Below are 144,179 nucleotides of genomic sequence, written 5' to 3' on the forward strand. Positions count from 1 at the left end.
TCAGATATCCGGTATTAGAAATCAGCCGGATATCATTGTACTTTGTTGTCCCAGGATTCTTCATACTAAAAATCAGATCAATCGGATGATTAGATCACATAAAAATTTGTTGTTAAAAAAGTAAAAAGATCATATTTAAAATGGACGTACGGACATTCTGGTAATGATTATAGAGTTGCTACGCTTTCTACCTAACTACTAAAGGAATCACCATGCAAAGTTTGAAAGTTTCGATAGGACAAGTCTAACATGCCTAAATTAACAGAAAAAGCTATCCGTCTGTGACGAACGAATGTACCGATTCTAATTATAGAAAAGCTTCGCTTTTAAAAAGAGTAAGAATTCTAGGCTTACTCTAAAACAAACATACTCACAAAAATTCCCAAAAACTGTAAAATGTACATATTCAGTCATTTATCCAATGTGGTTCCCAAAAAGTTTCATTTTTGATAATATAACAATAAATTTTTTAATTTTTTGCCTTAAATTTAATTGTTAAATTATAAAATACATTAAGGCCAGGAATTGCGTATGAAAACAGTGAAAATAAGCAGAGGGGAATATATGAGTGCCTTGGCCTTCTTCTTATTGTGATTCGGACCTATTTTTTAGCAGCCAAGCTACTCTTGTCCGTCAGTCCGTAACGCTATGGGGGAAACATGATTTTCACGGCTCCTATACAAGATAGACATCTGAAATTTTTAGTGAAGATTCGTATGACATATGCCCATCTAATCTATACATTGATTTGTCCATCTGTCTGTTATTTGGAGTGCTAGATCGATTCCTAGATTTTTAAGTTTTCATGATTTTCCCAGTTCCTTTTCAAGATAGAGGGTTTTAAGGTTTTTGTGATTTTCTCTATTCCTATTCAGAATTGACAGCTGAAATTATCAGGGTTTGAATATGATATGATACTTTTTGAGCTTCATAGTAGTTATCCTCACCCAAAATAGTTTTTAATAAACTTTTCTTGGTCCATAAGAAACTTTATAGTAAAAGATAACCAATCGGTTTTATAAGAAAATTTGAAACAGTAAAAATTCAGTACCTAAGCATGTCACTTTCATTAATTTAGGTAAATAAAGAAAGGCTGCGTGATAAGAATATGATCCGTTAAAAGCGCATTATATCTGACACAATAGGGGAAAGTAAGGAGGCGGGAAAAGTAAAACTTAAAAGGGAGGTGGGGGAACAAAATGGGTAGAGGTCAGTCTCTTTGTGCGCGAGTAGCGACCGGTCAAACCCTACGAAATTTCCTTATTTGGGCAAAATTTTGACAAAACTTCTCAAACTTGCCCAGATAACAATAGGAAGGTTACGAACAAGGCATTTGCACTTTAATATTACAAAAATAAAGAGCTTGAAGATATTACCTGCCAAATAGTATAATATATTAAATGTTTTTCTTCTTTTTTCTGATCTTTTGACACAATTTTCTTGTGTTATAATTGTCCTATAAACCGTATTATTGACATAATGATTCCTGTATGATAAGGTCCATAAAATGAAGGCTCTTTATATATATTATTTAAAATGTAAGCTTGTTCATATTTACCATCTTGCATTATAAGCAATTGTTGTTTAGACTACTTAAATATTCAATATTAATTGTTCATTTGTCCCCTAGTATGATTTGTTATACCTTGCTTTTATAGAAGTTGTTGATGTTGATATTAAAAATGAATTGAATAGTTTCTTAAAAAAGAGTGCTGGAAATTTATCTTGTAAGGTCTATAATTTCACAACCTTTGTCAGAATATCCTTGATCGTAATAAGGTTATAGGAATGTCCTTAATCCGGTCTTTTGAATTTGAGTTGCCGAATGTGTACATAGTTTCCTCAGTGTTTCCTCATCCTATCTCAATATTTACTACTAGCTAAAAAAACTTCAAACTTGAATGTATAAACGATTTATACATTATACATTCAAAATTTTAATTTTTCAAATTTAGATTTTTGTGAAGTTTAAAGCTTTTTTTAGCTAGTGATAAATATTGAGATAGGGTGAGAAAATCCCGAGGAAACTGTGTACACAATCAGCAACTCAAATTCAGCTGACCCTTAGTCCGTCCTAAACAGCAGAAAGGGACAGATATTCTACAAAGAAATTAATCTGACAAAAACTTAAGTAACTAATATAAGTTCAATGGAGATTTTTATAAATTTCTCAAGATAAAAAAATGTCCCTCTGAAATCTTTGTAATAATTTAAAATAATAGTTATAATTTCATTATAAGAATAGCATACTATAAGGTAGATACAGAGTTCTTGTTTTATGTCAAATGCCAAGCAAAAATTTAAATATTAAAACAATATAAAACCCTCGATATATCATTTTTCTTTATTGAAATTTTTATCAGAATATTTATCCTTTCCTCTCTTAATAGTCCTGCCCCCCTTCCACACGCCCCCACCCCCTAACCCTTAGTTTGCTGTGACCTTACTCTGACTCGGTTATATAAACCTCGCCTGGACGAGGTGTAGCCTCAGATTTGTGTAATCTCCCCGCAGGGTTGTTAGGTCTGCTCTGACTGCACACAAACTCTACAATTCAGGATGTGTGACGAGGACGTTGCTGCTCTGGTCGTTGACAATGGCTCCGGCATGTGCAAGGTATAGTACTCTTTTTAGCATAATTCACAAAAAAAACTAGGCGCACTTTTTAAAAATCCAATGAAAACTACTTATCCATACACCCAAAAGCTGTAATAAAAATGGGCTGAAAATTTAAATACCCCCTCCCCCCAAAAAAGTTTATTACCTTTTTAACTTTCACATCAAAGCATTAATATTCTAACTTTCCGACCATTAATTTCAATCTACAGGAGGGTAATTTTGTTTATATCACTTTTTAGGTTTATTGATTTATCTCCCATATCTCTGATATTTATCACTGATTCCAATAAAAATCCTCATACTTATTTTTGTTTTAATTACATAATTTTATGTCAAGTTTTATTTAAGGGGCAAAAATACATAAAGAAATGTTAAATATACCCTTGGTAAAGAAGGCGTCTTAACTTTTATTTTTATAGCTAGTCAGTGTTTTTAGTAAGTAGTAGATGTAAAATTTTCCATAGAATTTAGATATGCAATCGGTTTTTTTTGTAGACCTCTTATTTTTTAAGTAATTTAAGTTTTAAAAAAAACTAAGTCGGTTTTAAGTTACTAAAACGCAACAAAAAAAAAGAAGAAAATTGTCATTATGAACAAAAATAGTAAGATCTTTAATTTGACACCTTACTTTTTAAATTCTGTTGAGTAATTATTGAAAATATCTATTTTTTTCAACCCACAAGAATAAAAACTTTGAACTTGAATATATAATTACACAGGCATAAGAAATAGGTGTTTTATATACTTTTAGAATGAGAAAAATATTACAAATCCATTCTAAGCAAAATTAAAATTAAAAGTTTACAAAATAGTAAATGAACTACAATAATAGACATTATATGAAAATATCATATCATATTATACAGGCAACCATCTTAAATCGTTGTTTTGGGGTAAAAATGGGAAGGGGGTAAAGAAGTATATATGAACCCATATTTTTTATGCCTGTGATAGAATATATTTACATTCAAAGTTTTGATTAAACCAAGGTTTAAAAAAATAGATTTTTTTAATAATTACCTGACAGAATTCAAAAAGTAAGGTGTCAAATTAAAGATCTTACTATGTTTGTTAATAATGGCAATTTTCTTATTTTTTTGTTGCGTTTTAGTACCTTAAAACTTAAAACCTTAAAACTTAAATTACTTAAAAAATAAGAGGTCTTCAAAAAAAACCTATTGCATATGTAAATTCTATGGAAAATTTTACATCTACTACTTACTAAAAACACCCGCTAGCTATGAAAATAAAAGTTAAACACCTTCTTTTAAAAGTTACAGTTTTAGTCTCCTATCTATTTTTCACAACAGGGACCATGGCAACGTTTTAGAAGCTGAGAACGATTTTAACAGAATACTAAAACTATAAACTATAAACTCTTAATTTTTCTCATTTTCATTACTTAATTTGATTATTATGTTTTAGGCCGGTTTCGCCGGTGACGACGCTCCCCGCGCTGTCTTCCCCTCCATTGTCGGCCGTCCCCGCCACCAGGGTGTCATGGTCGGTATGGGTCAGAAGGATGCCTATGTCGGTGACGAGGCCCAGTCCAAGAGAGGTATCCTCACCCTGAAGTACCCCGTTGAGCACGGTATCATCACCAACTGGGACGACATGGAGAAGATCTGGCATCACACCTTCTACAATGAGCTCCGTGTGGCCCCTGAGGAGCAGCCCGTCCTGCTCACTGAGGCTCCACTCAACCCCAAGGCCAACAGAGAGAAGATGACCCAGATCATGTTCGAGACCTTCAACATGCCCGCCATGTATGTTGCCATCCAGGCTGTCCTCTCCCTGTACGCTTCCGGTCGTACCACCGGTATCGTCATGGACTCTGGTGATGGTGTCTCCCACACCGTCCCCATTTATGAAGGTTATGCCCTTCCCCACGCCATCCTCCGTCTTGACCTGGCTGGCCGTGAGCTCACCAACTACCTGATGAAGATCCTCACTGAGCGTGGCTACTCTTTCACCACCACCGCTGAGCGCGAGATTGTCCGTGATATCAAGGAGAAGCTGTGCTATGTCGCCCTGGACTTCGAGCAGGAGATGTCCACCGCTGCCGCCTCTACCTCCCTTGAGAAGTCCTATGAGCTTCCCGACGGTCAGGTCATCACCATCGGTAACGAGAGATTCCGTTGCCCCGAGGCCCTCTTCCAGCCTTCCTTCCTGGGAATGGAGGCCTGCGGCATCCACGAGACCACCTTCAACTCAATCATGAAGTGCGATGTTGACATCCGTAAGGACCTGTACGCCAACACCGTCATGTCCGGTGGCACCACCATGTACCCCGGTATTGCTGACCGTATGCAGAAGGAGATCACTGCCTTGGCTCCCTCCACCATTAAGATTAAGATTATCGCTCCTCCCGAGAGGAAGTACTCCGTCTGGATCGGTGGCTCCATCCTGGCCTCCCTCTCCACCTTCCAGCAGATGTGGATCTCCAAGCAGGAGTACGACGAGTGCGGACCCTCCATTGTCCACCGCAAGTGCTTCTAAATCATCTATTCGTCCTGATTATAAACCAAATGTCATTTTTACTCCATTCTTACATTCTATTGCTAGCATTATACAGATGTGTGTAGTGTTTGTAATGATAAAGTAAATCTTAATTTTGCTACCAAATGTATCTTGAACCTAAAAACTGATGTATTATTTTACAATCATAAAATAAATCTATAGAGTATAAAGAATAATTTCAATTTGTTACATTTTTCTATAGAAAGATTTTCATGTTTTTAAAAACCACTAGACCAGTCAGGGACCTTAAGGGATAAGACAACGGCCGATAAATTAATGCACCTCCCTAATAATGATAAACAAAATTACTCATTCTGTAGAGTTCAATTAGTGGTTGAAACGTTTGGACACTAATTAATTAACCAACCAATCAAAATTCCATGTAAGTCCCTAAAGTTATTAACTTAACGAATAAGAATATACAACTTTGGGAACTATAGTGTTCCTAAAATATTACAGACACACAGACATAGTAAAGTATAGAGTAGCTTCGCTATTAAAAATTAAAATTAGGATACAAATAACTGCGAAAATAGAGCGGGGTGGGTGGAATTCAGTTGTCTAAAATCAATTTAAAGGAAAGCACCAAGCAATACAATTTTCCAAACAAAAAAGTATTTAAATCCAAAGCAAACGGAAAAGTGAATCCTATAATATAAAGTAGTAAGCTTTTTCTATGTAGCGAAGGAACTCGCTAACCGCTGAACCGATATGGTTCTTCTTTACAGTGCGACTTCTTATAGGCTTTGAATATATAGTACCTAGATGCTAGGGGCCCAGAAGCTAGTCATATATAAAGATGTAATGTTTCTCTTATCTATGTTTCTCAAAATGAGACAATTAATTCGAAAATGTATCGTTTATGCTCTTGTTATAACTGCAAGATATACGATTGTAATAAGGCAAAATATACAGACAGACTGTATTTATAAAAAAATGATTTGTCTTTAACAACCTATATACAAGCATTCATTAAAATTGTTTTTAACTTAGAAGAGTACGAATTTGAATAATAACATATTCTAATGAAATGGAATTTCAAACATTTCTTTAAATATTTTAATTTGTGGATATTGACAGATATAAGTATGACAGATTCAAATCTTAAATTCAAATATATCGTTGGAAGGATAGGGCTCTGCTTTTAGTGGATTATACCTGTTGGTTTTGGGCTATTTTCTAAGGGAATAATTCACTTCCCCCTGGAAAATATTTCCATTCCCCCTTTCTGACCTTGAATTTTCTTCTCTTGTTTTAAAAGATAATAATCAACAACAACGATCAAGAGCGTGGGAAAGTGATTAATACAAATAAAGACATACAGACAGACGAAGTGAGATATAGTAATGGAAATCGGTAGTTTTCTTCAACTAGCAACATAATTAAAACAATTGTCACACTAGTACATTTGTCCCCCTAGTAAGTTTTTCAGTGGACCATTTGCTCTATGGCATAATTCTCGGAAATATTATATTTGAGTAGCTGTCTTATAAATTCAATTTCTCAGGCAAAGAACAGAAAAAGTGAGTTATTAAGTAGCTTGGCTACTAAAAAATCAACGATAATTTGAAATATTAAGAAAAAGTTAAAATCAAGAATTTCACGACAATATTCTAGGTATCTTATTCGTTTGTATATCTGATGTTATTTTGGCGCCTTTATTATTCTTTCAGTGATGCATCTACTGAGGCCCAATTCAAAGATAAATGAAGAACCATTGTGCGTGGCCTATACTCTGGAAAGAAGAGATAAATGGCGATGATGATGATTATTCTATACATCGTTAATGTAGTGTGTTTATTTGTCTAAATAATCAATACATATACATATTGAATTAAATTTTTAAAAATATTCTTCAAATGCGTAGTTTTAAAGAGCAGTTAATTACCTATGAAGTACTATTAAGATATACAAACGATAATTAATAAATTTATTTTAAGCACTGTTGACTTTTACAAAGCATATAACAACAATAAAAAACTAATTTACATAATTCTAAATTTTTTATAGTAAGTAATGGAGGCAACAAATAATAACTAAAACTATTTTACATTGAATAGGAAAATTAAAGAATTCTTTCCATTTAAAAATTAGCAAATTTAACTATTATCTAAACAGACTGATTACTAAAAATTCTTACAGGGAAGTAGGATATGAGTCAATGGAAGAAAGATTAATCTTACTGCTTGCCGAAACAGACAATTCATCTTATCTAAGTGTGCACATATTAACATTACATTTACCTAATCCCATTCGAGACTTTAACAGTTATTTATGGCATCGTATTACAGACAGCCTTCCGCAGATATTAAAATGAGAAATTTTAAGATTAGAACCAGTTTTGTTAGGCCCGGGCTAACAAAACTGGTATTAATTTTATGATTTTGATTACATTATTCCTGGAAAATTGTTTACTATTTCAATTGATATAAATTATTCAGCTGAAGTGTAATCTTAAATATAACTTGTTCCTATTATTCGTCTAAGATTAGTTTGTCGTCAAGGCTTTACATTATTTAAGAAGACTAGAAGTAAAAATAGTTTGAAGAATTTCTGGTAGTTTCTTTGTATCCAAGCAGACGAAGGATTTTCCCGACGGAAGGCGGCGAATCAGATCATCCGCTTGGTTGCCCAGGCTTCCAATAAATATTGCGTAGGCTCCAACGTTGTCGTTCCTGGAAAAAAAGATCATAATTAGGGATCATGGAAAGAAAACAAAGTTGCCGGTTTTTATCGCATTTTCACAGTAGCTTTTGAAGGGTTATTTTAGGTTAGGTTAAGTAAATGTTAATGATTGCCCCGCAGGGTTAGAAAATATGCCCCGCAGGGCTAGAGCCCCCCGCAGGGGCTAGAAATAGGAGAAAGGCTACTGTGAAAAAACCACAAAACCGGCAACTTCGTTTTCTTTCCATGATCCATAATTAGTTTAAACAAAATTTTAAGGAAATAAAACCCGTTACACATATTTGTTCCATGGAGCCTTTTTTCTAATTTTGAAAATTCAAAATTCATTCATCAAGGATGTTCAATAAAAAAATGAAATTTAATAATTTTGGGAAAATGTTAATTTCAATTTTATTTTCAAATAAACTAAATAATAAATACTAGGATCTGTAAAACAGTTATTTAGGAGCAAAGCAACTCTAGAAGTCATACTATCGGTCTGTCTGTTCATCAATCAATTTAAGGTTATTTGAAGGTACTATTCCTCTAGCTTTCCAACTATCATACACTATATATAAAAATGACCAATCATAGTACTTAAGCTGGTTCAAAATAAGAAAAAATTACCATCTAAATAATTGATATAATACAAAACATCGCTAAACAGCTTTGCTGCTAATAGGAAATATTTCCTTGTTTAATTATGAATTAATCAAGAGTGATGAAATTTTAAAAATTTATTAAATTTCATTTATAATCAGAAATGCTGTTTTAATTTTAATCAAATATAATTTACATTGCAGGATGTATTATCACTCATGAAAAGTCTTTTGAAGATAAAAAAAAACTTTGGGTTAAAAGGGGTATAGTCCCTTTCGCGGTAACGCACCTTAAGGGGCGATTCTTCGTATTTTTCACAGTAGCTTTTCTCCTATTTCTAGCCCCTGCGGGGGGGTCTAACCCTGAGGGGCCAATTTCCTAACCCTGTGGGGCAATCACCTAACCCAATATAACCAAACCTAACCTAAAATAACCTATAAAAAAACATTTTAAAAATATGACGAATCGCCCCTAAAGAGGCGTTTCCACGAAAGGGACTATTCCCGTTAAAAGTAACTAAGTTAACCCCGTTAAGTCTTTGGTGTATCTCTGAACCAAATCATACAAGTTCATGATTACATCGCCAAACACCTGACAACGAAACCTACAATTTTACGACCTTTGTTTGCAGGTTCCAACAGCGCCTGATATTCCACAATCGTGGCGGTGGCCTTATTCCTAAAATTTTTTATTTTCATAACCGGGGACAATCTTTACCAGAAGTTAACATAAGTGGTAATCTTACTTAAATTACAACTTCCATTGTACTTTCAAATCAGCCATGATAAATTTATTCATAAAAAATATATAGAAACTAATTAAAAACAACAGTATAAAGAAACATTTACCTACGTCAATTTGATGCAATTAAAAGAAACAAAACAAAAACTTTGCCACATTAATTTATAATAAAAACAAAGGTGACAACATTCATAAAAGCGAAGCTCTTAAATCAAACAGGAAAACAAACAAACATGAACACTTGTCGAGTGTTAAAACTTAATCAATTAAAATTAACATAAAGGTGTATTCAGTATCCTTTAAAAAGGTAACAAGATATCTGTCTGTCTACTGTTTGTTTTTACCAAAGGATCTCGCTAACCGCTTAACCGATATTCTCCTCCTTTACAGGGTAGCTTCTCATAGGTCCTGGGAAGGTTTATTTTGGGGGAGGGAACCAGCACCTTCCCAAGAGAAATCACCCCTAGAAAAAATTCCCCCTCAAAAAAAGGATGATTTTTAAAATTAAAATTGTAAATGTGGGGGGGGGGGGAGGTTCACCCAACATACCCCCCCTCCCATCCTTAAAAAATCCTCTCCCGCAATTTTTTAAATACGGGGGAGGGAAGGAACTACGCACTTTCATGGAAACCGCCTGTATTCCTGAAAGTTTACCTGTTCAAAATCTTTCCAAAGTATTCAGGTCTGATACCATACCGATCAAAATTAGCATCAGATAAAATTATCACAATGCTCTCGTCATGCTAAACAAGATAAATCTTTTTCATGAAATTTTCTAAAAATATTTAAAACACCAACAATCATCTTAAAACATAACCTATATGTAATAAATATTGATGACACTTTAAACAAAGCATTTTATTATGAAGACTAGATCTATAAATGACAAATTCAAAAATAGGACAATAATTGAGTCATTTTTGACCTCTATAGATTTACTGGGTAAAAGTTGATAAGATTGCATGATACAGCACTAAAGGAGGTTAGGGGTTTAAAGTAGATTCCCACAGGGATTAATATAATCAATAAATAAAAGATTTATCCCTGTTCGGCAGTCAGTCCCAATTCATTGATGGCAAGAACCGTAGCGGACAGCGTGTGGTCGCCGGACATACAGAACTGCGAGTGAGCTGCCATTTCTTTCAATACCTGGATAAACATTTAGTTAGATTGTCTTATTGATAGATAGATATTGATAATTGGGAAGAAAGATAAAATGATAGACATTAATAATGATAGATAGATAAATAGAAAGATTGAGGTAAACAAATAGATTTAAAAGTTTTAAGAATAGAAGAAGAGCAAAATAAGGTTGTTGACAAATATATTTCTAGAAAGTTAAACCTTAATAAACTTTAGCATTGGCAGATTAAAAAACACATATACGTTCTTAGTAAGAATGATACTTTTATTATTTCATTTGTCCTACTTATTTCATTTTAAGTTTTTTTTTCTGTATTAAAAAGAGCAAATATAGATAGAAAGATAGTCAGGAGGTTACCTTTAATATTTGTTTTTCGTTTTCCGGAGGTTTAGCAGGATTCACAAACAGAACATTATTATCCTCTCCGCTATGTCCAACAATATCATACTTGAATCTAAACAAGGATGAGATTATTCATTATCATCAGGGGAATCTTCCTTAAAATTTCAGTAGCCTTTTTAAAATAACAGTTAAATACCTAAATAATATTTTTTCATACAATGCATAAAATACATTTTTTGGCTAAGCAATTAATAGGTAGTTCCTCTTTGAAATTTGTCACAAAAATCATTTTTCAATGGCAAAAAAAAGATTGCTTATAAGATTACCAAATATTTTTTTTCAAAATTAATTCAGGTGTTGGTTACAGCTGATCCAAACTACTCAATTTTATCCCTTCTTAAATAACCAGGGGAAGTTGTGTGAATGTATTGAGAAATTCTAGTTACTACAAAAAAAATGTCAGGACTTAGTCTTAGATATACTATAATTTACACCTATAATATAGCCGCATTTCCCACTTATCTCAAACTTTTTTATCTTAACTTAAACTTGTCTAAAAACTTTATATTATATAGAAAATATTACACAATTACTTATACATACACAAAATTAATTTATGAGTAGCGTTTCTTCTGCATAATTCATTTTGTATCTACTGTTTCTTTACTAAGTAATACAAAAGTGATATTTAACAATTTCTTATAATAAACCTCACATTGGTACAAAAAGTCACTACTGGTGATTAAAAATGCTTGTTCCTACCCCACTGTGAAATACAGTAGTAACTTTTGACAACCTATTACTAAAGATTAAATAAATACTTTTATAATTTTTCATAAATTTAGACTATAGCTTGCAATGATCTGCTAATAATTGTCCTTGTTATTTATAAAAGTTAATATAATATTTAGAGATGGAAATAATATGTACAAAAGCATCAATAGACTAGGAAAAGTTGTATACAAATATTTTTATATTAGTTTGTCTCTTTTATTAAACAATTTCTTATTTATTGCATTACTTATAAAACTAATCCTACTTATTAAAGCAGTAAGGATTTTTTGTTTTTCTGTTAAGATCTAGTTGTTGTTGTTGTTGTAACCCTGATTCTCTGAAGTTAGGACTCAGGTGCACACGGAGACTGGAAGTGAGAATCCTTTGGCCAATCTTAGATTGGTAAGCTTCGTGCACAGCTGATTGTATTCTATGTTATAATACAAGCTGACCCGCTACTCAATTTTTACATCACCCTGGCCTAGAGTTTTGGCAGGTGTTCCATATTAAACCACCCTAATCAATGGCACTTTCATTCGAGGAGCATGGAGGAGTTCACCACTGATCCGTATGAGATCTTAATTTAAGGTATTCTTTATATATAGGTCTAATATATTTTTAGGCTGTTTTAATTTTAAGTATTAGGATGGTTTTAAATCTTTTTTTTCTTGCAAAAAATTGTCTTCCCGAAGGTCGGATAATGCCTAAGATTTTACTATATTAGTGTGTTATTTCTAATGGACGACTTTTTAAAAGCGAAGCTTTTCTATAATTAGGGTCGGTCCGTCCGTCCACCCGTCCGTAGCGGATAACTTTTTTCGTTAATTTAGGCATGTTAGAATTGTCCTATTGATTTCAAACTTTGCATGGTGATTCCTGTAGTAGTTAGTTACGATTTAGAAAGCGTAGCAACTCTATAATCATTACCAGAATGTCCGTACGTCCATTTTTCTACTTTTTTAACAACAAATTTTTATGTGATCTAATAATCCGATTGATCTGATTTTTGGTATATTGATTTCTGGGACAACAAAGTACAATATTATAAGCGAAGCAGCTCTATAATAAAGTCCTAAAAATGTAAGTATGTCCATAAACATTATTCTGTATCAAGCAGTTTTTCAACAATTTTACTTACAATTTTGCTTCGACTCTTATGCATTAATACTCCGATTATTCAGTTCTGACACTATACAAGTGTTAATGTCCGTTTGTCCTAACGTTTCAGTGCTTCGCTTTTATGGATGTTGTCATCCTTGTTATATGAATTCCTTAAAATGAAGAATATTGAAAAAAAAATATTTAAAGCATTCCTTCTAATGTTATTATATTTACAATCATTGCACCAGTAGGAACCATTTTTAACCCCGTAAGCTATGACACAGATTGGGCTGAAGCTTAACCCCTTAATCTTCCGAAATTACTGATCCAAAACCATGGATATTTAATGTGGGGGGAGTAATAATCCTGTTAACACATCCCCCAAGGACTTAATAAAAACCTTACCTGTCCCCGAATCCGTTAAGGGCCTCCATGACCATCAGAGATGATTCCATCATTCTCTCCAACCTCTGGTCATGACCGTTGAATCTGAATTTAAATTAGTTTCGTATAATGTTTCTATCTAGTCTCTACACTCATTATTTTAATCCGTTATTATCTGATAAAAAATGAAAATAGCTCGCATACAACATTTTAAAAAAATAATGAAATGGGGAGGAGGGGGTGTTTACTTGTTTATTACTTTAAGGATTGTTTGATGAGGTTATATAATATTTGGTACTGCGCAGCCCCACAGGTTTGGAACACTGCAGTTATAGGTACAGCAGGGTTTTGGCCCACTGTAGGGGTTGATCCTAAAAAAATATTTCCCTTTATTTATTAATAAAAAAAGATGGGGGGGGGGGAGGGGAGGGGGTAGAACTCAACAGTGCACTTTATGGGAAAGGACCCAAATTATTAGTAAAAAGTTGTTACCTATACATAGAGCCACTGACATCCACAACAAGCTTCAAACGTTTAGGTTTCTCCTGCGGAGTTCCAAGTTCAGGTTCCTTGAAACAAAAAATTATAGGATTTACCTCGAAGTGCCTGTTGAAGCACAGCCTATGTTTAGTGATCTCCGCATGGGTTATGCATGACAAAATTCTACATCCCCCCTTTTTAGACAAAGTGGGAGGTGGGTTGTGCTAAAAGTCCGTAAAGGTGTGAGTTTTAAGGCTTAAAAACAGTAGTAGAACGATAATATTTACTAAATATGTGTATTCCTTATTTTTTGCCTATAATTCTTTTCAATAAGAAATACACATATGCTCTCTAGCCACAAAGAATGGAAATACTCAAAATGCTAATACTTAGGCTTAAAATTTTACTAAACTCTTAACAAAACGTTTGCAAGATGACTTATTATATTTTGTTCATGTAATACTTTTTTATATGTATACTTTATGCACAATGTTAGGCATTAATTATTTGTGGTTACCATTTTGATTAATGAAAGTTTAATATTGGTGAAAGGTAGGTTTTAAGCTATATAAACGTATTAGGAGATATGAGATAAAATCCAGAAAAAAATCAGCCAAATTTGCGAGCTTTACCTAAAAACTTTTATATTCCTTAGATAAACATGTTATTGCAAAAGTGGTTAAATTTTGAGGAAAATTTTTTTTTAAAAATAAATGCCATGTATTGTTCATTTAACTTTTTTTTCAATTGCACACAACAACAACTTCTCAGTTGATATCAAGTTTTCAGAGAGATAACAGTGTCAATATGTTGTTATCTAGTTCCACAGTGTTGATTTTTATTTTTGTTTTTACACTGTTGCATTACATTATTAAATCATATAGGTAAGTTTTTAAAAACGTTTAGACAAGTACTTACAAAATATTTCCCAATATTTTTACGATATCAACCTTTTTTTAAGGGTCGCAGCCACCAACTTTTGATAAAAGAAGTACTATACAATACTAACTTAAATATTGTTATAAATGACACCACATATATTGTTTGTTTGTATTATAAATGTTAGTTTACAGTATTACCTATGCTTTAATATTTCATTATTTCCTCCTATAAGATTTTAATGTCAAAGATGAGATATCTTTATTTTAAGATTTATAATCTTTGAAAAACTGATCATTAAATAATTTCAGAAGGCCTCCAAAATTTCCACCAGGTCCCCCGTATATTCCAATTCTGGGTTCAATTCCATTCCTCAAGGGAAAGGGTATTGAGATATTTGTTGATGAGTACATCATGTCATTTGGAGATATAGTTGGCACATTTGTTGGAACTTATCCGTTTGTGCTTATAAACGATTGGAAAACTGCAAAGGAGTTATTTACTAAAGAGATCTCTACTGGAAGATTAGAGAATTACACAACAGCCTATGCAAGATCTTCTTTGGGTCAAAACATGGGGTTAATAACCACTGATGGACGCTTATGGGGTACTGAAAGATCCTTTGCCCTCAAACAGTTAAAAAATTTTGGCTTGACAAAAAAGCATTTGGATTCTTGTATCCTACCACAAGCTAAAGAATCTGTACAGTATTTGGAAGGTTTGAGTAGAGAAAAAGGACATGTACGTATGGATGGAACTATATTTTCTGTTCCTGTTCTTAATGTAATCTGGCAAATGATTACTGGAGTATCTTTAGAAAGAGAGGATAAGGAAACACAGAAATTTCTCTCAGACTTAAATATTCTCTTTGCAAGGAAAACATTTATCATAGCCTCACTATTTCCCTGGTTCAGATTTATTTTTCCAACTTTAACTGGATATAATGAAAGATTGGATGTTCTTCGCATGGGAAAAGATAACGTTAGAAAAATTATACATGAACACAAAGCTACCCTTAACAAACAGTTTCCAAGAGATCTGATTGATGCATACTTGATTGAAAAAGAAGAATCCTTTGAAGATAATCCTGTAGCAAGTGAAGAACAATTAACCATGGTGTGCTTTGATCTTATGGCGGCTGGGGCTGAAACTACTTCAACAACTCTGCTGTGGATTATTGAATACATGATTCTGTATCCAGATGTTCAAGAGAAATGTTATGCAGAGATATCCGAGTTGATTGGAGCAGCTGATGTCACTTTAGCAGATGCAGAAAAACTAACTTTCTGTTTGGCAACTGTGGCTGAAGTACAGAGATTGTCAGCAGTAGCTGTTAGCCCAATACAACACAGGTATTGTTTATTATATTGAAGTAGATTGTAAATACTTAATTAATAGTCTTACAAAAGTAAGATTATGTATTTATTCTTCAAAGCTAAATCAAAAACTTTCTCAAACTATCTATAATCTAAAGTGAATGTATAATCATTGTACAGTCCTTTTATTCTTTTGTTTACAATTTTCTATTCAAACACTTTTATAAATGCAGGCTTACACAAGAGACAGAAGTAAATGGATACATCCTCCCACAGGACTGCCTGGTGATATCAAACATCAAACACTTCATGACAGATCCCAATCTCTGGGATGAGCCCAAACAGTTTAATCCCAGCAGATTTATAAATGCGAGTGGTGAGTTGTCCAAGCCTGAATATTTTGTTCCTCTGGGTCATGGTAGAAGAATTTGTATGGGAGAATCTCTTGCAAAGGAAAGATATCATAGACACCTAATATTTTGAGAGGGGGTGTCTATAGAACCCCCTCCACCCCTTGCTCCAAACGCCAAAGTCCTTTAGAAAAACTATCTCCCTCCAAACTCTAAGAACTAAAGATGGTGGCTTAACTTCAAAGAAAGTCTTTTACGTTTTAAAACTTAAAAGAAAGGTGATGGTTCCCTTAATTAAAGTTCCCATAGAGGCCTGTACAGTGTAGAGGTGTTGCCGCTAGTGCATATAATAAAGATGAATTTGATGAATTCCCCGAAAAACTAAAAACTAATACTTCTGTTTTCATTGCATATTCAAAATAGGTGCTAAAATAACTATCTTGCAGGCAGAACTGAGTGTGTTCTTTGTAACTCTAATACAAAATCTCAAGTTTGAATGTGTTGAAGGAAGGAGTCCAAGTTTAGATGATTATACGGCTGGATTTACTAGAATTCCTCTTCCGTATTATGTCAACATCACTAGAAGATAAAATAGACAGCTGACAAAATAAATTTTTTATAAATAATAGCCTAAAATTTTAAGAATATTATCAAAAAATGTAATAAAATGTATAATTGAGCATAGCGTTTCTACAATTTAGTCTTTAAATCATAATCAAATTAGATCTAGTTTCGTTTAATGTAAGTCTACCAAAGAAAGCCTTCAATAATCTACAAGTTACAAAAGAAAGAAAGAATTAAAATGTAGATTAATTATCTAATTTCCTATCCCTTCAGCTCAGACTCTAAAATCTTTTAATGATCAATATTTTTCAAAAATATTTCCATATTATTAAAGAATTAAATTGGGGATTGGATAAAATTCTCAAATAAGACAACAAATTGCGTCATTGTATTAAACCTAAAAAACATCTTAATTCTAAAAATATTTGTCATCAATTTTCAGATGTTCATTCATTCTTCATTTCATTAAGTATTTTATTTAGGTTCTTTAGATAGCTTAATTAACTCTATGTGATTTAGAGCTGTAATGATTATTTATCCATCATTAATAAACAGTATATGTCTTTAATAAAGACTAGCTGCGAATAAAATGATCAAACTTTCCTATTATCCTCATTTAAAGGTAACAGGGCGTCCATGTGTGTGTTTTGTGGTGCGATAGATCTCGCTAACCAATAAACCAATATTTGTTTATTATTATACGTCAAAATCTCAAAAATTACTAAACCGATAGACATCCTAATTTTATAAAGATTAACAAATAAATGGATTGTAGCGAAGCTACTAGATGCGTAGTGCCTGTAAGTTTAAATGACTGACCGTCCGGACGCCCAAAAAATGTACACTATCTTTTCTGTTAATTGATCTAATAATAATGGAGGAAAAAATATACATAATTAAATGAAAAAAGATATCAACAAGGATGTTGAAAAAAATCTATAAATAGCGAAGTACAAAAAAAAACACAGAACGGACAAACGGACAAATTGAGTAATAGAGCTAATTGTCATAACAAAGAAATAAAGAGAGATAATATGAAGGAAAAAAAAGTTTATGTCTTTTGAAACATCGCCGACAGAAAGACGGACAAAACAATGTATAGACTAGAAGCTATCTATCTTAAACAGCGGCCGAGAAAATTACATTTCCCTCCATAGCGGCGTCACGGACTGACGGACAGACAAAGTGAATTCTAGAGTAGCTTCGCTGCTATGAAAAAAGAAAGTAATCAAAGAATTTCCTGTAATATATTTCCAATTTCCTGAATATAAACGAGAGTTGTAATTCCTATATAGAATTATGGGAAAACAAGGACAGGTAATGGCCAGGGAGGAAGGGCGCTATAATTGGACTATAAATTATAGGGAAAATTTATACAAAATATAAAAACAGGAAAAAAGTCTAAAAAATACAATTTCTATACCTTTATAAGCTAGGTAATGATTAATGACACATAAACATTTTTTCCTGTGTCATTAGCTTCAAGTGTACTTATGCTGTTAAGTAAGAAGGGTTTGGCTCGACTTAGTAATCTAATAATATTTATGACTTACAATCTAAGGCTTTTTGTCTGTTGACTGCTTCTTAATCTATTCCCAATATTACAATACATACTGGGAGGGATGGGACATTGGATTGTAATTGCACTGGTATCTAAATTTTTTATAAACACGTTTTCTCATTAGTTGGCTTAAAAACATTGGATACTTTTATTTAATCTTAATTGGTTGGTTCAAACTAGAATTGTCCAAACATTTCAACCAATGATTGTAATACATAGAAAGAATAGTCAATCAATTTATCGTCTAATGTCATATCACTCAAGAACCCTGACTATATCCCATATAATGTCCCTGCGGAGTATCATCTTTGCTGTACAGAACAGTTATTCATCGTATCGTATCGGAGAGCCACAGGCCCTGGCTAACAAAAACTGGTATTAATCGTATGATCTCTATTTTAATTTTCGTAAAAAATAGTCTGTATTGCGATGCTATACATGATTTTTTTAGTATGAATGTGAAACGTTTCTTATCCACAGGATGTTAATCGGTTTCGATGCCATACTGGAAAAAAAGACTACCTGGTCGCCCCGTTTCTTGTAGATACTTCTCTCTCCCGTTAATCCATCAATCAATCTGTTATCATCCAATTCCCCTGGGAAATTAAGTTTTTATTTCGAAACTGGGCGCACAATTGGTTTTATACAATTGCTTTATAGGGTTACAATATGGAACAGTGAAGAAACGGCGGCGCAACCGCCGAAAACCGCCGAGAAATTGCAAAAAAAAATTCGGCGGGAAACGGCGGTTTTCGGCGGTTGCGCCGCTGTTTCTTCACAGTTCCATATTGTACCCCTATAAAGCAACTGTCATGCAAAATCTCAGACCTGTAACTCTTTTTTTAGTTGAGTTCCTTTGTTGACTTTTAGTTTTGGTTTCAAAAAGTGGCACATCCGCCTCCCCCCTTTTCATAAACTATTTCAAAATAAATTGCAGTTCTTTTTATTACCCTTTTTCCTTATCATAGCTTTCCTAACCAACAAAAAGGCATACACATAATGGATGAAGATGATACGTGGATAGTACGACAGGTTGATATGATAAAGGGGGTGGATTAGTTATTTTAGCCCGATGCAAGTTTTAATTTATTAGAGAACATGAAGATTCAAATATTAATAAATACTTTATTATGCACATACGATTTGTAGAGATAATTTGCTGGACATTTTTTTTAACCTGATGTTTGATTCTTAAGCCAGGTTCTGTCTTGTGATTTTGCCTGCAGACTCTGTAGAATTGTTCGCAATACCTGAAACAAAGTCTAGGTAACGTCCAGAAATTATGTCAAGACATGTAAACAGGTACAAGTCCCTGACATAATTTAATTATCAATTTCTCAGTCGCAATTCATTCACGCAACTTCCCCTTGGTTGTGTAAGAAGAGTGACAATTGGGTAGTTTGGATACCCAATAGTCTCGTACATAATATCAGTGCAACCATGAAGCTCCTCTGTAGAGAGCGTCAATAATTACGGTGACTTAATTTGGGACACCTGCCATACTCGGCGAGGGTGAGGTAACAAAGAGCAAGTCCCTTGAGACAGCGGGTCAAGTACTTGTACTTGAGCGTTGACCTTGAGCTGGCCCTGGTGCTAGCATACAAAAGTGTCTCTTCCCCCTCCATGACTACTTAGGTCCAAACACTAAGAAACTATGGCTACACACTGCACATTAATCTAAATAATCTTAATTTTGTTCAGCATAATTGGGGATGTACATTAAATTATCATCCATTGTCTTATCCCTTTAATCGACTAATTAAAACTTCTAAAATGATGAAAATACATACTATAATAAAAAAGATTTTATATTTCATACCATTAATAAAAAATCTATAATTGAAAAATAAATAAAAACTTGATAATAAAAAACAATGACTTTTAAAATAAAGAAAAGACATTAGATAATCTCTAATTAATTTAGACATAAAAGGTCTTTTGTTGTAACCTTTTGTATTAATCCCATAAAAGTAACTAACAATAGAAAATGTTCTTCTTTAACTAAATCAGGGAAAACAAACAATGGAGGCAGTTTCATTCAATACCGACAAGTAGGGCTCTTGTATCCTTTCTTTAGAATTAAATATTTATGTACATCCACTTTTTTGACAAGTTAAAAAGTAGAAAATTATATTTTGTCTTTTAACAAAATGTTCCTCCAAACTTGAACTTGCCTTTTATCTTAAAATAAAAATAACGTGCAGTTTACGGTAAAATGTTCCTGGTATCTAACGATTATCTCCAAAAATCTGTGAATTTTAAAGGCTACTAACTGCCAAACGGCAAAACTTACATATCATCTCCGCACAACGTGTTAAGTGGTATAAGAAGGCCTACAAATAATCTGGAATACCCAAGATCCAGTTATGCACAGGGAAAGCTTCACTGAAGAAAAATTGTCGATTAAAATGCGAGCATAATTTATATGATCCACCATTTGGCCGTCAGCAGCCTTTAAAGTTCATATATTTTTGAAGATAGTCGATACCAGGAACATTTTACCGTATACTGCACTTGACCCAACAAAACTATGTACTGTGCGTACAAATATGCGTCATATATTCTAGCATCTCAATCTTACCTGAATTTGTTTACTAACTCCAGCCTTGTACTGTGCGTACAAATATGTGTCATATTCTAGCATCTCAATCTTAACTGTATTTGTTTACTAACTCCAGTCTTGTACTGTGCGTACAATTGTGCATCATATTCTAGCATCGCAATCTTACCTGTATTTGTTTACTAACTCCAGCCTTGTACAGTGCGTACAAATATGTGTCATATTCTAGCATCTCAATCTTACCTGAATTTGTTTACTAACTCCAGCCTTGTACTGTGCGTACAATTGTGCGTCATATTCTGACATCTTTATTTCACGTAACCTTTCTTTGAAAGCTGATCTAAAAGTATTAAAAAATAAGTATTTAAAGAAAAAAAGATTTTTCTTGGTACCTAATAAATATATGTTTACAACTGAATTCTCAGGCTAGGAGAAATATATCTGAACAAGGATGACAACATCCATAAGTAGCGAAGCACAAAAATCGTAGATTGGAATACGTACAAGTAGATTTAAAAGGTATTTATTAAATCAAGAATAGATTTATTGGATAAAATAAACACGAAACCTTGTTTTATTTTGTATGATGACGATAGTCAAAGTAAAGTACATAAAAGATGCACATAACAATGCACATTGGGGCAAATCAACCAAAAAGGGGATTTAATTATTTAGTACCCTTAAAATTCATCTCACAAAAATTTCATTTTATACTTTTTTGTAGGTAATTTAACAACAAACAAATTTGCTTTTATGTTTTTTTCTGTCATTTGAAAGGAACATGGAGATAAAGGTCATTTTATGAAGGTAGATAGAAAATTACCAGATTAATCCCTCCCGAAAATAGCCCCCCCTTACCATATCCATCTATCTATCCATCAATCTATCCATATATCTATCCATATATCTATCCATCTATCTATCCATCTATCTATCCATCTATCTATCCATCTATCTATCCATCTATCTATCCATCTATCTATCCATCTATCTATCCATCTATCTATCCATCTATCTATCCATCTATCTATCCATCTATCTATCCATCTATCTATCCATCTATCTATCCATCTATCTATCCATCTATCTATCCATCTATCTATCCATCTATCTATCCATCTATCTATCCATCTATCTATCCATCTATTTATCCATCTATCTATCCATCTATCTATCCATCTATCTATCCATCTATCTATCCATCTATCTATCCATCTATCTATCCATCTATCTATCCATCTATCTATCCATCTATCTATCCATCTATATATCAATCCATCTATCTATCCATCAACTATTCATCTCTTTATCCATCAACTATCAATTTATCCATCCATCAATCTATCCCTCTATCTACCCATCCATCTATCTATCTGTCTATCCATTTACTTATCCATCTATCTATCTATATATCTATTCATCTACCTATTATTATGAAGGTAGATAGAAAATTACCAGATTAACCCCTCCCGAAAATAGTCCCCCCTTACCCTATCCATCTATCTATCCATCAATCTATCCATCTATCTATCCATCTATCCATATATCTATCCATCTGTCTATCCATCTGTCTATCCATCTATCTATCCATCTATCTATCCATCTATCTATCCATCTATCTATCCATCTATCTATCCATCTATCTATCCATTTATCTATCCATCTATCTATCCATCTATCTATCCATCTATCTATCCATCTATCTATCCATCTATCTATCCATCTATCTATCCATCTATCTATCCATCTATCTATCCATCTATCTATCCATCTATCTATCCATCTATCTATCCATCTATCTATCCATCTATCTATCCATCTATCTATCCATCTATCTATCCATCTATATATCCATCTATCTATCCATCTATCTATCCATCTATCTATCCATCTATCTATTCATCTATCTATCCATCTCTCTATCCATCTATATATCGATCCATTTATCTATCCATCAACTATTCATCTCTTTATCCATCAACTATCAATTTATCCATCCATCAATCTATCCCTCTATCTATCCATCCATCTATCCATCTGTCTATCCATTTACTTATCCATCTATCTATCCATATATCTATTCATCTACCTATCCATCTATCTATCCATCAACTATCTTGAATTTCGTGTTTAAAATGTCTAATTAGGGGTTTTGGTCATCAGAGCAATATGAGAATTTTTTAGTAGCGCAGCTACCCTATCACTAGCTTTTTGGGCCCTTTAAAGTGTAACTAGGTTAATTGTAGTCCGCAAAGTGTCAAATTTGGGGTCATGGAATTCATTTCAGTAGGAGGGGAGGGGATGGTGTAAATGGGGGTGGATGGGGATCCTTATTTTAGCAAGCTACAAGTTTCACTTTATTTTTATGTTTAATAAATCCATTATAAATGTGGGCATGATTAACATAAATTTTTATTAACTAATATCTATATTTATAATGATATTATGATTCTTGTTTACTGTTTATATGTATTTTAGCGGCTTTGCCCCTAGCCTCTAGGGGATTTGCCCCAAGAGGTAATTAAACAAGGATGACAACATCCATGAAAGAAGCGAAGCTCTGAAATGGAAGGACAAACGAACATTAACACTTGTGAAGTGTCAGAACTGAATATTAATGCATGTCTATACAAAATTGTAATTAAAACTGATTAAATATATGTTACTGTTTAAGGACATACTGACGTTTTTAGGACTTGATTATAGAGATGCTTCGCTTATAACAATAGACATTATTGAAATAGGAATCAGTATTCAAAAAATCAGATGAATAGGATATTTTTAACATTCAAAACCATTATTTGTTGTCAAAAAAGTAAAAATCAGCTTGTTATAAATGGATGTACGGACTTTCTGGTAACAATTATAGAGTTGCTGTGCTTTCTAAGTCGTACCTAACTGTTGTAGAAATCGGCATGAAAAGTTTGAGATCGATAGGACAATTCTAGCCTGTTCAAGTTAAGTAAAATAGCTAACTGTACCAGACGTACGGACGGACTGACCCTAATTATAGAAATAAGAAAAAATTGAGGGGGATTTTTATTTTTGAAAAAGATCTTTAATCAACCACAGGACCAGTAGATATATTCCCTGAAGAGTAGAATTCAATCAGTTTAGTGGTTAGCGAGATCTTAAGGGATGGGCGGACAGACAAACAGACATCAAGCTACTTTGTATTATATATTAACACCTAGGGATCTAAGGAACAAAACAATAACCGATTAATATGTACATCCCCAATATTGATACATATTTAATAAATACATATTTAATAAATTATATTACAAAATTATTTGTCTGTAGATGACAATTAGTGGTTGAAAAGTTTTGACACTCATCTTAATTAACCAACCAATAAAAAATCAATTAAATTTCCTGAAGTTCATATGCTAACGAATATAAAATTGTTATTATAAAACTTTGAAGTTTGGGGACTAGTGTAATTAACAGTCCCCTCCCTTTCTAAATAAAACTGCTGACTTTAAACATGAATACCCTGTAACTACATAATTTAAAAACAAAGCATTACCAATAGACAGATAGATAGACTACTTGCTAATTCCAATTTAGAATAATTATAAGAACCTCACGTTATTTGCATATTAACTTTATCTTTCCGCAGTGAGGTAGGGGACATTGGGCTGTTTATAACACTAGTCCCCAAAGTTTTACAGTTGTGTGTTCAAACGTTTTAACTACTAACTTTAATCTACACAAGGGGTAATTTTGTGTATTATCATTGGGGATGTACAACAATTTATTGACCTTTGTCTTATCCCTTTAGATCCCTGATATTTGTAATAATCTATAAAAACGATTATTTAGTTACATTAAAACATCAAACATAAAGAGGTTTAGATTTAGGTTTAGCCCCCCCCCCCCTCTCCTCCCCATCATTTAGTGCTATAGAACTTGAAAATATTTATTATTAACTTTAATTCTAAGTCAGAATAAATATTTCCCAATATGTCTATGTTTTTGTGTCTTTTATTTATTTGAATTATATCTTAAGTTTTGACTTTAAAAGCGCATTTAAACGCCTTTTCTTACAAGCTTTTCGTGCACCCACGTTCAGAAAACGGGCTAAAAACCCCTACGGGGGCGCGGGGGGGTAAATGAAACCAGTACTGGCGATTAAAATATGTCTTTGGGTAATCAAATATCGTTTTTTTAGCCGGCGACACCCGGCGAAAACATGTTTCCTCTCACTGTCTTCTTAAATGTTGATCAAAAAACAAACAAATAAAAACTAAAATCTTGACTTCAACTAGAATTATTTAGGACTAATTTCTTCAATTTGTGTTTTTTTCTTTTATACTGTCAAAATATATGTAATGCATGACTCATCAGAAGTTATTTTGTCTAATTACGTTAATTCTAAGAGATTTTATAATACTTTTAAAATTGTTGGTGAAACACAAAAAGTATGCCTTTTTCTGTAAGAAAATTTTTGCATTTCTTGACTTCCATGCATTAGAATGCTTACTTAAAAAGCGTATTTTTACGATTCCTTTGAAATCTGATGTACATTGGGTATGATAATACTCATAGAATGTTTAAAACTTGATTTGGGGGTGGTGAATTGTTGCCCCTTGTTGCCCCTATGTGCAATGGGAAAAATTATTTTGATACTGATATCCCAAAAAAGTTTGAAAATTGGATAAAAAAAACAAAGATATGGGGAAATATGTAAAACATATAAAAATAGCCAAAAACCTGATAAAAGGCAGTATGGCCGCTATGGTTGTTTTCTCAAAACCACAAAAAATTTAATTTTTACATCCTTAACTTAAAAAATTTGGAAAATCGGACCATATACACTGATGATATGGAGAAAAATGATAAAAATATAAAAAATAGCCTAAAACCTGCAAAAAGGCAGTCTGGTCATCATGGTTGTTTTCTTTGAAAGACGGGAAATTTAATTTTGATATTTATAACTGAAAAAATTTTTTTAATCGGACCATAAACACTGAAGATTTAGAGAAAAATGTGAAAAATATAAAAATAGCCTAAAACCTGCTAAAAAGGTAGTCTGGCCGTCATGGTTGTTTTCTTTAAAAGACGGGAAATTTAATTTTGATATCTGCAATTGAAAAAATTTTGAAAATCGAACCATAAACACTGAAGATATGGAGAAAATGTGAAAAATATGAAAATAGCCTAAAACCTGCTAAAAAGGTAGTCTGGCCGTCATGGTTGTTTTCTTTAAACGACGGGAAATTTAATTTTGATATCTATAACTGAAAAAATTTTGAAAATCGGACCATAAACACTGAAGATATGGAAAAAAATGTGAAAAATATAAAAATAGCCTAAAACCTGCTAAAAAGCGGTCCGACCGCCAATGATGTTTTATAGTCAATTGTGCTCCTTAATGATGGGAATGTTGTCAAAAAATTTTAGCATTCTATCTTTCATAGGAGCTGAGTAAATCCCATTTCCCCCATAGCGTTACGGACTGACGGACGGACTGACGGACGGACTGACGGACTGACGGACGGACGGACAAAGTGAATTATAGAGTAGCTTCGCTACTAAAAATGGTCTATAAAGCTATATTTAAATTGAGATGAAATTTTACTATTAAAAGCATAGACTAAAAATCTGACGGCGAAATTATGTTGCTAAATTTTTCAAAATCTGTTTTACCTATTCATATCTCTGGCTGCTTTCTTGATGTGGTCGGGCACAGCCGCCTTTTCAGCGTCTGACAGCTGGTGTACATTGTGTCCTTAAATAAAATAGCCTAAAACCATCTCGGGATCTATTTGAAGCTGCTCTAAAATGGAGAAGTTATAAAAATCTTCGGGAATAGTCCCTTTCGTAACATAAGGGGCGATTCGTCGTATTTTTAAAATGGCTTTTTATAGGTTATTTTAGGTTATATTGGGTTAGGTGATTGCCCCACAGGGTTAGGTAATTGGCCCCGCTGGGTTAGAGCTCCCCGCAGGGGGCTAGAAATAGGAGAAAAGCTTCTGTGAAAAATACGAAGAATCGCCCCATAAGGTGCGATGTTACGAAAGGGACTATATTCAAATCTTCAGCTAGAGACAAAAAAACCTTTGATATTTTTTATAATATTTGATAGGTATACTATGATTCAGTAAAATTTTACCTTTATTTACTGATCATGTTTCCCTTGTTTTTTAATATAAGATATTTTCCACCGAATTGTATCGATAGTATCTATTATCTATTAAACCTATCCAAATTAAAATTAATTCACCGGAATTTAGAAATAAAAATATTTTATAAATAAAACAGATTTTATATGTATAGAATGGTTATTTATCGCAGCTATTATAGACAGCTTTCCGCGGATATCAAAATAAAATATTACAAGATCAAATCTTCGGGGCTAACAAAACTGGTGTAAATCTTCTAATGCAGCGGATATCAAGCGGTTTCGAAGCCATGCTGGAAATGATATTGAGGTTTTATAGTCAATTTGACAAAAACAAAGCATTTAATTTTATAATTAGTAAAATCATATTTTGCAGGATTAGATGTTACAATGAAGAAAAAAGTATCCTCTTTATTTTTGCCAAATCTTTATTCTTGCTGGTATTCATTGGGGTAAAGAAAGGTTTGTTGATTATATTGTGTCAACTTGAACAATCGTGTAAAAATATTCCCTACGCAAGGACCTCCAAGCTTGGAGGTGCCAAAGGCTTTGCTACTTTTTAATACGTCAGTAGAAACGAAAGGCTTCGCCCATATCACATTAGTACAAACCTGCATCAAGTCTATAGGGGCCGCCCTTGCCACCCAGACCCGCCGTGTCTCTGCCCCCCGTGCCCCCGGCCCATGTGTTGCCCCCGACATGGGGTGCATTTTCTCCGTCAATCTTGCCGTGCTTGGGCCCATCCGTGTCTGCTCCGCTTGTTCTGGAAAATTAAAAGGTACTTTCACTCAAATATGTTTCTAGACCACTAAACCTCACAGACTAATTTTAAATTTTTAAAATAAATATTTTAACCCGACCGTGAGGGAAGAACCTCAACCCTCCTAATTGCCCCTACTTGTTTATATACCTGTCAATGGTAAGTTGTGTATCTGATTCAGCACCAACCATCCGTTGCCATTCGGACAAGGATCTTTCAAGATTTGCTACGCCTAAATATTAATAGAATTTCTGACTAAAATATATTTTATTTCTGACTAATACAGGCCACGCTTTCTAAGAGCACCAATTAGTATCATAAAAAAATATCAATGTTTAATCTAAAAGTTTCAAATTAATCGGACGCTTCACCTGTTTCCCAAAGGCGAACAGTGCCAGAGTTGTCGACAGTAACCAGACCATCGTTGGATGTCTCACAAACGCTCAATACCTTAAATAAGAAATTGTTATTGATTGCAGGGGGGTTGTCGGTTTAAGTCCCCCACTACAGCATTACAAATATGTGTTAATTTGAATTCAGCCCAAGGTTAAGTAATGGGGGTGTGAAATCAAATCTGATGTTTGATTATCCATCTGATATAATTTTATGAATCTTAAATAACCTTCCTTCGCATCCTTTATCTGTATCCCACTCCTATACAAGAAACGACATAGTATATCGTTAATGAGTTTATTATAGTTATGAAATTCTTAATTTTCTAAAAATAAGACAAGTTACGAAAGATCGGGAAAAATTATTAGAAAAATCTCCATGAAAAGAAAAAGTTTGGTAACTGATGGAACTAATAATGAGAAACTTATATCATAGTTATTTTTATTTTTAGATGATGTTTTGAAATCTTTTTAAGTTAACATAACATGTTTTTAACTTCTTTTCTTTTTAATAATTTTTTTTAATGATAAAAAATAAATATATGCTATATATAAGCCTCAGCCGTTTCTGATATTTAAAGTAGCATACAGTAAGACAAACTTATTTACCTTGTCAGGATAGGTTGCTTTGTACCACGCACTGTAACCAGAGGCCTGACTACTTTCTGGTACAGGTACATACCTGGACAATAGAGTTAATATAATAGATTAATAATTCAGATTTATATTATCACACTAGGAACTATAACCCATGGTAGGACTACTCTTTAGTGCACGAAAATACCTGGATAATAGAGCTAATAAAAATTATAATAGAGTATTCATTATTATACTAGGAATTATAACCAGAGGGCTGAATTATTTCTGGTACAGCAAAATACCTAGACAATTAAGCTAATATCATAGAGTATCAATTAAAATATAAGAAACTATAACCTACAGTTTTAATAGTTTGTGGTACATGAACATAATTGAATAATGGAGTTAGTATCATAAAGTAACAATCAGAATCATCTTATACTAGAAACAATAACAAATAATTTGATTAATCTATGTTACAGGAAAATTACTAGACATTAGAATTAATGTAAAATGATCATAATAGTGCTATCATTAGCATGCCATTAGATAAATATATAACTTATATAAAGAGAAGTTATTAGATAATCCATACCTGACTTTACCCGCCATAAGGTCAGTAACCTCTAGGAATGCAACTGTATTACCTAGCACCACATGATCAGCTATACCTGCAAGATAATCAATACTGTTAAAACTTGGTTGTAGTTCATATGGATAAAAATAGAAGTTAGATTAGACAATATATTCAATCTATACAAAGCTTGTTTCAGTAGTAGTACTAGTGACTGCACCCCTATCATCTATGGATTCCGTAATCTTATGTTAAGAGTTGGGAAGAAAAATAGCCAAATCATCCCAAGGCTTAAATCTAATAATAAAAATCCTAAAAACATCCCAATGCCTATGTAAAGCTTCCCTAAAAACAAGAACTCGTTATTTTCAGTAGTTGTCGAAATCTTAAGGTACAGACAAAAATATCTTTCTACTTTAGGTATATAAAAGGATTTTTAAATACAAAGAAAAGTAAAATAATGAAATGGTTACCTTCTTTCGGTACGTCTGCAGGCGGTACTGGTCGTACAATTTGACAGCTGTCGTTCAGGAATATGTAATCACGTCCTAGAAAATAATTTTTATATCCTCATATAAAACTAGCGGTTACGCGCCTAGAGGTCTCTAGGGGCACTTTAGGAGGGGAGAGTCGAATTACATGACCCAATTTATTATTTTAGATTTTAAAAGAAAAAGTAAATCTTTTTTGACGATTTCTCTTGGGAGGGTGGTGGTAACCTCCCCCAAAATAGTTATAAGCCTTCCTGGGAACTATGAGAAGCTACCCTGTTAAGGAAAACCCGATCGGTTCAGCGGTTACCGAGATCCTTCGGTAAAAACACACAAACACACAGACAAATAGACAAACAGTCAATCTTCCTGTTACTTTTGTATAAGGATTAACAGGATCTGTGTGTCTGTCTGTACCGAAGGATCTCGTTAACCGCTGTTCTGATATAGTTGTCCTTTACAATACAGCTTCTCATTGTTCCTGGGAAGGTTTATAAATATTCTGGGGGAGGGTACCACCACATTCCTGAGAGAAATCGTTCAATTAAAATGTGAAGGGGGGGGGGTGGGTCGATAAAGTAATATAAAGTAGCAGGCAAATATTTAAGAACGGTTTGAGTACCAAATTGCACTTACCCTTGTCCATGAACTTTTTGTTGTTGAAGTTTCCATGAGTTGCTTGCTTACTATTTGATTCTTCTGTTGACTATAATATCAAATTATGTCAGGGATATAGAGACGGGAAAATGAGCAATTAATGATATCTCCATTTTCTTCAAAACTAAAATTAATTCTAGACCAATTGCCCCATTCCTATATCCCTGAATTATGTAAAAAAAAATAACAGTTTTTCAAAGCAAAGCCTTTACTTTTAGGTTTGGTCAATAAATCATAAGATTGCTCTGGCAGTTAATTAAGGCAAGAGGAGTGCAGAATTTTGTTAGGATAGTGTTAAGGAGGTGAAAAAAGGGGGAGGAAAGCCTCCCAATTTTAGATTTTAAGGTGGTTTTTGACACCCTCCTTCGCACATTTTCAGAACCAACTTTTTATATCCTAATATCTTGATTTATAGAATGATGATTATTATTACAATTAGGTACAATGTACTTAATGAAGTATTAAATTTAGTAATCTTTGCTTTATAGATTTGGCATCCTTGTTTATAATTATCTAAAATATACCTACTTAATCTTATCTTAGAGCTTGTTAGTAAATTATTATCTTAGTATAAAAGGTTCAAATATGATATAATATAAAACTTTTTTTGTGGGAATCTTTTTGTATTGTTTCCTAATTAAAAAGGTCAATCTATTATCTAAATACTTAAAGATTTTTTATTGGTTAGTTTAATGTAAAGAATAGATTGATGTAAACAAGATTTCTTTCAAAATAATTAATAATGCGTTTCAGGTTCTTTTATACTTTTTTTTCTTTGTGTATTTTTCTTATATTATTTTTTTTTTTTTGGGGGGGGGGGAGTTATTATGTAATATGTAAGTAAAAGAAACTTATTCTTTTGTAAATTTGTTTTTTTTAACCAAAACTTACTTTACAAAGTCCCTAGAGGCTAGGGGCGAAGCCGCTAGTTTAATTAAAAAGTATTTAAATATATTCAAATTGCTTATGGAGATTACTTTTCAACGCTAAAAACTTTATTATACTCTCTTAACAAAAGTTAAATCTATAGAATAAAACAAAATTAAATTAGTTCAAAACATTATAAATAAAAAATTTAAAACTTGATCTACAGACTGGTTATAATCCAGCGGATATTATTCGGTTTCGAAGCCAATTTGGAATAGTTATTTTTCGCATCGTATCATAAACACTAAACAGCTTTCCGCGGATATAAAAAAAGGTACAATTATAAGATTAAAACCAGTTTTGATACCCCCGAGATGCCGAAACAGTTTTAAATATTTAAGATTTATTCGTAGAAAATACAATACACGATTTTTTAGCATGGCTTAGAATCAGTTCTAATCCAAAAGATAGGTAATAAACGTTTACGAAGCCAATTTAAAAAAATAATTTTAGCAATGTACCTGTTTTCTTGGCCAAGAGAGAACTTCATTTTCAGAGAATTCAAGTTCTGGAAATCCCATGGCAATGTTTGCATAGGAGTCAGGGGTAACAAACATTGTATTCGATACTGAGATCTTTTCACCTGACAACAAATATTAAGGAATTAAAGAACGTTTATGTAGTGGACAGATCTGAAACTTAGTAGCTACGCTGCTTTAGAAATCGTGATAATTAATTGTTGTAACTATGTTATTGTAATGAAGCCTATTTTTTAATTATTGACCGTTGTAGATGTAAGCCTTCCCTCCAAAATACATATAAAAGGTAAGGCACTTAAACCTATATATACACTTGTTGAATAACATAATCCTTGTTTGTTGATTTCAGAAGTTTGTCCACCGAACGTGTACCGCGTCTCCAACCCCCCCCCCCCCCCGCCCCCGGTACATAAGACTCAATTTAATAATGAAACCAGGGTCGGCAGCCAAAGCCACAGAGCACGCTCATTATTATTTGTAGATTTGACACTGCAGCCGCCAGTAATTTTTTGAACAATTTTCCGCAATGCAAGAAGCAGCGGCCGCCTCAATCTAATATTTTCTCATCTTTCCGAACAAATATAAATATGTATTATTAGAAACTTTCCCTATTTGCTTTATGGGCAAAATAACAGCTGCTTGGTGTTTCTGGAGTAAAATTAAGGGGGTGGTTTTTCTATGCTTGGTTGAAGTACTCTCACCCAAAGTAGATCAAAACCTTTTCATGTATATTTTTAATATTATATAGAATTAAAATACAAAATTACATAAAAATTACCTATTCATTTTATAGATTTGAAAATATTATCTCTAATAATTCAAATATCACATATATTATTATTTTTCAACTTGAACGTTCAAAACAAATAAAAATTTATTACCTAAACTTTTAATTGAAATCTGAGCCAAACAACTTTATGTTATGTAACTTTTATAGTATTATAAATTAATTTCTCATTATAAATATATTAAAAGTTGTCACAAACATATCATATGCAATAAATAATTTTACCTAGAGCCATAGAAAGTCCAAAATTTGAGAGTCCTCTTTTGTCCAAAGCTGTTATTTTATCAACATCAGTTGTCTTAAATATAATAAATTTATCAAAAACTCTATTTTAGGGGCACAGTTCATTACTGTAAAAATTAAATTTGAAATTTTTATTCTTGACTAGACCAATGATATCTAGCTAAACAAGATGTGTAGATTTCTTTCATGACAACCAGAAAATCCAGCAAATAATTTTTTTGAGAGAATGAAGATAAAATATTAAGTTGAAAGGAGGATGTGCACTAAAATGGTTTGGGCAGGGGGGGGGGGGGTGGTTTACTCGAGCACCCTTAGAGCTAGAGTGAGCTAATTTGGGGTTTAAACTTTTGTAGGGCCAAAGCTTTTTTAAAGAATATTGGTGACCGCCGCTACCGTCGAAATCTGGCGTTTTCCGCCACCGCCAATAATTTTTGTTTGCTTTTTTCGCCGAATTAGGCAATTTGAAATAATTTGAGGCCATGTTTTTTTTTCAAAAATTTTCCCTCTTAAAACTAACCCTGCTTGGTGACCGCCGTTCATCGCCGTTTTCCGCCACAGCCAAAACAACAACATAGTCTCAAATGATTCCAAATTGCATAATTCGGCGAGAAATGGAAAAAAAATTTGGCGGCGGCGGAAAAAACGGCGGCAGCGGCAGTGAACCCGCCGTTTTTTATATACTAATCTTTATTTACTGACCCACCAAACAAGGATTTGTTACAATATCTTCAAAAGCTCAGGAGAAGCACTAAATTTCAGATATACCTTGATAAACAAGAATTTGATAAAATTGACTAAGTTCCTCCGCAGGGTTAGTTTTAGGGGGAAACATTTTTGAAAAAAAAAACATGGTATCAAATGATTCAAAATTGCCTAATTCGGTGAGAAATGCAAATTTTTTTTGGCGGGATCGGCGGTCACCGATATTCTTAAAAGTAACCTTGGCCCTAAAGAAGCTTAAATCCTAAATTAGCTCACTCTAGCTCTAAGGGTTCTCGAGTTTTTAAGGTTTTTTTATCGTGATTGTGCGGGAACTCTTATAGAATGAAAATTGAAATTAAAATTTTCAAAATTATTTTTTTTTGATTTTCTGGTTGCCAGAAATGAAATCTACGCTTTTTGTTCAACTAAATGGCATTGTTCTATTTTAGATTAGGTTCCAAACTTAATTTTTGCAGTTATAAACTGTGGAGGAAATAGGACAAAAGAGCTCTTGAAGGAATCCATTTGTTTATATTTTCATATCAAATAATAAAAAGGTCGTCCTTTTCTAGGGAGTGTAGATGAATAGCCCCCTAGAATGGTGTATCCACCCTCCCATTGCCTCTGGTTGCAATAAACTAGTGATGGCAATCCGTCGAATGTTTGGGCCGGATTCGGATTCCGGATTCTAAAAGAATCCGCCAAAAAAAGTGGCGGATTCTTGCGGATTCCGGATTCTTATTTTTGGCGGATTCAGGATTCGGATTCCGGATTCTAGCAATATTTTAAAAGGATTTTTAAATTTTTTTTTTTAAATTAAGTGCTACATATGTCCTATTAATTAATGTTCTTGATGTTCTCTATAATTCATTTCCGAGAATCGAACCAGATTTTAAAAGATATTATATATAATGATGAAAATCTTTGCCTTCAAAGAGGAAAAGTTAAAAGAAAAAACTCAAGACGCTAATTTTAGCCTACCAAATAAGAATCCGGAATCCGCTATTAGAAACGGATTTCGGATCCGGATTCGGATTGCAAAATTGGCCAAAAATTGGGTGGATTCCGGATTCCGGATACGGATTGCCAACCCTAAATAAAACTATATGTTATTATGGTAGCACTGAAAAGTACCTGGTTTATAGGATTTAGAATATTTGGTAGAGGATCAGATTGTAATTCTTTCTTCAGCAGATACATGTTGCTGGAGGCACTTGGAATCGGGGCGGAATCCTGCAATATAACAGTGATAAAACAGTTTAATTTTTTTGCGGGGGGGGGGGGAGTTTCCCTCATATGACACCTGACTAAAATACAAATTTATTATTGGTTAAAGCATATTATTTATGTTTTTTAAACAGCATAAAATTTTTTTTTTAATGCTAATGTCTTTTTAATAGACCTTAATTTCACCCACATGCCATTTTTATTCCGAGCCATTGAAGAAAATAAGATACTTAATATAAATTTCTGTCAATGGTAAGTGGGTTTAATAAATCAACACTTTTGTTCCATTAAATAAAGAAGCATAGTTTATTTATTTACATAATATAATTGCAATGTACTTATTTTTCAACCTAAAAATAATAAGACGAAAAAACAGCGCACTTCTATCATTAGATAAAGAGACAAAAATTCTATAAACGAGAAACAGTTTGATAAATCAAATATAAAAACGGCCAAGATTTCACAAGGACAGTTAAATACATCGTATTACTTAATTCGATGCATAGACGTCGTTTTATCTCTATTTACTAAGAGTTATTTTCCAAAACTCCGAGGAAAGGACGGTTAAGATAAACAAATATTGTCTTGTTGTAGACCATAGATTTATTGGTTCTAGGGAGCATAAAAATGTGAAAAATAAAAAAATAATTCATTAAAAATGTAAGAACTAAGAAAATTCGGGACACAAAAACTATTTTAGTTTACAGAACAATTATTCCTGCCCTTATTTGTGTGGAACATCAAATAACAAAAGCAAGCAATTTTCTTCTCTCTAGAAGATATAAATGCATTGTCTAGCAACGAGAATAATAATGTCCAAAATTGGTACCGTTGGTTTTAATACCATTTGCTTAAATTTGATCTTTAACTATATAGATTCTATTCTCCAATTTAAGAAAATTACGTTTATATTAATTCAATGTTTGTATTTGAAGGCATTATGAAGGCTATTAGACTATATAGAAGGAGAAAGACTAGTATAATAATCGATATTATTACTTGGATGTTGCACCTGATTTTCATGTTCTCTAATTAAGTGGTACTCGCAGCTGGCTAAAATAACGAAAACCCCCTTTACCCCATTCCTTCCCAACTACTGGATGAACGAATTGTCCAATAAATATAATAGCACCTAAATTGACGACAAATTTTCAATATATCCACTAGGGTGGGTCCATTTCCTCCTTTTTTTAGATTTTACTGTTATCATAAGTTGGGGAAGTCATATATATGTATTAGGGTGGGTTCATATCGGAATTAGACAAAGCGGGGATATGCAACAGATAAAATTAACCTTAAAAACATTTCTGACCGAAAAAGAATTTTAAAAAATTGAGTTTTAGAACACGACCACTTAAAAATATAATTCATTACTTATTAGTATGCAAAGACGACATTCAAAATTTTTTTTGAATCAGAACTATTGCTTCATGGTGCTCCCTGGAAAGGCCTTGAGGAGCTGAATCAGGAACTTTTGTCCGTTTCAAAATATCTCGTTCCTAGCCTTAGAAATCACTAAAAAACCAAATTTTATTAAGGTTTATTGAGAATTGTCCAATTTGTAGAGGTTTTTTAGATTTTCTCAGGCTAGGAACGAGATTTTTTGAAACGGACAAAAGTTCCTGACTCAGCTCCTCAAGGCATTTCCAGGGAGCACCATGAAGTCATAGTTCTGATTCAATAAATTTTTGACTACCATTTACAAATAGCTATACAATTGAATGTCTGGTCGTCAGCGGTTTTAAGACTTAGGATAAATTTTAAATCATCCAGAGGTGTATCATATCTATATAAATTGAGTGCAGATCCCCGCTTTGGCCTCAGAAAAAAAATGTCCAAAATCGACCCACCCTAATATGTATGGTAAGCCCCATTCAAGTTTCAAAAGTGACTTGGCTCCTTTGGCTACCGGCGCGCGGGGGGTATAAAAAGTGCCCACCCCCTTATAAAACCAAAAATTTAAATTCCTTCAAACACAGGCATGTTGCATATCAAAATGACCGCATTGAAATGAATTAATATTTTTCAAAACGGTTTTCAGATCTGTAATTAGCATTTCAATGCAGTCATTTTGATATGCCCAGTAACCCTGCCAATGTCTACTAATGTGAAATTCCAAAATCGACCCACCCTAATATCCACATATATTCTAGTAGAATAGATTCTCTAGAAAAAAATAGGTTATGAAAATAATCATTTATTGTTAGGAAAAAGAGAAAATTCGTTCTCATAGAAAATTACCATTTACGGAGATCTCTGGGGGCCATTTTTTTGACTTTTTTTTATAAAGTTACCTGGTTTGGATTGTGTGTATCCTGTTGAACAACTACAAGATACTGGTGTTCAGATAAAGGATTGATTGTATCTATGTTGAATGGTAGTTCCATTGTATAGGCATCTCCATTCTCTAGGTCCAACAACCTGACAGTTTGGCCACCTGGCAACAAGTATGTGATTTTACAGGTATGTCTCAAAAAACGCCACCATCGAAAACGCCATTTACCAGTATTTATAACATCTCCTTAACCCCTAAGGTCTTCGAATGGAGGGATGGGGGAGTAAGAGTATAAAAGAAAATTTCTTCCATCCACTACTGAACTACCCCCTCCCCTCCCCACTAATTCTGGAGATTTTACCTCATACGGGCAAGATTGCTGTCTGTCCATGCCACTCTAACGTCTTGTCCAACAAACCAGAGCTGGATCTTTAAATCAATTTAGTGGTGAGCCAGATCGGGGTGCGCCGAATTTCAGCCAATCACAGCGTGGCATTTCATAAAATGCTGTGCTCTCATTGGTGGAAAGTTGGCTCAACCCGATCTGGCTCACCACTAAAATTATTTAAAGATCCAGCTCAGGATAACTATGGAGAGAAAAATTTCTCCATTTCTGTCAAAACACTCGGGATATAAGGTTAAGTAACACAAACAGTAATCAGACAACCAATCCTTTGATTGTAAGACCTTTGTCTAGAAATCCTAAGTGTGGGCCAAAGCATGTTAACCTACTATTAATATAAATATCATGCACCTAAAATAGCAGCGGTAGGAACCATTTTTAACTTCTTTAGTTATGACGTGGTGTTAAGCCGTGACTCAAACCTATCACCTCCCCGACAACGGGCTGATGAGCTACGTGTTGAGCCACGGTCGCGACTCGCGGTTATTCTGATGATGAGCGACAGACTTCCAACTAACCTAACCTAAATTGTTTTTGGAAATTTAACCTGGAGAAAAGAAGAGTAACTTGTTATCCGCGGCAAAATCCGGAACCATTCGTAAGTGTTCATGTGTCGATTCTGTCTTTCCTAAATAATGAAATTTGCTCTAATCCATGGGGTAAAGAAAAATACAAATTTTGTATATAATCCTGATCTATATACAATATACAAATGCATTCTAAGCAATCCTATAATATAAAGCAGTAGGTAAGGTTTGCTTGTCTGAAGTCAAAGATCTCTGAAAATATTGATTCGTAAGTCTGTACTTTTCAAGGAACCTATATATGTGTCTTCGGGTGGTTTTATACTTTCCCTACAGGCTAGGGGTGAAGCAACTAGTTAAAAAATAAAATAATTTCTTTTGCTAATAAATCTAGTTTATGCAGATATTGATTTTAGTACTCTGCTTAAAAACATTCTAACTCTACTTCAACATTTGATATTTATTTTATGTTTCTGGGGGGTTAAGAGAGATCAGTTGGGTAAGCCAAATGCCCTAACACTCAGGGGTAGCTATTCTAACCAACAATTCTACAAAAAAAATCACGAAACCTTATAAAGTATCTGGTGGTATATTTTGTTATTGTCATGAAACTGAAGAGGGGTGGGAAAGAAGGGGAGGAAAAGGGGAAGGGGGTTGTGGGGAAATTTTCATTTAGAGTTGTTTGTCAGAATATCATTCCATTGTCCTTGCCTAATACTAAAATGAAATTTGGATCATAGAAAGAAAACGAAGTAATGGATTTCGTCGTTTTTCACAGTAGGTTTTCTACTATTTCTAGGTACTGTAAAATAAAACGACGAAACCCGCTAATTAGTTTTCTTTCCATAATCCTGAAATTATACCCGGCGCGGAAAAGATATAACCAAGAATCCCATTTAAAATAAATAATTGGGGGCCCGGAAATGTCATTATGACTGCTAAGGAAAAAACAAAACATTCTTAATAATCCAGTTAAACTTTTTCCTGCATCTAATCATTATATATCAAAATATTTTCAACTTTAAATACACAAAAAAATCCATATGTCAAGAAATGAATTTTATGTAACTCGTATTTTTCATATTTCATTAATTCCAGATGAATATTTTTCTTAGTTAATTAAAACTTAAAAGTAATCTTAACTTATTAAAATTTGTAATTATATTTATGTATTTGTACTGTCAAAGTATCAAGGATCAAAATAATGAGTAGGTAAAGAATAATTTCTTAATTAAGGCTTTGTAACCGATTACTATTTGCTGGACTAAAACCGGTTCTCAGCCATACTGAAAAATCATGTATAGCATCGTATTAGACAATTTTTCGCGAATATTAAAATAAAACAAGAATGACAACATCCATAAAAGCGAAGCACTGAAACGGTAGGACAAACGGACATTAACACTTGTATAGTGTTAGAACTTAATTATCATAATATAAATTTATAAGAGTCAAAGCAAAATTGTAAGTAAATTTGTTGTAAAACTGATTGATACAGGATAATTTTTATGGACATACTTACATTTTTAGGGCTTGATTATAGAGTTGCTTCGCTTATTACATTATACTTTGTTGTCCCAGGAATCAATATACAAAAAATCAGATCAATCCGATAATTTGATCACATAAAAATTTGTTGTTAAAAAAGTAAAAAAATCAACATGTTTAAAATGGACGTACGGACATTTTGGTAATGATTATAGAGTTGCTACGCTTTCTAAATCGTACCTAACTACTAAAGGAATCACCATGCAAAATTTGAAATCGATAGGACAATTCTAACATGCCTAAATGAACGGAAAAAGCTATCCGTTACGGACGTTCGGACGTACGGACGGACCGACCCTAATTATAGAAAAGCTTCGCTTTTAATAATTATAGAAAAGCTTCGCTTTTAAAAATATATAATTAAAGCCAGTTTTGATAGTACGGGCCTTCGGCCCCTCGAGGCTTACATAACTAGTTGTAATTTTATAATTCTATAATACGATGCGATAATAGTTATTTCTCGCATCGTATTATAAACAGTTTTCCGCAGATATAGAATGTACCTCGGGGCTAAAAAAATTGGTTTTAATCTTATGATTGTACATTTTTACATTCGTGGAAAGCTGGATATAATACGATGCTAGACATAGTTTTTTCGTATGGATGAGAACCGGTTCCTATCCACCGGATTCGAATGAATAAGAGAAATAACTATACTTGACTTTTGACTTCTCTTTCTACTTTCTCTTAAAATTTGTAGATTTAAATAAAAAAGAAACACAAATTAGGTTGTTAGAGTTTTACCTACAGATACTATAAAAGACAAGTTTATTAGAAAAAAGCTTTGTACCTTCTTTAGTATTACTAAATGACGTCTAAAAAAACTGTAACATCACAAAAAAATGCACATTTCCATTTGCCGCGCGCTCTATACCTGTGAGTCTGTTCTTCAGGTCCTTGACACTGTCCAGGACTCCGGATCCAAGTTTGACTGGCAGGATACTTCCAGATGTTGGTTCCACCAGTACTAAAGCTCCTGTTACCTTTATATTTTGATGAATATAAAGGGAAATAAGAAGGAAAACTAAAAAAGATTAGTGGTGGTTTTCCTCAACGTATTTACTTAAGAACAGAAACCCACCACTCCCTTATTTATAAAAAAGAGGCTCGCTAGGTACTTTGAGTAATGCACCAGAATAGCTTTCATCCACAGAGCGTCTAGAAATTACTTCCATTACTTTAAGCTTATGCAAATGTTATTAATATGAAAGATGGCCAAGATAAGCAAAACTAAATATAAACATCATACATAATCGTCCTACTCCATGACTACTTAGGTCCAAACACTAAGAAACTATGGCTACACACACTATGGCATAAAATGAGAAAAATATTTTTCTAATCTTATAGCAAAAGATTTTACATTCGATGAATATCGGATAAGATACGCCAAATTTAAAAATGTTAGGCTAAAAGACAACAAACAACCTTTTTGGAGACTCTTGTCTTAGAAGTCCTTTGGAACCAAACAAATGGCAAGAAATAGGTATTCAAAATCAAATTCTTATTAGGTGGAAAATAAAAATGCTAATTTTTTAAGGAAACAATTTTCTACTAGCCTAAACAGCCACTGAAACTGGTTGAGCTGCAGCTGAAATTGTATTTACCTCATCATGGATTGCGAGAATGTTGCTGAACTTCCCTCCCAAAGGTGTCATTCTGTTCAATTTCAAAAAGTTATTAACACACCTCAAATCCACTTTTATAGTAGCTACTCTAATAGGTATCATGTGTTGACGTACATTGATCTGTAAAACCAAAACGTTCAATATTTAGAAAGGAGAAGTAGGAAATGGAAGCTCGTTTCAAGTTATCAAAAAATAGTGAGACTTAAAAGATTGGGTATAGTCCCTTTCGTGGCAACTCACCTTAAGGGGCGATTCTTCGTATTTTCACCGTAGCTTTCCTCCTATTTCTAGCCCCTGCTTGGGGCTCTAACCCTGCGGGGCCAATTGTCTAACCATGTGGGACAATCACCTAACCCAATATAACCTAACCTAACCTTATAACTTATAAATAAAAAAATATTTAAAAAATACGACGAATCGCCCCTTAAGGAGCGTTGCCACGAAACGGACTATTCCCAAAAGTTTAGTAATAGACATGATTTTATAACTGACATAAAAAGTCTAGGAAACTTAAAACATTTACATCTCTTTATTCTTCGAGGCAAAAAGTAACATTTATGTAAATCTGAACACTTAACTAGAAAGACATTTTTTTGTCATAAAATTGTTAAAATAGTGAAGTAGAACAAGAACAAATATGTTAATATCTCTCTCCTGGGTCTCGCCACAAGGTTATGTCTTCTTGTATCAAAATATTGATGGAGTGTCATACCTGTGTATTTATCTTCACACGTCTGACATAGCAACAATATCAATACTTTTGTAGTAAACAAGGATATCTACGTCCATAATAGTGAAGCTCAAACAGTATAGAGTTACAACGCATTTTAAATTTTAAATTACATAGAATTAGGAACAAAAATTGTTTATAAATCTATCCTAAAAGGGGAAGGTAGCTTTCGCAGAACTCCGTATAGGTGTGTATTTTAAGAGTTAAAACAGGAAATCAAATACTTCGATTAGGTCAAACTTACAAAATTTCAATTTTAACATAGTACAGCAAAATTAGAGCATATTTTTTTTTTAGATATTAGAGGCATTACCAATGGTAAAAACTAAAAGTAAACCCTAGCCCATTTACAGAAATAAAGCTATGTGGTGAATATTAGCGTTCTATTCCTATTTCAAAGTCTTAAACACATACCTTATCGGAATTCTGCGAAAGCTAACTACCCCTTTGTTAAATGCAGGCTGCCTAACATGGACATACTTACATTTTACTAATTTATGATTGATAAAAAGCCTAAAGTTCATCCTTACGTATTTAGTTATGATTAAAGAGTTGCTACGCGTTCTGAATTGTACCCAATTATTACAGGAATCAGCATTACAGGTATAAAATGAATAGACATTTGTGACAAACCTAAAAGACTATCACAGCTATTTGTTACGAACGGACCGAAGTACTGACAGACCGACCCTAAATATAGAAAAAGATTTTCTTTTTGAAAGGAATAAAGGGTTGCATCTTCCATAAAAGAATAAAATATTAACAAATCAAATAACATTTACAATTGAAGATAAAATGTACTTTGATTTGCATATACTTATGTACGTATGTTTGTATTATAACAAGGATGACAACATCCATAAAAGCGAAGCTCTGAAACGATATAACAGACGAACATTAACTTTTGTTGAGTGTCAGAACTGAATATGCAAAATATGAAAATATAAGGTTTGACAAAATTATACGTAAATTTGTTGCAAAACTTCTTAAATACAGAATTCTGTTTATGGACATACTGACATTTTAATACTTGATTATAGAGATGCTTCGCTCATAATATTGTACCTTATTGTAATAGGAATCAGTAATAAAAAAATCAGATCAATCGGATGATGTTATCACATAAAAAATTGTTATTAAAAAGGAAAAAATCAACATGTTTAAAATGGACGTACGGACATTCTGGTAACGATTATAGAGTTGCTACGCTTTCCAAATCGTACCTAACTACTACAGGAATCACCATGCAAAGTTTAAAATCGATAGGAAAATTCTAACATGCCTAAATTAACGAATAAAAACTAACTATCTCGGACGGACGGACCGACCCTAATTATAGAAAAGCTTCGCTTTTAAAAAGTGCACAAAACAAGGATGACACCATCCATAAAAGCGAAGCTCTAAAATGGTAGGACAAACGAACAAAAACACTTGAGTAAATTCATTGAAAAACTGCTTAAATACAGGATAATGTTTAAGGACATACTTACATTTTTAGGTTCGCTTATAACATTTTACTCTATTGTCTTAGGAATCAGTATTCCAAAAATCAGATAAATCGGATAAATGTATTACACAAAATATTAGTTGTTAACAAAATTTAAAATCAACATGTTCAAAATGGACGTAAGGTTATTCTGGTAACGATATACCTAAAAACCTAAAAACTACAGGAATCACCATGCAAAGTTTGAAATTGATAGGACAATTCTAACATGTCTAAATTAACAAAAAAGCTATCCGTTCCGGACGGACGTACGGAGGACCCTAATTATAGAAAAGCTTCGCTTTTAACAAAACAAAGATAAATTGATATTCCTTGAGTGTAAATAGAAACACTGGATTTACTGTCAGTACATTTATTGTGTCGTACAACTGTCTCTTGTGTTTATCCCTGAAATATAAATTTTAAATTATTCATGTCAGATGTTAAAGTTTTAGAAGACCTTAATGATTTTAAGTCATTGTTACCAATTTGTCATTTCAAAATTGTGGTAAAATTAGGTTTCCCAAAAGCGAAGCCGTTTAATGCAAAGGAAAATGGCTTATTGGACTGTACATTATACTAGTACTCTTACATGATTTCCTATTTGTTGGATTAAATTTTTAGGTACCGTTATCAAATCTTGATTAGTTGGTTCATCTAGCAGTGTCAAAACAACCAAAAATTTAGAATAGTGGTTATATTGTTTATCATCATTAAGAAGAGCCACACCACTGAGAGGTAGTGACAGACCCAAATTATTTACCTGAAAACGGCCACATCTCCAACGATGGCCATTTCATGGAAGGGAAGAGAGAAGTAGGACTGCAGCTCTGAAAAGCCAACTCCTCTGATCATAATTATTTCATTATCAAAATGCAAGGATAATTCATTAGCAAAGAATAATTGATTATCACGTTCTTCTAAAAAAAGAGCTATTTTCCTAACAGTAGCTAGTCTAGCATATAACCCCCCAATCCCATCAATTTTTTACATAAATCTAAAATCAGGGGAAGGGGTGGAGCAGTTGTGTTTATCTTTCTACTTTTGGTCATATTATAGCAGTTGCTGGGGGGTAGTCATGCAGAGTTAGGACTCCCAGACGGGAAGAAGGTAGGAAGAAGAAAAAACTACCCTCACCCCTCTACTACTTTCAATTTCTGTGCTTGTTAGGAACTCTGAGGTAAAACACCTAAATAGTAATAAACTTCTTTCTTATGAAACTAGTAAAGCATAAAAAAAGTGTAGTAGATTACCTACAATTTACTTTTTTAATTAGGTTAAAAATACTCAAATTACTAACTTCGAACAAGCAACATAATAATGTTATTAACACTACTTTTTATATTTTTTTATTCCATACTTACGGAATAAAGAAAAATAATATTAATTCAATAAAACCAGCTATCATAATAAGAAATTCTATTATGTATAATTCTTACTAAATAAAGATTATTATTTTAATAATAAAATTCCTGGCTTCGATTTTATCTAGAAGTCCACTACTCACATTCACCTCCTGTGTAGTCGTTCGTGGATTTTTTTTCTAAGGATGACAACATCCAAAAGCAGCGTATATCGAACACTTTTATAATAAGTACTAGTGGCTTCGCTCCTAGCAGTGAAAAGCTCTGTTCATAGTGGAAGTGAAAGAATAAAAATAGTCTTAACCTATTTAGATCTAAAAATCAAGTGACCGACCCCGAAAAGAAAATTTTAAACTTTGCATGATGATTCCTATAACAGTTAGGTACAATTTGGAAAGCGTAGCAACTCTATAATCGTTTTCAAAAAGTCCGAACATCCATTTATAGCATTTTGATAACATTTCTAAAATGATATAGTCATTCTATTAATCAGATTTTTTGAGTAATGAATCTTAGGACAAGAAGGTGCAAAATTAAAAGCGAGGCATCTTTACAAACAAATCCTAAAAATTAAAAAAGAAAGTAATGAGCTTTTACTTTTTATCCTGTATTTACGCAATCTTGCCGTCTAGACTTGAAATTAATGTTCTGCTTATGAAGTACTACACCCTACAAGAGTTATTGTTCGTTTGTGCTTCCTTCAGATTTCAGAGCTACGCATTTATAGATGTTGTCATCCTTCTTAAAGAAAAAAACTACAAAAAAAATTAGATAAAATAAAATTATCAAATATCACGTAGATAAAAAGATCATAAGAAAAGTATATTATTTTTTTCGTGTATTTTATTATCTTATTATTCAGAATAAACCTTAGTTAATCTTTTTGTTTCAGAGAAAAGTCAAGGTAACAAGAAATTAAATATATATCATTAAAACAGGGATGACAACGTATTTTTAAAATACAGGGCGTTTGATATGGACATACTTACATAATAAGACTTGATAATACAGAGGCTTCGTTTATAATAGTAAACCTAATTGTCCTAGTAATTTATATCCCAAAAATCAATTATATCTAACTGTTACAGGAATCAGCATGCAATGTTCGAAATTGATTGGACAATTCTATTTTTCTTAGTTACAAATTGTGGCTGAATTAAATAATCTATCATTAACCAACCCTTTGATTTCGCAGCCTATGCATACTAAGTTGGGAATGTTAATAAGCCAAGGCTTTCCCCTTATTGTTATTGAAATCACGTCTCTTACATGGCAGCAGTAGGTTACCACTTTTAATCGTCGATTCAATCACATTTGGTACATTTAATTGCTAAACCTTTTCTATTAAAGATTTTAATTTAGCACAGGACTCAGCTACAGCCATTAGCAGCCGCACAATAAGCCTCACTGCCAGCCGCGCAGCTTACTAAGCCGCCTAGTAAGCTTTAGCCTCAGCTCAACTAGTCCAAGTTACACTCAGCCTCAGCTGCTTTTGCCAAGCGGCTTTTTAGCAGCTGTAATATTATAATCATTCAAACAGCTTAGGCAAAACAAAAGGAGCGAGGAAAGAAGTAAAAGTGTGTGTACTTTAATGTCATTGTCTATATAGATTCTTATCATTTGGCCTATTAGAGCTGAACCCTTGCATTTCTAACAGTTCTAACTTATTACATTGATAGGTAAGGGATGGAAGAAAATACGTAACATAATTACTTAGTGAAGCTTCGATACAAAATTAATCCGCTATCTGCCAATTTTTTTCTAATATTTTAAAATCCAAACTTTCCTGTGTGTTTCCCATGGAGATTTTGGACTGTTCAACTGGTATTCTTTAATTATTTAACAAATAGAGGATTAAATTAAGATATCAAAATCACCTCGAATGTCTAAGATATAAAATGAATGATGCCTAGCCAAAAACGCTTTTTAAATTTTTTTTTTTTTTCTTTAGTATCTGACTATCCGTCCATCTGTTTGTCTGTTTTTTCTCTCTCGCTTGTACGTGAATTCTGCGTATTTTTAAAGCTTCGCTAATGTTGGACAAAAATGCGCCAGTACTTTTTGACTGGCAAAACATATAATATTCCATCTATTTTTGGTTTGTTTTCCTGAAGAATCGTTTAGCTTTGTTGGCAGGTCCTCTGGCCAGAGCCCAGGTTCCTGATACTTGGTGATGCGGCAATGAGATTTCCTGAAAGTTGGAGAGCATCACCATTTGAGGGCAAGATTTATGTTTGTACTACCTTTACCCCAGGGGAGCATCGCCATTTGAGGGCAAGATTTATGTTGGTTCTACCTTTACCCCAGGGGAGCATCGCCTTTAAGGGCAAGATTTATATGGCTGTGGCCATTTACGCGTTGAGATTTTATACCAATGGTAAATTAAAATTGGTAATATAATGAACAACTTTCCATTGTTCCTTAAAGGAAGCCTGAAATTAATACACCACTTGAACTGCTGAAAGACTAAGATAAATTTCATGAGTGATGGAAAACTTAAAAAATTTTCAACTACCTAAAACATCATTTTAAAATACTTTTTTTGTCTTTTTAGTCAAATTTGGGGTAATGGGTCTTCTTGTGGCAGTCTTTCACCTGTTAGAGCGGTGAATTTCTTGCAGGCTTCCTTTAAATTTCCAGATATTTTTTTAAAATAAAAGGGTGATTATGTCAATTGTGATCTATGCACAGTCACAAGAAACTGACAATTTTACGGCTAATAAGATAAATTGACCAATAATTAAATTAGTTGATCATTATTATTTTTGTTTATGGTTTTGTCTTTGTAAGCTTTTACTTCTAATTAAAGTGTGTCCTTTACAAGCGTGAGCGAGCCTAAGGAACCTAGAGACTCATTGTAAACAAAATAAACCTAACTTTCTCTGACATAGTGACAAAATTAAGGACACAACCTAGTTATAGAGTAGCTGCGCTATTAAAAAGTAAACCTTGCAAAGTTGGTTTCAAATTACATTTATATTCCAAATCGAATTTGTATTTTAATTAGAAAATAAAAAGTCCTACCTTTGCAAGGCTGACTTTTCTGGGATCTGTACCAATAGGAACTCCTAAACATATAGAAATAAATGTAGAAAAGTTTTGCTTTCAAAATAATTAACAAACAATATCTAGCAGAATATATTTCAAAATTGACTAGGCAATAAATAGTAACAAGTTATACATAAAAATATAGTCTCAAAAAATTTCATCAAACTTTACATTTCTAATAGCTTTTAGGAGGATTTTTCCTTCATTTAGTTGGGTTAGGCTAGGTGATTAAGGGAAGCCCTGCATGGGTGGGGTTACAACTACATACATTAAATATTATTCCAAGTTAGGGCACCGTAACGTTAAGGCATTGCAACATTATTGATCCTCAAAGGGTTTAGAATCAAAATTTGATGAAATGATCTAAACAAAATATTATTACCGGAGCTGGATCTTTAATTGTGTAGCCGTTGTCGTTGCCGCTGCCAGAGGTCCTGCCACTAACCCAATAGCGATCTTTAAATCAAATTGGCTACGCGTGGCCACGGCTTTAAATCTTTAAATCACAACCACTTTTTGAATTTTCAGTAAAAATATGAAGATAAAAATAATACGTAAAAACTTCAAACATTTAAAAATCCATGTTTTATTGGCAGTACTGGAGGTGGCTATGGCTACGGCTACAACTACGGCAACGGCTACACATGTAAAGATCCAGCTCAGGAAGTTTGGATAAGGGAACCGAAGAAAAACCAATAATATTTATCCATTTTTTCCGTAAGTCAAAAACAATATAGTGCATATTTTTCATATGAAAGGTCAAAGAAAGATAATCAACCTCATAACCTCAATCCAAAAATAGGTTACCGTATGTTTTATTATCTGTATAAATATTTTGTTTACATGATTAATACACGACATCTACAAATTATGTAAAACACTATCCTCCTTGTTATACTAAAATTTTTCATATTACTTATCCCTGCGTTATGTGGAGGCTATCAAGAATTTTTTTTTTGTTCCACTGGCCATAAAAAAATAACTTAAACTAATAAGGTATTTTTTTTCTTAATTTGTTCTAAGAATTACTTTTTATTTTAATTTATATTGAACTTAAATTTATTTAGCTTTTTCTTAAGGTATCTATTTTTTGCATTAATTATGACACTGGTTACCCAATTAGCCCTAACATTTCCTCTGTTCCCATTTATCCTTAACCTAACCTTTCCTTACTTATTACTTTTATTTTACCCCTAAAACAACATATTATATAATAAATAACATTTGTACTAAGTTGCATCTATTCAAAAACATTGTCTATTATTTTAAGGATAGGCCATTGATAGAGATATATAATCCTTTCTTCAAATTTAAAAGTTGAAATATTTGAAGTTAAGATTAATTGGAGGCTAAACTATCTATCAATTTCCTTTCCCTATTATTAATTACACTTGATGACTTGATATAGTCTCACATACCGTGTTTGTGTAAGACTTCAGTTAACGTATCCCTGACTTCTTTGCTGTAGGAATCAAAGTCAAACACATTTCTAACAACATTGCCCAACCCGTCATCTGGAAATTTCTGAAATTAAGTTTAAAATCAACTAGATTATTTTTCACAAGAAACTGAACAAAATTGTATTTTAAAAGGTCAAACTGGAAATTCAATAGTCTTAGATACAAAAAAAATATTAGGATAAGAAAAAGCCAAAATTATGCCAATTAATAATTTATAGATATTACTTAACAGCTAGTTCCACAGACTAACTTTATAGGAATTTCCGTTCTATAGGTCTTAATTAAATACCATCAGTTATAATAAAAACCAAACTATTTTCTCTCCATTAGAGTAATCGTTAACTCTTCGTATATTTTTAACAAGATACATGCTTAAATTATTGTCAGCCAGCTGAACTTTTAGTTTACCTAACGGATTTATTTATAATTTTTCAAAAACTAAATTGGATTTCAGGTAAATGCGAATTATATGATTAGCCCACCTGTAAATGTTTAACAATGTTGACGACTTCTCTTGTTGAGTATGGATATTGAATTTGTCCTTCATCTGCCATGGTACGCAGTTCGGAAAATGTTCTTACCAACCTGAAACAAATAATCCAATGATATAGCTTCTGCACTGTTTTGTTTATATTACCAAGAAGTAAAAAAATATTTAAAAACTGTATTTACAACCTATACAGTTTATATTAAGACATTTTTAGAATTTGATTAATTTTAGAAAATAATAAACATTTTACATATCTATTCCTAAGCTCTGAAATTTTACAAACTATTTTAAATCGCCTTTTTTCAGCTGTATTGGTATAAAAAACGCGCATAGTTAAATAAAATTTGAAAAATGCGCGAAACGCGGCATCCAAGAAAACAATCAATCAATCACCTTCTCATAATATCCTCTGACACGTCAGGCCCATACTGCTTGAGCATGGCCAGCTCCGACTCCATGGAAGGGTTGTCGATGGCGTGGCAGGAAAACAGGTCGCCCAAGGACCCGAAAAAGTCGTTTCCAAGGAAGGGGAATCCAGGCCTAGAAAGGAAAATTTTAAAACAAAAACACACTACAGCACAATAAATCTTACCTTTTTTTTATCATTTTAATTGCATAAAACAATCTCAATTCTTTAATATTTGTATGAATTAGTGTTTAAATATCTTGAGCTAAATTTTTTAGTATTAGTTGCTTCACTCCTATTATTTAGGGGAATGTTGTCAGAAAATTAATCTAAAAAAAAATAAAAGGCTTCCGTATAAAGTACAACCCGTGTATAACAGAAATTTTCGAGATTTTTAGCTTCAAATAAAAACCTTATACTTTATATTTTATGATAACCGCAAATAGACAAACCTATTGGCTAAAACCATCATTCTAAAATCTGGATGCATCTTTATAATATTGTCTCCTATTTCTGTTGAAGTCGGGGGCACAATTCTTCTTCCGTCTAAATTAAAGTAAAGAATTAGGTAAATAACTTTGGTTTGCAATTTTTCTTGTTTCTTAGTTATTATAATTACAAGCAGCTACGCCCCCTACAGGCCTCTAGGGGCACTTGAGGAGGGGGAAGTTGAATTAGATAATCCATTTTTTTTTCATTTTAGATTTCTTTGGAAGGGGATTAGCCCCCAGACCCCAATTTTCAATTTTAGTTTAAGAAGAAAAAAAATTTGGGGTGGGGGGGGGGATTTTCTCGGGGCGATTTCTCTTAGGAGGGTGTTGGACCTGTTGGTACCCTCCCCCAAATAAAATATAAACCTTACCGGGACCTATAAGAAGCTACCTTGTAAAGAAGAACCATAACGGTTCAGCAGTTAGCGAGATCCTTTGGTACAGAAAACAGACAACCTGTGACTTTATAATATACTAGCGGTTACGCCCCTAGAGACCTCTAGAGGTACTTGAATTTTTGTTTTAGAAAAATTCAAAATCAAATTAAAAAATTTCGGAGTGGGGGTGGTTATAAACCTTTCCAGAACCTATGAGAAGCTACATTGTAAAGGAGATCCTTCGGTACATACACACAGAGATCCTGTTACTTTTATATAATGATTATCAATTTGTGTTAGTTTGACTTTATCAAAATGTTTGATAATGCAATATTTAGAAGGCCGATATATGTAGGTATATTATCTTGTGAAACTGTAAACTAAAAAAATTTCCTTTTTTATCCAGAAAGTTTGTGATAAGTTGAAATTTGTAGTTTATTTAGGTAAATTTACTTAATCTTTTCAAATAATTTCTTTTTCACAGAGCTTTGTTATATTTGTATGTAATGAAATAATTACAAAGGCACAGACCTGAGAGAATCATATGGTTAGATTCAATAAGACTTTTCAATATGCAGGTCACGTTGGTGGGAGCTTTATCTGCCTCGTCTATCACAAGAATATTTCCACTTCTTACCGCCTGGAAAAAGTAAAGATTTTTTCAGATTATAGACAGCTTTCCGTGGATATCAATATATGATAATAACGATTATCGGTTCTGCAGTCGCAATTGGCATTTCTTAAACTTAAATATTCTGTTGTTTTTTTATAGTCAAGCTATACAGCAGCCGATTAGGGAGAAAGAAATGCAGCTACAGGCAAACTAATATATTTTTTTTTGTAAAAATTTAGGTTAAATACGAACATAAATTTCAGCAATATTAAAATAAAATATTTATACTTCTAGTATCAAAAGTAAAACACTGGACTTAAAAAATAAACAGTCTAATATGAAGAGAAAAAAATATCTATCAAAAAATCAAACCTACATTCCTTAAAGTATTAAAATGTGTTTTTGTTTGCCTGGTTAGATTTGCACCATCATTTTTTATAGGTATTTAATTTTCATTATAAAATCAAAATTTATAACATCCATTCCTAGTTAGATACTAGGTGTCCCGCCAATATTGAAAAAGGATCTCTGGGTCATGTGAAGGAAACGAAATTGCGGGTTTCGTCGTATTTTCACAGTAGCCTTTGAAAGGTTATTTTAGGTTAGGTTAGTAAGTTAGGTTAGGTGATTGCCCCGCATGGTAAGAGAACCCCGCAGGGGATAGAAGTAGTAGAAAAGCTACTATGAAAATATGACGAAACCCGCAACTTCGTTTCCTTCACATGACCAGAATCTAGTATAGACAGATAGACAGACATTCTATTACTTTAAAGTAAGGATAATTAATAAATACTTACTTGTACTAAAGGACTGTCATCGTATACAATGACACCATCTCTTACAGAGGGCTGCAGAGTCAAAGTCTAAAAGTAAAGCTCAGTTATAGGGGGAATTAAAAAGGACCTTGTAAATTCAAGTTTAATCCTATAAATTAGGGTAATTAAATAAACTTGATATGTGTTTTGTGTTGCTAACTTGCTTTCCCTCAAAATGTCTGACGAGCACTGAAATCCACCCCCTCTCCATATATTAAAGGGGAGGTTCGTTATTTTCTCCCTATATACCTAACCCTCTGCGGGGAATATACATACATCATTAAATGGAATATACTATTCTGCCTTAGTAATATGCATTGAAATACCTAGGACATTTTAATCTCTAAATTGCTTATTCTTTATATGGAATTAATAGGAACTTAGGTATGTGAGGATTGGGGAATTTCAAATGGGTAGTTGCATTTAAACATGAATTTAGTAAACTGTATATTTTATCAGTTCAATATTTTAAACTACATCTATAGGACATATATTTTTTTTAAAATTTACATTTTCTACCTGGTACTTACCTGTTTTCACAAAAAACAGCATGATGACTATTTTGGTGGTGCCAAATTGATTGTTATTTATTGTAATACAAAGTCATATATGTAAAATGGCATTCTTGTAACTTATGCTTGCATTCAAACTTGTTAAATGCACTTCATGCAACTATCCCTTTAGTGATTTGTTGACATTAGATGCAATTTTTCAATTTTTAACCTTATTATTACTTTTATTGCTATGCTACTTTTGTATATTATTGTCTTGCTTTTTATTACCTGGACGGTTGTATCTCTGTTAAGCTGGATATATTCTCTTGGTCTGTTCAGAAGGTTCAGCATTCTATCAATCAGTTTGTTCTTTCCAACACCCTTAATAATTAATATTGATACCTTTGAGAAAAAAAACAACAATGTAAAACAGCTATTAAATACCTACCTACCCGATTTTGTTTTGAAATTATTTATTCCTAAGATAGACAAGACAACCCTTACTTTCGATTTCATACAAAACACGATTCTAACCCATGCAACGGGTTTTCACCCTACATGGACGATGCTGGCAGGGCTTTTCTAACTGTTACTTAATATGGGCATCTAAATGTGTTTCAATCAAAAAGGGGGAGTTAGGATGTGCTAAAATTCCGTAAAGGTGTGAGTTTTAGAGCTTAAAAACAGTAGCAGAACGAGAATATGCAATGCACTAAATATGTGTATTCCTTATTGAATAAAACCATAGACAAATTTTTTTATATACTTATATAATATTTAGTGAATGTTATCGTTCTACTACTGTTTTTAAGCCTGTCATTAAGTAAATCTATCCTTAATGACAAATCAAATTGTACTTGTACTCAAAATATTCCCATTTAAAAAGGTTCTATTATCTAATGACACCTGATTTCCAATAAGGAGTAGATGTTCTCCCATGAGAAAATCCTGCAACATCGCCTCCATAACAGCAAGATTCTGGGGGGTGTCATAGAACAAAGTTTCGGGGATTTTACCCTGGACGTCTGGGTTGTACAGTGGGGCACTGGTTTTACCTAAAGTTATGAGACATTGATTATTTACAAAACATTTGACAACTAAAGGGATGACTTTAATTTAGGACCAATTGAAACAGCCACGGATAGCTTAAGTGCATGATTAATGATTATATGCAAACGCTCTTCAGAAAACCAACCCTTTGGTGTACGAACTTTGTCTGGAAGTTCTAACTGTGCATGGTAAAGATCTTCACATATTTTGGGCAAATGTATTGGGGGGTGTAGAGGGGTGTGAATACTCTCCTAAAAATTTAAATTAGGAAACATACATTCCTCCTTTTTGACCCCTAATGGTTTCACATCCCCTTAGTGAATCGCTGTGCACGCCACTAATCGAATACATACAACTAGTGGACATTAACATTCTAAATATTGCTTTATATTTTCTTTAAATAATTTCAGGGGTGTATATTCTGCACAAGATTTATTTTTTTTTCTCCTGCTACAAAATTTTTTATTTTTTTTCCCCCCTAGATTTTTCTTAAAAAGTAGGGGGGAAAATAGAAAAATATTTAAATAACTCTATATTTTATTTATTTTATCCCTCCTTCCACACATTTTTTTAGTTTTTTTTAACCAAGGAGGGGGGCGAAATTGAAAAAATGTTTTCAGTTTTCTTAATTTTTACATTTTTTTTCCCTCCAACCACTTATTTTTTATTTCCCCCCCCCCCCCCCTGAGCCGGGGATCCCATGCAGAATATACACCCCTGAATAATTTAGTCATATATGATAACAATCTTACCAATAGTGAGCATTTTATTTTCAACAATACATTTGATAGTGGGGTCTTCTTCAATACAATCTTTCTCAATACCTCCCTTCTCCAGCATTTTTGACAAGGATTCCTTGGCTAATGCTGGTAAAAACCTAAATAAGTATAAATGTAAAATGGTAATCAAAAGGATGGAATTGGAGGAAGAAAGGGCTGTAGTTTCATCACACAATGATTCACCATAAAGTCGATAGGGTTCTTCTTTACAGCTAGCTTCTTAAGGACTCAGGAAGGTTTAAAACTAATTTAGGGGAGGTACCACCAAACTCTCAGTACAAATTGCCCATGTGGAAAATTACCCCCCCCCCCCCAATCATCCTAATTTTATTTCTTGTTAATTTTTAACAACATAAATTTAAAAAGGAGGGTAGAGTTCCCTCCCCCTTCCCATAAGTTCACCTAGAGGGGACTAGGAAAGAATCCGCTATTGTGAAATAAAGTTCTTTTTTAAGAAAAGACGTTTTAAAGTTAACAGCCTGTTTCCATCCCCTGACTATTTTGTCATATTTTCTGCCTATTTGATCTTTCTTATTCTATGATATACCTTGACAAACAAGCTTTGTTGATGGCTGAATAGGTAGATTCATCTGGAAATTTCTGTAGCCGCCTAAATTTCAAGATTGGTAAAATTAAAGTTTAAGTTAAATGAAAAAGCACAAGTCCTCAAAAATTTCATACAGTTGTAATTTCTATTTTTAAGTGCAGAATATTTTTGACTAAAAGATGGTTCTCCATAATTTCGCTTAGAAGGAAATTAATGCTCCAACAAAATAACCCATGCAAAAATCCCTTACATCAGGGAAAAGGGAATGTGATTCTGACAAATAATTCTAAGTGAAAATTTCCCAACAACCACCTTCCCTTAGTTTTCACACTCTCACCCACTTCCCATCAGTTACATAAAAAGTTTTTACGCCAACTCTACGCCAACAAAATATTTAATATTCGGCAATTTCAGATGTAATTAATTGGCTGAATAGCAGCCCCTGCATAACATATAAACTAAAGCGCTCTAAAATTCTTGAAGTCATCTTACCGTACCTGGACATATGAAAGCACAAACAAGTTATAACTATTCTACAATGGCTAAAAATATGAATTAGGGTTGGCAATCCGTATCCGAATCCGGGATCCGGAATCCGCCCAATTTTTGGTCAATTTTTGAAAACGAATACGTATCCGGAATCCGTATTTTGATAGTGGATTCGGATTCTTAATTGGTAGGCTAAAATTAACGTCTAGAGTTCTTTCTTTCAACTCTGCTTATCTGAAGGCAAAGATTATCATCATTATCTATAAAATCTTTTAAAATCTGGTTCGATTACCGGAAGTGAATTATAGAAAACACCAAGAACATTAATTTTTAGGACATATGTAGTACTTAATTTTTTTAAAAGGCCTTTTAAAATATTGCTAGAATCCGGAATCCGAATCCGGAATCCGACAAAAATAAGAATCCGGAATCCCCATTTTTTTTGACGAATTCTTGTAAGAATCCGAATCCGGTCATAAAATTTGACGGATTGCCATCCCTAATAGGAATATAATTTCTACCTTGCAATTCTGATGAGTTGTCTTGTAGATAAAGAAGTTGAAATACTTCTGAGTGATGTATCTTCAGCTGATCTTAACTTGTGTGTTATTCTACACAAAAAATATAAATACAGAAGTTTTGTTAATTTGATTTTTCAAGAAAGGCACTGTATATTAAGAGATATAAGTTTTCCGGAATTGTAATGTAGGAAGTAGATTTGAAATCTGCATCAAATTTTAAGGATTTTTTATAAAATTCGTTTTTTGTAAAATTCTTTATCTAAAAGCGGAAATACAAATTAAGTTAATTAATTTTGGCATCCGTGATTGGTGGATTTAAAAAATCTGCGCTCTGATTGGATGTCGTACATCATTCAACCAATTAGAGCGCAGGTAGTTTAAAATCCACCTATCTTATTGGTCAAAATTGATTAACTTAAAATGTATTTCCGCTTTTAGATAAAGAATTTTACAAAAAACGAATTTTATAAAAAATCCTTAAAATTTGATGCAGATTTCAAATCTACTCCCTACATTAAAATTCCGGAAAACTTATATCTCTTACTGTATATAGTCAATTTAGAGTATCTCGTTCTTTTTTATATAGAAACAAGGATGACAACATCCATAAGTAGCGAAGCTCAAAATTTTTGGATAGACATCCAGAAAAAACGAACTATAGAGCAGTTTTATAAAAAAACATTAAACTAAAATAAATCACGAAATCTTTTATATTTATAATGTGAAAAACACGTTTCCCCTTAAACGTTTCAGACAGACGAACATTTCAAATTATAGAGTAGCTTTGCTACTAAAAACAAGACAAACTGAAAAGTGTGAAATTAAAAAGAGGAAAGTTAAATAGACATTAAAACTGGAAAGATTAACTTAAATACTGTAACAAACCAACATAATTCGCGACATGTAAAGAAGTTTTTCTGCTAAAAATCTATTTATACCTAAGCACTTCATCTAAACTTTCGGTCGAGTTTCCGGTAATTTCTGACAGAATTTGTCTTTCTTCCATTTTACTCAAGCTCCTCATATCATGATACACAAACATTGACAGGATTTCTGGTATCAGCCACTGTCCTTTTCCAGTTCCTAAATATTTTAATAGATGTTCCCATTATGTTTTCGCAACTGATTATTAACATCTGGATTAGAGCCAGTTCTCAGTTAAACTGAAAATCATATATAATCAAATTACAGCCAACTTTCCACGAATATTAAAATAAAAATCATAGAATCAATACCAGTTTTGTTAGCATTGGCCTTCTGCTCCTCAGGTCTAACAAAACTAGTTTTAATCTTAAAATTTTTTTTTTATCTACGGAAAGCTGTCTATAATACGATAAGAGAAATAACTGTTATCGTATTTTGGTAATTATGTTCAAGATGGAATGAGTATTCCAAATATTCTGGCAATGTGTGATTTAATTGAAAAACTTGAAATTTATCTCTCCCATTCATGGACGAAGAATGTAGATATTACAAATTTTGCCATGTGAGCACTAAATTGACAGAATAATTTGCAAAATTATGTGCAAAATTATAAAAATGTGATTTACAATTTGTCGGGTTTTAAGCGAATAAGTATGAATTACAGTATTTTTTTCAGATATTTTGAATATACCTAGTCATTAAAACATTATTGATTGGGCACTAAATGGTAGAAATCTAAAACCCCTCTACTTTCTTAAAGAAACTATCAATCTATCTATAACCTGTCTGAGGAGGGTCGGCCAAAGCAACAATTCTAAATGCTGGATGAATTCTCCAAACGCCTTTAGCCTCTAGTTCCTATTTATCAATTATAATATGTCAACTAGGACATTTATGTCTGTAAATAGCGAAGCTAATACCTACTATTTTAAATAAAAAAAGGACATTGAACTACTAAATAGTAAAATTTATGTTGTTTGGCAGATAACAAAAAGAAGTTAAAATCATATTATAAATATTATACATACAGTAAATGATAAACAAACTGAGGATTCATTTTTTTTAAAAGAAACAAAAGCAGTCAGTAGCTGTAAACCATTAATGTCTGCGGCTATCATGAGCGAACGTAATATGACATATTATCATTCCTTTGCTGTAATATTCTGCTCATCCAAAATAGCTTGAAACCTTTCATTGGAAATGAGACGAGTACCATCATAAAGCTGAAGCTCTCGGTCTTGCACTAGTCGTTGAATAACAGCTAAGCTACCTAAAATTCAAAGTAATACTGTAATAAAGACGATTACTAACTTTTTAAATTGCCATAAACAACAGTTTTTCTCAGCTTAATTTTTTGATAGTTATATATCATGAAGTTTTGTAAAGTTTACCTTTATGTACTCTATGTAAACCATCAAGAATGGCCATTTTGCCATGGAGCGCAGCTTCTACCAAAGAGCTCAACCTCCAAACCGTGTCACCAGTTGGAGTTGTAGTTCTTTGCTGTAGCAAATCTCGAGCAGTCATATCCTATAAAAAATCAAAATTTAAAGGAATCTTAATTTGAATAAAATACATTATACTCGAGAACCTAATATATAAAACTTATCTTTGTAAGTTTGTATCCTCAAAACTGTCCAACGAATCAAAATCTAGTCCATCTTCTATTGTACTATCCCTGTACTATATTTATGATTAAACTGACCTGATAAAGTTGAATAGTTTCAGTTCTATATCCGAGCATATCTGCTAACTCCTGAACCACGGCACTTTTACCACAACCCCTAGGGATTTATCAATCCTTTATTTATATGACCCTGGAATAGATTTCCTGGTATATCCACTGGATTAGAAAAAACATGTATAGCATCTTATTACAGACAATTTTCCACGGATGTTAAAATAAAAATTATTAAAATAAAAACCGAAGTCCCTGGCTAACAAAACTGGTTTGATTCTTATAATTTTTCTGTTTAATATCCGCGGAAAGCTGTCTATAATACTATGCGATAAATAACAATTCATGCATTTTTGTTGATTTTATCAAGTTATGTTTAAGAAGGTATTTAAATCACTTTGTTCCATTTTTGGTTGAAGGCACTCTAGATATATTTCTACCTACTATTCAAACGCTTACACTACATCCAACATTTTACATATTTACTAGGTACTTTATTTTCCCATCCCTAGATTTTTTAAAAAAGAGAAATAAAACAAAAGTGGTTAATTTTTTTCGCGTATTAATTTAGAACAGTTTGACTTAATAAGAGTATTTGACTTAAAAGAGAATTACTTTGTTGCAATTTTTTTGTTAATGTAATGAAGAATTGATGCCTGGGGCCCACAAGACAGAGGTCTGCCACTGAATGGGACAGCATGAGGTCGGCCAGCAGCCAGTTGTGATAAGCTGTCCGCACAAACTTGGCATTTGACTCTCCGAAATTATCACCACCTTAAAAGAAACTTTCGTTGGTACATGGATAGGCCAAGTAAAGATAAAGTAATATTTAAATGAACAAATGAAGAATTTTTATTCTTCCAATTATTACACATGAAAAAAATGAGTATTGTACGATAAAATAATGTGTTGAATTAGTTTAATGAAAATTCTATGATTTTATCGTCCAATTACAAAAACATAAAGTGAAATATTCGGCCAAAGTGCGGCAGTATGTTAACGATTATCTCATACTCTTTAGAGTTTTGCCCTTGATACTTACTCCACACAAAGGTTTAAGTGTCATATGCTATGAAAAACATAAAAGCTGCCATCTTGAATAATTCTAAGATATATTGTAGGTTTACCTTTTACAGTCATATAATGTTCAACACCCTTGTACTTGATACTAACATCTACACTGTTGGGTGATCCACTTGACCTGATGATTAAGGGATTAAGGCGTAAGTAGATGTGATAATGCGTGTCTATATTCGTTAATTTTTAGCTACGTACTGTTCTTAGTAATACCATAAAGGAAACTTTTATTTTAAAAATTTGTAATAATAAACTCAGTTTTCAATTTACAATAAATTAATCTTCTTAAAATATTTATCTACTAATTCTAATAAAATATATAAAATCATCAATATAAATTGTAGAAACCCTAAGAATAATATTTAATTTGTAAGGAAATTAAAGTCTCGATTTTAATGCTAACAAGGATGACAACATCCATAACAGCGAAGCACTGAAACAATAAGACAAACGGACATTAACACTTATATATATAGTGTCAGAACTGAATAATCAGAATATAAATGTATAAGAATCGGAGCAAAATTGTAAGTAAATTTGTTGAAAAACTGCTTGATACAGGATAATATTTATGGACATAGTTACTTACATTTTTAGGACTTGATTATAGAGTTGCTTTGCTTATAACATTATACTTTGTTGTCCTAGAAATCAACATACCAAAAATCAGATCAATCGGATAATTAGATCACATAACAATTTGTTGTTAAAAAAGTAAAAAGAATTTACATGTTTAAAATGGACGTACGGACATTCTTGTTATGATTATAGAGTTGCTACACTTTCTAAATCGTACCTAACTACTAAAGGAATCAAAGTTTGAAATCTATAGGACAATTCTTAATTAGCCTAAAATTAGCGGAAAAAGCTATCCGTTTGTGACGGACGGACGTACGGACCTACCCTAATTATAGAAAAGCTTCGCTTTTAAAAATCCTTACGAAAACATTTACAAATCCGTTAATCCGTGCCTAGCAATGCTCTCAATCTCCATATAGTGTGACTGGGGCTTTGTGTTGGGTGTCAGCTGGAAGTTCATAAAGGTATCCTCTACCGATCTTTGTCCTTCCTGCTTACCAATTGTCATAAAATACAAATGACGATTCTAAACTTTTTTTTAATTCAAAGCAAAGGTAGGTAGGTATTGAAAAAAGATTGAATGAAAATTTAAGAAGAACTTTTAGGTACAAAAATCTTTTGTCTACCTATACAAAAAGAAAGTTAGTTGGAAAAATCTCAATGACAACTTTCCTGTGGCAAAAACAATTTATATGGATAGAATCTATTTAGAAAATCCGCAGGTTCCAATTGAGGCACAGTATTTAGGATAGAAATGCCGCGTACAAGATTTTCTATAGGAAAATCCGCCAAACCCAGCGCCGAGCTTTCTTCTGTTAACAGAGTGTGGGAGAAGGATAGAATGCGCGAGATTATGTCTTTGTCTACATTTGGTGCCTAAATAAACATATTTCGTAAAAAAAAGGGGAAAATATTATGAATAAAGACTAAGAATTTTATTTAGGGACCTTCTAACATCAAAAAACGCAATCATTAATAAAAAAAAAACTTTACCGTTCCCATTAAAATATCCAGCTGTTGACCATATGGCAGGTGTTGCACATCCCTGGCCTGGAATCTGGACCGCAAAGGTGGATCCAATGGGCTGCCAGTGTATTTGGGGACAGGTAAACCAAGTGCAATCACTCTGAAATGTAAACGAAAATATATTTTTGAACAAAAAAAGGAAAATATTTAATAGGCCAGGTAGGTACCTATACAATTTGTTTTCGTTAGAGTTATAACATACAACTCCATCAGGGATCTAAAGGGATAAGACAATGGCCGATAAATTGATGTACATACCCAATGAGGTTACACAAAATTATCCCCTCTGTAGCGCAAAATAGTGGATGTTGAAACGTTTAGTCACTCAAAATTCGATGAAAGTCCCCAAAGTTGTTAATTCAACCAATAAGAAAACGTTATACAACTTTGGAGATCATGCGCGTTTTACTTTTGGTTTCAACAAGTGGCACATCCGCCTCCCCCCTTTATAATATTCAAAGATCTTTACTTACCTAAAATCTTGACTAACTCTGACTAATCTCCATTTGTCCATAACTTCTTGTCCATGTTCAGCCAGCAATTTATCATATCTAGCATAAAATAATATTATCCATTTCTTGAAGTGCATAGTAGGCACCCCCCCCCCCCTCTTTTATTAGATTAATATGAAATAAGACGGAGTTTTTTTTCTTTCTAGTGCTATTAGGGAAACCGTCACTATCTATAACCTGGCAGCAGGTATAAGTAGCCGACCATCCTCAAGATGCATCTCTCTGTTCTCCAGGAGGTTGTTAAGCACAGGAAGAACATTTCTTTCAACTTTCTCTATACCCTCCAGAACCAATACACGTCCTAGAGAAAATGAAGAATAAAATGATGCTTACCCAAAAAGTGCCTGTCGAGCACTAAAGCCCCCCATCCCCCACCTAAAACCCAAACCTGCTGTACCCTAATCCTTTAGAGCTACCCAGTATCCATCCTTATACTAAAGTAACAGGATGTTTGTTTGTCTGTGTGTTTGTACCGAAAGATCTCGCTAACCGCTGAACCGATCGGGTTCTCCTTAACAGGGTACCTTCTTATAGGTCCCGGGAAGGTTTATAACTATTTTCTTGAGGGGTGGGACACCCCAACCCCCCCAAAAAATGAAAAATAACCCCCCCGAAAAAAAAATTTTAACATTTTTTTAACTAAACACGCTTGGTTTTTTATTAAATGAATAAGTTAGGGTACAATGTTTGGCACTTTCGATATAAGTAAATGATAATAAAAAACCCATAGAATGCGATAATAACTTCAGAAAAATCGAAGAAAATAGTTTTAATACTTTATTAACGTTTTTAAGTTTTTCTTCAAAAAGTTTAGATAAGATGCCTTTAAAAGTCGTCTATGATTTTGTCAGGGATAAAAATGTAACTTTAAAATAAGAATTACAACATATTTTTTCAATTAGTACAAAGTAAAATTTTGAACATTTTATTGATCAGTATATTTTTTAAAATGTGAAGTAGAAACCTGAATATTTTATCATGAAAATTGTGTTATGATTTGATTGTCTGCTAGATTACAAGAAAAAAGATACTGACAGTACTTGTTGGTTCTTTAAAAATAATTAGGTAGATTACTTTCAGAACCCCTCTTTTTGCAACGTTATTTCAATAGAACAGAGCCGTAGTTTTAGTGTACTCAATATCTAGACAGCCAACCATTGTTTTAGAATTGTTCAATTTTTTTAACTTCTGATAAAAACAGAATTAATGGTATTTTTGTAAATATTATACCTCCAAGAAATGGCTATACTTCCCAATCATATGTTGTGTGATATTTAAGAGGAATTATTTTGATATAATGTCATTAAAATATTCGTTAAAAAAAGTGCTATTCTAGCTTATACTTTACATTTTAATGTGTATGATAATTCAAATAAAAGATAATGAAGATTTATATTATATTTAATTGTTTTAATTATAAAGAAAAACCTGGAAACAGTAAAAAACTGACTTTATTTTATTGACGTAGGGAAAATTTTGTCAAATATTTGAATAAAAAAACAATATAAAACAAAATAAATTATTTTTAATATAGTCACAAAAAGGCTTAATGAGTTTAGGAAATATTTCATTCACTAATCATGTCATTTAAACTCTATTACACAGAATACACTGTAAAAAGATGTTCTCGTTTTAATTTTAAGTAATTTGAAATGCATTTTAATACCTTTTAATGATTTATTTTTTGAAACATCTTTTTATAAAATGTTATTGATTTTTGAAGTTATATGTTAAAATGTTTTTAAATTTTGTTAACATTTTGTTTTAAATGTAGAAAATTGGTAATTCTAAACATTCAAAAAATGATTTTATTAAATTTTCATCACTTAAATTGCATGTTTGATGAAATTTTCAACTGATAATTCAAGAAAAATCGTTTAAGTTTTATTATATTTTACTTTGAAATGTTAAAAAAATATAATTAATGTCAAAAATGTGGAAGTTATACTTTCCTCAAAAAAAGACCTAAAACATGCAAATTAACACGTGTAATGAGATTTTTTTTCTTTCAGGTTTAATTTTAAGTAATTATTGATATTTTTTGTAAAAAGGATTTTATATAAAAAGTTTTAAAACTCGAGTTATGTAGTGGTTCTAAAAAAGGTTGCGAATTTATGCAATTTTCTTGCAAAAAAAATTTTCTAGGATTTTAAAAATAGCAAAGGGTGTTATTAGACGTACTTACAGATACAATTGCAAAGTCATTTTGGCCAAACACTAAAATAAAGTTTTGACATTTGAGGGTCCAACCGTGTAAAATTAAAAATGAGGGAGGGCAAACCCCCCCCCCTAAAAAAAAAAAAAAAATTCACCCCCCCAAACTTTTATTTTATTTTTCTTAATCTAAAATAAGAAATATGGTTATCAAATTCGACTCCCCCCTCCACAAGTGCCCCTAGAGGCCTCTAGAGGCTTAGCCGCTAGTTATAATCTAAAGTAATAAACAAACAAACGAATAAACAAAAAAAGTAGTATCTCATACAAAGTCGAATGTTTGCAACAATCTAGATAAAGAGAAAATAACTTGTTGAGGATGCTAGGCTTACCTTCCATTGCAGCTTTAACAGCAGCTTGGTCCATATAGTGAGCTGTTCCAGAAACTATTTCTCTTCTCTGCTTCAAATCAGATTCTGTTGTATCACGCGATAACGCTACATACTCCATTTCCTAAGTGGTAAAAATTACATAAAGGGGGGGGGGGGTTAATGCAACCATCTCGTAATCAGTGAGCAAATGGTACTTAGAATTCGTATTTTGATCTGGAATTTTGCATGAGTAATCCTTGGTAGGTATATTTTCCCTAAATTGAACAAAAAGTTGGAAAAGTAACGGCTAACGGCTGGCGGCTCAGCAGTTAAGCCATATTTAAAACTATTTTCAAGGGAAATCATCACGAAACCCATCTTCACATAATACTCTATGCTGCCCCAAAACGTTTTCAAACTATTCTAGCCGCTAGTTGCTGGTACTAGAAATCTAAAAATGTTTTTTTTGTATCATTTCACATGATTTAAAGTAAAAATATGTTTCAAAAAGTTGATTCCTACATAATTTATGGCAAATTTGCCCTTAAAATAGCCAAAAAACGGCTAAACGGCTGAGCCGTTAGCCGTTACTTTTTCAACTTTTTGTTCGATTTAGGGAAAATAGACCTACCAAGGATTACTCATGCAAAATTTCAGATCGAAATTCGAATTGTAAGTGCCATTTGCTCACTGATTACGAGATGGTTGCATTAAACCCCCCCCCCCCCTTTGTGTTTTTTTGCAGATTTTGTCAAAGATAGAAGCTTTTCTTCATTAGGATTAGTTCATACGTAGTTCCGTCATTAACGGATAGCGTCCTGTTGATTTCTAAATCTTACACTTTGGTGATTACTGTGCTGGGGATCCTGCATTTTATTTAAATTTAAAAATATTATGCTCTGCCACTATAATTATACGTTGGTCATATTATTTGTCTTGTAAAGCTTCGCTTTCATAGATAATTATTTGATCAAAAACAACTTTTTACCTACCTGGTTTGTTAGCTGAAGGTACTGTTTTGCTAAAAGACGTCTACTTGGACCAGGTCTACCCAATAAAAATACGTCCTACAAAACAGGTTATATTTCTAGACCTCGATGAATGACTAGTTACATATCTTCTGCCAAAAGAAATGATTTTGTAAAACAAGTCTCCATGAAGGATTTTAAAAAGCTTACCCGTTAAAATAATCTTGGGGATATGAGAAATTGAATTTAGATTTTTTTTTAATTTTTGTTAAAAATCTAAAATATTAGGTAAAACATTGGGTAAATCAAACTAAACTTTTTATGAAAACATATCAACTTTATTGACAGATATTTAAAGATTCTATGAATGTCTAGAAATTTTGCCTGTCCAAGAACATCTTTTTGCATGATCCATTTCAGATCATGGAGAGTCTGTGAAGGAACATCCTGTTATTTTAATTCATGGTTGCAAATATGAAAGATATTAATATTTTGCGAATTTTAAATGTATTTTGGTGGGGGAGGGTCCGAGGGGGGATTCTATTCGTTATTCGTAGTTCATCTGTTACGAGTGTAAGTTTGTAAGTTTTGGATTTTTTTAGGGGGAAGGTTAGTTTACATTCAGTTTAGATAAAAAAAAAAAGAATGGATTACCTATTGATTTTTTTTAGGCTATGCAATGAAAGAAATTTAGAATTTGTATGAATTATTCAAACGACGTATCTTTTCTTTAATTTACTTTCAACCATTCCTTTGGTAGATAATCTCGTGGCACAAGCTCTGGATTTTTAGGCACTCTCACTGTTTTAGATACATTTCCTATTCGAATAGTTTCCTGGATTTTTTAAAAATAACTTTTATTTGTGATTACTAGGATAATTAAAAAAGCTAACAACATAGCACATTAATAAAACTGTTTTTTATATGTTTAGCAGTTTTGGTTGCCCTCCAATGTTCACTTTTTAGCAGCGCAGCTATTCTACAATTACATTATGTCCGTACGTATGTCACTTTTTCACAACGTGAAAATACTTCAGTTAACAAGGATTTGTTATTTATATTTACAATTTCTTAGAAATTCTATCTACTTTATTTTTTAAATTTTCACCAACTTACTTTTTTAAATGTGACATTTTACTATTCTCTATTTCTATCCTATCATTAACTTCAAAAGCTGCGACTCTTATGGACACAATTTCCCTTGGTGTTTTAAAGTTATCTTTCCTGTTCTTTATTTGAGTATGTGTGGGCTGAGGTAGAAAAGTTGAGTGTGTAACGACCAAATAAACTCTGGTGCAGTCTACGACCATACAATCAATAGATAAAGGGCAAAGTAGCTGAAATAAAACTAAAGAATAAGGGCAAAACAAAAAATCTCATATTAATGCAAATATACATAAACATATAATGTGTCCATACTAAAATCACAGTAGGTATTTAAGACGAATGTTTTAGCTGTCTTCTATTTTCGACTTATTTTGCTTGATGATCATACCAACCTTATGCCTTATATTAACAATTTAATATGGTATTATTAATGCCTATAAATCGTTATCTATTGTTGTGTATACCTAAGGCACTGACGGGTTGGATTTAATAATATTGTCTTCATTTTTATTCACTCTGACATTGATGTTATCTGAAACATTCAACATTTTTCACAAATAGGTATGGTGGACAATCATTAGGAGGACAAGAACAGTATTCGATAGAACATACAAAGGAATATTTACATGAAGTGACAGATTTTAAAATACAAATTCTAGTAGGTATAAATTTCTAAAACTACATGGTGTAATATTGAAATCCAGTTTAAGATTTGTTAAATACATATCTTACAAATGTATATTGTAAAAAGAAACACATTTAAGATAACTGATTTTATATCTGAATGCTCTTCATGAAACAACCAATCAGGTTTGATTTCCAGATACAATGGTAGTATAAAAAGGGGATATCATCCATACATTTCGTAATCTTATACCTTCTCATTCTAATTCTAACGATTTACAAAACAAGAAAATTCACATATCATGCAACAACAAATCTTTCTAACAATTGTAACTTTTTATTTTGGATTTTAAATGAGAATTCTTAAAAGTAAAAACTCCCGTACTAATGTTAATAATAAGAGTACAGTACCTACTCCATACTCATTCGATTCTACCAGAATCTTATTTCTGATAAAATCAAGTTGAATTGGATCATGTAAAGCAGAAAATATTTGAAAATGGGATTTTAAGAAACTCATAAAAGAAACTTTTTAATTATCCACAAATTTATCCTAAGTCCTGAATAACATTTTGATGGGATGGTGGAAAGGGAAATGTTGTGTAGATAGGCCTGGGCTGATGTATCGGGTGCTGGGGCTGATGACCATGCTGCAGTGAATAATTATGTGGTGGCTGGTAGTAATCACGTTGCTCTTCTTTCTTGTAGTAATCACGCTGTTCTTCTTTCAGGTAGTAATCGCGTGGTTGCAGCTGTTGCTGGTAATGTTGTTGATGTTGGGTAGTTGGATGGACAACCTGAACTGGAGTAGTAAGCTCCAATACCTGTTATTAAGTTGCATTATAAAAAAAACAAAAAGTTTACCTAATTTTTTTCCGATGAGAGTGAGTCAAACAAATACACAAAGGAATCTGTAAAAAGAAAATAGTTACCTAGAGGTTTTATTAGCTTATTTGGTGTACTTGTTATATATTAAGTTACTAGCGGCTACGCCCCCTAGAAGCCTCTAGGGGCACTTAAGTTAGTAGGGGGAAAAGTCGACCTCATCCCATTTTAAATTTGAGTTTCAAAAGAGTAAAAATTATTTTTTTGGGGGGGAGGGGGTTGAAGACACCCTCCCCAAAATTAGTTTAAAACCTTCCTAGGACCTATAAGAAGCTTCACTGTAAAGTTGAACAATGTCGGTTCAGCGGCTAGCGAGATCCTTCGGGACAGACAAAAAACGCTTACTACTTTATATAATAAAAGATGGCACCCCGCAAGTGTTAAACATAAGAAACGCCCCCTCTTAATTTTAAATTAATTTTAAAAATAGGGGAGGAATTCAGTGTTCAACAGGAACTTTGAGTTAAGTACCCTTTTTTTTCCATGTTTATATTTGTTTTGATGCAACTCTTTCCTGTTTTTCATCACGTGTCATCTGTCCTTGCAGGCAGTTGGATAATATCTGCTCTCGAGTCTAGACAAAAGTTCTTTAAATAAATACTTTGTAGATATACCAGCGGCTGCACACCTAGCATCTACGAACTCAAATATGTAAAAAGGGGATAGAAAAATCATAAAATTATCTAAAAGATGAAATCTCAAAATAAGATATCATAAAACCATCCCAGGATCTAGGTGATGCTTCCCTACAAGTGAAGACTCAATGATTTCTGTTGTCATCGAAATCTTAATCTTCAGTCAAAATACCATACTGATGGCGCAATGGATAGGGTGTTGGCATGGTAATCTAAGGGTTCCCGGTTTAAGCCCCACCACGTGCAGCATAATTAACTAAACTCTGATGAATTGAGTTATACTGATGAGCCCTTAAAGGGCGAAACACTGTGTCTATGGATACTTTATATAATAGAATAAATTATGTGCAAAAAAAGTGAACCTTTTCAGAGTACCTAGGTAATAAGTTGTGTGCATACAGCTGGACCATTCTAGTGCGGTGTTATGACTTCATATTTCAAATAATTACAAATATCTGACCTGGATGCTTTTTTCCGTAAAATATTTCTGTGGAATATCCTCATGAACTGTGTGTAGAGGTTCCAGGAGCGGAGAGCTGGCAATTATTTCTGAAGGTAAGGGGTCAGACCATAGCACGGATATATTGTGCAGGATTAAGGTCGCCTTAATATTTCAGATTTTAAGAGTTTTCATTATTTTCTTGTACAACATTTGATATACTAGTTTTGTCCTGACTTAAATCTATAGGTAAGCTTTTCCTTGCATTATCTAGAGTATAACGACAGTCTATCACACTGACGAAGTAGACTATAAAATTGACTGATAATTTAAAGAATCTTAAGAGTCTCTCGATCAAAAAGCAGATCGCAGCACATACAAACACAAACAAACAACATAGATTGACTGACATAGTTTGTAAAAATTCAATATTTTATGTATTACTACTTTATATAATAGGATATTTTTTTACTAGTTAGTGTATCAGTATTACTATTTACTGTTTTTTGTCGCCAAAGGCAGTTGAATTTTGATGCGATACTTTTTTAATTATTAGAAATTGCCTCTTAATTAGTTTTTTTTACCTGAATTGTTTGTTTTATAATATTGATCCTATAATTAGGATTTTTAAGCCTTGGGAATCTTTTCATCCATAATTGAATTGTCCTAATAAATTAAAACATTTATCCAATATAAAATTTTAGTAGTTGAGGATTTGTAAATTTGAAATCTGAAATTATCATCTTGGTCTTTCCTTATTTGTCCGCTGATATTCGCAATGTTATGACCACTTCCCTACAAACAATTTTAGCTAATATGAGAAACGTTCAATGCTTCCATTAACAGGCTGAAAGTCTAGGATCTAGATATAATATATTGTTGGTGTTTACTGTGCTAAGTTACAACCTTCCCGAAAACTTTAAAGGTACATTAAAATTACTTTCTTTTGGTTATATGATAAATATATATGTATAAATGTATCTATTGTCATAGGACAGGAAAAATAATAAATATCACTGAGGTCAAATGCCTTTAGTGAAACAAGATATCCCTGTAAAAAAAATAATCTTGTTTCTGTAACTTTAGGTAAATGTTTATATGTTCCTATGGGTCATTTCACTTCGTGCCATTGAGTGCCTCAGATTAAACAAAGCTTTTCTTTGGTCCTAGAAAAAAAATAAAAGCATTATTTATCAAAGTAAAAACCAAATCAATTCCTCAAATTGGAAGCTGTTAACTTAAGTACCAAACCTATTGGACCATAGAAAAGCTCAAATACACTGTAATTATATTTTGTTTTATAACTTGTTAAAAGCTTCAAAATCAAAGTTTATGTACATTTGTTAAGTGTGTATATATATTGTATAATATGACATCTATTTGAAATCATAAATCTTGCGCAAGCTTAAAAACGTAACTAAATCAATGAAGTACGTCCAAGAGTGACAAGATTTACAGCAATAAATAGAAGCCAGCATCACTACTAAATGTATTTAAATAGAACCTGCGTACTCTCCCAGCGGCTGAAGGGCGTACAAATAGTAATGGATAAAGACTGATCCGGCTCTCCAAGCAAGTGAACAGGCGGAGCAAGTGATTCCATGTAGGATTTGGGTTCCCCTTCTTCCCAAGAAGGAACGGGCTGACCGGCAGGTGAAACTGTTGCATAGAAGATCATATTGCTCGGCCCTTAAAAAAGAATATTAGTACTGAAGCTACTCTATAAGTATGGAATGTTCGTTAAGTCGTTCAAGGGTGTATATTCTGCACAAGATTTATTTTTTCCCCTGCTACAATTTTTTCTTCTTTTTTATCCCCCCCTAGTTTTTTCTCACCAAGTAGGGGGAAAATGGAAAAATAAAATAAAATAATAAAATAATAATGGAAATGGAAAGAACTCTATATTTTATTCATTTTATCCCTCCTACCACACATTTTTAAAGGTTTTCACCAAGAAGGGGGGAAAATGGAAAAAATGTTTTCAGTTTTCTTAATTTTTTCATTTTTTTACCTCCAACCACTTATTTTTTATCCCCCCCCCGGCCCCTGAGCAGGGGATCCCATGTAAAATATACACCCCTTTAAAAGTTTCAAATGTAAGGAAATGAAGAACATTTTTATATTAAAGCCACGAGAAAAAGTCATATTTCTATATCGAAATGAAAATATAATCCTAATACAGCATTGATTTTATTTATAGAGAAGTTTTGTTACCTGAGGCCAAATTAATATTGAGAGCGTAGCGAGTATTCTTAGTAGCATCCGTCTTTTTTGCTTTGTAATTCTTCATTACATCTCCGTCAGAAAGTCCGCGAGGTTTGTGAGGCAGATCAATTTGTGTACTTCCAAGTGATCCTAAATAAGGGATCTACATTTTCAATTTTTGTTGATCATCAATAACGTTAGATTGACAATAGATAGGTATTTTAATATATAATCTCCGTAATCAGGTAATTTACTTGATTTTAAAAATATTGTCTCATAGGACGAGAAGGAACTATGTTGCAATTGACAAATGAAGCATTCAACACTTCAGTAATTTTGGGTTAAATATCTACAGAATTTCAATGCAAACTTATAAATAATGTTCAATATCAAATGTGTAATAACTCTATATATATTAGTGTTCATTTGTCTGATGGTTAGATCTGTTGAACTTTGCTTTTATGGAAGTAGTAATCCTTGCTGTTTTATACTCCACCTAAAGTATACAGTTTCCCTGAAAACAGCTTTAGACTCACCAATAAAATTGAGAAGGTGATACTTTTCCCAGATAGATTTTATACTTAGAGCCATTTCATCTACTGAAGGCAATTTGATGTACTCATCTTTCAGCTTGTTCACGGCAGATATAAAAGCGTAGTAGTGACGCATTCCAGTGGCTTTGGTGCCTTTCTTGTATAAATGCTTGAATGATACGCCACCTGAAATAAAACCAGAATACAATATCAAGTAGGATGTCAAAAGTTCAGTATGCCTATTTCAAACATAATGATAACGAGCTGTTGAATCAATTTGCTTTAGATTGAAGAAAAAAATCCACATTTACGACTCAATAGATCGGAAAGTGAGTAGGTATAAATCTTGTATTTTAAGAAAAGTAACAAAAAAGGATCTGATTTTGAAAATCTGCCGATTAAATAAAGCTGTACAGTGTACAAACCTAAATGTTTGAGAGCAGTACAAACAACTTGTTCCGGATCAAATGGGAGACCTCGGTTATTTTTCTTTTCCCCAGGAAATAATAACTTGGCCAATCTTCGGACTGAACTTTTAGAAAATCTGTGAGTTTTGTAAAATTCTAGATCATCTTTTTCGAATGGGTCTTCTCTTTCCTTTAATCTAAATAAATTTTATAATCAGATGGATGGTTTTTATTCTTCTTAGGAAATGTTGTGTCTTTCTTTTAATTACATTCATATAATTAATAAGTTTGACTTACTTTTTAGATTTAAAAGCTCTTTTCCTTCCATTCTTAGGCGTTCTTGCTTTAGCGGCATTACACAATTCTTCATACTCATTCTCATCAACATATTCATCAGTCAAATATTCATCATAAAAAGAATCAACTTCGGCGTCGATTTCATCATCGATCAAGTCGTGGTAAAACTCAGTCTCGAAATATGACGGCATTTTGGTGAATTTATTAGATAAATTACTAGAGAATTTAATTCATTTTCATTGAAGATATCTGGAAAAAAATAAACATAGTTTGTAAAAGATTAAATAAGAAAATACCCAAATATTTTCAAATATGTTAAATACAATATACATAAAATACAATATTTATAAACATTATTTTAGGTATGCAAGTAAGAAAACCACTTTAAACATAACCTAACAACAAACCCTTGTCATAAAACATTCCCCTTAAGTTCTATCATAATCATGTAACTGCTTTTAATAGTAAAATTATAAAATATGTCTTATTGAATTTGTTTCCATTATATAAGTTTTGTTGTCTGCTATTACGTCAAAGTACAATCGAAAACAATAAGTGGACAAAATAAAATCGTGAAAAATTTTTATTTCAGAATTCTCTTCTACATAATAAAAGCACACTTCATTAAAACGTCAGAATATTAAAAAATTACTAGATTTTAAAAACATGATAAATTATTTGCTTTAAAATCTGTTTATATTAAAATTAATTTATTTATAATTATGTCCTGGCCCTTATTCTTATTACTTGGCCATTTATTTGCGCGAATACCGCGGAATATTTTTAAAGGCAAACAATGTAAACAAAGAATAATTATTTAAAAATAATACTTAATGACGTATGTAACAGTTAGAATAAAAAGATAATTATTTTCGTTTATATATATAAGGCAAATTACTTCTTTTTACATTTATTATGTTTAAAAATGTAGAATAAGGAATAAAAATATTTATAAAATCAGCTGATTTCATGTTTTTTACATTAAGCCTGACTCGCAGGGATAGATCTTTTTCCTTGAAAATTAAAAAATAATTTCATCTGCGTGTAATTGGTTTTTCGTGTTATTTTCACGTTGAATTATGTGAAATTATTCGTGTAAAGAATTTTCCTCACAATAACAAAGGATTTTGTTGCTACCCCCCTTTAGATACCAATTGCATGCATAGATTTTCTACTAGAGTGGGGTGGATGGAGATTGTGTAGGAGAGAGTTAGGGTGGGGATAATGATAATAAAAAGAAAAAATAAGGAAGTGAGGGGAAGAAAACTTAAGAAGCTAGCAATATTATGTACTTTGTAATTTATTATTTAGTTTATTTGTATACTATATATGCTATATTGTAGATGCCCCTTATATAGCTTCTTAGTGGCTTTATTTTCAAAGGTGAAAGTGTAAAAATAGCCTGAAATTATCCAGACCTATATAGATTTGACTTCCCAGTTCCCTTAATTAGAAGCACATTCTATTTAAAGACCAACATTTTTGAGATATTTGCTCCATGTTAAACTTTTTATTGGTGTTATTGCAATGCGTTTTATATACAGGGTAGGGCAAATAAGACCGGACAAACTTTAAACGGCCATAGCGCCAAAACTACTTGACCAATCAGGACGTTTGACCCCACTATAAAAAGCTTAGGTAATTACCTTTTATCACAAAAAAATTAACTAGGTATATATATATATTTACCAGCCTAAAACTTACATGCCCAAATAATCCCACCAGTCTTAATCCCACTCTTGAACCTGCCTTACTCTGCCCTACCCATGTTTTGCAAGTCTTCCTCCACTTCAAAGCCCCCTGACATTAGCCCCCCTTCCACAAATCTACTAGATGACGACCCCGGACTAGGAAATGGACCACGAGCAACCAAAACAACATTTACCAGTGAACTTTATCAAATCATGTGCTGTGAATATTTTGCTTATTTCTATTAAATGCTTCTTTAATTACCCTCCTTAATACTTTTTAAAAAATATTTCAGATTATTTAAAAATGGCGGGAGTAGGTAAAACAAATTTGCCGTTTTCATATTCCTTTGACTCTGATGGAAAATTAACTATAAACAGCATAATATTTGATAGCATTGCACAGTGGCCCTGCAGCGTAGTGTAGTGTATCTTTTGTAAACAACTTTAGTCGACGCGATATTTAGGCCAAATCCCGATAAAATTAATCCTTTTAGTAGGTGTTAAAAACATCATATCTTTGTTCTTATTAAAGATAAATTAATAATTTTTTTTGCATAAATAGTTTAATTATGACCTCATTTATCGTTTTTTATAAAAAAAATTAATATTTAATTTTTCTTATGGGCAATTTAAGTCATTAAATATAAGGTATTTTTGAGCGTTTATTATAAGCCTAAAAATAGAGATACCGTTACACGCAGAAAAACGCGGCAAGAATATGCGCTTATTCGTGACTGTGCAAAATTTTATTACATTTGAACCGTGGGAAGTTCACCCCCTCTCACCCCGTGTGAGTCATACTTTAATTTAGCCGCAATTTTATGGTGATTTTTCGCGATTTGCGCTATTTCTCAGTGTAGTGTTATATAAACGGGAGATTATTATTGTATTCTTAACATTATATGTCGTATAATTGAATTTTTATTGAATAAAAAAATTGTTTATTAAAGCAAAGATTTTCTATAAAGGAGGATGTGCATAATTCCCATTAGGGCAAGGGGGGGGGGGTTACTCGAGAACCCTTAGAGCTAGAGGGAGCTAATTTTTGATTTAAGCTTCTATAGGGCCAAAGTTACTTTTAAAATTATCTTCGACCCCCCCTCCCCCCCAAAAAAAATTATCGCTGACCACCCACCCACCCCCAAACCCCTAATTTAGGGGGGGGGGGCAGGTGGATTATATTATAGGGTGTTTCTCAGAAACGACTTGAGATAAATGGAGCAAACCTTAGGATAAAACTTTTGTAGGCCTATATTTGATTTTAGAATTATTGCTAACCACCCTCCCACTCCCAAACCCCTAATTTAGGGGGGGGGGTGGATCATACTATTGGGTGTTTCTCAGAAACAACTTGAGATAAATGGAGAAAACCTTATGATAAAACTTTTGTAGGCCTATATTTGATTTTAAAATTATCGTTCACCACCCACCCACCCCCAAACCCCTAATTTAGGGGGGGGGGGCGGTTGGATTATACTATAGGGTGCTCCTAAGAAATACTTGCGATAAATGGAGCAAAAACCTTGGAATAACACTTTAGTAGTCCTATATTTGAATTTAGTACTATCGTTGACCAATGACCACTAAGAATAACTGAACTAAGTTACAATCATATATTTTATTTTGGGTCTTTCCTTCTAGGGGCTTGTGGAGCAAAAGTCCCCAACACTAAAGATAGGAGTTCTCAGCTTATTTTAGCTGGTGCCTTCGGCACCTCAGGGCTAAAAAAACAAGTTTTAATCTCATAATTGTACATTCTATATCCGCGGAAAGCGTGTTATATTATGATGCGAGAAATAACTATTTGATATCTTTAGTATAAGCTTAGAACTCCTATTTTCAGTTTTATGGGGTCTTTTTGTCCAAAAGGCCAATGATGAAGGAAAGTCCCAAAATAAAATGTGTAATGCTTACTTAGTTCAGTAATTTTGATAAAGTTTCTTTTAAAAAATCAGGTTGATATCTTGAAAAAGAAGCTCAGAACTCATATTTTTAGTGTTCTAAGGGGTCTTTTGCTCCACTAGCCCCTAGAAGGAAAATACCGAAGTTCAATTTTCTTAGTTTTACCAATACATTCAGTAACATAAGAGACTTTACAAAAAGAATTAGGTTGATAACTAAAAAACAAGCATACACGTACCACCCAAAATTTAGTAATGAATTTAATTTCCTTCAAGTGTCCAAACTTCCCTTCCTTAGGGTCAGTCCATCCGTCCAGAATGGATAGCTTTTTATTGTTAATTTAGGCATGTTAGAATTGTCCTATCAATTTCAAACTTTGCATGGTGATGCCCTTAGTAGTGAGGAACAATTTAGAAAGCGTAGAAACTCTATAAGCATTACTGGTATGTCCGTACATCCATTTTGAACATGCTGATTTCTACATTTTACTAACAAATTTTTATGTGATATAATTCATCTGATTGACCTAATTTATGGTATACTGATTCCTAGGAAAACGCAAAGCAACTCTATAATCAAGTCCTAAAAATGTAAGTATGTCCAAAAACATTATTCTGTATCAAGCAGTCTTTCAACAAATTTGCTTACAATTTTGATTATCCTCTTTTACATTTATATTCTGATTGTTCAGTTCTGACACTATACACGGGTTAATGTCCATTTGTCCTACCATTTCTGTGCTTTGCTTTTATGAATGTTGTCATCCTTGTAGAATACAAATCTAAAATCAAGGAAAAATCCAGATTTTAAAATTTTTAGGTTCTATCCCTAGTGTTTTTTTTTTTTTTTAAACACAAAAGTTTGAATAGTATTAACCACCAACCCTTTCCCCTTCAGATTAAGGGGTTTTGAGGTTGGGTGGAGGGACAATGATATTTCAAAAGCCACTTTAGGCCTACAAAAGTTTATTACTAAAGTTTGATCCATGTATCAGATGTGGTATTTGAGTAGTACACACTAGTATAAAATAGTATTAGGCCTACTAATGTTAAATCCAAGGTTTGCTCCATGGTTCTCAAGTGGTTTCTAAGTTATACACACTAGTGTTAAACACCAGCCTCCCACCTTTTTCCTTTGCCATAAGAGGGTTTGGGGGTGGGGGGTAAGCAATATTTATTTAAGTATTAAACCAGCCTCACAGCTCCCCTCAGTTAAGGGGGATTGGGGGTGGGTAAGTAGTCAACGATAATTCTGAAAATAACTATAAGCCTACAAAAGTGTTATCCTAAGGTTTGCTCCATTTATCTCAAGTGGTTACTGAGAAACACCCTATAGTAAAATCCACCTGCCCACCCCCCTAAATTAGGGGTTTGGGGGTGGGTGGGTGGTCAGCGATAATTCTAAAATCAAATATAGGCCTACAAAAGTTTTATCCTAAGGTTTGCTCTATTTATCTCAAGTCGTTTCTAAGAAAAACCCTATAGTATGATCCACCTGCCTCCCCCTAAATTAGGGGTTTGGGGGTGGGTGGGTGGTCAACAAAAGTTCTAAAATCAAATATAGGCCTACAAAAGTTTTATCCTAAGGTTTGCTCCATTTATCTCAAGTCGTTTCTGAGAAACACCCAATAGTATTATCCACCCGCCCCCCCCCCTTAATTAGGGGTTTGGGGGTGGGTGGGTGGTCAGCAATAATTCTAAAATCAAATATAGGCCTACAAAAGTTTTAACCTAAGGTTTGCTCCATTTATCTCAAGTCGTTTCTTAGAAACACCCTATAGTATAATCCCCCTGCCCCCTCCCCTAAATTAGGGGTTTGGGGGTAGGTGGTCAATGATAATTCTAAAATTAAATATAGGCCTACAAAAGTGTTATCCCAAGGTTTGCTCCATTTATCTCAAGTCGTTTCTGAGAAACACCCTATAGTATAATATTTTGTAAAAGAATTTTTTCATTAAGTCAACAATTTTTTTTTTTTTATACCTGTCCAGAGAGTCGATCTGGAAGCCTGCAGGATCTGAACCTGGAGGCCTATCCAAAAAATTCCAAAACTTGTAGATAATATATTATATAAAAAACTTTTATTATATTTAAAACTATCATCTAACTCAAAAGATAAAGCCGTTACACCATGTTTAAGCAAATTTGTCAGAACTTCTGTAATGTGATTTGAGTAAAAAAGTACGATTTTTAGTCAAAATTTGGCATATTTTGCTAAATTAACAGTAGAATTTATAAAATAAATTATTTTTTTCAGACTTTCTAATTAAAATACATGTAATCCCGTTTCTAAAATGGTAAAAATTAAGTCATAACTCCTAAAAATAAAAAAGTTATGATGTTTTCAACTGATGAGGTCACGATTTTTAAGCAAAAGATACGCTAGGGCCACTGTGATTGACAGGCTTAAATTTGACGAACTAGAAAGACAATACAAGACCAGGCCGTTGTTATTGCTTGATATTTTGTCTGTGGAAGAACAAAAATATCACGATGAACGAATGCACCGTTTGTTAGAGGCATGGATAATGGGATAAAACTGTAAAAAAATTTAAAAGTCGATCAATTTCAATAAAAATAAAAATTTTCCTTTTATTTATATTCTTTTATCGCCCAATATTCTAAATACAACATGTGTTTTTCATCATAAATACTTTAAAGACGTGTATTTCTGTGATTGGCCTTTTTTCATTTCATTTAACTATTCACCCCCTTATCCCTGAAAATGTAGGAGTATCGTAATACTGAGGACAACATAATAGCAATAAGACAGCAGGTCGAGGATTTGAACCAAGATTTTCATCCGGACGATTTTATAGGCAATGAGTATTTACGCGGCGGGTGAAATGCAGCATGTAACAGCTAATAGAAAATTAAAACTTGCATATGTGAATATATATAGGTATCTAGCAATCAAATGTTTTTAATGTAATATTTGCCCGCCGTCCGCCGCAGTTTTCCGCCGCCACCAAATTTTTTTTTTTTAAACATAATCTTTTATCTTTTAAGGTGTTATGTGGGTAAGTAAAAAAATATGGTCTCAAATGATTCTACATCGCCTAATTCGGCGAGAAATACAATAAAAAAAATTTTGGGTGGCGGCGGAAAACGGCGGCGAACGGCGGAAGTGGCGGTCCCGCCGCCATTTTCCGCAGCCTTACCTCGGCCATTTGTTACTGACCTACCTAAAAATATTTTGTTTCAATATCTTTTAAAGCACAGGAGTACCACTGAAATTAAGATATACCTTGAAAAAAAATGACCCCCCCCGCAGGGTTGCTTGTAAGGGGAAAAAATTTTGAAAAATATAACATGGTCTCAAATGATTCTAAATTGCTTAATTCGGCGAGAAATGCAATAAAAAAATTTTTTCTGGTGGCGGCGGAAAACGGCGGCGGACGGCGGGAGCGGCGGTCCCGCCGCCGTTTTCCGCGGTGGTACCTCTGCCATTTTTTATTACATATTTTTTACTGACCTCCTTAAAAAGTTTTGTTTCAATATCTTTAAAAGCACAGGAGTAGCACTGTATTTAAGATATACCTTGATAAACGAGAATTTGAAAAAAATGACTAAGTCCCCCCGCAGGGTTCCTTGTAAGGAAAAATTTTTGAAAAAAATAACATGGTCCCAAATGATTCCAAATTGCCTAATTCGGCGGCGGGAGCAGGGTTGCTTGTAAGGGGAAAAATTTTTGAAAAAAATTACATGGTCTCAAATGATTCCAAATTGCCTAATTCGGCGAGAAATGCAATAATAAAAAAATTTTGGTGGCGGCGGATAACGGCGGCGGGCGGCGGGAGCGGCGGTCCCGCCGCCGTTTTTTTTATAAGATTCCAATAGTTGGGGTAATTAGTAGGGTTGGGCCGGATACTTTTTTGGCCAGATACCGGATACCGGATATCCGGCTGATTTCAAATGCCGGATATCCGGTATCCGGCCGTATATCCGGCCAACGTCGGATATCCGGAAAATATCCGGTTATCCGGCCAAATTACCGGATATCCGGCCGGATAACCGGCTAAATTACCAGATATTAAAGTAGCAAAAAATATTTATTAATAAACTTTTGAGATTTCATATAATGAAATTTGCATAAAGATAAACATATTCAAAAAATGTTCTTCTTTCTTCAATAATAAGAAAATTATTGCCGTTTAAAATTTTAAAAAGCAGAGATTTTTGGTGTAAAATATAAAAAAAGTTATAGCCGGATATCCGGCCGGATAGTTTCAATATCCGGTATCCGGCCGGATATTGAAAATGGCCGGATATCCGGCCACACTGGATATCCGCCCAAAAGATTTCATCCAATTATCTCTAAAACTAAGGGAGTAGCACCCAAAATAAAATTACTGGTATATCGTGTGACGAGTCACCACATTTTACCCCCCCCCCCCCCCCCTTTTATCAAATATTTATTTTACATAAACATTACATGATTCACTTTTGAAATTTTAAGTATCTAAAGTTATTTTAACACAGTGTATTTTACCAGTGATATTAACATGTACAACTTACCATTCAAACTAGAACAATGTAAGTGACTATTGCATAGAACTCGTAATTAATGTATTGAGGTCACTTAAAAAAAAATAATGAAATCCAGTACCTATGCTGCCCAGAAACTGATATTACGAGTTTTTTAATTTTTGGAGCGAAGCAACTGTATAATTCCCTCTGCAAGTCCGTCCGTCCTTAAATCTATGGGGGGGAGGGGTAGTGTGATGTCCTCCGCTGATTATTTCTTTGTCCACTGATTTTTCTATAACTTGTTTTATCCGCTTGTCATCCATCTGTTTTTGTGCTTCGCTTCTTTTGGATGTTGTCATCTTATTTTTATCAATTGTATCTCTAAATACCTGTTAGGCAGTTAAACATTTTAAGTTCCTTGACATTTTAATTACGGTATGTTCTCAATTGTCACTTTCGCGTTTTTGTTAAAATAAATTTTTATACTTTTATATTTATATATTCTTTCAGATACTTTACTATAATGCCAGTTAGTATGTTGAATTTTCCATATAAAAAATTTGTTAAGGCAAAAAATGATAATAATTCTATAGCAACAAATGAAACTGCTAGAAAACAGATAATTCAGAAAGGAGAGGAAATACAAAAATTTTATGAGGAACTTATAAAAGAACCATCTGAGAAAAATAAAGTTAAAAGTGAAATTAAAATAAAACAAGAAAAAGACATTAAAAAAGAAAAATGGGTTAAAGTTAAAATAGAACCCAATACTAGGATAAAGAAAGAAAAAGATGTAAAAATTGAAGTAAAGAAAGAAAATATTAAACATGAAGAAGTTTTAATTTCTGATTCAGATGATGATTTAAGGTAAATAATAGAGTAGTTACCTACTATACATTTAGAAACATTATTAAAAAGCTACAAATAGCTTTCTAGAAAGAGGTATTGGAACATAAAATTGAACCGATTACGAAATAAAACTATATTTCAAATATCCTAAATTAAGTTTTAAATATTTTTTCACTCAATACCCAATACAGTTATGTTCATAAATGGAACAAAAAAAACAATACGGAAACCAATAAGTAACGTTTTATTAGCGGCCAGGATGTTATTCAAATATTTTTTTCAGGATTTCTTTTGATAACACTAACGGTTGTGTCCCTAAGCATCTAAGGGAGTAAATAGCCTAAAGCCATCCGAATTCATCAAGTTAAAAACATAGCCTAAAACTATTCCGTGACCTATGTAAAGCTTATTTAAAGTTACAACTTTTTATAATAGGATAACAAAGGGAAAAGAAGGTTGCGGGTAAAATCTGTAAAAGTGCGTGTTTTAAGGCTTAAAAATAGAAGGAGAACAATAATATTCACTAAATATGTGTATTTCTTATTGAAAAGAACTATAGACAACAATTTTTTTAAAAAAAGTTACCATAAATTTTTATCGTTCTACTACTGTTTTTAACTTGAAACACACAACCTTTACGGATTTTACCCGCAACCTACCATTCCCTTTATACTGAGCACTGACAATAAAATCACATGATTTATAAATCATATTCTCTTTCAGCATCGTGGATCCAAAGAGCCAGACAAAGTTATTTCAAGCTGCTCAAATCGGGGACCTGCCAGCTTTAAAAAGCTTATTAAAGTCTGGGGTGAGTGTAAATTGTGAAGATGAATTTGGATGGACACCACTGATGATTGCTGCCACTGAGGGTTAGGATTAGCTTTCTTTTTATTTGGACTCGCTCAAAGAGTACCTACCTACACAACATAAACAATCCTCTTTTAACCATATGACACGAACTTGTAATGCAATTTTAAAAACTTTGGGGACCATTAAAATTTGAAGTCAAATGTCATCTCCCTCTTATGATTTAAGACAATCTAACTATAATCCGAATCCCAAACTTTAGATGCCTAGGTATATACCATATATTATTTATTTTACAATAAACAGAATTTTGATAGAATAGAAATGCCAAAATGATATCTTATGTCAATGACAAGGTATATTCTGCAAAGTTGACCCTGCTGAAGTAGGGGGGGGGGGGGGGATAAAAAATTTTAAAAATATGTTGTTTGGGGGGGGGAAATAAATGTAAAAATTGATAGAAATGAAAACATTTTTTTTACCATTTTTCTCCCCTCCTTGGTGAAAGAACTAAAATAATGTGTGGGGAGGGGGGGTAATATAAATAAAATAGAGTTCTGAAAATACTTTTCCATGTTTTCCCCTTCCTTGATGGAAAAAAAACTAGGAGGGGAAAAAATAAAACTTTTTGCAGCAGGGGAAAAAAATTAATATTGTGCAGAATATACACCCCTGGTAAATGATGAAGTATAAAAAGCTAATTTTAAAATAAATTATTGTCAGGAAACACAGATGTAGTGCAAGAATTATTAGAAAAAGGTGCGGATAAGAAACACAAAGATAAACAAGGAAGAGATGCTGCACACCTAGCAAGATTAAAAGGCAGGCACAAAATATGAAAGAGAAATAAAGGGGGGGGGGGGGCGAAAGTGACACTTTTTGAAACCAAAACTAAAAGTCAAAGAAACTCAACTAAAAAAAAGAGTTACAGGTCTGACATTTTGCATGGCAGTTGCTTTAAAGGGGTACAATATGGAACTGTGAAGAAACGGCGGCGCAACCGCCGAAAATCGCCGAGAAAAGGCAAAAAAAAATTCGGCGGGAAACGGTGGTTTTCGGCGTTTTAAATAGAGTACCTAACCAAACAAGTTGAATACTTATTTATTTTTGAAAATAGGTAAATATTTATTTACTCGAATTTATCCAACCCTCTCCTCCCTCCTGAATAATATATACCCCTGAAATTAATAGTCATTGATATACTAGGTACCCATTCATATTATTTTACCTTTGGATATTTTTTTATGTTTGACTGTAGGCAATCTTTAAGGAAACGTTAATGGAATATTAATTGATCTCCACCCATTTTAATGCAGGGGTGTATATTCTACATGGGATCCCCTGCTCAGGGGGGGGGGGGAATAAAAAATAAGTGGTTGGAGGGGAAAAAAATGTAAAAGTAAAAGAAAACTGAAAACATTTTTTCCATTTCCCCCCCCCCCCTCCTTGGTAAAAAAAAACTAAAAAAATGTGTGGTAGGAGGGATAAAACAAATAAAATATAGAGTTCTTTAAATATTCAGGGCGACCACTGCATACTATATATACTATTTATACTATATAGGATGAGTTTGGATACTATATCATACTATATGACAAAAATTTACTATATATACTATATAATATTACCTTTATTTGACCAAAATTTACTATATATACTATATGATATTAAAGAGGACTATCCACGAACAAGAGCACGTGATTCTAAGTACCTTCCAGCATTGATCCTGAGTATTTTCTTTCAGAATATAATAGGTCACTATCAATAAATAATATATTGACGAGAAAATTTATGTTTCACCACTTCAAGTTGAAGAAAAGTAAAAAAATGTCCACCAATTTTCGTTAAAATTCTATCAAACGTTTTGTTGAGTTCAGGGTGTCTTTAATTGTCCATGTTGTCAAATGATAAAAATAAAAAAAAAGTCAAAAGCACATTTACTATATCTCATATGTATGTTTAAATTAATGCTAATATGGATTTATTTACAATCTATATAACACAAGTATTCGCATATGCATCATCAAATATCCCTTTTATTAAAAGAATTAGCTTCATAAAAATTTTCAAAATCAATTAAAATACCTAAAAAACATGGTGAAACATAAATTTTCTCGTCAATATATTAATAATATATGGTGTCCTATTATATTCTGAAAGAAAATACTCGGGATCAATGCTGGAAGGTACTTAGAATCATGTGCTCTCGTTCTTGGATAGTCCTCTTTAAATAACAAAAACGAATATTGTCAGTTTTGAGACAACGCCTCTGAAGGAGCGTTTTGTCTTATTTTCACAGCAGGTTTTCTCCTATTTCTAGCCCCTGCGGGGGGCTTTATCTCTGAGGGGCAATCGTTAACCTTTGACTTACCCAACTTAACCTAAAATAACCCATTAAAAAATACTGTGATATGACAAAAATGCATAAAGCTCTACAGTAATTGAGAAAATCCTGAAAATATATTATTGTTTGTGATTATGTTTTAAATATCAGTTATTTTTCATAGAATTAACTTAACTTAAGGCAGGAAAAAGTTTTGCCACTTTTGCCTACTCCGTGATTATTAAGCTAGGTCTTATTGTGAGACTATAGGTTAGTTGGGATAAAAGTTTACTTTTGGGTATTAGTTCTCTTTGATTTATTAATTTTTTGGATAGGTTTCCAGGTTCAGGTGCTGCAGGCTGGAAGGTTGTTTCTGGACAGGTAAAAAAATTTAAAATTTTTGTTTGAAGATTTAGAGATCAATTTATCTTAAACAAAATATGCACCTTTTAGGATGTTATTAACATCTGAAGAAAAAATGAAAATTAGCCTCCAAGGTCAGGTCCTGCAGGCCTCCAGGTTCACTCTGGACAGGTAAAAAATAAAATTTTTATTTTAAGAGTTAGAGGTCAACTTTTAAAACAGAATATGTATTTTTTGATCTTATTAACATATACGAAGAAAATATATAAATCGGCTTTCAAGTTCAGGTCTTGCAGGCCTCCAGGTCCACTCTGGACAGGTAAACAATCAAATTTCTTACATGAAGAGTTAGAGGTCAATTTATATAACAGAATATGCATTTATTTGGATAATATTAACATATTATTATATATTAACATAATATTTTACCTGTCCAGAGTCCATCTGGAGGCCTGCAGCACCTTAACCTAGCCTGGAGGTCGATTGTCATTTTTTCTTTAAAACACATAAATATTATCTAAAAAAGATGCTTATGTTGTTTAATAAACTAACCGGTATTATCCTTTTAGAAATTTTTTTTTCAATTTTGAAAATTTGAGTTATTCCACTCTCCCCCCCCCCCCCCCCCCCCTCCGACAGCGAGCTATGATCTCTGGCCGCAGCGCTCGGCTCCCTAGGCTGCCTAGCCGCAGCGCTCGGCCCCCTTGCCTGCCTAGCCGCAGCGCTCGGCTCCCTAGCCTAAAACCTAACCTAGGTCCACCTGGAGGCCTGAAGCACCTAAACCTGGAGGCTAATTTTATTTTTTCCTTAAAATATATAAATAACATTCAAATATAAGCTCATTTTGTTTAACAAATATTCCATTAACTGTTCAAATCAGAAGTTTAATTTTTTCCTTCCCATAGTCCACCTGAGGGTCTCCAGCACTTGAACCTGGAGGCTAAATGTCATTTTTTTCTTCAAATGTGTAAAAAAAATATCCAAAATGATGCATACTTTGTTTTATACGTTGACCTTTAACTCTTCAAACAAGAAATTTGAATTTTACCTGTCCAGAGTGGACCTAGAGGCCTGCAGAACCAGATCTTGGACGTCGATTTTAATTTTTTCTTCAGTTATATTAATAACATCCAAAAAGATGCATTTTCTGTTTTATAAGTTCGTTGACCTCTAACTATTCTAATAAGAAATTTGAATTTTTCACCTGTCCAGAGTGAACCTGGAGGCCCGCAGGACCATAAATTGGAGTCTGATTTTAATTTTTTTCTTCAGATATGTTAATAACATAAAGATACATATTTTGTTTAATAAGTTGATCTCTAACTCTTCAAACAGAAATTTAAATTTTTTTTACTTGTTCAGAAACCACCTTCTAGCTAGCCTGCAGCACCTGAACCTGGAGACCTATCCAAAAAATGATTAAATATACGTGAAGTTCTACCCCAAAAGTAAACTTTTATCCCTAATGACCTATAGACTCATATTAATGCCTAGCCTAATAATCAAAGAGTAAGGCCCCCCTCCCCCCTTATATGTGAAATTACTTTAATAACAGCTTTGCCTTGAGTTATTATTGATGATTTATATACTATGTATTACTAAATAAAACAAAGTCCGATACTATATCATACTATATGAGTAAGAAAAAATATACTATATATACTATATGGATTTAAAAAATATACTATAAAAATACTATATTTATTTGGTTTTGGAGTGGTCGCCCTGAATATTTTTCCATTATCCCCCTACTTGGTGAGAAAAAAACTAGGGGGGAAAAAAAATAAAAATTTTGTAGCAGCGGAAAAAAAATAAATCTTGTGCAGAATATACACCCCTGTTTTAATGTTATAAAGTTTCTATTGCATGACTATTATTTATCAAAGATCTTAAGTGATGAGACAATTGACGATAAATTGATGCGTATCCCCAATGATAATAAACAAACTATAGGTTGAAAGTTTGAAACCCCAGTTTTAAACAACCCAATCATGAATAAGTAAAAGTACCCAAAATTTATAAGCTAATTCAGTACAAGTTAAATATAATAATTTATAGATCTAACTATTATTTCTATTGTTGTGTATCTTTGATATTTTGATATTTCATTCATATTTTGTCATTAACTAGGTTATTTTCATGTTGAAAATATGATCCTCCTTTACAACCCACCACAGAGAATTAAAAATAGAAGAAGAAATACCCGAAATAAAGGTGGTGAAGAATTCGATACCTGTCAAATTTGTCAGGAAATTTATCCAGCTGATAAACTTAAAGAACATCAAGGTAATTTTTAAAGCAATTTTTAAGCCATTCAGATATCTATCCCCGTTATTAAATCTCACCCCCCCCCCCCCCCAACCTCTTCCTCCTATACCAAAAAAAAGACTCATTTTAAAAATTTTACAACGCCAATAGAAAAAATGTTACCTACTTATATCCAAAACTAATTGTGACTTGTGGGCTCCACACTCCACACGCCTGTCTTGGAAGGAAGCCACTAGTACATTCATTCTAGACATCTTGGTAGCCAAAAAGTAAATGTAATAAGTACTTAACTAATAACATAACTATCTTCTACTTTAATTCATGATATTTAAAACATTTTTATTTTCAGTGTCTTTAACACATCAGCTTGAAATGGACAAAATTACCCAAGAAACGGTAGAACCTGGCTTCATTATATCTCCAAATAATATAGGTAGGATTTTTTTGACCGTTGATAGGGAATTTTATTTACAATTAAAATATGTATGCTAGGTCATCTATGTATGTAGTCGGTTTAACAAAATAACTATATACATGGCGTTTTTGCTTTAAATATCAGAGTTTGCTCTAATTTATCCTTAGCTACTCTATAATTGAAAATGCCCTTCTAACTGTCTGTAAAAAAAATTGTTAGGTGGAAACGTTGATTTCCGACTGTTATTTAAGATAAAAGCTTAATTTTATGTGTTGATATATTCCCTAATCTAATAAATAAGAACAATACAGATAGGGTTTCTGATTTATAACATATTTAATTTTTAAACATATTTATTCACTGATTATTTGCTATATAGGTGATTCACCTTGGTACCTTATCCGTTGTTCTTCCAAACTTTTGGATGTTGTCATCCTTTTTTCTGTATTTTTAAGGAAGTTAAATGTGTTATATACCAAGTAACACACCTTTTGGACGTAACTGTGACTTTTTTTTTATTTAGGATACAAATTGTTGAAACAAAGTGGTTGGGATGGAAAATCAGGGCTGGGAACTGCAGAGCACAAAGGTCGTCTTTTTCCTGTTAAAAGTGTTCTCAAAAGAGATAGAACCGGTATTCAGGTATGTTTATTGTAAGATATGTTTTTGACTGCATCTGCTCTATAATACCTTTTTTAACTTTTTGTTGATAAGTAAGTACCTAAATAAAATATAATTTAATGTTAAGTCATTATTTTTTAGAACTTTTTATGTTTCTTATCATATAAATAAATGTAACAGGTTGTCTGTCTTTCCGGACGTTAAGATTTCTCCAACCGCCTAACCGGGACAGTTTCATTCAGTGATGCTTTAATAAGTCTAAGAGGGTATAAACTTTATAGGGGAGGTTACTTCAACCCCAAGAATAGGAGTCTGTCCCCTCTAGCGCACCTAGAGGCCTCTAGGCGCGTAGAATAACCTCTAGTAAGATTTAGAGTGACTTCGTTTTTAAAAGCGAAGCTTTTCTATAATTAGGGTCGGTCCGTCCGTCACTCCGTACGTCCGTCCGTAACGGATAGCTTTTTTCGTTAATTTAGGCATGTTAGAATTGTCCTATCGATTTCAAATTTTGCATGGTGATTCCTTTAGCAGTTAGGTACGATTTAAAAAGCGTAGCAACTCTATAATCATTACCAAAATGTCCGTACGTCCATTTTAAACATGTTGATTTTTTTACTTTTTTAACATCAAATTTTTATGTGATCTAATCATCGGATTGATCTGATTTTTGGTATATTGATTCCTGGGACAACAAAGTATAATGTAATAAACGAAGCAACTCTATAATCAAGTCCTAAAAATGTAAGTATGTCCATAAACATTATCCTGTATCAAGCAGTTTTTTAACAAATTTACTTACAATTTTGCTTTGACTCTTATACATTTATATTAGGATTATTCAGTTCTGAAACTATACAAGTGTTAATGTCCGTTTGTCCTACCGTTTCAGTGCTTCGCTTTTATGGATGTTGTCATCCTTGTTATAAAGTGTTTCATAGAATTATTAAGTTTTCACTATTTATGTGATATAATAAAATTATCTTTTAAGGAGGGTGTGAGAAAAGAAGCAAGGATAACCCATTTCCAAGCAAACGATGAAGAAAGTATAAAGACTGTGAAACGAGATTATAATTCCGATGCCAAAAAGCCTAAAACAAATGCTTTTATAGAGCGACAAATTAGAGAAAGTCTTGGTGATTTGTGACAGCTTCTCAAGTTTAAGGGGTTATCGTCATGTTATGTTTTCTTTCCAAGGAACTCAAGCAAAATTATCCTTTTTAGAATTAAAAATGTTTGGAAACTACAAGTTTCGAACCAAACAAACAAAATTCAATTAAAGTACCTACAAAAAGTTATTAAACCAACCAATAACATAATGCAGTTGTAAAATCTGTGTAACAGTGTAATTTTAAGTCCAATGTCCACGGTCCCTTCCCCTCCCTCCATGGCGTTTTTGATGAGTTAAGAGAGGGGTATTTTGAAATCTACAAGATGAAATAGATGAGATAAGGGAGGGGTATTTTGAAATCTACAAGATGAAATAAGACAACTTAAAATTTTCGAGGGAAAGATTAAGTTGGATTAGAAAAATCCAACACAAAGTCTTAATTTTACTTTCAAAATTGTTTCTACTATAGATGCTATAATGATTTTGATAATTGGTGGGATTAATGATTTTTTGGCCATTTTTCTTTTTCAGTATCTCTGAAAATTATGGATAGTTTATTATGTCAGTATTCTCAATTAAACACAATATTTGTATTTTTTCCATAGACATAAAATAATTTATATTTTCAGATTAAAAAATGTTTTCTATCCCCTCATTATTTCGGTTAGACTACCGAATAAGCATGTCAACAATGAGACATATGTGTGCCTGTAAAAATACCACAAACAATTCCACGAAAAATCATCCAAATGATTCAGTAAAAATTGCAGCAAAGAAAACTTACAAGAGAAAATTAACAACTGATGGGCCAGATTTGTTTCAGTTTATGGCATCGACAGGTAGGTAAGGATATCAGGGAGTAAGGGAGGGGACAATGGGCAATTAATTCAATATAAGAGTTATCAAAGAAAGGGCATGAAATCCAGTTAAATCCAATAAATTTGTAGGAAATTATAAAGGGATTGTTAATTGAATAATAGATTTCCATAGCGTCATGTAAAGTGAAATCACAACTTGTTTTTGATGAAATATATTGAGGTTTTTTGGTGTGATTTTTATATTAAAAGATTATTGGACCCGGCCAGCTGCTAGCAAGAATATGACTGCCCCTTTTTATTCTGTTTATTTCCCTTGCCCCTTACCCCCACCTCCCTTCTCCCTTCTCCCCGTCTGCTACATTCCAAACTAACACAACGAGTGTTTATTTCCCTTCCCCCCACTTCCCTTATCCCTTCTCCCCGTCTGCAATATTCAAAACATACATAACGAGTAGCGGCATTTCATGCGCAAGTCCCCAAACTCAGTCAGAAACTGCTAAATTCTTGCACATTCCCTTTAAGCCAGTCCCCAAAGTCTGAGACTCATAAAAATTGAATATTCGATCCATTGTCCCCTCCCTTACTCCCTGTAAGGATATACTTGTATAAAAGTAACAGGATGTTTGTGTTGATATAGCTAACCACTGGACCAATTTGGTTTTCCTTAACTATATACAATATATTTTAGGTAAAACAGCTAGAAATGTTAAAGTACATCCTGAAATTCCTCCATACCTGGATCCTGCCAGCCTGCGGGCAGACGGTGCTAAGGTTTACTTGGATGTTTATGGGTGCCAGATGAATGTAGCTGATACTGAAGTAGTTTTAAGGTAGGGTAGCTATTTTCTCTAAAACCTACAGTTATTTATCGTGACCCATCACAAACCTTATAAGTGATACCATTACCTATAGTAGAGGCATCTAGAGGTGTCGTTGCTGACTTAAATAAATTTGCCTTTTTCTATCATTGCATATCTGATTTTAAGATGCTTGATCAAGAACATTATTATCTTTTAATACCTAATATCAAAGCTATTCTAAAATTCACTATTTCTGACATTCTGTCCGTCCGTCTGTAATGTAATTTTCTCTGCTGCTATTTGAGATAGATTTTCGATTTTTATTGTGAAGATTCCCCTTGACAAATATCCATTTACAATCTACTTGATCCGTCAGTCTGTCTGTTGGTCATGCTACAAAATATATTAATTTACCAATATGTAATTTTTAGTGTGCTAGAGAGTCAGGGGTATGTGAGGACCCTCAATTCTAATGAAGCAGACGCGTGGCTTCTAGTAACATGTTCTATCAGAGAGAATGCAGAAGATAAAATATGGAAGAAATTGAATTACATTAAAGCATTAAAATCACATGGAAAAGTAAGTTTCTACCAAATGTTTTTTACTTTAAATTTGGTAGATAGGATACTCTTGTTTTCTGCAGCTACTCTTTAGCTAGGAAATGTCCACAAATTAACCACTTCGCTATAAAAAAACTTCCTGTCAAATTAGGTACTTTTTTTTATTTATTCGCTTTTTGTATAGGTCACTCGAGCTTATCGAATAAGCATAATTACAACATTTATGGAATACAGTGCTATTGATTAGGAGCAGTTTCAATTACATCTTACATTTTCATTCTTTATAACCTAATGTTCTTGTTAAAAAAAAAAAGAAAACAAAGAAGAAAAAAAGTTGTTGGCATCAATGGAATGAAATCCGCGTTTAATAGCAAATATCAAAGCCTACTAAAGTAATATATATATTTAGTTATTTAAGCATATGAGTCTAGGAGTGCTGGGATGTATGGCTGAAATATATTATTATCTAGTTATCCAAGCATATGAGTGTAGGAGTGCTGGGATGTATGGCTGAAATATATTATTATCTAGTTATCAAAGCATATGAGTGAAGGAGTGCTGGGATGTATGGCTGAAATATATTATTATCTAGTTATCCAAGCATATGAGTGTAGGAGTGCTGGGATGTATGGCAGAAATATATTATTATCTAGTTATCCAAGCATATGAGTGTAGGAGTGCTGGGATGTATGGCTGAAATATATTATTATCTAGTTATCCAAGAATATGAGTGTAGGAGTGCTGGGATGTATGGCTGAAATATATTATTATCTAGTTATCCAAGAATATGAGTGTAGGAGTGCTGGGATGTATGGCTGAAAGATTGAAGACCCAACTTCTGGAGGCAAATAATGTTGTTGATATTGTGGCTGGCCCTGATAGTTATAAGGTAGCTATTCTCTTTCATTTTATATATTTTTTTACTCTATCTAACTCAAAATAAAAGAAACCATCAGACATTAGCCCCTTTATTTATTAAAAGCGAGAAAGATTGCAAGGAATAAAAAAGAATACACATCAAATAAGATAAAAATAAATGTTTTTATTTTATTTTAGGACTTACCACGACTGCTGGCAGTAAACCGTAATACAGGACAAGCAGCTATAAATGTTTTACTCTCACAGGATGAAACTTATTCAGATCTAGCTCCTGTTAGATTATCAAAGGTTAGATCTATGTTTTCATTTCAAGTGGAAAAAAGTTCAAAACTAAAAGATATACCTAGGTAAAAATTTTTTTAGTTTATTTTATGAGATTGATGTTTTTCCGATCAGAAAAAAATCAGCCTGATATCTTTTAAAATAAAGCAAAATTTTAAGATTGTAGTGTTTGGAGGTGGTGTTTATTATTTTAATCCCCTAGCTCCTAGAAGGGAAGTGCATGTTATATGTAGGTAAACACTTTCATATACAAGATTTTAAAAAAAGAATTGAATATCTTTAATAAGAGGCCCATTCAGAACGCCTAATACAATCTTCTCCCCTCCCCCTCTCCATTTTTTAAATCTTAACTTCAACTTCTTAGGACTCAGTAACAGCTTTCCTATCAATTCAACGTGGCTGTGACAACATGTGTTCTTATTGTATTGTTCCTTTTACCAGAGGAAAGGAAAGATCGAGGCCTATCCATACAATTTTAGATGAGGTAGGTAGACTTTTGTTATTTTTTGCCACAAAAAAATTAATCCATCAAACTTTTAGTATAACATCAAGTGCTGTTAATATATTCTTCTAATTCAAAATTATGAATAAGAATTTAGTATTTTCACTGTTTTTAAGGTTCGAGCTTTATCAGATCAAGGAGTGAAAGAAATAACTTTACTTGGACAAAATGTTAATAGCTATAGGTAAAAGTATGATAATTATCTTCTTATTAACACTGCTGAATTAAAAGTAAATAGATAGTTTAAATTCTACAACTTAATTATTTTGATGTTTCATAATAAAAGTACCCACCTACCTATTTATTAAGTAAAAGAAGAAAATTTATTGATATTATGAAAACATAAAGATTTTAAAGTATTAGGATAAGTATGTTCCATTAGCATCATCTCAGTCAATTATAAATACAACAAAAGTTATTATATTTATGACTGATATTGATGTTTCTTTCAAGTGGGTTGGCCTCCCACAACCAAGTTGCCTAAACCACTCCCTAAACCAATACTAAACTTCCTTGAAATGGTTATATATTAAAAAAAAATCAATATTTATAATTGTAGAGATGTATCTGAGAGAAGTCTATCAATGTATACACCAAGAGATAGTCCCGCCACTAGAAAAGATTTTAAAACTGTTTATAAAACTAAGGTAAATAAATATTAGGTACTAACATTTTTTAAAGATCAAATACTTTCTACAAAAAAACTGACCAAGCTATACTTGCTTGATTCACTTCACTAAAAGAGAGAGAGGTGGATCAAGCCTCTCATGTTTCAGAAGCCGTAAGCCCACTGAAAATAAAAAAAAGTGATCTTTTAAACTGTGATTAAAATGTCAAGGGACAGGCAAAAAATGTCGGAACAATCCTGCTGAGCATAGAGGAGCTGTGGTCGGACTGAGAATAAAGATTAATAGCTGTCTGGGGAGGCTAAAATAGACCCAGGATAAAGACATTATATTTTTTCTCAGTGATGTGAAGCTGTGCTGGGGGGCTAAGAATACTCCCGGGGGCCTGAAAATCCCTAATTTTCAACCTTAATTCTAAAATAATACCCAAAACGATAAATTAATACCCATTATAATAATATCTAATTTTTTGTTCTTTTAAATATTAATCCATTTTATGTATTTTAAATTTGTCTGAATGTTATGTTTTTATTTTAATTATGTAATGCACTAAAAGATAAATGAAAAAAAGAGAAAACAAAAAAAAACAAAACAAAAAAAAAGTATCTATAAAAGAGAAAAAAAGAGAGAAAAAAAGAGAAGAAAAAAATAAGAAAAAAATAAGAAAAAAAGTAGAAAAAAAAAGAAAAAAAGTAGAAAAAAAAGAAAAAAGTAAAAAAAAGAAAGAAAAAAGTAAAAAAAATTAAACAGTGCATATTGTTTTACTTATTGTTTTATTTTATTATTGTGATCAAAAACTTTTGTGATTTGTCTGTACTCGAATCTCACGGTGATCCTTCGCAGGGCCACCCTTTAAGGTTTCTTTGAAGCCTCGTCTAAGGGGAGATAAGAGTGCAATTTAAGTATAACTTGTAAAATGGCACCTGTTACATATCCTTGTCTGCGAGAAGCAGGTTGCCAAAAATGCTAAAGCTGTCAAATGTTCTCTGTGTTCCCTCTACATTCATATTAGCTGCACCTCTGAGATTACTGATGATGTTTACAATTTCATGAAAACACAAGAGAACTCTGGTTTTAAGTGGTTCTGTCATGCTTGCAGAAATGTTAGTGCTAAATTTTCTAGCGATATGGCAGTATTAAATGCTAGAATAGATAAAGTCCAGGATGAGGTGAAAACTAATACAACCAATATTAGTGAGAACAAAACTAGTATTGAAAACCTAAATGCCGAAATGAACAAATGTAAGGCAGATATAAAAAACAATAATGATGATTGTAAGAATGAAATATTCGTTGAGTTGCAGGAAAGGGAGAGAAGAAAAAACAACATCATTATTCACAACCTACCAGAGCCAGCACCTGAGATAAGGGATGGAAATGAAAGAAAAGAGGCGGACAAGGAGAATGTTATCTTGCTACTTTCAACATTGGATGAAAATTTCGACTATGAAAATGATGTTAAATACATGTTCAGAATCGGTGAAAAATCAGACAGAGATCGACCTGTAACAATTTCATTCAAGAAAAATGACAGAAAAGATGACTTCATATCCAAATCACATAAGTTGGCAGATTCAAACTACTCCCAAATTTCCATTAGCACTGACCTGACTAAAAGGCAAAGAAAAGAACAAAAGGACTTGGAAACAGAGGCTGCCAAGAAAAATGAATCTTTGTCGAGAGAAGATTTTTTAAAGTTCGAGTGGATTGTAGTGGGACCAAGAGGCAACAAAAGAATAGTAAAAGCTCCAAGGGACAGGACAAAGGCCAGAAAAAGAACATTCCAGGAGGCCATGGAGGACGGGCCGCAGGACAGGCACAACAGCCAAAGGGCCAGGACAGACTTAGCATAATGTACCTGAACTCTCAAAGCATAGTAAATAAAATAGAAGAACTATGCACTACAACATGTGACCTAAAACCGGACATTATATGTATTTGTGAATCATGGTGCCATCCAGATATAAATAATTCTTTTTTATCTATTCCTGGATATAAAGTTATTGAAGAATTGAGAAAGGACAGAAGTGATACTGAAAGGGGAATTGGTGGCGGATTGTTAGTATATGTGAGAGATGGACTCACAGTTTTTACCTCTAGTGACAACAATATTGATTTCATACAATATTGCAAATTTCAAGTTAAACTGAAAAGTGAAATTTTAAATACTTGTTTGATCTACAGATCCCCCAATTCTAGCCCCGCCAACAATGATGAACTAAATAATCTTATAACTTCTCTGCCTAAAAACTGTATAATTTTCGGTGATTTTAACTACCCAAATATTGACTGGAATAGTTACACTTCAAGTTCCTCAACCTGCAAGACATTTCTGGACATTGTGATAACTAAAGACTATAATCAAATAATTGACTTTCCTACCCATTTAAAAGGAAACATTTTAGACTTAGTACTTACAGATCTGCCTCGTGATATTATTTCTGCTAGATGTGAAGGCAGACTTGGAAAAAGTGATCATAGCATAATAATGATCGAAACAAATGTTACTCTAAATCACAGTGAAACTTCACAAAAAGTACCACAGTGGCACAAGGCAAATTTCAATCAGATAAATAGTGATTTAGAAAGTTTTAACTGGGACCTTGAACTACGTGACCTTTCAGCTGAAGAGGCTTGGACACTTTTTACAGTTAAAGTTAATGAAAGTGTGAAAAAAATGTTCCTTTTAGAATCCGAAGAAAAGCATCTAAACCAGTCTGGATGAATAATAAATGCCTTCAAGCAGTTAGAAAAAAACGAAGACTCTGGAGAACATATAAACAATCAAAGGCTCAACAAGACTTCTCTGCTTATAAAAAGCAAGAAAAACTGGTCCAAAAACTCTGTAAAACAGCGAAAAAAAGCTTTGAAAAGAAACTGGCCTCTGATAAAGGTAACACACGTAAATTTTATGCATATGTAAATTCCAAGAAAAATGTGAAAAGCTCTGTAGGTCCTCTAATCCATGAAGGAGTAAAAACTGACGACCCCAAAGAAATGGCTAACATCTTAAATAAATACTTTGCTAGTGTGTTTGTTGAAGAAGATACTGAGAACCTGCCAACTATCAACGAAGCTGATGTTGAACCACTCGAAGATATCTATTTTGATGAAGGTAAAATCAAGAAAAAAATTGAAAAACTGAAGGATGGATCTGCACCAGGCCCAGATGGAATTTCAGTTATTTTTCTGAAAAAAACTGTAAATATCACCTCTAAAATTTTAAAGATTATTTTTGAAAAATCTTTTCAAACCAGCTCTGTACCTAAAGACTGGAAATCTGCAAATATCACTGCAATATTTAAGAACAAAGGAAAAAAAAGTGATCCCTCCAAATATAGACAAGTTTCACTAACAAGTATACCTGGCAAACTCTTTGAATCCTTTGTCAAAGATAGTATTGTAAACCACCTTGAAACTAACAATCTGCTTAATTCCAGTCAACATGGATTTCGTCCTGGCAGGTCCTGCACAACAAATCTCCTGGAATTCTTAGAAACTGTGACCAAAAAGATTGACGAAGGTAAACCAATGGATTTATTGTACTTAGACTTTACCCCAGCCTTTGATAAAGTACCAAGAAAAAGGCTTATTATGAAACTAAAGGCACATGGAATAAAAGGAAAAGCTCTGCAGTGGATTATAGACTGGCTGTCCTGTAGAAAACAAAGAGTGGTTCTAAATGGTGAAGTTTCTGACTGGGAAGACTCAAAGTCTGGTGTGGCACAGGGAAGCCTACTTGGTCCTGTCTGTTTTACTGTCTATAATAATGATATAGACGAAGCTGTAGTCATTATTGACATAGCCAAGAAATTTGCTGATGATTCCAAAGGAGCCCACGCCATCTGTGGCCCTAATGACCAGCTGGTCCTACAGCAAAGTATTGACAATCTTGATGAATGGTGTTTAAAATGGGGTATGTCATTCAACACTTCAAAATGTAAAATTATTCATGTTGGCAGAAACAATCCTAATTATGACTACTCCATGAATGGTGAAACTCTTCAGACTAGTGATACTGAAAAAGACATTGGATTCAATATACATTCATCATTGAAACCCTCTATTCATTGCAATATTATTGCCAAAAAAGCTCATACTGTTCTGTCCTTGGTATCGAGAAATTTTCATTACAGAGACAAGAAAACTTTTGTAAATCTGTATTGTCAACATGTCAGGCCAATCTTAGAGTATGCATCCCCAGTTTGGTCTCCTTGGCTGGAATGTGATAAAAAAGTGGTTGAAGATGTCCAAAAAAGAATGGTAAAAATGATATCTGGCTTGAATGGACAAACTTATGAAGAAAAACTGACCGAAATTGGACTTCAAACTTTAGAATACAGACGAGAAAAAGCTGACATGGTTCAAGTTTTCAAAATGCTGAAAGGAATCGACAATGTTGATTATAAAAACTGGTTTGAGATATTATATGGTGATACAAGTTCAAATATCAGACCCAACACGAGACTAAGCAATGAACCTTTGAATATTATTCAAAAAAGATGTAATGGTGACATTAGAAAATACTTTTTTAGTATGAGAGTTGTTCCAACATGGAACAGTTTACCAACTGATGTTAAAAATTCTGGAACTGTTGCTGTTTTTAAATCTAATTATGACCGGCTTCATCAGCTAGACTAATTATTGTGAAAATAGTGAAAATGGATTGAAGCAGACTAAAAGACATTCTCCTCGATATTCTCACACGAGAATCCTGAGAATTATTCAATACAATACAATACAATACAATACAAAATGCCTGTTTACCTACCTATATTTTATTTTTGTTTCTAAATTAAATGTTAAAACCCATAAATGTTTTAAAGAATTAATTTAAATGATAACTATATGCTTCACCCATAGCCTCTAGGCTGGGTAAGCAGGGGAGGAAAATAGTCTTAAACCTTACCTGAAATGTACAACCATTTCGTACCAGCATTTATCGAGATCTTTAGTTTCAAACAAAAACCTTACTACTCTAGGTATATAATAGGATGATTTTTTAGGAAGGAGGTTTGAGATTTGTGGACCTATTGGACCAAGTTTCGTTGATAAACCCTGAAATAAGGAATAGTCATTTATTAAAGACTAATGGATGTAGATTTTTTGAGGATATTTTAACAGGGGCAAAATTATCGTCAATTCAGCTTGCTGACATGAAATTCGTTCATAAGAGAGGAGGGGATGTAGTAGATGTGATGGAAATCGTTATTTTAGCCCGCTGTGTATTTTGCTTTTATAGAGAAAATGAAAATCTTATTTCATTTTTAATATTTCCATTTTTAACCCCTTTTTGTCCTATAATATCTCTAACCATAAAAATCTTTTTTATTTATTGCACATAGGTAGCTTTTAAAACCCTCAAAATTGTATACAATAAATTACCTATTTTTAAAATCAGAATTCGTTTTACCTCACCACACCCCAAAGACTTTCCCTCGGAAGTTCTCTATCTGATCCGAGACAGGCGTAACATCTGTAACAGCCTTCATATGCCAGCACAGGTCGGATATGTAAATAAAGCATGTTTATTTTATTCGCAACATGTTGAAAATACATGGAAGAATTTTAAAAATATTTAATAGGAACCGGTTCTCATTCATACTAAAAAACTATGTCTAGCATCGCATTTTATCCAGATTTCTACGAATATAAAAACTGGTTTTAATCTTATAATTGTACATTTTATTTCCGCGGAAAGCCGTTTATGATACGATGCGAGAAATAAGGGGGGGGGGGAGTTTGTACAGTTATAGGAAATGAAAATTCAGTACCAAATTTTGCCCTGGCCGTTTGGGCTTGTTTTTATAGTTTTCAACCTAATTCTAATTGAATTTTGGGACTTTCCTTCTACGGGCTAGTGGGGCAAAAGACCCCCCCAAACACTAAGTTATGAGCTTATTTTTAAAGATATCGAGCTGATTTTTTTAATGGAACCTTTTATTACATAGATGAGTTGATTAGCCACCACATATTTCATTTTTGCACTTTACTTCTAGGGGCTTTTGTAGTAAAACAACCCCCTCAAATACAAAATTTATAAGTTTTGAGCTTACATGCCCCTAGAGGTAAGGTGCAAAAATGAAATATGGGATGGCTAATCAACTCATTTATGCAATAAAAGCTTCCATTTAAAAAATCTGCTCGATATCTTTTAAAATAAGCTCATAACTTAAAATTTTAGTGTTTGGGGGGGTCTTTTGCACCACTCGCCTCTAGAAGGAAAGTCGCAAAATTCAATTTTCAAAGTTTTACAGGTAGATCCAATCATATAAGAGAGTTTACAAAAAGAATTAGGTTGATAACTATAAAAACAATCCCAAACGGCCAGGCCAAAATTTGGTACTGAATTTTCATTTCCTATAACTGTACAAACTCCCCCCCCCCCCTTATTAGTTCATATTATGATTGGTTTATTTTAAAGAAGATTTTTACCTAATTTTTTGATAAGTACAAGATTATACTGATAACATTATATTATATTAATTTGTTATCTTTTTAAGAAAACATCTTAAAATAAATAAATATTACTGTTATTTTGACTTCATGAAAGCATTTGATAGTGCTAGTTATTACAAAGGGGGTTTTATTTTATCTTTATTAACATCAAACGCTTTGTTAAGTCAAAAGATTTCACTTAGATAACTAATAAATGCTTGTAAATAGGAAGCTTATTTAAGAGAATTTTTAGCTTACCAGGGTATTTAGAAACTAGAGTTGGGCTCGATATAATTACCTCGCTATTGGCTAGGTTTATTCAATGTTTTATTTACTTTCTTTTGGTTATCTGAATTCTGACTATTAACCATATTCTTCCATTATCTTCTCCCAGACAATTTCTTTCTTTAAACTATTTTAGGATCTTAATATTTTTTATTTCAAATTATCGTCCTGAAAGGATTATGTTTAGTTAACTGTTAAATTTTAGTTCAATATCTGACCACATTACGCACGTATCGCTAGTATCAAATTATTTTAAAACTAAGTTTTCTTTTATTTACTATATTAGGTATAAAGGGAGGGGGCGGAAGTGACACTTTTTGAAACCAAAACTGAAAGTCAAAGGAACTCAACTAAATAAAGAGTTACAGCTTTGAGATTTCACATGGTAGTTGCTATATAGAGGTACAATATGGAACTGTTGAGAAACGGCGGTGGAACCGCCGCTCCCACCGAAATTTATTTTTGTCTTTTCTCGCTATATTAGATAATTTTTTTTTATAAAAATTTCCCTTATTTTTTCATATAAAAAGTGTCAAGTGCAAATATATTAAACGGCATCATACCACACTTCTCTTTTACTGCATTTGCAGCCTTCCACTTTCCTGTCGTTCCTTATATTTGCATTTGGAGAGAAAAGTCGAAAAAAATTCGGCGGGAAACAGCGGTTTTCGGCAGGAGCAGCGGTTCCGCCGCCGTTTCTTCACAGTTCCATATTATAACACTTAAAAGCAACTGCCACGTCAAATCTCAGAGCTGTAACTCTCTATTTAGTTGAGTACCTTTGACTTTTAGTTTTGGTTTCAAAAAGTGTCACTTCCGCCTCCCCCCTTTAAATTTTCTGTTTTATGGATAGAAATTTAATACTTCAATGTAATTCAAATAGCAACATGAAATAAAAAATATGCATTTATTCTTCATACAGTAAGATAATGGGTATTATCGTTCTGGTCAATGAGAGTTTATTACGGATTATTGGAGCACTATGAGTTTTAAACATTTATCGCTTGGAAAACTTGAGCTCATACATAGACATTTATTTCCTATATAGATCTGTCATGGATCTTGATGCAATAAAGTAGGCTGTTTTGTAATTGTTAAAAATTGGAAGATTTCATTAAACAAAAGTTTCTGCAAATATAAGTATGAAATGATCAAAAATTCTGTATTACCTTTACCTTCCCCCCTTTAAAAAATCATCTATATCATTGGTCCCCTTCATTCATTAAAGAAATATCCTCTTTAAATTCCTAAAAATATGTTTTAGTGTGGAAGTGACAAAGTTCTTGAGTTAATGAGAAGAGGATATACGGTTCAAGCTTACCTAGATCTTATTCAAAATGTTAGGTAAAAATATTTATTCCTTCGTGTTTTTACAGAAAAAAAAGCTACTCTAAAATTTCAAAGATAATGAGTAACTTTTCAAAGGTAAGGGGACTATGATTTTGAGCACCTTCCAGCAGTGAACCTGAGTAATTTTGTTGTGAACATGCTAGGTTTAGTTATATAGACTAAAAAAGGGGGGGGGTAAAATGTGGTGACTCGTCACACGACATACCAGCAATTTTATTTTGGGTGCTACTCCCTTAGTTTTAGAGATAATTGGATGAAATCTTTTGGGCTGGGTCACTAATTACCCCAACTATTGGTATCTTTTAAAAAAACGGCGGCGGGACCGCCACTCCCGCCGCCCGCCGCCGTTTTCCGCCGCCACCAAAAAAAAATTCTCGCCGAATTAGGCAATTTGGAATCATTTGAGACCATGTTATTTTTTTCAAAAATTTTTCCCCTTACAAGGAACCCTGCGGGGGGACTTAGTCATTTTTTTCAAATTCTCGTTTATCAAGGTATATCTTAAATACAGTGCTACTCCTGTGCTTTTAAAGATATTGAAACAAAATCTTTTTAGGTTGGTAAGTAAAAAATATTTGAATTAAGAAAACGGCGGCGGGACCGCCGCTCCCGCCGTCCGCCGCCGTTTTCCGCCGCCACAAAAAAAAATTTTATTGCATTTCTCGCCGAATTAGGCAATTTGGAATCATTTGAGACCATGTTATTTTTTTCAAAAAATTTTCCCCTTGCAAGCAACCATGTGGGGGGACTTAGTCATTTTTTTCAAATTCTCGTTTATCAAGGTATATCTTAAATACAGTGCTACTCCTGTGCTTTTAAAGATATTGAAACAAAATCTTTTAGGTTGGTAAGTAAAAAATATTTGAATTAGGAAAACGGCGGCGGGACCGCCGCTCCCGCCGTCCGCCGCAGTTTTCCGCCGCCACTAAATTTTTTTTTTTTTGAACATAATCTTTTATCTTTTAAGGTGTTGGGTGGGTAAGTAAAAAAACATGGTCTCAAATGATTCTAAATCGCCTAATTCGGCGAGAAATACAATAAAAAAAATTTTGGGTGGCGGCGGAAAACGGCGGCGAACGGCGGTTTCCGCAGTCGTACCTCTGCCATTGTTGCTGACCTACCTAAAAATATTTTGTTTCAATATCTTTTAAAGTACAGGAGTACCACTGAAATTAAGATATACCTATAAAAATGACCAAGTCCCCCCACATGGTTGCTTGCAAGGGGAAAATTTTTTGAAAAAAATAACATGGTCTCAAATGATTCCAAATTGCCTAATTCGTCGAGAAATGCAATAAAAAAATTTTTTTTGGTGGCGGCGGAAAACGGCGGCGGACGGCTGGAGCGGCGGTCCCGCCGCCGTTTTCTTAATTCAAATGTTTTTTACTTACCAACCTAAAAAGATTTTGTTTCAATATCTTTAAAAGCACAGGAGTAGCACTGTATTTAAGATATACCTTGATAAACGAGAATTTGAAAAAAAATGACTAAGTCCCCCCACATGGTTGCTTGCAAGGGGAAAAATTTTTGAAAAAAATAACATGGTCTCAAATGATTCCAAATTTCCTAATTCGGCGAGAAATGCAATAAAATTTTTTTTTTGTGTGGCGGCGGAAAACGGCGGCGGGCGGCGGGAGCGGCGGTCCCGCCGCCGTTTTTTTTAAAGATACCAATAGTTGGGGTAATTAGTGACCCAGCCCAAAAGATTTCATCCAATTATCTCTAAAACTAAGGGAGTAGCACCCAAAATAAAATTGCTGGTATGTCGTGTGACGAGTCACCACATTTTACCCCCCCCCCCTTAGGTTTCACCCTGGTTTTATATGAAAATAACCAGGGTGAAAAAACCCAGAAATTATCAGCATTTTTTGATGAAATATTCTCAGATGTTTAGTTGAGTTCAAACTGTTTGTTTCAAAACCATTGACGTATACATAAGTATAATAATATTATTTTGATGTAAAATGTATATTCAGAAAAAGGGTGGTAACTTGTAATATTGTAGACAGTTTAATTAATGTACTTTTGCAATTTATGCATTTGATGATTTTTGCTGTGTTATTTTATTTTGTCCCTTGAACTCAACAAAACATTTGATGATATTGCGCTAAAAAATGCTTAACATTTCATAGTTTTTTTTTTATATAAAACCATGGTGAATTTTTTATGTCAATATAACTAGATATATTTAATATAAACCAAGTATATACAGCACACTAAAAAATTACTAAGGTTCAATGCAGGAAGGTGCTTAAAATCATTTGGTCTTGTTCGTGCATTGCATAGTCCCCGTTCGTCGAATTCTTCAGTTGAATTTCATTGCTTAAATTATTTCAGTATGAATAAATCTATGAGTAATTTTAGTCATTTGAAAGGAAACTTCTAATAAGCGTTGATCAGTAGGACAATTCTATGATGATAATTATGTTTAGGGAAATTATACCTGGAGTGGCCCTTACTTCAGATTTTATTGTTGGCTTCTGCGGAGAGACAGAAAAGGAGTTTGAAAGAACTATTGAGCTTGTCAAGACTGTCAAATATACCAAGTGCTTCATGTTTGCTTACAGTATGAGGTAAGCTATAATTGAACATATTATTGACAAAAAATATTTTATCAGTAGCTACCGAAATTACTTCTGAACTTTATATGATAGGATAGATGAAATGAAAATTTAACTGGCCAGTTTACCAAAATATTTACATATTTATCTACACGGATTGTTTCTAAACCGTGTTTTTATTGGTCTAATTTACTGATTAGATATTTAGATATAATGTATTTTTTTCACTAGTGGCTTTTAGAGGCTTATGATTTCTCTTGGGCCGGGCCTGTAGTGGCACCCTCCCGTCCTTTAACATAGTTATAAACCTATCCAGGACCTATTTGAAGCTCCAATGTAATGGAAAACTATATCGGTTCAGTGGTTCGCGAGATCCGTCGGTACAGACTAAAGAGTAAAGGAGACATCATGTTACTTTTATATAAAGATATACTTACTTTCCTCTAGGGAGAAAACCGGAGCACACAGAAGGCTACAGGATGATGTCCCGGAAGATGAAAAGAAAAGAAGGCTCAACCTTTTAGCAAAGACTTTTAGGTAAGGCTTTTTTAGGGTTATTGAAAAAAAACGCCTTTTATTAAATCTATTAATAGCTTGAAACAAAACAGGCAATTTTCAAAATAAGAATGTATTTAGCATTTTCTAAGATGAGTGTTTTTTAAGATCAGCGTTTTCTGAGATAGCCGTTTTTTTTGATTATAGCTTTTTTTAAATGTTCCTATATTTTTGTAGTTTTTATCATTTGATTGTATTCATAGATTTTAAAGCAACGAAATATCTGAAAGTTTCTAAAATTAAAATCAAAAGATATATGTTTCACATTATCAAAACTGTCCTGCCCTCTAGCGTGTCATACGCATCCCAACCCACTACCAACAACATTCTTAATTCTTTGCTATGGTGTCTTTATGGTGTCTATGGTGGCTATATGAACATAGGGAAGGGGGGGGGGGGGCATTGGGCTGATTATTACATTATTACATTGGTCCCCAAAGTTTTATAATAACGCTTAACAACTTTGGGTAGGTACTTTTATTGAATTCTGATTGTTTGATTCATTGAGTTCAGTGTCCAAACGTTTCAACCACTAATTTTAATCTACACAAGGGGTACCTTTTTAATCATCATTAGGATGTACATCAATTTATCGGCCATTGTCATATCCCTTTAGATCTCTGATATGAACAACTTTACATTTATGATACTTTAAAATCATTTATCTAGGCAAACAGCAGAAGAGTTGCACAAAGAATATATTGGAACAACACAGAAGGTTCTGGTTACAGCGGACTCGAAAAGATCATCTGATGATTTTCAGGTATAATAGTCACGTTTTGTCTATCTGTCAGTGTCAGTTCGTAACGCTAGAGGAGAAATATGGTTTACTCGGCTATCAGTTTACTCTTGCTAAAGAGAAAATTATATTTATAACTTTTAAACTATAAAATTTACTCTTTAATTCTGTTTCTACGGATTTGTTTATTATCAATTGTTTTAGGGAACAAGTGAAATGGGGACCAAAGTTATCTTTCCAAAACTGCAAGTACCTGATCATAATGGGATTTTAAGACAGGTGAGTTGCAGTCCTATTTAAATGGAGAATTTTCCAGCATTCTCCTGCTATTATATTTTTTCATTCCATAGTAGAGTTCAATAGTTGAGTAATAGGTTGGAACTTGGAGTACAGTTCTTGAGGAAGATAAATAGTATTAGTCTACCCAATGTATGTGATTATCTGACCCCAGCCCCCCCCCCCCCCGCCCCCCACACACGCCTTACTGTAAGGTTAGGGTAGATCAAATTGGGAAATCACAGCAATGAATTAGTGTTATTAATCAGGGAGTAGTTATTGATAGTGAGTAATAAGCTTGGTTGTCAGGAGGCATGCTAGACTGATCTAGTTGATATTGAATATACTAGATTACTAATTTTGAATTAAATTCTGAATATGATTTTGACTTGTTTTTCTTTTTAAAAAAATATATTTCTAGGTTGTTCCAGGAGACTATGTGAATGTTGTTATAACAGAAACAAACAGTGAAATTTTCAAGGCATTTTGTTAACTCTTAATATTTATTATTTAAGCCAAATTAGATTAATTAGGTAAAACTTAAAGAATAAAACTATTTTTTAACCTTTACATTGCTTCTGATATGTGTGCCCTTGTTAAAAAAAACATAAAAATGTATAATGTAAAAATTTAATTTATAAACATTCGTATGTCCTACTTATCTATAATACAAAGTAGAACGATGTCTGTCTGTCCGTCTGTCTGTCTGTCCGTCTGTCTGTCTGTCCCTTAAGATCTCGGTAACCACTGAACCGATCGGATTCTACTCTTCAGGGTATCTACCTATTGGTCCTGTGGTGGTTTTAAGCTATTTTCTTGGGGGGTGGGACACCCCCAACCCCCCAAAAAACCAAAAAATCCCCCCCAGTTTTTTTTTTTTTTTTTTTTTTTTTTTTTTGAAGGAGATTTCCATGGTCCTTTACGATTTTCGCCATATTTTTTTTTTTACCCCTAGAGGCTAGGGGCGAAGCCGCTAGTATTGTACATTGTATAATATCATATACCAGTGTTTCGGAGCCGGGAGCAGCAACATTTTTTTGTGGAGCCGGAGCCATATTTTTCGTTAAAAACGGCTCCGGCTCCAGATTAGCTAAAAATGATTTTTTAAAGTAATATTATAATTTGGCAACGGACTATTTCCATATAATAAACTGAAAAACTATTGTTACTTAACAAATAGACACACATCCTTCTACTTTTATATAGCTTTAATCAAATAAAAGCAAAATATTTATACCTATTATTTATTTCATTTTATCAAATTCAATAATGAACAAAAATGATATATTAATTTTACGGTAGGAGCCGGAGCCGCATCAAAATTATACGGCTCCGACACCCTGCCATATACAATACAAATAGGCAGTGATTACCTACTATTTAATTTGAAGATTTAAAGTGTTAACAGAATTCTTGTTTAAAGGGAACATGTACTGAGCTTACCACCCTGACAAATACAGAATCCTTGCAGTCAAGAAAAGAACAATATAGTGCATCTACATTTTGAGTTGTCTATTTAAGATTTAGTGCAATATAGCTATTTTGCTAAATAACCAAGAAAATAATTACATCATAATCTTTATACACACATTCTGAACTCTTTATGAAGGGTTTTTAGGGGAGGGGCCGGAGGGTTAATTGTCCTCTATCCACAGAATTGTTAAAAATATTTGTTCATTTTGTTATTAAACCTAAATGTTATTGTTAAATTTGATTATTTTGGTGTACCTACCCAATTGTGTTTAAAACTATTATGTTAATTAATTTATTTCAGATTAAAGTGATTTTAAAATTCAAACTTTTATCTTGTTGTAACCTGTCTCATTACCTTGAGCTGATCTGCTTGACAATAGCAAGATCTTGAGGGCTGCCAAGTGAGTTGAGGCTGGCGTTAAGTCACTACACTCAGGTTAGAGATACGGGTGATTGTTACATCTAGAGAGTTCCAGGACAAACATCGGAATGTCTGAAATATTAATCTAATTCAGTATTTCACTACAGGTTAGGTTAGGTTAAAATAAGAATATACAAATAAGCCCCCCAAAAGGGTTAGGAATTAAAAAAAAACTGTAAGATGGTTTAATTTTTTCATTATTCAAATTTTCAGGAGTAGCAGACATAATTGGGTTGGGCGGTAGCAAGGAGGGTTTGGCCGTTGGAGGAAGTGTTGGCGCAATGACCTCGAGACGGGCCACCCATGCAGACTCCTGGTACAGTGCAGACGCACGCACCCTTGCCAGGTATGATCAGAAAGCTAAAGTCCTTATCTGAATGGATGTAGATATACGTGGATATTATGATAGTGGAAAATTGGTCGTCAAGTTAGCTTGCTAGTTCCCCTGTCATTTATTGGTCAGTTAGTTAATCCAGTAGTGGGAAGGGAATTTAGCCCGCTACAAAGTACACTTTATTAGAAAACAAGATTATCTGAAAAGATCAAAGTAATAATAAATCCATCCTAATCTGCAACAGAATTTCTCCCTGTCTAGAGGAGAGTCAAATTAGTGCGATTAGTCGACTTAAAACTAATAGGTTGATTTTAATAATTTAACATTGTTGATGTTAAAATTAAATATTGCACACTAAAGTAAAAGATTTTTAAGGTTTTAAGATCTTGTATAGATAGTAACGAAGTGGGTTTACCTCTGTAATGCATTTAGAATTGTAGAATATCACACGACGTAACCCCTTGACCACTGAAAACCGCCCCCCCCCCCCCCACTCCCTCACTTTATTTTGAAATAGATTGAAAATAAGGGCATAGGTGTTAGTTTTTCATTTTTTGTTTATCAGGTTCTATAATATTTGGTTTGATTATATTTTGCCCCTAAGAGATAAAGCCCCTCGTAGGGGTTAGGCATAGAAAATTATCCCCTATTTATCTTTAAAATAATCGGGGGGACATCAGTGCTCTACCGACCACTTGTGGGAAAGCACCATAAAATCTGGGGCTATAAGCCTCTAACCAGGGTGTCGGAGCCGTATAATTTTGATGCGGCTCCGGCTCCAGCTCCGGCTCCGGCTCCTACCTTAAAATTAATATATCAATTTTTTTCATTATTGAATTTGATAAAATAAAATAAATAATATAAAATATTTTGCTTTTATTTGATTAAAGCTATATAAAAGTAGAAGGATGTGTGTCTATTTGTTAAGTAGCAATAGTTTTCCAGTTTATTATATGGAAATAGACCGTTGCCAAATTATAATATTACTTTAAAAAATCATTTTTAGCTAATCCGGAGCCGTTTTTAACGAAAAATACGGCTCCGGATCCGGATCCGGCTCCACCAAAAATGTTGCTGCTCCGGCTCCAGAACACTGCCTCTAACTGTGTAATAATTTTAGGGAGCTGGATGGATGGTTAGGCAAAGCCTCGCGTCTGCCCCGGCCAGCCAGGGCAGTTATCTGTCCGCATGCCGGCTACAGATATTCAGGACCCACTGCGGCTTACAGCTTCAAGCAGATCGATCCCAACACTGTTAGGTTAATTTTTTGCTTTCTTTAAAAGTACAGGATGTCTTTCTGTCTGTGTGTGTGTGTGTGTGTGTGTGTAGCGATGTATTTCTCTACTCACTGAACTGATATGGTTTTCTTTTTAAGTAAAAGCTTCCTATAGTTCAGGTCAGGGAAGAAACGGTTGTTTAAAATTTTCCCTCACTTTCTAGTTTCCATTTGTAATTTTTTGAATTTTAAATATAAATTCTCTATTTTTGACGTAAAAAGTGCCATTTTTTCATTAAGGTTGTGCTAAAAGTTCGTAAAGGTGTGAGTTTTAAGGCTTAAAAACAGTAGTAGAACGATAATATTCACTAAATATGTTTAATTCTTATTGAAAAGAACTATGTACAAAAAGTTAACATAAATTTTATCGTTTTTCTATTGTTTTAAGCCTTAAAACTCACACCTTTACGGAATTTTAGCACAACCTCCCTCCCCCTTTATCATCATGCTAATTTCCTTACCTTTTTAAGGACAATCTTTATCTTGGGACCATCTCATCATGTTCGTTTAAATGGCTGTGCTGTCTCTCAGGTTTGTTCTTGTTACTTTTTAGTTCTTTTTTTTTGCAGACCCAAAGAAAGGGATTTTAAACAAAGGCATGAAAGGCCTTGAAGCATTAAATGGTAAAAGTGATACCTAACAATATAAATTATTTATGATCAGAAAAGAATGAAATGGATATATTAATGTATTTTCAATTTTCGATTGTGATTCTTTATAGGGAGCTTCATTTAAAATAAACTTTCTATGATGTTTCTGAGATAGTTTTTAAATCCTGAGTAACCACCCCCAATCCTTGATCCTGTAACTTTTAACGTACCTTAAATACTTATTTTTAAACCCATGAAAGATTATAATAGCCTTTTAGATCAAATTAGGTTTTTAAAAGCAATGTACACTTTTTAAAGCGCAGCTAATCTATTTCTGCATTTTTAGTGTTTGAGCTATGAGACACCGTTCTATAACCTGGATATAGACACAAATATTTCTCAAGATCTCATTGATACAGGTTACAATTTTCCTTTTCAATTTAAAAATTTAATCAAAATTATCATTAAGGGGGTAAATGCGAGTTTTTTGTTGTTGTCTTGTCTGATTACCTGCGTGTGATTTTACAACGAATGCACATATATTTAGTCATCACTGCTGTGCTACTTAGAATAGCCTAAAACCAGCGTTAGCTGTTAAGAAGATATGTCTGAACATCCACACTCAGTCCCCTCATATAGCTACATCAGTAAATCAAAATAAATATTTTTACATTTAAAATGTACAGTCTTTATTATTAGCATTTCCTTTCTCTTATTCTTGGGTCATAAGGCCCATTGATACTGATAGATTGACTTTTCTCTTTATTAAAAACTAGCGGCTACGCCTCCTAGAGGCTCTTGAGGTTGGGGGGGGGGGGGGGGGGAAGTTGACCACCACCCCATTTCAACTTTAGTTTTAAAAGGAAAACGTAAAAAATTCTTGGGTGGTCATTTTTTATAGGGGCGATTTTTCTTGGGAGGGTAAAGTGGTGTTACCCTCCCACAAGATAGCTATAAATATGCCACGGTTTTCGAGATATGCACACACATCTTGTTAATTTTATAAGAATACGCAAAATCTAAGTAGTTGATAATTTAAGTCTTAATAAAAGCTGAAATATTAAAATTCCAAATTGGGGGATGATTTTTTATTTATCTCCCATTGGCATATCACTGCATCCTGTGTCTTAGAACCTGCTCACAATATTATGTCTCAATTTTATTCCTCTAGAGTATGGAAGTAAATTATCGTTGTCGACTAGTACTTGTTGGGTTTATATTTAGATAAATAAATAAATAAAAAATAGCTACATAGGATGGCTTAATATATAGGCATTATTTGCGCAATCTCCTTTTTTATACCTATGTTTTTTTTTTAAATCAGGGATTCAAAGGGATAAGACAACTTTACGTTAAATTGATGTACATCCCCAAATTTACCTCAACCGATCAAAGTTCAACAAAAGTCCCCAAAGTTTTTGAGACAGCAAATAAGATAACATCGCTTATAAAAATAAAAAATAGGCATTTGCTGAGTCTTTTAGCAATCGTACAATTATTTCATATAAAAATTCTATGAAGTAGTTAACATAATTCTTTTCTTGATTTTGTCAAAATTATTCTTTAATTATGCGATTTTTTTAATACAGAAATATTGTAATATTTGTAGACGCAGACGGTAAATAAAATTGAATTGTTAAGATATATTTGCTGACACATGATATTTTACTTGTCACGGTTACCAACTCAATATTTTATTACATTCAGACTGGCCAGAGTGTACGTTTTGTACGTTACGCATCGAATCTGTGTACGTTCTGGACGTTATTTTGATATGTGTACGTAACGTATTTTGAAATTTGTATTTTTGTACGTTTTACTTTTTTTTAAAAATGATAAGAATCAAATATTAGCAGAAAAGTAATTTGTATGTTTTGTACGAAAATTTTTGCAAAAACAATAGGTGTATTATTTAAATAAATTCAATAATATCTTCAATTTTCATAGAACAAAAATATGTATGTAAATTATGCATATATGTTATTAGAACTTACAGTTTAAATTTATGGATTTGAAATATATGTCCTATAGATATAGTTTAAACTATTGAACAGAAAGAGATATGCAGTTGACTAAATTCAAGTTTAAATGAATTTCATGCTACTACCCCTTTAATAGATTTTACGATAATTTTTTTCAAATTCTTTATATACTTGGGTAAATTTTCCGAGATATCATATGGTGCACAGTGTAGGATTAAGAAGTCTTATTTTTTGGTATCTTTAGTTTTTAAAGAATAAGAATCAAATATAAGTATAAAAGTATTTGTATATTTATTGTATTTGTACAAAAAGTATTACAAAAATAGTATATTATCTATAATGCAAAGTAGAATGATGTCTGTCCGTCTGCTTGTCCGTCTGTATATCAGAAGCTTAATATCTCAGTAACCACTGAACCTATTGTGCTCTACTCTTCATGGAATATACCTATTAGTCCTGTGATGGTTTTTGCTATTTTCTTTGGGGGAGGGACACTTAAAGCTTTTTACTTTCTACTAGGATTAGAGGCTTCGTATCCCTCTTTTATAGAATCGTTTGTTGGAAATTTGTCAAAAAAAATATTAAAAAAGATTGTGATTATTTTTTTCATTTAGGCTTCGCCCCAGGGTGCGGTGGGGGTTCCCCCACCCCGCTGATTTGCAATAGTTTACAAAAATAAATTGAGGGGTGGTTGATTTTTTTTAGGGGGGGGGGGGTGGGTTTCCCACACTCTAAGAAAATAGCCTAAAACTACCACAGGACTAGTAGATATATTCCCTGAAGATTAGAATTTAGAACCCAATCTGTTCAGCGGTTACCAAGATCTTAAGCTTTAGACAGACAGGCATTGATTTACTTTGTATTAAAGACTAGTATTTTCTGAGATCTTTAGCAATAGACAAAATAACCCTATATCCTAATATATGTTTATCCTATAAATCCTTTTTTTTCTGTAACAAAGAATCTCGCTAACTGCTGAACCGACATGATCTTTGTGAGGTTGTAGGCTATTTTCTTTGTCCTTCCATATCCTTTCAAGAACCTGTATTCAAAATGGTAGAAAAATAGCCTAAAACCATCTCGGTAACTGTGTGAAGTAGTTATGAAAATCTTAAGCATCAGACAAAAAACTTACTACTTTATTTAATAGAATATACTTAGTACGTAATAACAGGATGTATGTCTCTCTGTCAGTTTATTTGTACCGAAGGTTCTCGCTAACCGCTAAACCGATATGGTTCTCTTTTACAGGGTAGCTTCTCATAGGTCCTGGGAGAGGGTACAACCACCCTCCCAAGAGAAACTACTCTTAGAAAAAAATCACAACCCTTCCCCTATTTTTTCTTTCTTTTTAAAATTGAAATCAGAAATGGGGGTGGTCTACTCCCCCTTCCCTCACTAAAAAAATTATTAGCGAAGCTACTCTATAATCACTTTGTCAGTCCGTTATGCTATCGGAGAAACGTGATTTTCTCGGCTCCTGTTTTTTGATTGAATAAGTTCACATTCTACATATTTTCATTGAGATTTGCCTTTTGGTTGGGTGCTAGATCTATTCCTAGATTTTCTTTTTTTCATGGTTTTCTCGACTTCTATTCTAGATAGACAGCTGAAATTTTCAGGGAATAAATAAATTCACATTCTACATATTTTCAAAAAGTTTCTTTAAGGTTTGTCTATTTGTTGCAGTGCTAGATCGATTCCTAGATGTATAGGTATTTGTGATTTTCACAACTCATATTCCTGATAGACGGTTGTAATTTTCAGGGATTGTATTAGTTTTCATTCTTAATACTTCCACTAAATTTCATTGAGATTTGCTTATTGGTTGGGGGGCTGAATTTATTCCTAGATTTTCACGTTATTATATATTTTTAAAAGGTTTTGTGATTTATTTAAATAAGTTAAATGCTTATTTTTTACGACACTACTCTATAGTTTATATAGTTCCCAGATTTCCATCCATAACTTTTGAGCTTCGCTACTTAAGGATGTTGTCATCCTTGTTTTTTACTTTTTATTTTTAAATAAAAAAATGGGTTTTTGAATTCAACTCCCCCCCCCCCCCCTGATCAAGTTCCTCTAGAGGCCTCTAAGGGCGTAGTCGCTGGTCCTTATAATAGGATATACTTTGTACATAATAACAGAATGTCTGTTAGTTTGAACCAAAGAATCTCGCTAACCACGGAACCGATATGGTTCTCCTTAACAGGATAGCTTCTCATAGGTTTTTGGAAGTTTTATAACTATTTTGGGGAAGAGCATCACCATCCACCCTCCCAAGAGAAATTGACTTTAGAAAAAAACTACCTCCTCCCCCCAAAAATGAATTTTAATTGCGATTTTAAGTTAATTTTTTCCAGATGTCTATAAATAACTTTTGAAATTCGCTACTTATGTATGTTGTCATCCATGTTTTTTTTATTGAATTCAACTCTCCCCTCCTCAAGTGCCCCTAGAGGCCTTTAGGAGCGTAGACGCTAGTTCTTTTGAATAGAGTAATAGGATATCTTGAGTCTGTCAGTTCGCTATGGTTCTCCTTTACAGGTAGCTGCTAGTAGACTTAAATGTATTGATAATAGGTAACTAGGAAATTATTTAACTTATTTTTATTAGGAATGTACGTTTTTTTGTACGTTTTTTTTACTTTTTTTATGTACTTAACATATTTTTTTTGTGTACGTTATGTACGTTTTTTATTTTCAAAATTGGCTGGCCAGTCTGTACATTCTTCTTTACAAGAAAGTCTTCTTCTCGTTGAAGTGTATTTTAATCTTTAATTTCTGTATGTCAAACTTGTATATAAAGAACTTTCACATTCACAATACGTAGGTATATTTTATATAGTTAGATAGTTATACAAATCACGAAATCTGCAAAACAAAATTGTCATTAGAAAATTTTGTAAATCTGTCAACCCTGAAAATAAAGTTTTCCTATTGTCAAAATATTGACTGATCAAATACTTAAAATACATAAGATATATTTTTATAGAAGAGCAGCTACCCTGTAATTCGAATATTTTATAATTGATATATTATTACTTGGAGATTTTCATGTTTTCTAATATAGTGAAACTTGCAGCGGGCTAAAATACCAACTCTCCCCTTTCACTTTTTTACCAGTTCCCCTCCCCTCCAATAAACGAGTTCCAATTCAGCAAGCTAAATATACGACAATTTTCCCTCCATCATATTACCCACATTTATTCTACATACATTTATTTGATCCTATTACAAAAAAATCTATTTGAAATAGGCAGATAAAAAATCTATTATCAATACCTACAAGATATCTAAAAAATATATTAAAAGGACTCTCCACAGAAAAATCAACTTTAGATTTTTGAAAATTTAACCTGAAATTATTATTCTCTGTTCAATTTTAGGCATTTTTGTTTTTGTGGCATCGCGATCGAAGCCCTTTGAAATTTTTTACCTCCTTTAAGTGAATCCTCCCGCCATTTAATTTGTGCTGCTTTAGTGATTTTTAGCTTCTATTTTTGCCGCCGTTGCCGCATTCATCGCACTTCTCCGCCGCTACTCCGCTGTACGTCGCTTTTTAATACATGCTCCCCTCTCCCTTGTTCAGAAATTAAATGGAGGCTGGGGGTGTTGTGTATAGCTACGTACGCAATGTATAGCGGAGTAGCGGCGGAGAAGGGCAATGAATGCGGCAACTGCGGCAAAAGATGGTTATATTTGGCAGAGGCGAACACAAAATGGAGGCGCCAGGATTGTCCAGTCAAGGAAGAGGATAAATCGTAGAGCGGCCGGTTGCAATGGAGCAAATGTTCTTTAGCGGCGAACACATATTGAGTGCAGGAAAGTGTAGTATATATTGTTATAGCGGCAGTACAAATAGGCGGCGGACAAAATTTTCACAGGGCTTCGATCGCGATGCCACAAAAACAAAAAATGCCTAAAATTGAACAGAGAATAATAGTTTCAGGTTAGATTTTCAAAAATCCAAAGTTGATTTTTCTGTGGAGAGTCCTTTTAAATACCTATTTAAAATCTAAGGCTTCTTGTTATAGTTCTAAACTGTTTTGCAATAAAATTTTTTTCCTAATTTAAGGGAAAATAGATATATACCAGTCTAGATTTTTTTTTAGCTAAATCCATTTTGAAAAATATTTAGTTTAAATTAACCACCCTTTTAGAACATTGTGTAGCTTGAAAACACACAAAAAAAATTCCTAGTCGATGTTTCATTTTCAGAAATTGTAAAGGGGGGGGGGGGGGGTAAAATGTGGTGACTTGTCACACGACATACCAGCAATTTTATTTTGGGTGCTACTCCCTTAGTTTTAGAGATAATTGGATGAAATCTTTTGGGCTGGGTCACTAATTACCCCAACTATTGGTATCTTTCAAAAAAAAACGGCGGCGGGACCGCCGCTCCCGCCGCCCGCCGCCGTTTTCCGCCGCCACCAAAAAAAAATTTTTATTGCATTTCTCGCCGAATTATGCAATTTGGAATCATTTGAGACCATGTTATTTTTTTCAAAAAATTTTCCCCTTACAAGCAACCCTGTGGGGGGACTTTTTTTTCAAATTCTCGTTTATCAAGGTATATTTAAATACAGTAATTTTCCTGTGATTTTGAAGATATTGAAACAAAATCTTTTTAGGTTGGTAAGTAAAAAATATTTGAATTAAGAAAACGGCGGCGGGACCGCCGCTCCCGCCGTCCGCCGCCGCCACCAATTTTTTTTTTTTTTTAAACATAATCTTTTATCTTTTAAGGTGTTGGGTGGGTAAGTAAAAAAGATTAACAAAAAAAAACAGCAAAGTGACCTCGCCTAAATCGCCTAATTCGGCGAGAAATACAATTAAAAAAAATTTTGGGTGGCGGCGGAAAACGGCGGGAGCGGCGGTCCCGCCGCCGTTTTCCGCGGCCGTACCTCTGCCATTTGTTACTGACCTACCTAAAAATATTTTGTTTCAATATCTTTTAAAGCACAGGAGTACCACTGAATTTAAGATATACCTTGAAGAAAAATGACTAGATTGCTTGTAAGGGGGAAAAAATTTTGAAAAAAATAACATGGTCTCAAATGATTCTAAATTGCTTAATTCGGCGAGAAATGCAATAAAAATTTTTTTCTGGTGTCGGCGGAAAACGGCGGCGGACGGCGGGAGCGGCGGTCCCGCCGCCGTTTTCCCCGGTGGTACCTCTGCCATTTTTTATTTAAATATTATTTACTGACCTACCTAAAAAGATTTTGTTTCAATATCTTTAAAAGCACAGGAGTAGTACTGTCCCCCCTCAGGGTTGCTTGTAAGGGGAAAAATTTTTGAAAAAAATAACATGGTCTCAAATGATTCCAAATTGCCTAATTCGGCGAGAAATGCAATAAAAAAAAAATTTTTGTTGGCGGTCCCGCCGCCGTTTTCTTAATTCAAATATTTTTTACTTACCAACCTAAAAAGATTTTGTTTCAATATCTTTAAAAGCACAGGAGTAGCACTGTATTTAAGATATACCTTGATTAACGAGAATTTGAAAAAATGACTAAGTCCCCCCTCAGGGTTGCTTGTAAGGGGAAAAATTTTTGAAAAAAATAATATGGTCTCAAATGATTCCAAATTGCCTAATTCGGCGAGAAATGCAATAAAAAAAAATTTTTTGGTGGCGGCGGAAAACGGCGGCGGGAGCGGCGGTCCCGCCGCCGTTTTTTTATAAGATACCAATAGTTGGGGTAATTAGTGACCCAGCCCAAAAGATTTCATCCAATTATCTCTAAAACTAAGGGAGTAGCACCCAAAATAAAATTGCTGGTATATCGTGTGACGAGTCACCACATTTTACCCCCCCCCCCCCCTTTTAAGATCATTATCTTTCATTGACTTATCCCTGAAGAAACTAAAACTAAATTGATTAATATTTTAGCTTTTTGAGGAAAATATTGTATTTGGAAATGCTTTCACTAACTTTACAATTACCATTAGGGTTATTATGGTTGAAAATTCGTTTAAGAACATTTTTTCTGAAAGAAAACAATATAATTAATATATTGATCTATTTCAAAAAGCTCAGCGTAACTTGTTAGAAATACAGTGTGTTTTTGTCGAAAGGAACAAAAGTATTGCTTCATTTAACCCACTTACCGTTGACAGAAATTAATATATAATCAATATCTTATTTCCTTCATTGTCTTGAAGAGTTTTATATGAGAAAATAATATTTAGCAGTTTTCCGCAAATTATACCTCAAAAATCATGATTTTGGGAAAATTAATGGTCCATTACCAAATTTCTGGATCATTATTCTGAATAAGTAACTTTAAATGTATCTAGCTGTCAAACGAATGGCAGAACAGTCTCTATACACACATCATGAGAAATGCAATTGATAGATCTACAAGAAACAAGAAATAGTTAAGAACTTAAAATTTAAAGGAATTTACAGCAAACAAAAACATGCGAAAAAGTTTAAAAATTTCGCGTTTTTAAGTGTTTAGCAACTTTGTCCCGAAAAACAATTGCGATTTTTTTTATTGATGACAGACAAAAGTTTTCACACAAACCTTTCATGATTAATAAATATAATTGAGTGCACGAAAGAACTAACTTACTCAAGACATTAGTTGATGAAGAGACAAGGCATTGTTGAAACTTATATTGCATTGTTGCCCCTATTTTTCAACAAAAGAATTAGACCTTAAGTAATAGAAAGGTTGTTCGAGACAATAAATCATTATTAAAAATATAGCCATATTAGTTTATATTAAAGTAAAGCAGAATCATTCTAAGGACTTAAAAATGAATAAACTATAATAATATTTTGCAAAGTGCGGGTGAGGGTTCCTGGGAAGGGAAGGAGGGTTTGGGGGGGGGGGGGGAGGTGTAAAATCTGAGACAAAGGAAGGAGGGAGGGGGCTCTGTTGGTTTAATTAATATACAATTCCCCTCCCCACAAGAAAAAAATCATGTTAAATAAAAGTGGAAAATTGATTTAACCCCTTCCCCCCACCCTCAATTGTCCCTAGAGGCCTCTAGGGACGAAGTCGCTAGTAAACATTAAACTGAAATTATTTGAAGATTTAAAAGGAACTACTTGAATTTATTTCTTGTAATTGACATTGGATAAACATTGCTAATGTTTGTTTGTTAAGTGTTAGTAGAGTACATTTATTAAAGAATTTATATATTTATTTTATATAAAAGGCATTTGTTAATTTTTTCATACGCCTTTTGATAAAAGGCTTAGAAAATCCTCATTTACAATATAACTTTTTTAGGAGCTTTCGAGTTGATGAGCTTGGAAGCTGATGAAGACGAACATAGCATTGAGATGCAGCTTCCTTATCTAGCTAAGGTAGACAAACAGACAGGCATACTTATAGATAGATAGACATAGCTATGGTAGACAGACTGACAGACAGAATGAGGGACAGTCAGGGATATACATTAATAGAATGAAGTAAAGATTGAGATCCAGCTTCCTTATCTAGCTAAGGTAGAGCTAGACAGACAGACGGACAGACAATATATGTTTATAGTAGATCTAGATCCCTTATCAGAAAATTGGATCAATTAGAATACAGTTTAGTAACAATCCGGACATATTATTGGTTATATAGTGTATACATTTTGGTACTAAAGGAAAATGCAGCTTCCTTATCTAGCTAAGGTGACAGACTGACGAATGTAGTACAGACAAATAGATAGATATAAATGTAATTAAGATGAACATTGAACATAGCGGACAGATAGACAAGATAGATAGTTCAAGAAGAAAGAAGAACTCAAGATATTTTAAAATATTAAGGTTATGGAGCCGGCAAGAGGCAACTTCAAGATTGTTCCCATCATGGTCGGTTCTATCTCTAGCTCTACTGAGGCTAAATATGGCAAGATTCTTGCTAAATATCTTGAGGTAATGGATAGCTAGGTAGATAGTAAGATAGATACTAGGAAATCTCTATCTCAACTAAGGCTAAATATGGCAAGATTCTTGCTAAATATCTTGAGGTAATGGATAGCTAGCTAGATAGTAAGATAGATACTAGGAAATCTCTATCTCAACTGAGGCTAAATATGGCAAGATTCTTGCTAAATATCTTGACGTAATGGATAGTTAGGTAGATAGTAAGATAGATACTAGGAAATCTCTATCTCAACTAAGGCTAAATATGGCAATATTCTTGCTAAATATCTTGAGGTAATGGATAGCCAGATAGCAAGATAGATATTTACTTGGATGCACCACGTGCCATTATTTTCAAATCAAATTTTTTCATTACATCACCTGGGTAACTAGTTGGGTCTATGATGGGTCAACAAAGTTTACAATAACATTTTCTTATTCGTTAACTTAACATTTTTTGTGGGACTTTGATTGAATTTTGATTGGTTGGTTCATTAAGTTAAGTGTCCAAATGTTACAACCACTAATAAATCATTTTATCATTTTATATCCCTGTGATAAACAAGATTACTACCTAATTAAAATTATTCGTTGAAAAGTTTGGACTCGTTCATTCCTAGGTCATTTGGTGCTTACAAAAATTCAATAATAGTACCCAAAGTTTCGAGTCATCAATTACGATAACGTGTATATAAAACTTTAGGTACCAGTGTAACTATTTACAGTCCAACGTCCCCTCCCTCCATGGAGTAACTTGTACAAAAATGTTAAGAAACTTCATGTCTCCTTTATATCCAATTGCCCTATTGTTGTGAAAAGTAAAACGACCTTCATACTTAAAATTTTGTGATCAGATTTGAATGAAAGGCCTTTTCAGGATCCGTCCATCTGCTTTGTGATATCATCAGATTTCTGTCACTGGGGACAAAGGTTCAGATACACGCACTATGATGAATCCTGTGGCCAAATCTATCAGTCCATTGAGGTATGTTACTTTTTTTATTTCTGCTAATATTTTATTATAGAATGTCCTACTATTACTTTAAGATCGTCATGCTTACAATATCTCTAACAAACTTATATTTTAAAGGATTTTACTGTTCTATGTAATAATATTATGTATTTGTACAAATAGTTTTAAAAAGGCTTTTAATTTGACATTGTAAAATCGTTTTAAATTATATTGTAACTAAACACAACTTGCAATTATTTATTTAAGACTTTGGACAAAGAAGGCATGGACCTGATTGAAAGACTAGATGCTCCAGGTAATTTCACATTTGGCGCCAAAGGTTTGGAATCAGCTGATTTTGCATGCCGCTTTATGAAAGTTTGATGTTTATATTTTTAACCTTTGGTAAATAATAAAGAAAGAGGTATTAGGTATGTACATTGTACAATTGTATTAGCTCTGAATTTGATTTATTTCCGCTGGATATAGAGAAAACTAAAACACAACTCAAAAATGAAATTATTTCTACCTATGTTTTTTTGCCTTTTTTAAAAAGGCACATACCTAATTTTTACATTTTACACCAATTAAAAGAATCTTATTGCTTTTACATACTTTTATTCGAGGAAAACTGTCTACATTGGGCTGCAATAAATAACTTAGATATTTCTCATAATTTTTGTTAACAGTTTTCAATTTTTTAGTATTGGAAATGTATTTTAGGATTTGCGAGCTATCTGAAGAAGACAAGCAATACTATCTGTGGTAGACATCCCATCGGGGTCTTCCTCAACATGGTCACTGAGATGCGCAAACATTCCAACGGAACCAGGATGGACTTCAACTTCCTCGATTATTCTCAGTCTAATCAGGTAAAAACAAGTTGGTCAAAGAAATATCTGTGGATGTAGTCATGCGCTTCTATGCTCATATTATCCTTTCGAATACAAAGCTTTTAATTGCTAGTATACATTCATTAGTTGGGTTTTTGCAACCCAAGTGAAACCCAAATTTTGTCCTCCTTATGAAAATTATCCCAATAAAAAGGAAGGGCCACCCTCCTCACAAGGAGTAGCCACTCACTAAAAAGGAGGAAAGGGGCCACCTAGCGCAAATGAGGAGTTGAAAAGTACTACATGTATGATTGCTAGGTACACAACCACTAGTAAATATAAATGGTGATAAATTTATGTAGGTATTTTTTACAGTTGTTTTTAAAATCATAATTTTTCTTTTTATCCAAAATTGTAAAAATGGCAATTTTAGAACTTATGTTTTTTTAGGTGAAGAATTCTCGAGACTCGTCAGTCAGTTATGCAGCGGGTGCCTTTGTCATTCACTAGTCACATTCAGCAGCAACACACACGCATCATCATCTCATCTTTTATATCCAGACTAGGCTCCGATAACTTAGCTTTTACTCTTTCTTGTTTACTTTAATTGTGAAATTAAACACTTTAAATTTTATCAAAATGTAAATACATTAAAATTTGTTGATTAAACAAATTAAATAGTTAATTTAAAACAAGAACGAATAAACAATAATGTATACATTGGGGCGTAGCCATGGATTGAAACTAGTTAAATTTCATTGTAAGTTTGTGTAATGTGTAATTGTGACTGATTGTTTGAATGTATTTTTTCTTTTATCATGAAATTTTTGGCGGTTGATTTTTGCAAGTAAGACACAATATGCTAATTATACAATTTTGTCTGTAAATAACAGTGAAAGAACAAATTTAGATTTTTGTGTCTATCATATAAAAGAATATCATAAAATAAAATAAAACTTTAATATTTTATTCTGCATCCTTTTAAAGACTTTGCCACTTAATTATTAGTATGTTAAAATCATTGAAAATGTAAGAAGCATGAATGGAAAATTGTAAATATTAAAACATAAAGTATATAGAACCCTTAATTCCATTTAAAAATCCGTTCTTAATGGGATACACTGATGGGTAACAGAAAGATGGGTAAATTTTTTTGTCAGCATTAAAGGGATAGGTTCACGAAGTGCATTTGAGCTTAATTTAGTGAACCGCATATTTTTTCCTAGTTAATGGGTTAAACTACATTTATATAGCATTTATTTGAAATAAATTCAATTTTCTACCACGTAGTTTTTAAATATCAAGACTAGAAAATTGTCTTTTTGTGATATATGCAATTTAAAAAGACGATTTTCAAGTCTTGATATTTTAAAAACTACGTGATAGAAAATTGAAATTCTTTCAAATATATGCCATATAAATGTAGTTTAACCATTTAACCAGGATAAAATATGCGGTTCACTTAATTAAGTTCAAATGCATTTCGTGAAACTACCCCTTCCTATAATGAAAAATCAAAAAATTGCCTTTTTATTGGCCCGGGACTTCGGTGTATCGGGACCAACAAAACTGGTGTTAATTTTATAAACTTTTATTTTACTATCCGCGGAAATCTATCTTATCAATGTACCCCAGTAGCTTTTAGAAAAGTCCTTTATTGAAAAGTCATAAATTTTATGGATAGAATATTGTTCATTTAAATGTAAACCCTTTTCTCTTGTATTTTAGTTTTTTTTTTAAATTACATAAAGAAATATAAAAAAAAATATTTAAAATCTTTTTTTTTGTCATTTTTCGTATAAAGATGTTGCTCATTCTTATAAAATTAAATCTAGCAAAATAAACTGAATAAAGTATACCTAATGTAAAAAGTTTATAAATAAATAAAGCAAAAAATACACATAATTTTTAAAATAGGATCTTTTCCTATTAAAGACTTCTAATCTTGTAAATTCTGATGGATTTTTTTATTTAACAAAATTCCAAATCTCATTTCTTCCTAGTTCATTTTTTAAAACTTCTTGTGATTTCCTAAAATATCATAGCTATGTATTAAGATAAGGGGAAAATGGATAGGTCAATTAAAATAAATTAGGCTTTCTTCTGATCCTTATATGAAGTATGTCCATCTGTCTGTATCGAAGGATCTAACTAACCGCATAACTGATATGGTTCTCCTTTACAGTGGAGCTTCTTATACCCCGAACGAAGGTTTCTAATCATTTTTGGGGAATGATTCATTGATTACGGACATTCAACGGATAAATAACCCATGATTAAAAGAAAATTTTCATTTAAATTTTCTTTTAAAATTAAAATCAAAAGAGTAGGGTACCCTCATCCTTACCTCAAGTGCTCCTAGAGACAACTAGGGGTGTTTCCGATAGTAATATATGAAATTAACACACCTTGCTGTGAGATATCTAGAGATTTAATTATTTTCTACCTCTAAAGATATCATTTTGTGGGGGTAGTAATTTGGTAAAAGATTAATTTATTGACCTTCCTATTTTCTATGTATTTATGATAATAACCCATACAATTTTTAATTAAGAATAAAATATTTTCTCTTTCCTGCACATAAATAAATCTTCAAATTTCAAGTAGATATAGATTAATATAGTATTATTCTTTACATGATTTTTTAGCTTTTGGCAGTAATATTAAAAATTAGGCATCTATTTGAAAATAGTTATCTTTATATGTCTAATTTTATGTATTACTGTTTTCCTTGTATTAGTATTAATAAAATAGACTAATATGTAATTGTGTTAATAATAAAGTAATTTTTTCAAATATTTCAATAAAAATTTCATTTTAATTGTTTGTTTATTTCATTATGATATAGCCAAAGCAAATCTATAGTTTGGTAACTTTTTACAAACGTTAAAAATAACCAGTTTTATTTATAATGTCTGTGAGTTATGCCTAGTGGTTCATTTTAAAAAGCGAAGCTTTTCTATAATTAGGGTCGGTCCGTCCGAACGTACGTCCGTGATTCCTTTAGTAGTTAGGTACAATTTAGAAAGCGTAGCAACTCGATAATCATTACCAAAATGTCCGTACGTCCATTTTAAACATGTTGATTTTTTTACTTTTTTTAACAACACATTTTTATGCGATCTAATCATCCGATTGATCTGATTTTTGGTATATAATTTAATTCCTGGGACAACAAAGTATATTATAAGCGAAGCAAATCTATAATCAAGTCTTATAAATGTAAGTATGTCCATAAACATTATCCTGTATCAAGCAGTGTTTCAACAAATTTACTTACAATTTTGCTTCGACTCTTATACATTTATATTCTGATTATTCAGTTCTAACACTATATAAATGTTAATGTCCGTTTGTCCTACCGTTTCAGTGCTTCGCTTTATGGATGTTGTCATCATCCTTGTTTCAGTGTGTATCGAGCAATGAACACCCTCCCCCCTTATTTTTTAATGAAAAAAAATAAGGGGGATCAGTCGATTTTTTTCTATTGCCTAACCCTTACGGGGGCTTATCCCTGCGGGCATTCCATTATAACCTGACTTACACAAATAAACGATGAAAAAAAGCCCCAACCCTCTCCTTATTTTCATTTTTTTCAAAGTGAAAAAGCTAAGTGCCTTGTTAAGCTTCTGTGCTTACACATCCCGCCTTAACCATTTAAAGGATTAAAAAAAATTTACCATGAAAACGGACAATGCAGCGTTCAAATAGGACCAAGAGACAAGTAGAATTTAATGAGAACGAAATTCTAGCTGCTCCTTCTTGGCAGATATTTCATTTTTAAGATTTTAGGTGAAAAACATCAAATTCGCTGAATATACAAGGCAATTCTACTTTGAATACAGGAATATAAGATGTGTTTCGATAAATTGTGCTCAATAGGATACTTTTGTAACACAAATAAAATCTTATTAAAATGAAATTAATGAAGCAGTTGTGATTTGACTCGAATTTGGTTAACTTGTCTTGTGTTTCTTTTTAATCTCAACCATTAGGGTATAGAATTCTTTACATATTGTGTATGTGATAATCTAGAAACACACTCTAAATCATCCAATAGGATAACTGTGGAAGAGAAATCTGGGTATTTTATTTGTTGATATGTGTACAGATTTTTACATGGAAGAGATAGATTTTTAATTTTGTGTGCAAAAAGTGTCAGATAAAAATAGTTGTATATTAGACAATAGACAAAACATATATAATAAGTCAACTATGAATAGTTGCATTTCATATGATAAAGTAAGCCTTCTGTTAATCAAATTGTTTAAATTTCTTTGCTGTATTACTTAAAATACATAACAAAAAATCTACAAGTGTTTGTCTTATAAAATTTTGACAGATTATAGAACCTATTTGACAAACTAGATATACTTTATCCATTTGGCTAAAATATAATTTACAGGTTATTTGAATACTGAATGATAATCCATGGAGCTAATATTCTATAAATTCAAAAAGTACTCTAGTCCTAGTTATTGTATACAGGGAAGCTTAGGGTTTAACACAAATCACTTTAGAAGTGACTGAGAATCCAGTTTGCCTAAATGCATGTTTTATATAATCAACCAGGCTTCATCAGATGTCAACTGGTCTTGAGATAAACTTGTATTAATTACTTTTTCAAAGCTTTGTTTACAATCAATGTATAGTTCAAAATTGACTTAAACCTCAGCTTTATTACCTAAAAAATTTCTGTATCTCCTAGAAATTCATGTTTATTAATGAAAGCTTTACCTTTAAAAGTTGTTCCATGAAAACCTTTTGAAAAAAACTACGTTAGAAAAGGGTTCTTTAACTACAAGACTTGCTTTTGCAGTGCTGTGGCAATATTTACATGATTGAGATCTTCAGTGAATTTGTGGTACCTTACATTGAGGACAGGGAAATGAACTTCTGGATGTCTGAAGAACTAAAACAATCAAATTGCTTTGTATTCAGACACTATCCAAAAAGATATACTTACTTAGATCAAATATAAATCAAAAGTTGCTGTTTGATTCAACCATATTTGGAACAAGAAATTATAGATGCTATAGGTTGGGGCTTATTGCCATCAAACATACCAGCTTCAGGATCATTATCCCTGTTAAAGTCTTGTGAAAGTATAGTAGAACACACTTAGAAGAATCTATACCTCAATCTATTGGGATTCATATTCCCACATAGTTTTTGTTATTTAGTGGAACGCTTTACAGCAGTTTGAGATAGAAGAGAACTTTAAAGAAGAAAAAGTTACTTGTAGCAAAGGCAAATTAATACCTTTAATATAGTTGGTCTTCCATTCATTTATAAACGAATATCATTCAGAAATTCTAATAGAAACAGATTGATTACAAATTGTTACTTGGCAGTTTATTAGAAACATATAGATTATTATAGAAATATTTATCATACTGTCAAGTGATCAGATTACCTGTAAAGTTATATATTAGCACAATTGAAAAAGAATATCTATTTGGTCAAACTGGTTCTATAATCCATCAACTTAAAAGAGAAATTCTAGCAGAAAAACACCTTCGTTTATTTTTTGTTATGTATGATCCATTCCAGTAATACAGCGAAGGAATTTTTTGACCATATGATTTCTAGAAAGCTAACTTTGTTGTAAGAAATGCAAAAGTTATCTCTTTCCTGTCAAAATTTGTGTACATTCCTACCAATAACTTAGCCAGATTGTTCTTCTGCAGTTATTCTATTGACTGATTTAGAGATGGTGTCTCTAAATTTTCTCTATTCTTGATAAGTAAAGAATTCTATACCTTAATGTTTGAGATCAAAAAGAAAACAATTAAACACAAAGACAAGTTAACAAAATTAAAGTCAAATCACAACTGCAGCATTGATTTCACATTAATAAGATTTTATTTGTGTTACAAAAGTATCCTATTGAGCACAATTTACGGAAACAAATCTTATCTTCCTGTATTCAAAGTAGAATTGCCTTGTATATTCGTTGAATTTGATGTTTTCACCTAAAATCTTTAAAATGAAATATCTGCCAAGAAGGAGCCGCTAGGATTTCGTTCTTAATGGATTCTACTTGTCTCTTGGTCCTATTTGAACGCTGCATTGTCCGTTTTCATGGTAAATTTTTTTTATACTTTAAATGGTTAAGGCAGGGTGTGCTTAACTAGGCAATTGGAAGGGATCCGCCAATGTACTTGTTTTATAATCCTTCTGAAAGTACAAAGTGAAACGGCGCGCGTTTTCTGTGTAAATTCGATCCATCTCAATTTAATTATACGACAAGGCTAAAGAATCTATGAAGGGAGTTAAGAACTTGAAAGTAAAAGTTTATTTTAAGGTGCATTTCATTTGGAAAACACTTTTATTGAATCATCATTTTTGACATCATTAAATGAGTAATTGCTATGATCTAATTATTATATTAGTGTAAGAGTTTAATAGACTCAAATTACTAGGGATAGTAACCAGTCTGCAGATTTTCTATTACTGAAAACATCGTTTAGGGGTATTTTTAGAAGAAAAAATCGGGTATAGTCACTTTCGTAACAACGCCTCTTAAGGGGCGTTTCATCGTATTTTCACAGTAGCGTTTCTCCCATTTCTAGCCCCTGCGGGGCAATCTCTTACTCTAAAATAACCTATCAAAAGCTACTGTGGAAATACGACGAAACGTCCCTTAAGAGGCGTTGTCACGAAAGGGACTATACCCGAAAAATCTAATGTTATTGTGTATTACCAAAAAAAATAAGGTGCCTACTGCTGTTCAAAAATCTTTTTTTATTTGGGATATTCTTATTCGATTGTCTAATATTTTGAAATATAACGAAAGAAAACTTTTGACAAGAAAACATATCGAGCTATAATAATTTTTTGTTTCATTTAAGAAATATCCTAAGATTGGTATCTTTATTTTGACTTACATTTCATAAGATGTTTCTACAAAGACACTAAAATAATCATGGGTTAAGACTTTTTTTTTCAGTAATTATTTTGTTTATCCTGCACGCAGACAAAGGACCACAAAATTTATATTATTAAGAAGCGTGCACAGAGTTTTACGCCTAAAAACTTATAATTACCTCCGCCAAACCTGTTCGCAAAGTGGATTTTACTAACATAATATAAAGAAAGGGTTACATTCTAACACAACCCTTTATCCTAGTCAGCAGCTTATACCAACAACAATATTAATTCGAGAGGAAAAAATCACGAAAACTATACGACATACGTGATTTTCAGTTGTCGTTGAGGGCAAAAGACTATCTTTATATCTGCCCCCCAAGTATCATTTTAGATTTATTTCGCTTGTTGGCTCTACCTTATTCCTGCCTTGTCAGCTATACATACAAAAAAAACTATACAAAGTATGAACACCATTTCAAAGAACTTGAATTACTAAGACATTGTGTAAGATAAAGCAGGGATAGGGCACTGGAAGCTAAACCATTTTTTTCTAGAAAATTAAAATTCAACGTGCTGAAAGTTTGTCACTTTATTAGTAAGTTTTGTTCCTGAGATTTATTAGAAAAAGACCTTGTGAAATATCTTTTTTTTTAAGGTAGAAATTTAGGGCTTATTTAATTGTTCATCTCTGTTTTATCTTTTATTTATCCCCCCCTGCATCCCTGACAAAATAATAAGTCATACCTGGTTTCTAAAGCCATGTTTACACCAATATCACATAATGAATCACAGCTAGCTTGATTTAAAATTATATTGTTATATCTGGGTATATATGAACATTGAAAATAGATTATGGTTGTGATGTTGTGCCTTACTCATAACTCATTTTCCCATAAGGAATTTTTGTATCTTAAAAATCAAGTTAGTAAAGAATAATATCCTCTTATTGTACCATGGAAATGGGAGCAAAATGTTTTGTAATTTTGTATAGTATTTTGTCCGATCTAACGGATATAAAATAAAAGTAAGATAGACCCATCTATCTAAGTTTAAGTCGATAAGATCAAAAATAAATAAAATAAACGTTTAATACAGTTAAACCTTTACGGGTTAGGTTACTTTAATTGATGTAAATTTTTCTGGGCTATATAAAAGTCACCGAATTTGGGTGGTATTCAAATGGATCTTCGGAATCTTAAAGGATAAGACAATGGACGATAAATTGATTTTAAAAATCACGTCTGTTTGGACACTGCTAATTTGAAATAACCAATCAAACAGTGTCGTGCACACCGATTCCCCATGGTGGTGAGACATCAGTAGGGGAAGGCAGGCCCTCCAACACCCCCCTACCGCACGTCACTGAAATTAATGTACTCAACTTTTTAGTCAATCAGTGAGACACCATGTTTTTTCAAACCTTTTACATTTCAATGTCCTCTCCCTGCCTTAAAGGGCGAATATAGGTTTGATATGATATGAGCTTATATCAAAGGTGCCATTACATAGTTTTAGAATATCTATGCCAAATTTTAAAAATTCAAAAAAATCCTTAAGTAGATTTTGCAATTTTCTGTTTCAATTGAACATATAATAAGTCAGGTGGCCTACAAAATCGTTTATTTTAGCCCTTTACAAGACTTTTTTTGACTAGTTTTCTTAAGTTTAATTGATTATTTCATTGGCATGCATCTTAAATGATAATTTAAATGTATATTTTCTTTAATTATATACTATTTTATTCAAATTTTGGCCATTTTTTGTTGAATTAAGAGGAATTTGATATTATTTTATTGATCGATTGCTGAAATGAATCACGGAGCATTCTCGAAAATTGCGCGTCACACGTTTCTATAACCTGCCGGCACACGAGTTGAAATCTCCTAAAACTTACTTTAAATCAAAACGTTTTTCATATTCTCATTCGTTTTCAATTCACCGATAGAGTTAGTACTCTCTCTTACATCGCTTTTTAAATACGTTTTCAACAGTAAGTTTTAGTTTTTTAGTGTATTATATATGTTTTTTCAACGTATTATTTCATTTACTATTTTCAGTTGGGGATTTTATTTGCATTTGGGATTATTCGGGAGAATTTCAATAGTAAATGGAGATTGGTTCCTAAATACTTATCGAATTCTTCGAATTTTCCCAATATTTAAACTCTTTTAGCTTATTTTTCGATGGATTCTTTAGTGATTTATGGAATATCGATCGATAAAAAATATTAATTGTAGCATAAGGAAACGAAATAAGACGTTTTTAATGGAATAACATGAAGTTACAAAATGGCCATTTTTTGTTGAATTAAGAGGAATTTGATATTATTTTATTGATCGATTGCTGAAATGAATCACGGAGCATTCTCGAAAATTGCGCGTCACACGTTTCTATAACCTGCCGGCACACGAGTTGAAATCTCCTAAAACTTACTTTAAATCAAAACGTTTTTCATATTCTCATTCGTTTTCAATTCACCGATAGAGTTAGTACTCTCTCTTACATCGCTTTTTAAATACGTTTTCACCCTCCCTCCCTAACCCTTTATTTTAATTATTGGAAAGTTTTTTATTTTTTGTATTTTATATCAATATTAGTTATTCTAAATTGACATATTAAACTATTGTGTCTCTACATTTTTTCAGATCAACGTTTTTTAAATTTCTCAGTGATCATGACACCATTTGAGTTCTATAAGCTAAGGAATGTCAAGACATTCCATGCTTGCAATCTCCGTACCTTTAAAGAGCTTTTAACTTTCACCCTTCTTTATTATGTCACTTATCAAAGTGAAACTGATAGACATTTAATAATCAGAGAAATGATTAATCGTGTATTTCGTTTTCGTGATCAATTGGAACAAATTAATCATAATTTAGAAGATAGTTTTTTAACCGCCAAATCTGTTTATGATGAATTTGGCCAGTCTGTCAAAGATTTTGAAACTGAATGTCGCAACACCATTTCCATTCTTGATTGAATAAATTCTTAACTTTTTTCTTTTTCTTTCTTATCCAAAAATTTCTTAATTTTTAATCTTCAGACGCAAATTCTTAAATTAATTTCATTTTTTCTTCCTACTTAGATTTTTCTTTTTTAAATAAATACTAATTGTTAATTTACAGCATGTATTATTTTTGATTTTTGCATGATTTTTTTCATGAATGTTTTTATTTTTACTGTTTTTTCAAATTTCTTTCCATTTATTTTTTATCTTCAGACCTAAAATGCCTGTTCCTACAGGACATGCACACAACTCCTCAGATGAGGATAATTCCCCCCCCCCCGCATCTTCTACAGTGGTTCCTACCACAAATTTGTCTAGATCCTATTCGGCTCCATTAAATACCTCAGCTCCCTCGTCGGTTGTAGCTCCAGGTCCTTCATCGGTTGCACAAACGATTATTCCCCAGGATCCTAAAGATCCGTTGGGGTTAAATAACCTCCCTCCAGCCGGCTCATATTTGCCGGGGATAGGTTTTGTGCCACAAATTAATCAGCCGCCGAAAATGACAGCGCGACTTCAAGAGTCTGCAGCTCCAGCGCGACCATCGGTGTCTGCAGCTCCTCACATTGAATCTGAGAAAGTTAAGATGCCTGTCAGACATGCTTCAGTGTCTTCAGGTAAATTTAATACTTAGTAATCATGATTTTGATTCAATGATTTAGAAATTGAAGTTCATAAAAATTTGTCTTCTTGGCAGTTTTTTACCCCCATAAAAATTTTTTCTTTCTAAACTTTAAATTTTTTCCCCCCTTTTTTATTCTTTTCCTTTTTACAGCTATTAACCTTTTTCCGCCTTATTTTATTTAAATCTTTTTATTTAGACGATTTTTCCCCCAAACGCAAGAAGTCAAAAAAGAAGAAATGCTACTCTAGTAGTTCCTCTTCATCCAGTTCTTTCTCTTCATCTTCGAGTTCTTCGGAATCAGATGAACCTAAAAAGAAAAGAAAAGGTATTTTTTAAATAGACAAAATCCTTTCTTTCTCACATTTATGAACTTTTTAAATTTTAATGATATTTATCACAGAAATTTATTTTAAGTTCAATTATTTTGAAATATAAATTTCTTGTTTTCTATGGACACCGACTGAATATTTGACATTATTCTTTGGGATTATCATGTCTTCATATATTCTTTCTTTAGGAAAGAAGAAGAAAAAGAAGAAGAGCAAGAAGCACTCTTCCGATTCTGACAGTAGCAGTCAACTAGTAGGCGGCCGAAAAGCTAGACGTCGCCTCCGGCGAGCAGCTGAAATCCTGTCAGACCCACCTGCATGGATAGGTATGACGTCTGCAGACATACATGCCGAGCGGGAACGCCTCTTCGAACATCTCAACGTAAGAAAAATATTTTTTAAAAAAATTTCCTTTGATCAATCATATATTTTTTAATATATGTAGGGGTTACTTAGTCCATCTAAACAAAAAAAAGGGTAGTTATTTTGGGTTAAGGGCATTTTCTTTTCTAAATTCCTTATAAACTTTTTTCTTTCAACATTTTTGAATTTTTGTTCTTCAGAATATTAATTTTTTGTTATTTCTTTATCCATGTTTATTAGGGTGGGCCCATTTCACCCTTTTTTTAGATTTTACTGTTATCATAAGTTGTGGAAGTCAAATATATGTATGATAATCCCCATTCAAATTTCAAAAGTGACTTGGCTCTTATGGCTGCCGGCGCGCGGGGGGTATAAATAGTACCCACCCCCTTATAAAACCAAAAATTGAAATTCCTTCAAACACAGGCATGTTGCATATCAAAATGACCGCATTGAAATGCTGATTACGAATCTGAAATTCGTTTTGAAAAATATTGCTCCTAGTTCGAATAAGATCTCATTAAGTACCTAAAAACAGCTGATTTAGTCAAAATTGTTCATTTTAGTAGATTATTTGAAAATCATTTCAGACTGAATCAATATTTTTCAAAACGGTTTTCAGATCTGTAATCAGCATTTCAATGCGGTCATTTTGATATGCACTATGCCTGTGTTTGAAGGAATTTCAATTTTTGGTTTTATAAGGGGGCGGGCACATTTTCAACCCCCCGCGCGCCCGTTGTTTTTGGATTAAAAAACCTCTTTCGAGTTTTACAGTGTTTTATATTGGCCCAGTAACCCTTGCCAATGTCTACTAATGTGAAATTCCAAAATCGACCCACCCTAATGTTTATCTTTTTTCCATTTTAAAATTCTTTTCTTGGAAATCTCACAATAGTTTTTTCTATTAAGTCTTTGGATGAAAAGAATGACGTCTCTCTCACATTTTTAAAATGCGTCATAAGAGACACCTGCCGTTCGAAGAATTATGTTGAGGATGCTGCGAAGCGTCTTGTGGCGTTGAAGGCCCCCAAGAATTTGTTATACGACCTACAGCAGTCGTTGCAAGCCTGCTATCAAGCAATAAAGGCAAGAACTTCATAAATTTTTTCTTCTTTTTTCGTCTTATACTAATCAAACCTATGCCATTTTTAATTTTCTTATTTTTACGTTTAAATTTGGCAGATAGAAACCGTTTCTTTTCTATGAAACCTATTTAGTTTTTCAAATTTGTTTTTTAAAAGACGTGCAAGTACATGATTAACACCAGTTTTATTAGCTCACGCACCACGGAAAGAATTTTTATAATATATTATGTGACTTTTAAATTATTTTTCATTTCATTTAAGTTTCATTATTTTTTCATTTTAAAGGAAAGAATAATTCCTACTACACCTTTCTTTTCATAGAGCTAGATATCAACATATTTTTATTATAAAATTATCAAGATTTTCGTTTTATCTAGATAGCTGAAAGCTCCATCGGGTACATCGAACTGGCTTTTTCGAAAAACATCGGCCACGCCAACCGTGTGGCTCTAGCAGGTAACAGGCGCTACCTCACCACCCAGCAGCAGCGCATCTCGGACTCCTTACCTGACTTTCGAGGAGACTATAGCAGAGGAGCACGTGGCGGCTTCTCTAACGGCCGGTTTAACTCAAATGGAGGCTCAAACCCTAGGGGCAGAGGATCCAGAGGACGAGGTCGAGGATCTCTTCGCTGTCACGGATGTAACGGCGAAGGACATAAAGTCGACGACTGTCCTTCCACCAACCCTAAATAATAATTCTACCCCTCTTTACGCTATTCAAGATTTAAACCTACCGATACCTACCTCAGATATTCCAAATTTTCACATTGCTTCTCTAAAAAATTTTTGTTTTACAGAAGATTATGAACATTATAAACGTTTATATGATATTCAGTCGGATTTTTTATCTAGTTATTCCCCAGCTTATTCTATTCATTCGCTTACAGCAATTAATTTTTATAAAAATATTCTTAATGCACCATCTTTTGTTTTGCAAACCCTTACCTTTGGATATCAACCAGGTAGATTATTGAGAATAATTCTTTCCACATTTACTTATATATTATTTTTGTTCAACAAAACTTTTTCTTTTTACAATTATTCTCCATAATCTATCTTTTTTAAGTTTTTACATCTCCTGTGTTACCGTATTTTGAGAAGAACAACAATAGCGCTGTCCGCAATCCAGAATTTGTTCGTCAAGAAATTCAATCTTTGTTAGACAAAGGTATTATTGCCCAAATCGATCATCAGCCTTATTGTTGTTCGCCTCTTACGGTGGCTAGTAGAACATGTAGCTTAACTAACACAACTAAACTCAGGAAAATTTTTCGACACATAAATATTATTTCAAAATTCTTTCTTCAATTCTTTTTTTTGATTCCCCTCTTTTTTCTATTCCTTTTTTATATAATATTCTTTCTTTTTCAATTCTTTTCACTACCCCTCAAAATATTTTTTTTTGAGTTCATTTTTTCAAAAATTTTTTTCATATTTATTCCCCTTTCAAATTTTTCGAAATATTTTCCTGCTTTTAGATTGTGCATCGATTTATCACGCCACATTAATCTACTTCTCCAGCCTGAGAACGTCTCTTTAAATGACATTAAGACAGTGCTGCCTCGCATTTCTCAGGATGTATTTTTTACATCTTGGGATTTGCGGGGCATGTACCATCAAGTACATCTAGATCCTGCCGTTACTGAACTTTTTGGTTTTTGTTACAAAAATGCTGATAATTCCTACTCTTTTTACAAATATTTAAGGCTTCCCTTCGGGGTTGCCTCAGCCGTATTTTTAGTTGATGCCTTGATCCGTCCAGTTAAACATTTTTGTCACCGTCACAATATAGACGTGAGTGTCTATATTGATGACGGTTTGACTGTCGAATTAAATTATTTTAAATGTCTTCTTAGTACACACTTTGTCCTATCAGTTTTACTATGTGCAGGTTGGCATTTTCAACTTTCTAAATGTCAACTAGAACCTGTTCGTCGCATACAATATTTAGGTTTTATTCTTGATAGTAGTAAAATGATAATTTCCCTGCCCATCGTAAAAATTCAAAAAGTTTTATTTCTTCTTGATAAAATTTTACTTGCTTTTGATTCAAATGACCCTGTAGATGTTACAATTTTAGCCTCTTTTTTAGGCAAACTATGTCATGCATATTTTAGTCATGGAGATTTTATTCGTGTTGTAGCTAGAAATTCTAATCATGCTCTTGGTGTTTACACCTCACAGTATGGTTGGAAAGGAGCTTTGTTTGTCAATGCAGATATGTTTCAAGAATTGTCCCTCTGTAAAGAACATTTTGTTTCTTTAAACGGACAACCCATTCGTACTGAATCTAAAACAATAGAAGTTTTTTCCCCCCATCAAACATCTTTTTTAATTGACAACATTGATCCTAATGACTTAAACAAACATTGTAATGTTTTTGTGTCAGACGCTTCTGACCACTCAGCTTTTTCATTCAAAGCTGGAGACTGTAAAATTATTTCTGATTATTTATTTACTCCACAAGAGGCTGAATTATCTTCAGGCCATAGAGAACTTTTAAGTATAATTAAAGCTTTTGAACATTATAGCAATTATTTTGCCACCCTCAAAGGACAGTTGGTTATTTGGATAACGGATAGTATGTGTCTTTACTCTTTTTTGCGTATTGGAAGCCGTAATTTAGTTATTCAAAAATTATTAATTCAATTAAAACTTTTAGAGTTCCAATACGCAATCCGTATTTTACCTAAATGGATGCCCCGAGACAGCTCACTCATCACTTTAGCAGATTTAGGCTCTAAACTTTTTAAATCCTCTAATGAATTTGGGATTAGTTCTAATGATTTTCAATTTCTTCAAAATTATTTTTCTATCAAATTTTCAGTTGACTGTTTCGCAACATCTAAGAATTGTAAAGTAGAGAAATTCATTTCCCCTTTTCCACAACTAAATTGTTTTGATATTGATTTTTTCACAGTTTCCCTGACTAGTTCAGAATGTTACTACATCCACCCCCCAATTTCTCTCCTTTCTCGTGTCTTTAATAAATTAAAATTGTATGAGGATATAACAGCAGTAGTAGTTTTGCCCTTATGGCCGACATACCCTTTTTGGAATTGTATTGTTAAAGGATCTTATTTTAATTCTTTTGTCAAAAATTTTCTTCTCTGGGATCCTTATTATATTGCTTCTACACCTAATAATTTTTTCAACGGTCATAAGACGTTTAAAACTCTCGCCTTATTGATTCACACCGGTAAAGACTATGCAATTCCTTTACCGAAATTTTAATCAATATGTTTTTTTTTTTTTAATGAATTGTACAAAATTTTTTCAGCATTTTACAATGAGAACATCTTTCAAACATTCAGCTGTAAATTATCATAAGTTTAATGCTCCTTTACAAACTCTTAAAGACAATAGACCTCTAGAAAAGAGAGGCCCTCTTTATTTTCCTTCAGTTTTAGAGAAATACAACCTTACGGAAAAAAGGAAACGTCATATAAAATTGACAGCGTCTTCAAGAACTAAGTCCACGCAATTACTTCACAACCGTACTTTACGCCGTTTTGAAATTTTTTGCGAAGACAGAAATAAAACTCTGTTAAATTTTTCAAAAAAGGATTTAGCCGCCTACATAGAATTTTTAGAGGACTCCGCAGCTAAAAAATCCGCCGTAGTCGGTTTGGCAGGCGCTATAGATTTTCTCGCCAGCGCATTGGATATGAAATCCCCCTGGACCCCCCAAATAGAAAGAATGTATCAAGGTATCACGAGAAGAGCCTCTGCAGAACAGCCTTTAACCAAGAAAGCGCCTAAACTGCCCATAAAATACCTGACCTTGGCCATTGATAAGCACGTGACACCTTTCTTAAAGAATCCAGATCAGGTAATCCGCTTTCATATGAATCATAAATCTTCTTTTTTGAATAAATTTTAGTTAATACTTACTATTTAGCTATTAGAAGTTTTCGGACCAAACTACCTTTAATATACGGAGTTTTACATTTCTTTCTTTTATCTCGCATTAATACTGATTCTAATAGAAATCTTATTTCTTAAGATTCCAATTTAGTTTTTCGGACCAAACTGTTTTTAAGATATGGAGTTCTACACTTTTTTATTTTCCATCTCACATTAATATTGTTTTCTAATAGAAACCTTGTTTTCTTAAGATTCCAATTGTGACCCTACGAGCAATCGTGGCTCAACACCTTCAATACAGCTTGTGTGCGCGCATATCTGACCTGCTGAGATTGAGAGCTTGTGATCTAGCGGTTACCACACTAGGAGACACGCCAGCAATGTCCATAACCTTCAGATCTTCTAAAACTGATCCTAGGTACTTATTTTTTGACAAGAAAAATCTCTTTAAAATTTTTCTTTTTCCCAAAAAATTTTAAAACTTTTAATTCAAGATTTTTTCAAATATTATACAAAATTTCTTTTCTACCTATTTTTCTTGCTTTCTATTAAGTTGAAAATTGAATTATAGTTGCAAAATAATTTCTAGTTATTTTTAAACAAATTCCTTTCAAAAGTTTTTTAATTTCTTAGTTTGAAATTTTTAAATTATGATTACAAACGATTTTTTAGCTATTGTCTAATCTCCTATACCTTAAAATTGTTAAAGAAATTTCCATGGAAATCTTTTTCCAAATTCCAAATTTTTATACATTCTTCAACTCTGTATTTCATCTAGAACATCATTGTTTTTTACACAAAGACATAAACATTATTTTTCTAGATTCGAGGGCTCCACCAGTTACGTGATCTTCAACGGATCAGAGTACTGTCTTTATTCATTGCTGGTCCTGTATTATAATAGGCTCCGGTTATATTCATCAGATACATCCTGTTTGGATACTAGCTACCTGCTGCCACGTACAGGGAATGGTACCACTTCGAAATCTTCTAGGCGAGTTTTTAAGCATAATAAATTCACACATTTCTTTGTTCCTTTTTTAAGTTTCACAAAATTTTATTGGTAATTATTTTTTTTAGAATCCTAGTCGCAGATGGACGTTATGCCATTTCAGCTTCCACCTTAATGAAGGATGTAAACTTAATTTATAGTAACTTAGGACTTAAGCATAAAATTACATCTAAATCTGCTAAAAGCTTAGGAGTGTCATCTGCCTTTAGATTAGGTATGAGCGATGATCATATCCGAGTCTTAGGCAGATGGCGCTCCATAGCTACAGCTCAACATTATCGAGCTATTGATGATACAACGCTCATTGAAATATTTTCCAAGATTATGCTAAAATCCTCGAGCACAGCAGTCCCCAGGTCTTTAGCAGCCCTTACAGACCAAGCCTCCAACTCCATCACTTCACGGACGACACCTTCTTGGTCCTCCGCCCATTCGGCATCTCTGAACCGCGCCCTTATCTTCCAAATTTTGTTAGCTTCGGGCTATCTAGACCCCCAAGGATGCCCTCTCAACAACGAAGGTTATCCTCTCCCTCAAGACGTTCCGGAGGTTAGAGCCAACGGCGAGGAACTTCTAGCCATTGAGTCCTCTCAAACTTTCATCGTGACTCTGCCTAACTAAGTTATTATACACTTTGTATTATTTTTTATATATATTTATGCTTTTTTATTTAAAATGCTTAAATAAAACAAAATTTTTTAAAATTGCATATTAGTTCTTTTCTCAGTATTTTTTCAGATTACTTAAAATGTTTCTTTTTAAAAGAAAAAGAATTTTTTAATAGCTACCTACCATAGAATTTATTAATCTTTCGATTTCGAACTGGTTTATTTATCCGAATATTCTCATGAATTTCTTCGTTTCATTTCGATTGGTTCCTAAATACTTATCGAATTCTTCGAATTTTCCCAATATTTAAACTCTTTTAGCTTATTTTTCGATGGATTCTTTAGTGATTTATGGAATATCGATCGATAAAAAATATTAATTGTAGCATAAGGAAACGAAATAAGACGTTTTTAATGGAATAACATGAAGTTACAAAATAAATAGCATCAAAAATTTTGCTTTATAGTGCATCATAAAGATAAATATTAAGTTTTTAAATTTATTTTCTCTACTAAGATTTTAGATTGATTCATGATGAATACAATATATTTATTTAAAAATATATAATATGTAAAATATATTTACCCTATGGAGCCCACAAACATGATGCAACTTTTAGCAAACAAAAATAATATTTTAATTTTGAAATATTTTTTTAAAATTAGTTTTCAGCCCTCCCTTTTTATGTTATGTAAAATTTATTTGATCAAAAGTAAAAGTTGCAGCATCCTTTTTCCCCCCATTCCTTTCGTCTTCATTATGACTATGATTGAACAGAAGCTTTATAATACAACCTTCCGACGCAGTCTTGTGTGATGCAGGGATGTTTGGATTTCTTAGGGAACCACACTAGTACGCGAAATGGCGTAATTATATCAACGAATCAGTTCGGTTTTAGGCTAGAAACGGACTTATATAGTTAAATATGTCAATTTCTTTAAGTTATTTATAATCTATATAATTGCACGCTTGAAATAAGCTCATATCATATCAAACCTATATTCGCCCTTTAATGGAACTGCTATTTTAGTAGGGTTCAAACCAACCTCTGAAGAAACTACTTTTAGATTAAGACGATATATTCCATGACTTTATATCTATCCCCCAGTTATCTTGACAGAAGGTTGGTGGAATGTGGTCGAAAACAACTTATTTAACTGGCGCTATTGTAGGCACTATTTTTAGTGCCTTAGTTGTAAAGGTCTGTCAAGCTTTTTTATTGTGACAGAAAATATATATCAAATTATGTGACGATAAAAACAGTTACATTTTGGTATTGTATAAAACAAAACCATAAACATGATTTATAGATATTTAAAACTTATTAAGCTTTAAACTTAAATTACAATGAAACAAGGATGACGCCATCAATAAAAGCGAAGCATTGAAACGGTAGAACAAACGGACATTAACACTAGTATAGTGTCTGAATTGAATAATCAGAACATAAAAGTATAAGAGTCGAAGCAAAATTGTAAGTATATTTGTTGAAAAACTGCTTGATACAGGATAATGTTTATGTACATACTTACATTTTTAGGACTTGATTATAGAGTTGCTTCGCTTTTAATATTGTTCTTTGTTGTCCCAGGAATCAATATATCAAAAATCAGATCAAACGGATAATTAGATCACTTAAAAATTTGTTGTTAAAAAAGTAGAAAAATCGACATGTTTAAAATGGACGTACGGACATTCTGGTAATGATTATAGAGTTGCTACACTTTCTAACTCGTACCCAACTACTACAGGAATCATCATGCAAAGTTTGAAATCGATAGGACAATTCTAACATGCCTAAATTAACGATTAAAAGCTATCTATCTCGGACGGACGGACGTACGGACGGACCGACCCTAATTATAAAAAAGCTTCGCTTTTAAAAATATGTTTTATATGTTCTTTTACATAAAGTGATAGTTACGAACGTTAAAACATTCCATTATATTTAAATAAATTTAGGATATTTCCTATGCATTACCCCTGCAGGTAGCTCTTGCGTTATGGCGCCTATACCTACGTTGGCCTAACCCTGTGGAACTTTACAGTAACGAATAGACCCTAACCTTAAATGACTTTAAATCCCCTTTTAAAATTTATTTTAAAAATAAGAGAGGGGGGTGATCAACAGCCTACTAATATTTTTAGAAATTTGTATTCTTTAAATAGCACAATTTTGCGTAACTAGGAAATATCATGCCTACCACAATCAAGTTCTAATCCCTGTTTTCCTGACCCCTGCGGGGCCGGAGCTTTGTGTGAGAACAGAGGTGGCAACAGGGCTATCTGTACCTGCCCTGATGGATGGTTAGGTAACAAGCATGTTATTTTTTCTTTTCTTCTAATGTAATAGTTTACAACTAGTATAGCGGCTAAGCCTCCAGGGACACTTAGATCGATTTTTTTAAAAGTTAAAAAAATGGGGTGGGGGGATTTTGTTGGGTTTAACCTCCCCCAAAATAGTTAAAACTTTCCAGACCTATGGGAAGCTACCCTGTAAAGGAGAACAATGTCGGTTCAGCAATTAGCGAGATCTTTCGGTACAAACGAACAGAGAAACATCATGATTTTTTACATCAATATTGAATGTGTGAAATTTAGAAGAAAAAAAGGTTAACTTGATGTAAAGGTGGTGGATAGAGGGTATCGTTATTTTAGCCAGCTGGAAGTAACATTTTTTTATAGTAAATGAAAATCTGGTACAACATTTAAGTAATTATAAATCAATTGGTTTAGGTGATCCTACTACAAGCTGTGAGCCTGAATGCCTCAGACTTTCTGATTGTAGATTTGATCAACAGTGTCAGGTGTGTAAAAATGATAAAATAACAAGGCAGATAAAGGTAACTCAACGCATAATGGGAAAAAAATAAATAAGAGCATTTTTAGGTATCTTTTTGAGTAACGTACCTATTCTATACCTAACTTTTAATATACCCTCAATAATTTGAATAATAGAATATTCAAAATAATAATAGGTCAATTAAAATCAAGACAAAAAGGGAGATTATAAAACGTATACACTATGTTTTCTTTAAGCCGGCTTAATCAGCCATTGCTGAAAAAAACACGAAATCATATAGTAAGTTTATTAAGTAAAACTACACTAATATGCTCTAATACCTTTCACTCAAGAAGCATATACTTTAATACGCCATTCAGCAGTTTTGTTAGAATTATTAAGTCAGTGAGGAAAGATGATACTTATAGAGATACAACGAATGAAAAAATATGAGCCTGAATGTCTGAATATTTAAATTATAGAGCACAAGATAGACATTGTTTTACTAATAAAAAAAAACGCAGAACAAAATGTAAAACTAATTTGATAAATAAAACAGGGTTAACCCAAATTTTTCTTTTCTTATCTTAATTTTTGTAATATTGTTTTCGCTTTTATACATTTATGGACTTTATTATCCTTGTTCAGGGTACAAGATGTGTAGATCCGTGTACAAATAATGTAGAAACAGGAAGACCTCCGTGCGGCACTGACGCCATCTGTGAAAGGTAATTTTAACTAATTTGTTGTTTTTTTATTATATCCCCCCAAAACGCCTGGTCGAGCATGGAAACCCCCCTCTTCGTTTAAACAAATTGAGAATAATTAGGGACGTGTGGTGGTGGGGGGGGGGGGGGTCCTGTGTTTGTGTTTTAGTTTAGGTTAGGTAATATTATGTACAGGGTACCCTTGCAGGCCTTGTACAACGCAGGTAAAGGCCCTGTAAATTTCTAGAATTGTATATAAAAGTACTTTAGTAGTTCTTTCTTTCTTTCAAGAACATGTAGAAAATGTATTTTAGAATTATTGTCTTAATATTCTAGGATTCGCCACAAGGCAATTTGTTCCTGTCCAAAGACCCACACAGGTATGGCTTTATTTTTTTCTACTATTAACACAAGCCGCACAGATTGAATTTTAAAAATGAACCCTTTTTTGCGAGACAGCGTAAAGTGGCGCCAAAAAAAATGACGTCATACAATAAAGTTGACCAATGAGAGGCCAGTATACACTGTATTTGACCAATGGTAAAATTCATACTAGCCTCTCATTGGTTATTTTATCGTATGACGTAATTTTTTTGGTGCCACTTTACTCTGTCTCTTTTTTTTGCTCTTCCCAAAATTGATCATTTTTCCTGCTACAAAATGCTCCCAAGTCAATGAAGAAAATGATTTATCTAATATTAACTTCTGTCAAAGGTAACAGTGTTAAATAAAGCAACACTTGCAATACTATAAAACGTCTTTTACACCATAAACAAAGACAAGATTATTATGGAATCTGTGTAACATGTGTGTCGACTCTTTTTTTTATGTGAATAGTCATGATTATTTATTTAGGCGATCCATTCGTGCACTGTCGTCCCTTTACTTCAGCCGACCTTTGTAACCCCAACCCCTGCGGACCAAATGCCTTTTGTGAGCCAGGTATTGTTATTATTACGGATGATTTTGTCTTTTTTAATGAGGCTTTGTAAAAATACAGAAATTAGATTTCTGCCCATCGAGCGTCCAACCTTTGCGGCAGTGGGGAGCCCTAGCCGCGTGGGGCTAAACTGTACTTAATATAACCTAACATAACGAAAAATGATAAAAAAATACATAGAAAAATAAAATTAAATCAATTATAAATTAGCTAAAAACATTAGGACATACACACAATCATCATAAT

The 144,179-nt window shown here is 32.9% G+C and overlaps 10 protein-coding genes across 10 annotated transcripts in view; 8 read left to right on the forward strand and 2 right to left on the reverse strand.

Annotated features, from left to right (window-relative positions):
* Window positions 1–2,434: 2,434 nt before the first annotated feature.
* Window positions 2,435–5,315, forward strand: LOC145318632 (actin-5C-like). Its single transcript, XM_080160030.1, has 2 exons — window positions 2,435–2,616; window positions 4,045–5,315. Exons 1-2 carry the CDS (start codon window positions 2,560–2,562, stop codon window positions 5,116–5,118), a joined length of 1,131 nt encoding a protein of 376 aa, XP_080016156.1. The 5' UTR covers window positions 2,435–2,559; the 3' UTR covers window positions 5,119–5,315.
* A 1,737-nt stretch (window positions 5,316–7,052) lies between these two features.
* c12.2 (von Willebrand factor A domain-containing protein c12.2) lies at window positions 7,053–67,031 on the reverse strand. The gene is made up of 60 exons (XM_080160031.1): window positions 66,943–67,031; window positions 66,592–66,671; window positions 66,121–66,202; window positions 65,756–65,816; window positions 65,396–65,470; window positions 64,425–64,545; window positions 62,056–62,179; window positions 61,840–61,917; window positions 61,334–61,466; window positions 61,009–61,216; window positions 60,733–60,826; window positions 59,812–59,885; window positions 59,341–59,458; window positions 58,712–58,790; window positions 58,398–58,536; window positions 58,152–58,276; window positions 57,789–57,861; window positions 57,021–57,165; window positions 56,083–56,172; window positions 55,073–55,135; window positions 54,499–54,623; window positions 53,603–53,751; window positions 52,985–53,077; window positions 52,185–52,250; window positions 51,306–51,414; window positions 50,359–50,452; window positions 49,894–50,040; window positions 49,493–49,595; window positions 48,969–49,074; window positions 47,527–47,570; window positions 46,611–46,693; window positions 46,287–46,331; window positions 44,611–44,652; window positions 43,902–43,985; window positions 43,471–43,546; window positions 41,577–41,656; window positions 40,902–40,953; window positions 40,169–40,277; window positions 37,770–37,850; window positions 36,839–36,981; window positions 34,452–34,550; window positions 32,598–32,670; window positions 31,568–31,689; window positions 30,159–30,228; window positions 29,505–29,579; window positions 29,053–29,128; window positions 28,488–28,560; window positions 27,858–27,936; window positions 27,637–27,718; window positions 27,338–27,489; window positions 26,252–26,333; window positions 20,843–20,939; window positions 19,217–19,289; window positions 18,562–18,635; window positions 13,382–13,458; window positions 12,911–12,994; window positions 10,646–10,742; window positions 10,189–10,293; window positions 9,799–9,887; window positions 7,053–7,814 (listed from the first exon to the last, which is right to left on the reverse strand). The coding sequence occupies exons 1-60, from the start codon at window positions 66,981–66,983 to the stop codon at window positions 7,652–7,654; spliced, it is 5,676 nt and encodes a 1,891-aa protein (XP_080016157.1). The 5' UTR covers window positions 66,984–67,031; the 3' UTR covers window positions 7,053–7,651.
* Window positions 14,120–17,080, forward strand: LOC145318635 (cytochrome P450 2J4-like). Its single transcript, XM_080160033.1, has 4 exons — window positions 14,120–14,253; window positions 14,560–15,600; window positions 15,798–16,015; window positions 16,359–17,080. Exons 1-4 carry the CDS (start codon window positions 14,177–14,179, stop codon window positions 16,502–16,504), a joined length of 1,482 nt encoding a protein of 493 aa, XP_080016159.1. The 5' UTR covers window positions 14,120–14,176; the 3' UTR covers window positions 16,505–17,080.
* Window positions 67,032–67,650: 619 nt separating the features above from the next.
* Window positions 67,651–72,755, reverse strand: LOC145318634 (uncharacterized). Its single transcript, XM_080160032.1, has 10 exons — window positions 72,504–72,755; window positions 72,225–72,403; window positions 71,803–71,985; window positions 71,276–71,416; window positions 70,566–70,750; window positions 70,164–70,227; window positions 69,646–69,725; window positions 69,083–69,226; window positions 68,501–68,561; window positions 67,651–67,925 (listed from the first exon to the last, which is right to left on the reverse strand). The coding sequence occupies exons 1-10, from the start codon at window positions 72,692–72,694 to the stop codon at window positions 67,651–67,653; spliced, it is 1,503 nt and encodes a 500-aa protein (XP_080016158.1). The 5' UTR covers window positions 72,695–72,755.
* Window positions 72,756–81,030: 8,275 nt separating this feature from the next.
* LOC145318638 (G patch domain and ankyrin repeat-containing protein 1 homolog) lies at window positions 81,031–89,444 on the forward strand. The gene is made up of 7 exons (XM_080160035.1): window positions 81,031–81,432; window positions 82,138–82,286; window positions 82,948–83,046; window positions 87,041–87,196; window positions 87,528–87,611; window positions 88,117–88,235; window positions 89,203–89,444. Exons 1-7 carry the CDS (start codon window positions 81,089–81,091, stop codon window positions 89,356–89,358), a joined length of 1,107 nt encoding a protein of 368 aa, XP_080016161.1. The 5' UTR covers window positions 81,031–81,088; the 3' UTR covers window positions 89,359–89,444.
* A 212-nt stretch (window positions 89,445–89,656) lies between these two features.
* Window positions 89,657–107,768, forward strand: LOC145318636 (mitochondrial tRNA methylthiotransferase CDK5RAP1). Its single transcript, XM_080160034.1, has 17 exons — window positions 89,657–90,161; window positions 90,829–90,970; window positions 91,372–91,519; window positions 92,276–92,389; window positions 92,557–92,667; window positions 93,026–93,145; window positions 93,280–93,347; window positions 93,723–93,810; window positions 98,796–98,855; window positions 99,189–99,293; window positions 101,777–101,856; window positions 104,295–104,435; window positions 104,871–104,960; window positions 105,648–105,741; window positions 105,922–105,996; window positions 106,415–106,474; window positions 107,417–107,768. Exons 1-17 carry the CDS (start codon window positions 89,960–89,962, stop codon window positions 107,498–107,500), a joined length of 1,782 nt encoding a protein of 593 aa, XP_080016160.1. The 5' UTR covers window positions 89,657–89,959; the 3' UTR covers window positions 107,501–107,768.
* LOC145318639 (protein MEMO1) lies at window positions 107,766–123,466 on the forward strand. The gene is made up of 11 exons (XM_080160036.1): window positions 107,766–107,902; window positions 108,101–108,233; window positions 109,342–109,479; window positions 109,968–110,028; window positions 110,434–110,506; window positions 119,316–119,392; window positions 119,846–119,953; window positions 120,822–120,929; window positions 121,164–121,212; window positions 121,620–121,768; window positions 122,180–123,466. Exons 2-11 carry the CDS (start codon window positions 108,169–108,171, stop codon window positions 122,237–122,239), a joined length of 888 nt encoding a protein of 295 aa, XP_080016162.1. The 5' UTR covers window positions 107,766–107,902; window positions 108,101–108,168; the 3' UTR covers window positions 122,240–123,466.
* Window positions 123,467–130,363: 6,897 nt separating this feature from the next.
* On the forward strand, window positions 130,364–137,240 carry LOC145318611 (uncharacterized). Its single transcript, XM_080160001.1, has 5 exons — window positions 130,364–132,226; window positions 132,431–132,559; window positions 132,752–132,945; window positions 133,839–134,015; window positions 134,392–137,240. The coding sequence occupies exons 1-5, from the start codon at window positions 131,767–131,769 to the stop codon at window positions 134,707–134,709; spliced, it is 1,278 nt and encodes a 425-aa protein (XP_080016127.1). The 5' UTR covers window positions 130,364–131,766; the 3' UTR covers window positions 134,710–137,240.
* Window positions 137,241–137,300: 60 nt separating this feature from the next.
* Window positions 137,301–139,599, forward strand: LOC145318612 (uncharacterized). Its single transcript, XM_080160002.1, has 4 exons — window positions 137,301–137,848; window positions 138,135–138,301; window positions 138,707–138,877; window positions 139,242–139,599. Exons 1-4 carry the CDS (start codon window positions 137,306–137,308, stop codon window positions 139,447–139,449), a joined length of 1,089 nt encoding a protein of 362 aa, XP_080016128.1. The 5' UTR covers window positions 137,301–137,305; the 3' UTR covers window positions 139,450–139,599.
* Window positions 139,600–140,575: 976 nt separating this feature from the next.
* LOC145318613 (uncharacterized) overlaps window positions 140,576–144,179 on the forward strand; it is an 11,033-nt gene continuing 7,429 nt past the window's right edge. Inside the window, exons 1-6 of the mRNA XM_080160003.1 lie at window positions 140,576–140,705; window positions 141,693–141,816; window positions 142,241–142,311; window positions 142,935–143,014; window positions 143,330–143,373; window positions 143,849–143,935. Of these exons, the coding sequence (XP_080016129.1) occupies window positions 140,637–140,705; window positions 141,693–141,816; window positions 142,241–142,311; window positions 142,935–143,014; window positions 143,330–143,373; window positions 143,849–143,935 (475 nt within the window). The 5' untranslated portion in view covers window positions 140,576–140,636. The remainder of the gene's footprint in view (window positions 140,706–141,692; window positions 141,817–142,240; window positions 142,312–142,934; window positions 143,015–143,329; window positions 143,374–143,848; window positions 143,936–144,179) is intronic.

This window comes from Acartia tonsa, chromosome 5 (genome assembly GCF_053477335.1).
Source record: "Acartia tonsa isolate MP-2025a chromosome 5, ASM5347733v1, whole genome shotgun sequence".
NCBI classification, from domain to species: domain Eukaryota; kingdom Metazoa; phylum Arthropoda; class Copepoda; order Calanoida; family Acartiidae; genus Acartia; species Acartia tonsa.

Bases quoted from the DNA above. Each gene is read 5' to 3' on its own strand.
- LOC145318632 (XM_080160030.1), top strand. From the start codon at position 2,560: ATGTGTGACGAGGACGTTGCTGCTCTGGTCGTTGACAATGGCTCCGGC. The intron at 2,617-4,044 runs GTATAGTACTCT...ATTATGTTTTAG, and splicing joins ATGGCTCCGGCATGTGCAAG to GCCGGTTTCGCCGGTGACGA.
- LOC145318635 (XM_080160033.1), top strand. From the start codon at position 14,177: ATGTTGTTATCTAGTTCCACAGTGTTGATTTTTATTTTTGTTTTTACA. The intron at 15,601-15,797 runs GTATTGTTTATT...TTATAAATGCAG, and splicing joins GTTAGCCCAATACAACACAG to GCTTACACAAGAGACAGAAG. The intron at 16,016-16,358 runs AGGAAAGATATC...TAACTATCTTGC, and splicing joins TATGGGAGAATCTCTTGCAA to AGGCAGAACTGAGTGTGTTC.
- c12.2 (XM_080160031.1), bottom strand. From the start codon at position 66,983: ATGAAGACAATATTATTAAATCCAACCCGTCAGTGCCTTAG. The intron at 44,653-46,286 runs AAGTTTGGATTT...GACTACACAGGA, and splicing joins TCCATGGGAAACACACAGGA to GGTGAATGTGAGTAGTGGAC. The intron at 13,459-18,561 runs GTAGTCTTTTTT...TTTTGTTTCAAG, and splicing joins ACAAGAAACGGGGCGACCAG to GAACCTGAACTTGGAACTCC.
- LOC145318634 (XM_080160032.1), bottom strand. From the start codon at position 72,694: ATGCCGTCATATTTCGAGACTGAGTTTTACCACGACTTGATCGATGAT. The intron at 71,986-72,224 runs GTTTGTACACTG...GTTTTATTTCAG, and splicing joins TACTGCTCTCAAACATTTAG to GTGGCGTATCATTCAAGCAT. The intron at 69,227-69,645 runs GTAAAAAAAACT...TGAAATATTAAG, and splicing joins TTATAAAACAAACAATTCAG to GCGACCTTAATCCTGCACAA.
- LOC145318638 (XM_080160035.1), top strand. From the start codon at position 81,089: ATGCCAGTTAGTATGTTGAATTTTCCATATAAAAAATTTGTTAAGGCA. The intron at 87,197-87,527 runs GTAATTTTTAAA...TTTTATTTTCAG, and splicing joins TAAACTTAAAGAACATCAAG to TGTCTTTAACACATCAGCTT. The intron at 88,236-89,202 runs GTATGTTTATTG...TTATCTTTTAAG, and splicing joins GAGATAGAACCGGTATTCAG to GAGGGTGTGAGAAAAGAAGC.
- LOC145318636 (XM_080160034.1), top strand. From the start codon at position 89,960: ATGTTTTCTATCCCCTCATTATTTCGGTTAGACTACCGAATAAGCATG. The intron at 93,348-93,722 runs GTAAAAGTATGA...TTATAATTGTAG, and splicing joins CAAAATGTTAATAGCTATAG to AGATGTATCTGAGAGAAGTC. The intron at 104,961-105,647 runs GTAAGGCTTTTT...TCATTTATCTAG, and splicing joins CTTTTAGCAAAGACTTTTAG to GCAAACAGCAGAAGAGTTGC.
- LOC145318639 (XM_080160036.1), top strand. From the start codon at position 108,169: ATGACCTCGAGACGGGCCACCCATGCAGACTCCTGGTACAGTGCAGAC. The intron at 109,480-109,967 runs GTTAATTTTTTG...TACCTTTTTAAG, and splicing joins ATCGATCCCAACACTGTTAG to GACAATCTTTATCTTGGGAC. The intron at 120,930-121,163 runs GTATGTTACTTT...TATTTATTTAAG, and splicing joins AAATCTATCAGTCCATTGAG to ACTTTGGACAAAGAAGGCAT.
- LOC145318611 (XM_080160001.1), top strand. From the start codon at position 131,767: ATGTTTTTATTTTTACTGTTTTTTCAAATTTCTTTCCATTTATTTTTT. The intron at 132,946-133,838 runs GTAAGAAAAATA...TTTTCTATTAAG, and splicing joins GCCTCTTCGAACATCTCAAC to TCTTTGGATGAAAAGAATGA. The intron at 134,016-134,391 runs GCAAGAACTTCA...CGTTTTATCTAG, and splicing joins CCTGCTATCAAGCAATAAAG to ATAGCTGAAAGCTCCATCGG.
- LOC145318612 (XM_080160002.1), top strand. From the start codon at position 137,306: ATGAGAACATCTTTCAAACATTCAGCTGTAAATTATCATAAGTTTAAT. The intron at 138,302-138,706 runs GTACTTATTTTT...TTATTTTTCTAG, and splicing joins TCTTCTAAAACTGATCCTAG to ATTCGAGGGCTCCACCAGTT. The intron at 138,878-139,241 runs GCGAGTTTTTAA...CCTCGAGCACAG, and splicing joins ACCACTTCGAAATCTTCTAG to CAGTCCCCAGGTCTTTAGCA.